We start from the raw sequence: 144,179 nt of genomic DNA on the forward strand, positions 1-144,179 counted from the left end.
TAAATATACATTTCTTTGTTTTAAGGTTTAGTAAGTAAAAGACAGGATCTTGTATTGTGTCTGTGTTAAGGAGATTCAAAGTAAACTGACACTGTTTGTATTCTCAAAGGTCTCTGTAAAAAGACTGTTTGTGTGAATGAGGAATGTATGCATCAGGAAGAGATAAGGTGTGAACGCCATTGTTATAGCCAGATGGTCAAGGAAAAAGGAGTAAAGAGACTTAACGACACCAGAAAATCATCAATGCGCATCCATAATGAAGGAAGGGCAAATTGACAACCTTGAGGTGAAGGCTGGCACCTCTCAAGACAGGACAATTGATTAAATCAGAACCAGGACAGGATAACCCTCTCGGAGGTGTATTGGAATGTTTACATCAAAAGATACGCCAATTAAGATGTAACCAGTCACAAACTGATACAGCAAAATCCATAGACTTCAATAGAGAAAAAAGACTATAAGCACAGGGTGCTTGGCCATGGGACTTTGGGTTCGTCTTGCCACACTCCAGGAGCATCAGATCGCGACCAACAGAGCCCTACTCCCCTCTGTGACCAGTCTGGCTGGCCACTAGATTGATCCAGACTCTGGACTGGTAACTATAAACACCAACTGGCAGGAGTGTGTGTGTGTGTGAGATTGAAAAGCATATTCTAACTGTTGTATTCTCAATAAATGTATCCTGCTGCCTTCTTCCCTATGAAGATCCTGTGTGCTTCTTACAAGTATAATAAGATCCACACAGGATACCGCACTCAACTCAATTTATCTATCTTAAAAGACAGAAGGTTTGTGTCAACCCTGCCAAGATTGGAATCTGTGGTGCCACGCAGTCTAGGTATTTCTAACCTGACACTTTGAGATGACTAAGCCACCACCTCAAGCTAGAGTGCGTGCTTAATACATGAATCGTTAGGTTGTATACAGATAGTGATGCAGTATCACTTCTGAATCCACAATTCTCAAATACTTGATGTTTCCACGTATACAATCCCATGAATACGGTAGGTCTCTTTACAAGCACAAGGTGTTAATTTAAAGTTCTACAAATTCTGCAGCTTTGGAGAAAGCCTCATATTCTGATAGCTAAGTAGCTGAAATATTCTTCCAAGGGAAGCAGTGAAAGGCATTTGTAACAACTGGACAAAGCAGTTGGAAAACCAATAGAGGGAACAATGCTGCATCAGCCAGGAGGATGGAGAGTACATGATGGATCTTTTCAGCTGTTATTCCAACAATTCATTAGCAATTTATGAAAATAATAGGTATTGAGTGAGTCCTCTTTCTCTGCAGACATGTTTACAAAATGCCATTAAAACATTTTATGAATGTTTAGGACCCAATCCCTCCCTGGTGTAACACTGTTAAAGTCAATGGAGTTACACCAGAGAGGAAAGTGGGCATCAGCATCTGTCTAGCTATGGCTTAGTTATTCTTAAATGCATTTCCTGGACATAACATTTATTATGTTCTTTCAATTCAGCAAAGAAAAATCATACAGCTATTTTTTATACAATTTGGAAGCACTTAATACAAAGTTACATGAATACACTGCATCATTATGGCCTATCTGTGGAAAAAATACTGAAATACTACCATAGGGCTGTTCAATACTAGTTATGTCTTTCAACCTTTATCTTAATACTAGAAAATATATAAATCATTTGCATAACATTATGCAAAAGAAGGCACAGCCGGTTATACTTTACACAAGCACAATGCATAATATGCAGAAAAAAGGGATAAAAAAAGCTTCACATCCTTATTAGATACATTGTTGAAATCCATTAAGAAAAGTACTTCATCAACAACAGTGTTCAACACTTGAGAGCTATGATAAACAAAATTATAATTCACTTAATGCAAAACAGATTTTTATATATATAAAAACACAGTTTAAAAATGCTAACATAAAAGTAGATCCATGTAATGAAAAGTGCAAACCAAAGAAATGGAGGGTTTCACAATGTCCTTCTCATGACACAGGAAAAACTAACCCATGGGAATGAATGTATTAAAATCAGTTAATGAGTCCTTAACGTGATAAGACATCATCAGGATTTCTGAGCATTTGGAGAAAGCAGTACAGGAGAAGAGGCCCCATCCAAACTGGGGATTGGTACTGGTATGTGACCATTTAGCAGAGTTGGAAACTGCAAGAGGACAAAAGGTAAAATTCATTCATTATCTCAAAAGATTACTGCATATGCACTCAGCCCCAGCAACTGAACCCAGATGATTTTCCTTTCAAAGGCTGTAGTTCCTAAATGACAAGCTTTGATTCAAATAATAATGAGTAAAATGTATTAATGAAAGGATATTCTTTTTCTTAAATGTACAAGAAAATATAGCTAGCTAATGCTACAAGACAACTGTCATCAGCTCACAAAATTGAGCAGTATGATGAAAGATTTGTTGATCGTTATGCATAAAGGAAGAATGTTCTGTAATCTTACAAGACATTAATTAACACCTCTGTGTTTTTAAGGTGTCTGAAAGAGATACGGAATGAAGATTCTTGCAAAAATGAAACTAAACTCAGGATACAGTTTCGTGTGTGTGTCTGGGGGGGAATATATAAGCCTTCAAAATTATGTTGAAAAAGTGTATGTGTATTCAGTAGAATCTGTCAGCTCTCTACAAGGGACCCTTTGTCATGTGGCTAAGGGATATAAGTATTAAGCACGTCACATTTTCAAAGTGCTGTGCAAAGAATATTAACTAAGCTAATACACCAGTATACTGGTTGTACACCCTTGCACCCTGATTGCAGCTTATTTGCACTTAATGTGTATTGACTGGTATTTAAGATCTAAAACTAGCGAGGGAGCTAGGTAGGAAAGTAAGATAAGCCTGTTACATTATAAGCTCAGAATTAGTTTTTTAAAATGTGCTAAGGATTATATTAGACTATTTTATCACCAGACTTGGTCCTGATTCTATGAGGCGTTACTTAAATGGGAGTGCTGAGCACCCTCAACACGCATTGATTTCAACAGGCGTTGAGGTTGCTGCACGTTAAAGGATTGGGCCCAAAATACTGAATGACCTAGTCCAAAACTGCCACTTTGTTAAAACTGAACAGCTACACCAAAATGGGGTGGGTGTGTAAATAATATATACTCTAATATCCTTACAGGACAGAGAGAGCGCAATCCTCATTGCCACTGTGTTCTACTGCTAGCTCCAGGTTTTAGCTAAAGATTTTACTTTTTATCACTCAGTTTGAAATTTGAAAAGCACCACTCCATGTGACCAGCCTTGGGCAGTAAGGGTCAGTGCACCATGCTGAAGGCTGTATCAAGTGTCAGTGCTGGCTTGTTTCCTGCAGGCTTTTTTTATATCCGCCAGCCAGCCAGCCACAAGAATCACCATCAGGCCCCTGGAAAATCTTTTACCTGTTTGATTTCAACTGATTACAGGAAAGAACCCTCCAGTTTCTTGTTTTTATACTGTATGCTCTTCAAGAGGGATATGTAACCTAAAATGTCCTTCGTGTGGTTTCTAAGACTAACAAAAGAGAGATGGTTTGTATTATGATTGGCAGACTCACTAGGCAGGTGAGGTGCTGAGACTACTGATTATTATGGGAAAAGTGCTGTTTTTACTGTAACCTCATCCCCCTACCCTTTTGTCCAATTCTTCCACCTGTTGTGTTTTATGGATGAGATGGAGACTTAGATGGAGAGCTCTCTGGGGCAAAGCCTGTCTTTTTTCACTTGTTTGTACAGTGCCTTGCACAATGGGGCCCTGATCCTTGATTGAGTTCTCAGTGCTACTGTAGTACAGATAATAAATAATCAAAGCCAAGAGAATAAAATAGTTTAACTGGGATCACTGAGCAGCTGAGATTTCAATGCAGTTTGGTTGCGTTCCCTTGGGGCTTTATTTTAGGATAAAACCCAGTTATGTACAAGTCTCTCGTTGCCCCAGTTATGTGGTAACTTTCAAACTAATGATGAAAATCTAAAGTGAGTTTAATTACATTCTAGTATTATTTCCACAGGAAGATCTTCCAATTAGGCCAAATTATGGAGGTAAACTGAATGAGGCAAAATTAACTGCAGATTTCAGTGGCTCTTTTCATTTTCTCCAAGGCTGAATGGGCACAATTCTCTCCCCACACACTGGGATGTGGGAGTTGCTTTAGCTGTGTATGTATTCCAGTGTTGTTCTAGTGAGGCACTTAATGGCCGCTTAGTTTCAGAACAAAATATAAAGAGCACTTCATCCAGGAAGAGGCGTGTGCTGATCGCTCTTGCTCAACATGGAGTGCCACTCTCTGCCTCGGTATCCAACAGCCTTCTGCTAGGATGACTGTCCTGTTCCAAAGCCACGGTACGTTAACACTGGAAGAAGCAGGGGTCTAACAAGAATGCTAAGATCCTCCTCTTTTCTCCCTTTTCACCCAACACGGTGTAGTCAGCACTCCATCCTGTTACCACCTAATCCAGTCCAGCTCTTAAGGGGTATGTCTACACAGCCTACGGCAGCAAGCCTCCCAACCTGGGTCTGTAGAAGCCCTTTGAAGTCCACTCTCCCGCCTCAGCTTCAGAGCTCAAGCTCCAGCCCAAGCCACACTTTCAAAACACTCTCTACACAGCTGTTTTTAGGATGCTAGTGAAAGCCCCACAAGCCCAAGTTTGTCAACCCAGGCAGGGAGGCTAGCTGCTGCGGGCGTGGTAGACATACCTAAGGAGGGCCTGTGAGGTGACCCAGTATGGGCTGTTAGTCAGCGAGAACTACCAGATCTGTCTGTGTACAGTAGCCTCAGTAACAAAAAATCCCCTTAGCTCTTTAGGGCAGAGACTGTTCTTTCTTGTGTGTTTGTACAACACACAGTACAACTGGGACCCATCCTGATTGAGGCCTCTGGGCGCTGTGGCAATATTAATTAATTATAGCCAAGTCCTGCCTGTTCTCTACTATGGAAGATGCTACGCACCTGGAAAAAAGAAACTGGGGTCTAGTCCTGCTTCTGTTAAAGTCAAGGGCCCAGAAAAGGAAAGAGAGAGTCAATTAGCTTTAGGATGTATTACCCTCAGCCCCCACTGCTTTCAGGGTTTCCGCTTCCTGTTTCAGCAAGCAATGAATGTTCAGTTAACCCTCAACGGGAACAGAAACGTGTCTGCATGAGACCACCTTTTCCTTAGGGCATGCAGCCAGCTCTTTTTTTCTTGACTCCTAGATTTGTTCACTAGAATTCTGAAGGGTGGGTTTGCCCTTGCAGGGACACATGTAGCAGGGGAGAGTTTTACATGTGCAGGTGCGTGAGACAGGAGATCCCCAAGTGACCCTGTCTTGGCTAAGTCTGTTTTTGTAGGGAAGAAAACTCCAACTCGGTGGGTTAGTTCCATTTCAGCTGCTGTTGCCACTTCCTATTTGGTTTGTAAAATAAAACTTTATGCATTACAGATTTGTCACCTTGGCCTTTTTTCTGAACCATGTATTATTCAGATAAGGCCTTTTGGGTCCATCAGATGTGACAGAGCCAAATCCACTTTCACTTCCAGTTGTCACTGTAGGTTGTTCGATGCACGTGCAGTCTCATTACAGGACAAGTCTTGGAGGCATCCATCTCAAATGTCTGGACGTCTCCAATCGTGTGCAAAATAATAGCACAATACGAATAAATGAGTTTATATGAGGTGAAACAAAGAGCCCTAGAACTGTTGTACGTAAAGTCACATTATAGCTGAAAGGAGTGCCTGTAACCCCAGTGTGGAGCTGGAGTATTTGCGGTCATATCACTCCCAGCCCTTGTGACTCTGCTGTATAATATGGCCGCCCTTCCGCCAGCATCTGAGTTCGGGGGCTGGGGTGTCTTTGTTCCCCAACTTCCACACACTGTGTCAGTGCTGGTCTGCCCCGGCACTTGTGGGATTTCATTCCAGGGCTTTTCCTTGCATTCTTTAGCTGCTCTATGACTCACCAGCTTTCTTCCTGCCAATTAGCTGATACGTATTTTTTTTCCTGTGCCCTATTGAATCAGCTGATTGGCAACAGCTCCAGTTGGCCGGAGTGTGGAGGAGCTGATAGCCCCATCCTCTTTCCAATTTCTGGATGGACACTGGGGCTTTGGATGGCTTATATTCCACAGTGATTTATTCATGTCTTTACTGGGTTTTGTGTGGTGCTCTTCACTATGCAATCCAATTTGCTCTCGAACATTTATTCTCACAACACCCTATGCTGCAGAGAAGTGCTGTTATCCCCATTTCACAGATGAGAAACTCTGGCAAAGAGGGATTAAGTGACTTGTCCAAGGACACACATGAAATCTGTAGCAGAGCTGGGAACTGAGCCCAGATCTCCTGAGTAAAAGGCCCATGCATTACCCACAACTCCTCAGTGACAGGCACCTTCACATAACAGAAGGATCAATTACTACCTTCTGTACAAGGCTAGGCCTTGGTTTCCATGATTTTTCCAAAGCCTTTTCCATTGCTTTCCCTCCCACCTTCAACAGCTGCAAGGCAGTCTCTTTACTCTGCAGTCTCCTTCGGTGGCTTTTTTTGGTGCACATACTGAAAAGACAGCAGGGTAACATCAGTACGTGCATCAAAGAAAGCCACCGTTAGAAATGAAATGTGTCCACAAGAAAAACCTACCTGGAACAAGGTGTTTGGTCCTTGCAGCCTGGCAGGACTCAAAGGAGCTACAGGACTAAGGCTGCTCCAAAAGTGAATGCTAGACAGCAGTGGACTTGGGGTCAACAGTAATCCATTTGGGGTCTGGAAGACAAAAATACCAAATGTGTGCCTTGAGGCAGAAGACAATATAGGCTGGACTGTTACAGCTCCATCAACATTTTGCAACAGTTCTGAGGTCCCCTCCTCCCCCACAATCTACTGACCCTTTCAGAACAGGTTTCAGAGTAACAGCCGTGTTAGTCTGTATTCGCAAAAAGAAAAGGAGTACTTGTGGCACCTTAGAGACTAACGAATTTATTTGAGCATGAGCTTTCGTGAGCTACAGCTCACTTCATCAGATGCATACCGTGGAAACTGCAGCAGACTGTATATATACACAGAGAATATGAAACAATACCTCCTCCCACCCCACTGTCCTGCTGGTAATAGCTTATCTAAAAGCCATTTCCAGCACAAATCCAGGTTTTCTCACCCTCCACCCCCCCACACAAATTCACTCTCCTGCTGGTGATAGCCCATCCAAAGTGACAACTCTTTACACAATGTGCATGATAATGAAGTTAGGCCATTTCCTGCACAAATCCAGGTTCTCTCACTCCCTCACCCCCCTCCAAAAACCCACCCCCATACACACACAAACTCACTCTCCTGCTGGTAATAGCTCATTCAAACTGGCCACTCTCCAAGTTTAAATCCAAGTTAAACCAGAACATCGGGGGGGGGGGGGGTAGGAAAAAACAAGAGGAAATAGGCTACCTTGCATAATGACTTAGCCACTCCCAGTCTCTATTTAAGCCTAAATTAATAGTATCCAATTTGCAAATGAATTCCAATTCAGCAGTTTCTCGCTGGAGTCTGGATTTGAAGTTTTTTTGTTTTAAGATAGCGACCTTCATGTCTGTGATTGCGTGACCAGAGAGATTGAAGTGTTCTCCGACTGGTTTATGAATGTTATAATTCTTGACATCTGATTTGTGTCCATTTATTCTTTTACGTAGAGACTGTCCAGTTTGACCAATGTACATGGCAGAGGGGCATTGCTGGCACATGATGGCATAAATCACATTGGTGGATGTGCAGGTGAACGAGCCTCTGATAATGTGGCTGATGTTATTAGGCCCTGTGATGGTGTCCCCTGAATAGATATGTGGGCACAATTGGCAACGGGCTTTGTTGCAAGGATAAGTTCCTGGGTTAGTGGTTCTGTTGTGTGGTATGTGGTTGTTGGTGAGTATTTGCTTCAGGTTGCGGGGCTGTCTGTAGGCAAGGACTGGCCTGTCTCCCAAGATTTGTGAGAGTGTTGGGTCATCCTTTAGGATAGGTTGTAGATCCTTAATAATGCGTTGGAGGGGTTTTAGTTGGGGGCTGAAGGTGACGGCTAGTGGCGTTCTGTTATTTTCTTTGTTAGGCCTGGTCCAGTCCACACAAGAGATCCACTTCCTGGACACTACAGTGCTAATAAACAATGGTCACATAAACACCACCCTATACCGGAAACCTACTGACCGCTATTCCTACCTGCATGCCTCCAGCTTTCACCCTGACCACACCACACGATCCATCGTCTACAGCCAAGCTCTGCGATACAACCGCATTTGCTCCAACCCCTCAGACAGAGACAAACACCTACAAGATCTCTGTCAAGGTTTCTTACAACTACAATACCCACCTGCGGAAGTAAAGAAACAGATTGATAGAGCCAGAAGAGTTCCCAGAAGTTACCTACTACAGGACAGGCCTAACAAAGAAAATAACAGAACGCCATTAGCCGTCACCTTCAGCCCCCAACTAAAACCCCTCCAACGCATTATTAAGGATCTACAACCTATCCTAAAGGATGACCCAACACTCTCACAAATCTTGGGAGACAGGCCAGTCCTTGCCTACAGACAGCCCCGCAACCTGAAGCAAATACTCACCAACAACCACATACCACACAACAGAACCACTAACTCAGGAACTTATCCTTGCAACAAAGCCCGTTGCCAATTGTGCCCACATATCTATTCAGGGGACACCATCACAGGGCCTAATAACATCAGCCACACTATCAGAGGCTCGTTCACCTGCACATCCACCAATGTGATTTATGCCATCATGTGCCAGCAATGCCCCTCTGCCATGTACATTGGTCAAACTGGACAGTCTCTACGTAAAAGAATAAATGGACACAAATCAGATGTCAAGAATTATAACATTCATAAACCAGTCGGAGAACACTTCAATCTCTCTGGTCACGCAATCACAGACATGAAGGTCGCTATCTTAAAACAAAAAAACTTCAAATCCAGACTCCAGCGAGAAACTGCTGAATTGGAATTCATTTGCAAATTGGATACTATTAATTTAGGCTTAAATAGAGACTGGGAGTGGCTAAGTCATTATGCAAGGTAGCCTATTTCCTCTTGTTTTTTCCTACCCCCCCCCCCGATGTTCTGGTTTAACTTGGATTTAAACTTGGAGAGTGGCCAGTTTGAATGAGCTATTACCAGCAGGAGAGTGAGTTTGTGTGTGTATGGGGGTGGGTTTTTGGAGGGGGGTGAGGGAGTGAGAGAACCTGGATTTGTGCAGGAAATGGCCTAACTTCATTATCATGCACATTGTGTAAAGAGTTGTCACTTTGGATGGGCTATCACCAGCAGGAGAGTGAATTTGTGTGGGGGAGTGGAGGGTGAGAAAACCTGGATTTGTGCTGGAAATGGCTTTTAGATAAGCTATTACCAGCAGGACAGTGGGGTGGGAGGAGGTATTGTTTCATATTCTCTGTGTATATATAGAGTCTGCTGCAGTTTCCACGGTATGCATCTGATGAAGTGAGCTGTAGCTCACGAAAGCTCATGCTCAAATAAATTCGTTAGTCTCTAAGGTGCCACAAGTACTCCTTTCCTTTCAGAACAGTAATTTAATATCCCATGCTATAAAATGATCTCCTTTTCAAAGTGATTTTATTGCCATTCAGGTTTGTTTAAGAAGATTCAAATCAGAGCCACATGATTTGATGCATATCAGTATCACAGTGTTACAATACCACGCATACCTCATTTTAGACACTGCCTATAAATGTAAAACTCTAAGCTCTGTCAGAATAATGTTTGTTTTTTTGTAGACTAACAGTTACTCGCCCTGGCTAGATCTTTTGGACTATTAACCCAATAGTGTTTGGAGTCAAATGATCCACAGCTAGGCTTTGAAGCTCACTCCCCTAACTGGCGCTTCTCTTTCACTCTGTTTGAAAGAAGGCTTAACAAAGTGGCATTGTATTGGTTTCTGCAGTGAAGGGTGGGTTTACAACCAGAGTGACAGCTAAGGCTCCAGAGAATGCAACTAATTCTATGCTAAGAATCTAAATCCATAGAACTAAGAATCTGTGGATTTTCTGTGCTCACAGATTGTTATTTGCAGGGTCATGACTCGGGTACAGAGCTGTGAGTTTTCTCATAGTGTTTTCAAAGTGGAATTGCAGGCTGGACACAATAAAAAAGCATCTGGCAAGCAAATTTCTGCGTTTAAAGAAAAAGAGTCTAAAATCACACGCGCCATTCTGTATCCAAAATAACTTCTAGAATTCCGAATAAGAAAGTGACACAAGTGCTGTGATAAGCTTTGAACACAAGGGTTTGAAATACCTGAGCTAATCTTTCTCAAACCCCAGGGCCCATATTAGCAAATCACCCCTTTTCAGAAACAGATTTAAGCACGTGCTTAATCTCATTGACTTTAATGGAACATGAGCACATGCTTAAAATTGAGCCTGCACTTTGCTGAACAGGAAAATGTTTTGCTGAATGGGGGGCTGTCTGTATTTAAAACCTTTGGGGGAAGGAGAAGAATCTCATGACTCCTTGGAGGGAATTAATGTCCCCCCAGTCAGTCAACTCACATAATCCTACGTGTCTCATACTGTTGTGGCTGAGCTCCTGCTCTCTATTCGCCTCCCCTATGGCCAAGGGTATACACTTTGCCCCCATAAAGGGTCTCATTTGAGTTAGAATCATAGAATCATAGAATATCAGGGTTGGAAGGGACCCCTGAAGGTCATCTAGTCCAACCCCCTGCTCGAAGCAGGACCAATTCCCAGTTAAATGATCCCAGCCAGGGCTTTGTCAAGCCTGACCTTAAAAACCTCTAAGGAAGGAGATTCTACCACCTCCCTAGGTAACGCATTCCAGTGTTTCACCACCCTCTTAGTGAAAAAGTTTTTCCTAATATCCAATCTAAACCTCCCCCACTGCAACTTGAGACCATTACTCCTCGTTCTGTCATCTGCTACCATTGAGAACAGTCTAGAGCCATCCTCTTTGGAACCCCCTTTCAGGTAGTTGAAAGCAGCTATCAAATCCCCCCTCATTCTTCTCTTCTGCAGGCTAAACAATCCCAGCTCCCTCAGCCTCTCCTCATAAGTCATGTGTTCTAGACCCCTAATCATTTTTGTTGCCCTTCGCTGGACTCTCTCCAATTTATCCACATCCTTCTTGTAGTGTGGGGCCCAAAACTGGACACAGTACTCCAGATGAGGCCTCACCAATGTCGAATAGAGGGGAACGATCACGTCCCTCGATCTGCTTGCTATGCCCCTACTTATACATCCCAAAATGCCATTGGCCTTCTTGGCAACAAGGGCACATTGCTGACTCATATCCAGCTTCTCGTCCACTGTCACCCCTAGGTCCTTTTCCGCAGAACTGCTGCCTAGCCATTCGGTCCCTAGTCTGTAGCGGTGCACTGGATTCTTCCATCCTAAGTGCAGGACCCTGCACTTATCCTTATTGAACCTCATCAGATTTCTTTTGGCCCAATCCTCCAATTTGTCTAGGTCCTTCTGTATCCTATCCCTCCCCTCCAGCGTATCTACCACTCCTTCCAGTTTAGTATCGTCCGCAAATTTGCTGAGAGTGCAATCCACACCATCCTCCAGATCATTTATGAAGATATTGAACAAAACCGGCCCCAGGACCGACCCTTGGGGCACTCCACTTGATACCGGCTGCCAACTAGACATGGAGCCATTGATCACTACCCGTTGAGCCCGACAATCTAGCCAGCTTTCTACCCACCTTATAGTGCATTCATCCAGCCCATACTTCCTTAACTTGCTGACAAGAATACTGTGGGAGACCGTGTCAAAAGCTTTGCTAAAGTCAAGAAACAATACATCCACTGCTTTCCCTTCATCCACAGAACCAGTAATCTCATCATAAAAGGCGATTAGATTAGTCAGGCATGACCTTCCCTTGGTGAATCCATGCTTTGTTCAAACTGTTTACTGTCACATCTGTCTTTGCATGTGCACGAGCACACATTATGTTGCTTAGACACCACAGCTAATGGTACAGTAAAGACTAGACAGAGAGAGACCAGAAGTTAAGGAATTCTAAAATCCAAATGATGATCTATTCGTATTGTGAAGATACCTAAGGGGCCTGTGAGGATTAGCGCTCCATTGAGCCAGGTGCTGTACAAATCCACAGGAAGACTCACACCTGCCCTGACATACCTGCAATCGAATTCGAAACAATAGGTTCGTTTAGCAAACAGAAGCTGGGAAGGGTAGAGTGGGGCAGGAGATCACACCGTGACCTAGGCTAGCAATGCACACAACCTGAGAGCCGCAACCTATTGCAAAGGTGGGTCTTTAAAAAACGAAAAAGTCTAATTTCTATTCAGTGGCTGATTTCTCACGTGAAGAGGAGCTTGTGGAAAGACTTTGAAGGAGCAGGTAGTGGCCTTACAGCTCACACAGAGCAGGTGCTCCATGCATAAGGGTTAGCATGGAGGAAAGCACAGAGATGTTTGTGGGAGAAACGGACAAATGGAAGTTGAAGGCCAGCCTCATTGGCAGAGCAAGGGGGCTACATAAGAGAGAAAAGTGGATGAGATGGGAGTGGCGAACTTGTGAAGGGGCTTGAAAGGAGATGGATGGCAAGACGCCTGACTTTGGATGCAATGTAAAACTGGGAATCAAAACCGAGGTGATCTTAGCAGCTGTGTGTGTCCGAATTGGAGAGGGGTGTTGGGAGGGCCAAAGTGGGAGGAGAGTATAGTGCTTGTGTTGTGAAGTAAAGGGAGGGGCAGGGGTAAGAACTGTAACAGTGTGAACAAAGGAGAGGTCAGGTTTTGGAAATGTTATGGAGGAAGCAGCAGCAGGATTTGGACACAGCTTGGACGGGTCAGGCCAGGAAATGGAAAGAGTCAAAGATGACCCCCAATTATGGTGCCTGCACGCCAGTGAGAATCTCAGTAGTGATGTCAAGAAGGACAAAGCAGATGAGGGAGTGGGAAGGCGATGAGGGGTGGAGACAGAAGTTCAGTTTTGGCCATGTCAAGTTTAAGCTTATGTCAAGACATCTAGGATGAGATGTCGGAGAGAGAGGCTCATGTGCAGGATTGGTGGGAGGGAGGCAGACAGGTCGGTAAGGAGTTGGAAGGTAGAGTTACCAGTCATTGTAGATGTAAAAATGGTAGCTTATGCTGTGCGAGCAGATGAGACCACCCAAGGGAAAGGCTGTAAATCAAGACGAGATGGGGCAAAGGATGGAACCCTGCAGAACCCATAAACAGTGGGTGTAGGGAGGACAATGACCCACTAAAAGAGATGATAAAGGAATGGCCAGAAATGCAGGCGGAGAACCATGTGAGAGCTTCATGATGAAAACAAGGGTGGGCAAGATTTAGAGGAGAGTCTGATCGATGGCTTCCAACGCAGCAGGGAAGTCAAGGAGCAGGAATACACAGTGGAGAGAGGGAGATCTGGCCCTGGGAAGAGTAGTTTCAGCAGAGCAAAGCAGAGGAATTTGGAGGACAGGATTGCAGGTGACATGCATCCGATGAAGTGAGCTGTAGCTCACGAAAGCTTATGCTCAAATAAATTGGTTAGTCTCTAAGATGCCACAAGTACTCCTTTTCTTTTTGCGAATACATTTAGGGGTGAAGGTAAGAAGGGAGTTGAGGGTTGCCACTGGATAGACAAGTGGGGACAATGGTTTTTTTTGAAGACCGGGATACCAGAGCAATCGAGTCCTGTGAGGAAGGAAAGCAGGTGAGAGTGAAATATTGAGAACAGTGAGGAAGAGGAAGAGAAAAAGGATGGAGTGATTGGATGGAAAGGTGCTAGAGGAAAAGAGCAGGCAAGAAACCCCAGGGTTGGTAACAGGAGAGCAGGTTAAAGAAATGGAGTAAGCCACACTGGATCTTACTAATAGCAGGTTGCTAGGAGCTGTTGCTACTAACATGGCTCCAACAGTGTTGACAAGGCCAAAATGTATATGGACGCGCCCTCTCTCAAGGATGCAGTAGCCTCCAAAGCCACTATGCTCTCCCTCACAGCCACATATTTGCCAACTCCCTCCCCTCCCCCATGCTGATTTCCTCCCCTCATCCCAAGTAGCATGCGGAAAGCCCTTGTGGAGTAGGCTGTGCAGAATGTAAGGGGTCCGGGCTCACCAAGCATGCCCCCCAAATCCTGCACTCCCATCTCCCCATGCAACACCACGCCAGCCTCACTGTGCCCGTGGCCCTTATGTCTATGGGGAAGGGGGCAGCAGGGTTTGCCCCTTAAAAGTAACTCTGTCCAATCTCAAACTAAACATTTCTATCTTTTTAAGAACAGCTAATAATCATGTACATGTTGGGTTGTTTCAGATGCCAGCGTGAGTGGTGCTGTTCCCAGGCTGTGTTACTATCTGATAGCCACCCTCCTGGAGTGTATCCATGGGAATTCAGGAGATATGGCAAACGATGTAATTGAACTAGATCAGGATAAATGGTTGGAGATCTATGTAAGTTAAAGGCCATTGTCTTGAAACCAACCATCTCTGCAGCCAGAACCAACACAGTTCAGCGAAGCACACAGTATTACGCAGGCTGAGCTAGCTGTGAGGTCTTGGGACACTGTTCTGAATAAACCCCACATCTGCTTTTACTTCTTCCCAGAGAACCGTCTTAAAAAAGTATATTAGCAGCTCTCATGATCCAGATGACTATGAATACCCAATGACCCAACAGCTTTTTAAGAAGGTTCTTTGGGAAGAAATAAAGAGCAAAAGGCAGGAGGAGGGGCTTATTCAGAATTGTGTCCCGAGGTCTGATCCCTAATAATGGATGCAGAGAGACCTATTTCTCTGAAGTACCCCTAAAGAAGAGCTAGTACTTAAAGAGAGATTTGAAACTGAGCTGTAAACCAGTCAGGTCAATCAATACCTTAAGGTGCCTGACAATAGTACTAAGGTAAAGCCCACACCCTCCGAACAGCGCACTAGAGTTGTCACTTTCAGCTGGAGCCAGTAGCTAGCCACAGTAAGGCTCGAATTTGGTTAATATTTAACACAAGAGGTGCAGGCTGCATTCCAGTCTTCATATCACGGAGGCCATCAGACAGCAGTGAAACCACAGGAGGAATTTAGGGTGTAAACAACAGAACAGAGTCACCTGTCCTTAAATTACATGTGGAAACTGATATATCATCTCATGTTATGCCCCCACTGACAATATAATCAGTATTGTATTTTAATCCTGCTGGGATGCTATTATCCCAAAGCCAGCAATAACCACACTAGCCCAGATGGATTAGATTTCTCTCAGTCGCAGGAGCACTGCTTTAAAAAAATATTTCAAATTAACGTTATTTATTGCACAAACAGCACTACAGTGAGGAAGAGCAGAGCTCCCACCTTCGCCCCAAAAAGAAGCAAAGTTAGTGTAACCGTTACTTGCACAGTGCATGTCGCATCACGATAGCTGACCCCTACAGAAATTACCCCTTTAGCTCACGTGCTGTAAGGTTTGTAACCATGTTGCTAAAGGTTCCAGCCCTGCAGATGACGTATGCGAAGGGAGGGGCTGTTGTGTACACACTCATTTAATACGTTAAGAATCAGTATATTGTAGAAGTTACAAACTCTGAAGCGGATGCCTCAAGAAAACAGACATAAATCAGCTTTCCCCATTTTCCAGAGAAAGGCAACGGTGCTAGCAAAAACAAAAAGATAAATAATCTGCAGAACAAGCGATGGAACTGGGCAAAATACTCAAATTTTGTTGTTATTTAAGCATTCCTGTTTTCAAATTCATTAAATGAAAATCCAAAAAAACTCTACCAAAAAATTGTACCAATTCCTTTTTACCCTTAAGAGCAAATTTTCCTAATATCTCCACGTCGCTTTTTTTTCTTTTCGAAGTTGAGTTGGTCCTGTTTGGTTACAAAAGTTGTAAGGTCTTCGTTATGGTTCTCTGATTGGCTGAGCGTTTTATTTATATGTTCAAGAATAGTTGTTGGAAGCCATTTTGAATCATTTTCTCAGAGGGAGTGGCTGCATTTTGTGAGCTCTTGCTGAACCATTCAAATGCCCTGCCTGACTTCTAAAGTTGGGAACAGAGGGCATATATCCTTGACTGCGTCTGGTCCCTAGGTGTCTCTGAGATCAGAATCTGGTATATAAAATGTAGTCGGATGTATAGCACTTGCCGTTCCCAAGTAAAATGAGATGAACTGCAGTGTGCCAACCTAAACTCTAGATCTCATTACTTTCTGTTATAACTTTACTGTTACCTAAATATGGTTGATGTATTTTGTATTTTATTATGTGCTCAATTATGTCAAATTTCTTAAAGATGTAGGATGCTTTTTAAACAAGCCTAAAACCAACTGTTAATTCACAGGAAACAGCTACCGTGCTCCAGTGATGCTGCCAAATATCTGGAGAGCAAATGGCCCCAAAGAGCACACCATGTCTCTCACAGATGCATTCAGTCTCTTACGTGATAGGACATGCTGTTAAGGAAGATTTGCTGAACGGTGGAATAAACAGATGGAGACTGAATCACTGATATGTTTGGTAATGGACTACAGTTAGTATCAGTCAAGAAGAGGCCCACAGTCAACTACAAAACAAACCAGGCTCTTTCTAATTTTTCCTTTTTGAAAATCTTGGGCGTTATACGCTATTTTATAGATAACAGGGAAGTGAAGTATCCAAAGAAATGGTGAATGAATGGATCAACAAGGAAACAAATCAAAATGGCTGCACTGATTCTGGGTGTGGTATTAGATTAAAGTAGACTTGCAACAGACCTTGCTTTCAGTCTGTCCCATTCTGGACCTGGTATGATTTATTTGTCCCTTTTTGTGCCCTGAAAGTAAAACACTTACCATGGTTATCATCACAGCTAGATACTCTGCATGCTAGTCATTGCATCTCAGTTCGGGCTTGCCACACTCCAGTTCTTCCTGCTAACTGTACTTTACACTTGGAGTTTTTATGATGTGCACAAATGACAGGTAGAGACAAACAAGCTAATATTCATTTGAGACCCAACCTTAAATCGTTCCCTTGTGCCCAAGTACTGCGGGGCTCTAATAAAAGGAAGGCATAATATCTGGTGAATTCAGGATAAGGCTTAAATCATAACCCTAGATTTCCTTGCTTTTGTGAGTGAGTTAGCCACCCTGCCATTTGTTGTTTTATTTTTTGTTATATATTCAATAAATTTCACTTAATATTGATTGCATGAACTTTTATTCCTATAGTCTCCCTTTGTGCATATTTTTACAAATCAATTTCCTCTCTAATTTTACTGTGGTGCAGTCAGACACAAATTACTTAGCATGATGCAAGCACTAAATCATCTGCTTCTTGCTGACTTTCCTCTTGTCCTTTGAATTACTAGGTTTGTCCAATGACATTATTTTTAGTGAACTCCACCTTCAGGACAACTATTGTTCAACACTGAGACTCCTACAATTATGTAATTAGTTAACATCCACTTTACAGTGAACAGAAACAAATGGGTATTTCTTAGGCTCATGCAGAAAGGAGACTGCAGCAAATGCTTTATGAACCTGTAAGGCCTTTTGAAATTGAAATTGGCTTAAGAGCCCTTTCTTAGAAACCAATTAATTTGATCTGCTTTGAAAGCTAATGAAAATGTCACACTTTATGAATGGGTGCAGCAAGTGGTACTAAAAAATTAGCCAAGCATCCCATGACATACACATCCACATTTTGACAGAGTAGCTACATGTATTTGTTTCTTGGCCTTTTCCTCCTTGTTCTGCATACCTGGAAACTGGTTTTAAACGATAGCTGATTGACGTTAACGGCTGCCCCAAGTGAATGTCTCATTATCCTTCCACCCACTCTGTGAACTGTAATTACTTTTCTCCACATTACTAAGAGAGCGCTGGGAGTGTGTGCAAGAAAGGACTGTACTTTCCACATTTTATATAGGCATCTCCGACACCTTTTTTCCACATGGACTCTTTTCAGTGTGAAAGACATATGCACATAAAACTGACCCTTCATTTAGTCTTGACCAAATTAGAACCTATTTGTCCTAAACAAGAGTATATTAGATAGACATTTCTTACCTGTGCAGTAAAGAAAGCTGGAGTCAGGGATCCCGAAGGAAGTGCTGGGCTGTTGAGGGCGATGGAACCAATATCAGTGCTGGAAAGAACCATGGGCGGTGCTGAGATTTCCAAGCCTTTGGGTTTTTTAGCCTTTGGGGGAAGAGATGGAAATTTTGTCTTGGAACCTGAAGAGAGGTTCAGAGGCTCAAGAGAATCTGAGTCATGGCAACTGGACTCAAGAAAGAGGTTCCTGTGATCTGAAGGGAGGGGTGAGTGAGGAGACAGAGATGGGGACCGTGATGAAGACGGAGAAGTAGTAGATGAAATGCTGGCTGTGGTAGGCAACATTAAAGAAGATATTTTAGCTGACACTGAAGAGGCGAGAAAAGCAGAGCCAGCTGCTGCTTCGGACGTCGATGGCAATGACACAATGGGCCTCATCGCTTGCTTGTCTGTTTTGTTTGTCACAAATCTTATAACAGTCCTGACTTCTTCCACTGGTATGTTTCCCTCCGACTTCTCCTCCAGTTTTTCTGTTTTAATTGGCTTGTGAGTGTCTGGCTGGTTCTGCAGGGAGTTGATGGTGAAAGAAGAGTACAGACCAGAATGGATATATTCATTACGGCTTGTGCTTTTCAGAGCTGACACATTGTGCTTGTGCTGGTCTCTGCCTTCGGAAAGCATCTTACACTCACTGTCCTGCAGCAAGAGGCTCTCTCTGCTGATTTCCACGGCATGAGGATCCATTTTCAAAATCTCAGGAAAGGAGACAAACTTATACACAAACTTCTGTCCAATCACTTTCTTGATGATGTTCTGTGAATACAAAACCACATGCTAACAAGGTTAGTGATCCGGACACACTGAGTGTATTATTATTGTTTTCTATTTGTATTATAATGCCTATGGGCTGTAGTTATGAACCAGGATCCCACTGTGCTAGTGTAACGCCAACAGACCCATGTTGTGGGCGGGTGAGATTGAACCAACAACTTGCTGTTAGCTAAGGCTGTAGAGCAGACTCATAATCTCTCTCTAAGTGGTCTCAGTGCCACTAGATGGGACAGAACACCACACCCAGGAGGTGTGTGGGTTACACTAGGCGCTGTACAAGCACAGAACAAAACACAGTCCCTCCCCACATTGCTTACTATCTCAGTATAAGACAAGACAACAGATAGATCTAGACATATGGAGTACAAATAAATAATGAAACAATATTGGTCAGCATGGCAGGCAGTGGTCGCTTACATGGTTTCACATATATAGGCTGACATTGCTCTTTGCTCGTAGTCAGACAGGCATTTCAGTGAGTTTTCAAACTCTTCCTCTCCTTGGGCCTGACTCCATCCACCTACCTAAACATTTATGTTACATGCCTCCTCATCACATCTAACCAAATTGCCATCTCTACAATACACAGGCCGCAACATGAATTAATCACCTCTCTCTTCCCCTGAAGCAGCTCAGGAATATTTTCTTTCCAATGGAAAAAGAGCATTCTTAGCACCTTGGAGGTCTGAACTCCTTCGCCTTTAGATGGGCTATCACACTGCAGGAAACTCAGCTATAGCTCTTGCAAACCCTAGATCCATTATCCTTAAGGGTTAAGCTTTCCTTTCCAATGTTTGCAAATAATAAAACAAATGTAAGCAGAGTCTGAATGAGCTCTCCCCTGACATCTAGTGGTGAGCTGTGGAAAAAGACTTCAGAAGCTGATCTCGTTTGCATGGACACACCCACCCTGCCTAGGTGCTCAGCATGATGGGATTGCTTGCCCAAATGATCACTTGTGGCTGGTGTTGGATCCCCTGTCTCCTTGTTATTGGGGCAGGAATAATAAAGCATTGTTATCCTTGTTGTGTGAACCAAGGGCAGCAGAACTGTACCTGGCATACGCCAATGGAGGGACTCACCCTCAACTAAATGGCACTCGCTAGGCAGGGAACATGGGTTCCAAAGCCCAATGAGTTGAGAGGGGTGTGGGTTCTGTTTAAGGGTCTTTGATACCATTTGATCCTTCCCCTTGCCTTTTAGACTCAACTGGGAGTCTTGTTATACACTACAGAGCTGATTGCTGATAACTAGGTTTAAGTATTAGACCTACTTTGGGACAGTGTCTCTATTACCAGAGACTGCCCAATGTGTACCAGCAGTGAGGTTCCCCCGATAACAGCTGAAATCACTGAGAGTTGTGTTAAGTCAAGGGGGCCCTGAAGATATCTTGGTGATGGCCAGCCGGGCAGCTGACGGACAGGCATGGCCAGCAGAGAGGCTGGTGGAGAGGGCCAGAGCAGAGTCCTGCAGAGGCATGGCAATCGGCCATTGGGGTGACGAGCAGGTGCCCAAGCAGTGGAGCGTGTAAGGTGCCTCCTTACCCTTCCCCCTTCACACAGAGTGGGAGGTGAACTCTGCAGATGAACCTCTAAACTCTGGGGTTGCACTGGCCAAAGACAGCAACTGCGAGTGGGGTACAGAGAAGGGATGGGCACATTAAAGGAGCTTTTGGGTTGCTGGACTTAAGACCCTGAGAAGAAAAGGACACTGCCCAACTTACTTGGTGGTGGGTCTATTACTCATGGTTTGCGTTTATGAACCTTAATTGCGGTGTTTTCCCAAATTAATGCTAAATTACTTCCCTCCTTTTATTAAAAGTTTTTGCTACACTCAGATTCTGTGCTTGCGACAGGGGAAGTATTGCCTCTTAGAGGTGCCCGGGGGTGGTGTGTAATTATCCCGGGTCAACAGGTCGGGGGCTCCAGCCGGTTTTGTGTTGTATTGTTGAAAAGGAACCCTTAGATACTGAACCCAGCCCTTGTTGCTGCTAGCTCCACCTGGCAGAAGGGTTACACAAAAACCCATGTTCAAATTAGAGGTAGCTCACTAAACCTCTATGCCTGCATACAGGTGCTAGTACGCAGGCTTAGCCTCTACAGTCTTGTGCTACCACTTGACAATTATCACACGCCCTTCAGCAGTCATGAGCTAAATTTGTGACAAATGCAAATGTTTGCACAGTCTTTGATGTCACAAATAAGGAATTACCACCTCAGCTCAGGGGTGAGTACAGGGAAATCTTTTACTCAGACACAAAAAATAAAAGAAACAGAAAAAAATCCCAGCTATGTAAATTGTTGTTAGTACAACTGTTTGCTTTTCTTCATATTTGCCCTAATGAAAGAATTTACTGGCCCAATCACTTTAATGTCTCTGGGGGTTTGACTTTAATGGGATTTGGATCGAGCCCTAGATCCCAGAGCACTGATGTCCTTTATATCAGAGGGGTAGCCGTATTAGTCTGTGCATCTGAAGAAGTGGGTTTTTTACCCATGAACGCTTATGCCTAAATAAATCGGTTAGTCTTTAAGGTGCCACCAAACTCCTTGTTGGTTTTGATGTGCTTTTGCCCCTCTTATACAACATTTTAGACCTACCAGGTCCTTGTATGAGCTCATATGCAATTACATTATGGTACCAGATAACTTGAGCCCATGAAAACGAAGAGAGTAGTGTGGGGGGGAGGCAAATAAACCTAACCGGCTTCAAAACTAAGTGTGGTACATTTCTGGAGGGGATGAGGAGACTGCCTACAATGGCATGTAGCCAATCTGCGACTGCTAGTAGCAAATATCTCCAGCAGCTGGTGATGGGACACTAGATGGGAAGGACTCTAAGTTACTACAGAGAATTTTTTCCCAGGTGTCTGGCTGGTGGGCCTTGCCCACATGCTCATGGTCTAACTGATCACTATATTTGGGGATCAGGATGGCATTTTCCCCCAGGTTAGCTTGGCAGAGACACTGGGGGTTTTTCACCTTTTTCTAACACAGGAGTGGGTGGGTGCAGGGGCGTCCTTAGGCATACACAGCTGTGTAGGACACCGTGAAATTTGGGGCACCAAATTGCCCCAAGTTTCATGGTGCCTTAGGCAGCTGCATGCTGCATACAGGGCAGCACCAGCCCCAGCGACCAGCTCTATCCCTTGGCCAGCCCTGCTGTGGGTTGCGCCCACTGCAAGGGGCAGGGCTGTCCCTGGGGGGGGTGTGGGGCCCCAGACAACTCCCTCTGTCCCACCTCTTACCCTTCCCCCCCGTTCTGCCCCTGGCCCGCCCCATTCCACCTCTTCCCCCAGTGACCCGCACTCACTGGCAGCAGTGGGAAGCGGAACAACCTGGCCCCAGCCCGCTCCACTCCACCAGCTCCCAGCTGCGTCGCTCCACTTCCCGCCGCAGGTGAGTGCGGGGAGGTTGGGGAAATGATCGCCCCCCTGCACTCACCGGCAGTGGGAAACAGAGTGATACGGCCCCAGCCCGCTCCACTTCCGTTGCCCCAGCCTGAGCCATGTTGCTTGGATTGGGGAAAGGACGCCCCCTGCTCTCACCAGCGGTGGGAAGTGGAGCACCGCGGCTAGGAGCTGGCGGAGTAGAGCTGGCTGGGGCCGGGCTGCTCCGCTTCCCGCCACTGCCGGTGAGTGCGGGGGGGAATCCCTTCCCCCAAGACCCTCCCCCAAGCAACACGGCTGGGGCTGGGGAAGTGGAGTGGGCTGCTCCTGGCCCCCTGCTAATCCCCTGGGCCACTCTGGGCCTGTGGGGCCCAAAAAAGTGCCCCCCCACAGCTCCTGCCTCCCAGACCCTGCGGGGGGAGGCCTGGAGCCCCACACAGGCCCCCACTCCCCATGGGGGGCCTGCATAGGGCACCCAAATGGCTAGGGACAACCCTGGGTGGATGAGGTTCTGTGGCCTACGATGTGCAGGTAGTTAGACTAGATGATCATGATGGTTCCTTCTAGCCTTAAAGTTGATGAGTCTATGAGACCTCCATATCAAGGAAGAAGAGGGGGCTGAGGCAGTTTTTCAGACATTTCAGAAGTGAGTTTTTGTTTTCTTCAGGTCCATGGGTCTGTGACGAAGGATTCTCCCCTTTAAAAACCTTTCTGAGGAATACCCCTCTCTCTGGTGCACAGCTGTTTCTTATAAGGTAAAACTCTGCTCTGTGGTAAGTAAGGTTGAATATGAACTTACATTATTCCTGTAAACTTAATTTCTTTTTCAGTCAACCATAAATAGCTATTCGAAGACTTGGCAAACAAAGTCTAAGATCACTGTTCTCTTTCATTAACTATTTGTTTTATTGGTTTAAAAAAGAAATTCAGCCTTAATTCCTATGTTATGTATCTAGATTCTTACATGGCTTCTATCACTGTCTGCTCTGAAAGCCACACATACGTTAGTGGATTTATCCTCACCAAATCCCTGTGAAGTAGGGAACTGTTGTTATCCCTGCTTTACAAATGGGGAGAAACACACAGAGCAAAAGTGACTTGGCCAAGTTCACAGAAGGAATCTCCAGAGCTGGAAATTAAATCCAAATCTCCTAATGTACTCCTTTAACTGCAAGCCCACGCTTCCTCCCATCTGAGTTGTATGTGTATTTGTCTACATAGATGGAAAATGATTACACAACGACTATTTTTATAGTTCAGAAGATATTTAGAATCTAAATGCATGTGTGTGTTGATTCTCCTGGCTTCATTTTAGGACTTGGTTTATGGTTTTGTCTGCTCTGGTGTAGTTGAAACATTGTTCTCTGTTTTACTTTACCCTGACTCAGTTTTACACCTCATACTAAATCTTTGAATTACTTAAAAAAATATAAAACTCAAGACTATTCCTAGAATAGAACTACTGGTTTTTTCCCCAATATTTTAATTTAAAAACATCTACTTTTGGCTCCTGAGGGTTTGCTGGATCTAGTATTGGCAATGGATGTTGTGCTTGGAAATTGACTCCTAGCAGTAAAAGATTAAATAAAGTTAAGAGAGGCATTTTACAGTGGAGCAAGCTTGAAACAGGGAAACACTTCTCTAAAAAGCCACTGAATTGGCTGGTAATTTTATGCTTCTTTTGCTATTATTCAAGATAGAATTGTTTTCATACAGGGTCCTCTCAGTGCAGCTTTCTCATCTGCATGAGCCTGCAGTGAATTCCTAATAATTAATGATGGGCAGAGCTTAAAAGGTTGAGTTCACATACTCCTCAAACATTTTGGATGCTGCTCTGAAATGCTGACCCTAAAAACCCACCATCATAATGTCAGGGAAAATAAGAATGCAAATTAATTAGCCATTTCTGAAACACCATTGTCATATCTGTAGCCAGAAATGCGCAGATTAACCTTAGCTTTCCTTCACCTTCAGGTTCCCTTGTTTGTTTGTCACTGGCTGCATCCCTTCCAGAAATATGAAAGGTATATCAAACCAGACTCCGAAAGATGGGCAGCAAGGAGAGTATCAGCCTTGGCTACAAGTGCTCGCCAAATGGTTTTCTTTCAATATCAGATGGCTAAGAATGTCTTTGTGCTAATGTCTGCTTCTGCTGAGTTAGGTAACTGTTCACCATAACAGAAGAGCAGTCGTGCACTTGCCCCGCCTTCTGTTTAAATTTCTGATAAATTACCTCACAGAGAACTCTTGCTTTTATTCACATCTGCTGAACTATCCAGCGGGGTGGGTTAGCGCTCAAGAGGGTGAAGTATGGATAGGAGTAACTGTTGTGTTAGTGCAGTTGGAGCAGCAGAAAACTGGTCCAATGACAGCTTCAGTGCCTCCATCTCCTCAATTTATGAACTGTCTATCGGCCTTATCAGGAGACAGCAATCTCTCTAGTGTTCAGAGCATGGTCTGGGAGCTCAGACACCAGAGTCCTAGTGGCAGGTCTGCAACTGGCTTATTGAGTGGCTTTCATCAAATCACTCGGCCTCTTGGTGCTCCTCTTCCCTCAGCTGCAAATTAGGGATTATATAACACCCAGTTTTGCAAAGTGCGTTGAGATTTTTGGATGACTAGAGCTAAGAGGATCTGTGTCTGTCCATGCCTTTGTGCTAGAATTCCAACCATGTTAGGGAACTCTATTAAAACATGGCTGCACCTTCACTATGTTATAACATGGCTTAAGTTTTCCTGTGCATACCAGACCAAATCATATAATAACCAAGGGAAGGGAACCTCGTTAGCATATTTCTTTTAATGTGGTCACAATTTGATTTGGTTTAGTCTATGCAGGCAAAACTAAACCATGTTATGATATGGTTAGGACACAACCATGTTGTGGGTTCCCTAATGTATCTGGGATTCTACTGTAGAAAGGCCTAGAGTAATTGATGGGAGCTGTCTGTCTATCCTGATAGCTGCTATTCTCTGGAATTTTTCCCCTATAGATAGCAGGGTTTTTTCCCCGGGAGCAAATGTACAAACAGTTTTGATGTGAATATTGGTTTGGTTGACATTTGGATTTTTCCCTCATTTTGTTTGTTTTCATTCTAACAGATGGATGAGTAAAGAGAATTGTTCAGAAGTAACTTCTTATCATTTAAGTTTTCAAATTACAGAAGTGTTCCAGCACCATTCTTTGATCAGAATGAAGACCACTGCTATTGTAAATTATGATTCACTGCGTACTGCCTTCTGCGCCAGAATAGTTTTAGGGTGTGCCTATGCTAGGTGTGAAGCTAAATGCTGGTAAATAAAAAAAGCACTGTGTGTGAGTATGTTTGTCACATTGTATTTCATTACTTTTTTTTTAAATTGTTTAATTCTGTAGCAGATCAAATTCGTTCTTATTGTATGTTTGGAATGAGCTGACGAAGTGGAAGATTTTTACTTAACTGGATTTAGACAAGACTTGGAAGCAAATGTGCGTAACACTGACCTCACTCAACTTTTCACTGTCAAGAAATGTTGCATGAATAATTTTAAGACAATGATTGCAGTCATGAAGTGAGTGAGACTGGAATCTGGAGTATTTGTTATATTTCTGCTAATACCTCCAGCTAACGAGCCACCCTGTGCGGCAATCCAAACATTCAGCAGCTATTCAATTTGATGATGAAGATACTTAACTGAGTTTCCGCAAAATGAGCTGCTTGTTGCATGGGCATTTTTTGTGCAGTATGATTCTAGCACTGTCCCGACTTAGCATTAGCAGCAGAAGTTCCCGTACCAGCACCAGAAATAGTAGTAGTAACAAGGTACCTCCCCACGACATTCTTTGCACAACACTAACCTTCCTCTCTGTGCCCTCCCCTCCGAACTACGGACTATCTGAGGAAGATACATAACTGTGCAGTTGATTGTCCTAAAATCAATGGTAAAATGTATTACGTTACACAAGGCCTGTCTGTACACATGTAGTAGTGATCATTAGTTGTTTTAAATATGAGGTAAAGCAATGCTGGGAAAGAATTTTCTGCTTTGGAAAGATATCCTGGTTCCAGTTATTTACTTTTCCACGTAGTGTTATCACAGGACCTAGGACCCCCCTGCCTGCACACAGAACAAAAACACAGCCCCTGCCCCAAAGAGCTCACCATCCTAGTATAAAGCAATCGATTGCAGATGGCTATCGGCACATTAGGTATGCGTATCAGTATCTATATGTATACTTAATCCTGCCTAAGCAGGGTGGGGGAGGGACTAGATGATCTCTTGAGCTGCCTCCTCCCATATATTTCTGTGATTCTATCATCCTGCTTCCTTCCTCCTCCCCTTCTCTTGCTGTCTCTGAAAGACCCACTCCAGTTTTTTTTTTTAAAAAAAAATCACAGCCATCCACAGCCTCTTCCTATCTCTCTCCCTCCAGCTCCTTGCTCTCGCAGAGACCTGGATCCCTTCATCTGACACTGCCTCTACAGCTGCCCTCTTAGGGAGGCCTCTCCTCTCTTACTCCCACCCTGGATCAGACCATGGGGAGGGTGTTGGTCTTCTCCTCTCCCATTCCTGCCACTTTCTATCGCTCCCACCTTTCCCTTCCCAGTCTCTCTCTTCTTCTGAACAGCACTGCACCTGACTCTTCTTTCCTTTCCCCCTCCATGCTGCTATGAGCTACTGTCCACTGAACTCCTCCTATCAGCCTTCCTCTCTGATCTCAACTCCTGGATCTCTCTCCCTGCCTCTCTTCACAATCTCCCACACTCATTCCTGGTGACGTCAAATCCCATCTGAACCCTAGCTGCATGTTTTCTTCCTCATCACCTCTTCATTCCACCTGCAGCCCAAGTTCAACACTCCCACGCACCACCAGAGCCGTTTGCTTGACTTGTTCTTCACCCAGCACCGTTCTTTTTCTGAGCTCTCTCCTGCTGAGTTCCCCCTCTTTGACCATCATCTGGCCTCTTTCTGCATACCCCATGAGCCCCTGCTCTCGCACCTTGTGATTTGCCCTTTCCGTGACTTGCAGTCCATCAACGTCTATGACATCCTGTCTGCTCTCAGCTCAGACCTCTCTTCCATTGATATGGTTGTTGATTCTCTCCATACTTCCCTCTCCTAGACTCTTTCTTTCTGCTCTCCCATAGCGAGATATGCCCTGCCAACCTCCAGCCCTGGCTCCCCACCCCAAACATCCGCTTCCTCCACTTGTGCTCTCAGGCTGCCGTGCAACTCTGGTGGAAATCCTGTGACCTGGCTCACTTCCTCCACGACAAATTTGTCTTCTCCTCCTTCAGTTCTAGCATCTTCCTAGCTGACCAATTCTAATTCTACAACTTAATTGACTCCCACATCCAGAGTCAGTCCCTTTTTCTCACTCCTCAAACCCTCCCCTTCTGCCTCCACTGCTTTCTTTGCACAGGTTCTTGCTAATTTCTTCCAAGAGAAAGTCCAAGTGACCTTTCCCTCCTACAACTCTCTTCCTCCCCTGTCACAGATGCAGAAGTTTCTCACCTGCTTTCCTCCCCTAACTCCTCCACTCGCCCCAATGGCTCCATCCCATCTCCTGAGCTCCCTTGTGCCCCCTCTCATCCCCTACTTTACTCTTCTTCCTAATCTCTCGCTCTCCTCTGGCTCTTTCCCCTCACAATACAAGCTTGCTTTAGTCTCTCCAATTTTTTAAAAATGCCATTCTTGAGCCCATTGGCCTTTCCAGCTACTGCCTCTCTCCTGTATCCCTCTAAGCTCACTGAACACAATCCCTGTCAGGCATTTCCCTCCTTCAATTCAATCCTCTTTGGGGCAGGGACTGTCTTTTTGTTCTGTTTGCACAGCCTCTAACAGAATAGGGCCCTGGTCCATGAAGGGAGCTCCTAGGCGATATGGTAATACAAATCATCATCATCCTAGACCCATTCCAATTCTGCTTCCACCCCTTGCACTCCAATGAAATCAAACTTTCTCATGACTTCTTCCTAGCCAAAACTCCATCCTCATCCTTCTTGACCTGTCAGCTGCCTTCAATACAATCAACCATTCTCCTTCTCTTGAAATCCTTGTCCTCCCTTGGCTTCAATAAAACTCTGTCCTCTCCTGGTTCTCCTCCTACTTCTCCTACCTCACTCCTTCATAGTATCCTTCAAAGGATCCTCCTCATCCACGCCTCTTCAGTTTTCTGTAGGGATTTGTCAAGGACCTGCTCCTAACACAGCACCCTTTGCAGGTGTTGCTGGGGCTGTGCACTCTCTCAGGTCCAGTTACTGCAGTGGGGTGCTCCTAGCACTCTGGCGGTGATGGGTTCTCAGACCGCAGGCTGAGCCCTTCTGGATACTTCTCCCCATTTCGGAGTTCTGGGGAACACACAAACAGCTCAGTAGCCGCAAAAGAAAATAAAGGAAAAGAAACAAACAGGCTGTCCCAGCCAGGACACTGGCCTCTCTTCCTTCAGTGGGGCCCCAAGTGGGCCACAGTCCAACTCAAAGTCCACTGGTTTTCCAGTAAAAATGACAGGAGATAGCCTCCCCTCTTCAGCCACATTCCTTTTAGTCCAGGGTGTAGGCTCTGCTTGCTACCAGGCCTCTTCCTAAGAGTTAGGAAGCTCAGCAATCAGCTCCTCACCCACAGCTGCTCTTACTGAGCTGACTGAGTGTCATGCTTTTAAACCCCTCCTCCATTCCTGGCATGACTTGCAGGTGCAACAGGTTGGGGCTACTCCAGCCCAGAGCAGCTCCTTAACCCCTTCTAGACTGGTACAGGGATTATATACTCCCTTGTTGAGTCCCCTTATCTTCTCCATCTCCATTTTATCTGTGGGTAATCTCGCCTGCAAACAGAAATTCAGCTACTATATCTATACCGACTCACAGATCTACCTCCAGACCTGTCTCTTTTTATCGTAGTAGTTATGGCTTTAAAATCCTACAGTGAAGATGTTTCATAGCCTGTTAGATGGATAACTCCTTCAAATCATAGAATCCTAGAATATCAGAGTTGGAAGGGACCTCAGGAGATCATCTAGTCCAACCCCCTGCTCAAAGCAGGCACAATCCCTAATTTTTTTTGCCCCAGATCCCTAAATGGCCCCCTCAAGGATTGAACTCACAACCCTAAGTTTAGCAGGCCAATGCTCAAACCACTGAGCTATCATGGCTGATGAAATTGCTGGTTTTTTGTATTTTTTTCCCTCAAATACTGAATTTTTCTCAACTTTTTTTTCCTCAAATACTGGACTTAATTCACATTTAATCTTAGATGAATCATTTGATGAATTTTAAGACACCAGTGTTACCCGCCCCTCCCCCAAGTAAAATGGCTGAGCCAATAAAACTCCCTTCATCCTGTGAGTGGTCTTCACTTCCCTGTGACAACCAATTTTAAAAATACACCATGTACCACTAGCTTAGCTAATGCTGCTCACATTAGCTGTGTAGGGGTGGAAGCTGCCCAAAGACAGAAAAATCCATCGTTACGTGCTAGCCTCCTGTCTAAATGGCTGGTGGCCTTTGTCACAAGTTGTGGAGCACTTATGTTCTCACCCCACCCTAGTTTGCAAGACCAGCAGGGTTGAGAGTGGGCCGATACTGAAAAGCCCCTCCAGATAAAGGGATGCTGGTCTCAAGCCCTGCAGATTATGCCCAGCAGCTCCCACTCTGAACCCTCCTGCAGCCACTCCGCAGCCATGGCAACGCAGCAGATCCAGTGCTCAAGCTAGCATTGGGTACCAGTACAGAGCAGAGTCACAGAGCACACAGCAGTCGTTAATGCACTAACAAAAGGCACTAACTTCCGCCAATTTATCCAACAAATCAGCCACAGTCTGGGGGAGAAGTGCAAACTGCTTAGTGTCGCTCCTCCCCAGCTCTGGCCCTGCCCACTAGGTTGCCAATTTTGGTTGGACTGGATGTACTGCTGGAGGTTTCATCACATGACTTAATCTTTAATTCTTGGAGACTCCAGGGCAATCCTGGAAGGTTGGCAACAGTACTGCCCATCGTGTTTTGCAGAACTCAGCAAAGCATCCCATGTAGCCACGTTTTCCCTCCACATGGCCCCACAGGGGCTCTTACCATATATTTTCCCCTTCTGTGCTGTGCAGCATGGGAGAAGGAAACATGGGCCAGAGTAAGTATGGGGAGAAAAGGTGTTTGGTACTTGCCCCTCCTCTGGTTCGTTAACATTTAATCCATTCCTGATTGACCTTTCATTTTCCCCTGAAAAACTGAAATTGCATATCCAGAATTACTAGTTCTTCAAACTTTGCAGCAGGCTACCCTGCCTCTTCTGCTCCCTGCCAGCAGTCTACCTTTCCCCACTGCTTTTGAATGAGCATAACAAAACACAGTACATATCACCTGCTAACCTCTGGCTAGCCCACACAGAGAAGTCTCTCTGTTGCTACCAGCTAACAGAGTTACTCCTTTAATTCAAATAGCAGTAGCCCATGGTTTTGGTCCAGGGTTCAAACCCTGCTGATGACACTATATCAGCATCCTGAAAGAGGCACATAGGAGGTACACACAGTCCTCCTGGAAGTGCTGAGTTAAAGCATTTGGAAAGAGAAAATACATAGCAGACAGCAAGCAACAAAGGGAGGATGGACTGACTGAAAAGATGACAAGCTGCAAATGCCATGAAGAAAGACACACAAGAGGGGAAGGGATGCAAGTGAAGGGGCACTGTCACATAAAGAGGCATTATATTTCACTTACTTGGAGAAAAAAGGATTTGGAGAGAGAGCATTAGCAAGGAGAAATGATTTGTCTCTTATTTTCAAACAGCATAAATTCAGCCACTTACTGTATTAAACCATTGGCTTTATTCAGCAGAAGACAGACACAAATGGTTCACTCACCAGCAGGTACTCTGTGTGCATTGATCCTAGTCAAGTTTATAAACCGAGAGGTTGGAGTCCGATAATGATGTGAATTTCCCACGCTGAGCAGGAGCCTTTTAGTACTTAGTGAGAGAGAACTCACCATGCTGAGTGGTTAGAAAATCATATCCTTCTACAATAGAATATCCTTCTGTTCATCCTTTTGTGCTTTCCAAGCCGCCTTCAAAAGGTCTTAAGAAGAGAAAACTTAAATAGGCCTGACTTCATCTCACTGAAATCCTAACATCTTTTTATCATAGTAGTTATGGCTTTAAAATCCTACAGTGAAGATGTTTCATAGCCTGTTAGATTGATAACTCCTTCAAATCATAGAATCCTAGAATATCAGGGTTGGAAGGGACCTCAGGAGGTCATCTAGTCCAACCCCCTCCTCAAAGCAGGACCAGTCCCCAACTAAATCATCCCAGCCAGGGCTTTGTCAAGCCTGACCTTAAAACTTCTGAGGAAAGAGATTCCACCACCTCCCTAGGTAACGCATTCCAGAGTTTCACCACCCTCCTAGTGAAAAAGTTTTTCCTAATATCCAATCTAAACCTCCCCACTGCAACTTGAGACCATTACTCCTTGTTCTGTCATCTGCTACCACTGAGAACAGTCTAGATCCATCTTCTTTGGAACCCCCTTTCAGGTAGTTGAAAGCAGCTATCGAATCCCCCCTCATTCTTCTCTTCTGCAGACTAAACAATCCCAGTTCCCTCAGCCTCTCCTCATAAGTCATGTGTTCCAGACCCCTAATCATTTTTGTTGCCCTCCACTGGACGTTTTCCAATTTTTCCACATCCTTCTTGTAGTGTGGGGCCCAAAACTGGACACAGTACTCCAGATGAGGCCTCACCAATGTTGAATAGAGGGGAACGATCACGTCCCTCGATCTGCTGGCAATGCCCCTATTTATACATCCCAAAATGCCATTGGCCTTCTTGGCAACAACGGCACACTGTTGACTCATATCCAACTTCTCGTCCACTGTAACCCCTAGGTCCTTTTCTGCAGAACTGCTGCCTAGCCATTCAGTCCCTACTCTGTAGCGGTGCATGGGATTCTTCCGTCTCAAGTGTAGGACTCTGCACTTGTCCTTGTTGGACCTCATCAGATTTCTTTTGGTCCAATCCTCTAATTTGTCTAGGTCCCTCTGTATCCTATCCCTACCCTCCAGCGTATCTACCACTCCTCCCAGTTTAGTGTTGTCTGCAAACTTTCTGAGGGTGCAGTCCACGTCATCCTCCAGATCATTAATGAAGATATTGAACAAAACCGGCCCGAGGACCAAACCTTGGGGCACTCCACTTGATACTGGCTGCCAACTAGACATGGAGCCATTGATCACTACCAGTTGAGCCCGACAATCTAGCCAGCTTTCTATCCACCTTATAGCCCATTCATCCAGCCCATACTTCCTTAACTTGCTGGCAAGAATACTGTGGGAGACCGTGTCAAAAGCTTTGCTAAAGTCAAGGAACAACACGTCCACTGCTTTCCCCTCATCCACAGAGCCAGTTATCTCATCATAGAAGGCAATTAGTCAGGCATGACTTGCCCTTGGTGAATCCATGCTGACTGTTCCTGATCACTTTCCTCTCCTCTAAGTGCTTCAGAATTGATTCCTTGAGGACCTACTCCGTGATTTTTCCAGAGACTGAGGTGAGGCTGACTGGCCTGTAGTTCCCAGGATCCTCCTTCTTCCCTTTTTTAAAGATGGGCACTACATTAGCCTTTTTCCAGTCTTCCAGGACCTCTCCCAATTGCCATGAGTTTTCAAAGTTTTTGTTTAGGCAACAACAAAAATATCAATCTACCAAATCCTGTTCAATACATAGAAAAGAATTTGATTTCACGTGCAGTGACTGGATTTTTGGATGTTATGTTAACTCTGCTTGCACAGCACCTAACACAAGGGGGACTCCCTAGGGGTTAGTGTAACACAAATAATAAAGGACAACTATACTTTGAGCTCAATTCGGCAATAAATTAGTCTAATTTATCCTGCCATGTGTAGCATGCAAACCTACCATAATCATGCTAAATTTTAGTGTTAGTCACTGCAGGGTATAATCTCATCTCATTTAGCTCCTGGAAAATCAAGATGAGAACAGACCAATAAGCATAACTATACTTTTTTAAAAAAAACAAATTAAAATTAGCATTAACCCTGTTTTTGCAAAGATTGTACAAAACAGTAAGAATAATAAATATGAGCCCACTGTAAAAATCAATAATTTAGTCATATAAAGAACAATGATCCTGAAATAATACAATTAATAGTAATCCAAGAGTAGCTGGAAAAACAGTAGTCTAACATCCAGATAGGGGAATTGTACTAGATATTTTAATGCCTCCAGTGTTGTGCTATGCAATAAGTCCTCCTGTAATTTATCTTTCTAGTATCTCGTCACATATGAGAGTTCCCCTCAAGCATTCATCCCTGTGCTATACTCAGTTTATCAAATACAAATTCGGTGTTACCCTCTGTATTCTTTATCTCCACATACTTTAGTCTACTGCTGCCACATCTTACTTAACCCAAGAAAGTGGATGACTAGACTGGACACCAACCGAAAGGCCAATAAAGTACTTTCTGTGGCACCATTTACCCCTAATGTTGACCTTATGACCTTCCCAATATACTCAAGTGGCCTGGTTTTCAGAGGTACTGAACATCTTTAGCTCCCATTGATCTTACCTGAGTCGGTGAGTGCTCAGAACTCTTTAAAAAGAGGCTAAAACTGTGCCTGTCTGATCTTAAAAGCTCTAAATAACTCCAAGTAACAATAACCAAGATGTTTCTATTTAGGATTTCATTTTGACAGAGTGGTTGAAAAACATCCGTAGATGAAGCTACCCAGCAGATATTTTGGCACATTATCAGCAGTGAGAACACCGGGCCAAATCTATGCCTACATTCTCGGTGTGAAGCTGACCTCTGGGGATGTTGACATACACTACAGAATAGCATAAATACATACCAGCTGTCAACCGGAACGTATTATACTCAATAAGGTCACTGAATTTCCAGCACAGATACAAAGCGCAAAATCTAAGTCGTATGTAAGTGGATGCCACATCCATAGAAATCTTTGGATCAAATCCAGTAGGAAGGTAAATGATGTAAGTTGGTAAGTAAGCACATATGAGCAAGTGCATGGAGTAAATGTCATAAGTGCATAATTTCATATGTGATGGGGGACTAGCAGGAAAAGCATGATCGGTAAAGCCGGGAAAGCTGTAGTCATACTAGAATGAAAGGTTCTGGAATTCTGCAAATGGATGCAAAGCTCTTCTGTTCACAGGCTCCACCCTGGGCCCTGCCACCGTTCCGCCCCCGCCCTCACTCTGCCCCCTCCCCTCCCCAGCGCCTCCTGCTCGCCACTGAACAACTGATCCACCGCAGGCTGGAGATGCTGGGAGGGAGGGGGAAGAGCTCATCGGCAGGGCCACCAATGCGTGCAGAGCATCCACTATTTTTTTCCCGTGGGTGCTCAAGCCCCAGAGCACCAAGGGAGTTGGCGCCTACACTTCTGTTAACCCACCCTCTTATCAAAAGTTAGAGCCTTGCATAAAGCTTCAATGTAAATTCTGCTGACTCATCTTACATAGTTAATTCTACCAGAATATAGAAGAGGAGGATGTGACTCTCTGTTCAGAGCGAACGAGAGGCAGAGATAGAGAGAATGTGCAAGAAACCCTAGGAACAGCTAGACTTTGAGCAGGAAGCTTGGACTGAGGTTTATGCTCTGTCATTGTGATGTGGGAGATCACTAAAGATAACACTGGGAATGGGAGTAAGTTTCACAGTCTGCAGCTTGTGCAGGCTTTACCTGGAATGGGGTGAGAACACCACCTGTTCATACATGTTTTATCTTACAAAGCTCTGTCTTTTTGTTCTGTGCTTGTATAGTGCATAGCACAATGGGCTATGACTGGGGCTCGCAGGTGTTACATAATACTAATAACAACAACAATAACAATGCACCTTGCTGTTAGTTGCTTTTCTTGTTGTAAATTACACTTTTTCTGCACATCCATAAAAATGTCAGATTGGTGCATGCTGCAGTACTTTACCACTTATGTCTGTTTTATAACCAAATTACACCCAACATGTAATCTAGCTTATTACTTAAATCAACACAGAGTTTCACAAGATGATTTTACATAAAATGTAAATACTACTTAAGAAAAAGTGGGCATTCATTAGTGGACAATTACAATGAAACTCCTGTGCAGTACAATAGCATAGCCACAGGCATTCTAAAAGTGTTTCAAGAGATTAATGTTCACGGCATTGCAAACCAAAAGAATTAGGGCCCAATCTATTAAGTGAATTGAAAGACACCCTCCCCTCATTGATTTCAATGGTCATTATATCATGCCCTTTATGACTTGCCATTTACTGCACACTGTCACTGGCAGTTCTTAAACTCAAAACATTTTGTAGAAATGATAGGGTGAGACTATCAAATTATTGCCCAAAAACCTCATGTGTGTCTCAACCATGTGTGTCCCTTAGTTGGCTTTGAAAATCTTAACCTCAATGTTTAAAGTAAGAGAGAGAGAGAGAGAGTGTGTGTGTGTGTTCACCATTTTTAAAGTTAGCCTGGCAGTGAAGCCACTATTATAACTGTTATAATTACAGCATTGCTACGCTCCATCACTGATCTTCATTGGAGAAAGTCCTAAATATGCTGTGATCACCAGTCTCTCTTTATAATAAACAGCCATTTCATTGTTGTCAACAGTTACAGAGGGTGTTGGCCAAAATTTCTCCTCCTCCCTCACTCTAGTATTGTGCAGTGGTTTACTGAGTGCCGATTAGTTGTCACTCCACCCAGAGGTGGCTGCCTTCAATGGTGCTCTATTTATAAATTTTGTTTTGGGATCTTTAAGAATGAAAGCATCTACATAAAGGTAAAATATTATTTGCATCTCTCAATTAGTCCATTCGGTTTTGCTTCTGTTTTCTTAATCTGCTTCAGAATAACCATGTTTACCTTGTCATAATAGTATCGGAGTGCTCTGCTCAGCTTATCATAATTCATATTAGTTTTGTTTTTTCTGAGTCCCCACAGCTTGGCCACCTCTTCTGCTTTGAGTAGCTTGAATTCCCCATCGTTGGATGTCCAACAGATCAGGTGCTCATGTTTCTGATCCAGCAGCAATTGCAATAGGAACTGCCACAGTGTGATTGCACTCTCCATACCTACAATGGACAAAAGACAACACTGTGTGAAAGGCATTCAGTAGCACAGATTTAAGCTCTAGGTTCATCTCAGCCCTAATCTTCATGTAGGATTCATTCTACACAGCTAAAAAACAGTTTGGCAAAGGAAGGTGAAAGGCACTAAAAAATAATTCTAAGCACAAAAATACAGAAGACCGGCACTCCCACGTCACAAATCTAGTTGTAGCATTCTTTTTCCCCCTGTTAATTTTTGCTAAAACATACACACCGGAGTGAAGGGAAAGTAAAACACTGTACATGTGGTTCATATAAACCCCGTGTCATTTCCAGGCCCTTAGCACTTCCCATTTTATTTCCTGCATCAACCACCTCTCTCTGGCTTTCTTGTTCCGACATTGCTCCTTTACAATCCATACAAAACATGGCCTCTAAAAATAGTCTTCTTGCCCATCAATCTGACTGGTCACTTGCCTTTTTGAACTCCTCTACTGTCTCCCCCATATCCACTGCATCATGTTTAAATTTAGCCTCATTTACAATGCCCTCCATAACTCTGCCTCTGCCTACATAATCTCACTGCATCTTTGTCACCTTTCCCCCACTAATGACGCCAGTCTTGATACTTCATCAGCCTGCTTTTCCATCTCTATGCTGGTTCCTGCTCTCAGAATTCACTCCCAGGCTACTACCCTCTCTTCAGGAAAACCTCCTGATATTGCAAGGACCACAAGAAGGGAGACAGGAATTAAATTCATTTTTCTATTCATTTAACTAAACATACATGCTGCTGTGAGGTGACCTGCCTTACCATAGTGACTGCATAATCGTATTGCTGTAATCCCTCTCCTTCCTCACCAATCCTCTTTCTCTGCTGCTTTGTCACCTCCTTTGTTGCATTATGTCTGCACTTGGACTGTCAGCTCTTTGGAGCAGGGACCATTTTATCTGCAATGTAAGGAGCCTAGCACACTTGGGAAGTGTAAAATAATTCCCCCAAAGTGATTCACCTTAAACATTCCATCAGTTATGTAAGAAGTATCTTGCCCTTCAGTATCTCAGGTGGAGCTGGCAGCTAGGAGAAAAATTTCAGAAGGGCCCTAAGTCAGTTGGAAGAGTACATCCCATTTTAAAAAGTGATTTAGGAAAATAATCCAAATTAACTAAAAATGTGAATTTGAAGTGGATTAATTAAACCACATCAAACTTCTGTCTGAACACCCTCATTCATAGAATCATAGGACTGGAAGGGACTTCGAGAGGTCATCTAGTCCATGCCCCGGCACTCACGGTAGGACTAAGTATTATCTAGACCAGTGGTTCTCAACCAGGGTATCCGTCAAGCATGGCTGGCATTAGACTCACAGCCTGTGGCCACAAGCCCCAACACCTGGGGCTGAAGACAAAGCCTGAGCAATGTAGCTTTACGGTTTCCCCTGTGGCGTAGGGCCCCAGGAAATTGCCCTGCTTCCTGCCCCTTAATGCTCGCCCTGGCTTTTACATGGAGAAAAAGTTGTTGTGGCACAGGTGGGCTGTGGAGTTTTTATAGCATGTTGTGGGAGGGATGGGTGCGGGCTCAGAAAGAAAAAGCTTGAAAACCCCTGATTTAGACCATTCCTGACAGGTGTTTGTCTAACCTGCTCTTAAAAATCTCCAATGATGGAGATTCCACAACCTCCCTAGGTAATTTATTCCAGTGCTTAACCACCCTGACAGTTAGGAAGTTTTTCCTAATGTCCAACCTAAACCTCCCTTGCTGTAATTTAAGCCCATTGCTTCTTGTCCTATCCTCAGAGGTTAAGAACAATTCTTCTCCCTCCTCCTCGTAACAACCTTGTATGTACTTGAAAACGGTTATCATGTCCCCTCTCAGTCTTCTCTTTTCCAGACTAAACAAACTCAATTTTTTCAATCTTCCCTCATAGGTCATGTGTTCTAGACCTTTAATCATTTTTGTTGCTCTTCTTGACTTTCTCCAAGTTGTCCACATTTTTCCTGAAATGTGGCGCCCAGAACTGGACACAATACTCCACCTGAGGCCTAACCAGCACGGAGTAGATTGGAAAAATTACATCTCGTGTCTTGCTTACAACACTCCTGCTAATACATCCCAGAATTAAAGTGGCCTTAATTCAGTTTACTTTAACTCACTCTGAAAGTGATTCAAGGCCACTTTAATTCTGAATAAAAGCATCATGCAGGGATTAAATACAGTTTAACTAATCCACTTCAAATTCACACCTTCAATTACTGCATATTAATTTTTGTGGGTGTCACAGTGTAGACAGCCACTTCCTTTTATAAAACCCTCTCTTCTATTGCTTATATAGTAACAGAAGAACTAGGACATTTCAGAGAGCCAATATTCTGATTTGCCATATGTGTGCACACACAAATCACGATTCAGGATTGTTAACATTGAAGGTCAGGCTATTTTTACAATCAAAATTTCATTTTCAATTGACCTTTAAACTAGAAAATAAATAAGCAGGGTTTTTCTCATTTTCAGTAATTCTGAAATGTCTCAGCATGTAAATATTACCTCTAACCATTGGTATAAGTATCAGGCCTAGTCATTCAGGCTTTTGTGACTGTTGCTCTAGGTATCCAAATAGATAATTAGTTGCTATCCCTAAATCAGGGGGGGAAAGGAGTGGAAAAGCCACTAATGCCATATTATTTTCTTTTTAGCACTTGCTTAATTGCTTGTTTAATTCTGACCTTGTTTCACATATCTGATACAGATATAAGAATTCCAGTATTATCAAGTTTCAGAGTAGCAGCCGTGTTAGTTTGTATTCGCAAAAAGAAAAGGAGTACTTGTGGCACCTTAGAGACTAACCAATTTATTTGAGCATGAGCTTTCATGAGCTACAGCTCACTTCATCGGATGCATATCAAGTTTACTGGATTTTTAGGAGTATCCATTGTCTACATCTAAGTCCAGCAAAAGAAATTATCTCCAAAACAAAATTAGTAGGGTCTAAATCACTAAGGTTCTAATATTATTCTACGGTGCAGCCAGTGTGTTTATCGGGCTTACAGCTCTACAGTTCTGTTTGGTGTGACTGCCACAAGATGGCACAAGGCTTCTAGCTATTCAACCATGTGAGACTGTATGTACCTGTATAAGCAGTTCACTGAACTTTAGGTTTTCCTCTTCACTCATATATATCAGGGTGCTAATTAATGTCTGTTGCTTTTCACTCACTAGAAAAACAATCCACTACGTCCTATGATAAACAAAATGAAACTGCATGTAGAATATTTAATGACAAAAATAAATAATTTATTCTTCACCAAAGTTAATTTACTGAGTCAGCTAAAGATACTGGAGAATTTAGTGAATATTTTTAGGGGGGAGGCAAAATAAAATTGGGAATTTGCTTTGGTCTAAATCATTTCAAAGCACACACACCAAAAGGGGTTTTCCAAATTTGTCCTTTTTCTTATGACTGCAAAGGCCTCATTTATCCATTACATTTGGAAATTCAATTTGAACACAAAAGGCAGGAATACATAGCGGACGACTCCCAGATGTGCAATGTAACAATAATAAAGTCTACGACAGAGGGCAGAGGTCCATGTTGTCATGGGGAGCCATCCCAGTCTTTTCAACAAACCAGTTGTTAAGTTAAATATAAAACATATATTTAGAATTAAAGGCACAGCATCTATTCGGTTACATATATTTTTATGCAAATTTTATGTATTTTTATACAAATCCTTTTTTACCCAGTGCAGGGTAAGAAAAAGGGTATAAACACATATAAAAATACAGATATTTAAAGTTACATCACGTGCCTTTAAAACAGATATAGTCTACTGGCAGAGGTGAAAGTAAGCCAGTCCGGTCTGGACCGGTCTGGCGTACTGGCAAGAGCCAATACGCCGTGCTGGACTGGACCGGCTTCCCCCGGCTAGCGCTTTAAAGGGCCTGGGGCTCCCCGCAGAGGCTGGAACCCCTGGCCCTTTAAAGAGCCACCAGAGCCCTACTGCCAGAGCCCCGGGGGTAGTGGCAACAGGGCTCCGGCGGCGCTTTAAAGGCCAGGGGCTCCGGCTGCTGCGGGGAGCCCCAGGCCCTTTAAAGCGCTCCCAGCTGCTGGAGCCCAGGGTTGCGGCAGCAGGGCTCTGGCGGTGATTTAAAGGGCCCGGAGCTCCACTGTGGTAGCGGCAGCCGGAGCCCTTTAAATCGCCTCTGAGTCCTGGGGCTCCCAGCTGCTTCTGCAGCTGGTAGCTCTGGGGGCGATTTAAAGGGCTCGGCCCCGCCTCTTCCTGATGAGGCCACGCCTCTTCCAGTTGAGGCCACGCCCCCTGCTCAGGACTCCAGAGTACCGGTAAGTCCTTTAAATTACTTTCACCCCTGTCTATTGGATAAATAAGTATTTAGCCCTCCATGGTGGATTTATCCAAGACATTCTGCTTAATCATGTAGCTCTATTCATCTGACTCTCACATATATACACTAGCCCAAGGAGTTAAAAAATCTGTTTATTTTATTACACAGGGAGCAGGCTCATAACCATATTGTTAAAAATACATTTTTTATTTGAAGAAAAGGAGTACTTGTGGCACCTTAGAGACTAACCAATTTATTTGAGCATATAAATGCATCCGATGAAGTGAGCTGTAGCTCACGAAAGCTTATGCTCAAATAAATTGGTTAGTCTCTAAGGTGCCACAAGTACTCCTTTTCTTTTTGTGAATACAGACTAACACGGCTGCTACTCTGAAACCTGACATTTTTATTTGAGTTTCTCCCCTATAATTAATAATATACAATATAAAGAAATATCCTGCACAATTTAAGTTTACATCTGGTGCCTCTTTGAAATGATAAAAAGCATCTGAAATCATCAACTTCTTTCACTCTGGGAAATTAAAAATATATTAAACTGTTTTAGACTTTTGTAAAACAAATCTCCTGGGCTAAAATCTTGAAGACAAAATTTCAATTGAAGAAATTAAGAAGGGTAAGGGGTTATGAAAACACCAACACAACCTTCACAATCATGATGACATAAATCATATTACTAGAACAGTTAAGACCCACAATGTGCCTTTCTTTGCTTTTAGAGCTGGACTACATCCTCTTCTCTATATCAGAGGAAAGATTAATTGGACCTTAACTGGTTTAGAAGTGTGTTTGCTGCAGCAGATTCCTGACCCTTCAGTCCTGACCAAGAGCATGTATTATAGGTGGTACAGGTAGTGACAACTATAGCTAAGGTTGCCCAACAGTTTCCATTATAAAACCCTGTTTCCAGTTGCTTGTAACTTCCACAAACTTAAACTGTACAGGCTGAAATTTTCCATGCCGGCCATCTGCCTCGGGATGATTTTATTATTATTTTTTTTAAAGTTTTAAATAAAATGGGTCAACTGTTTCCAAGGACGTGGTTAAGGAAGAATATATGGAGCTGTGGAAGAGGCGGAAAGGAGCAGGGGGATAGCAGCGGGGAGGGAATAGGGCAGGGAAAGGCTGGGGGTGACAGAGTCCAAAGGGTCTGTAATCCCCATAGAACACTCCCCCGCAGAACCTGGAATAGTCTAATCATTCCTTTGCTGTCTAGCAAATAGCTGTGAAATCTACTGGCAAAGCATAGGTGTCCATCCCCTCTAGTCAATTTTGGCTTCTGTCTCTGTCCCTCAGTGGCCATGTGTAAAATGAGCATAATAGCATTTCACCTCTCAGGCACTGCAAAGATGATTTCATTAATGTTTGTAAAGAATTAAGATACAGTACAGTAGATTCCAAATACTAGCAACCCCTCGGTGGAGAGTCAAAAGTTGCTATTAATCGACGGTTGCCAATAAGCAAAAAGGCACCTTGTGGGGCTGCAGCCAAGGAACATACCTTCCCTGGCTGCAGCCCCGCAAACCTCCCTGCAGTCAGTGCTCAGCAAATCCCAGTGCTTCGTTCCAGCGCTGTGGCTCTGGAAGGAAACGCTGGGACATGCAGAGCACCAACCGCAGACAGGTTTGCGGGGCTGCAGCCAGGGAAGGAAGCATTACAGCTGCACAACACCTCTCCCTGCACTCTCCGGGCTGCATTCTGCCCTGGCACTGAAGGCCCAAGCTTGGTACGTCCATGCACTTCCTTCCCTGACTGCAATCCCACTAGCGTGCCTGTGGACAGGGCTCTCTATAGGGAGCAGGGGTACTAGAATGTGCTGAGCCTGGACCCACAGCGCCAGGGCGGAACCCAGCACAAGGAGAGCACTGGGAGAGGTACAATGCAGCCCCATGGCCACCAGCACCCTGCTTCCTGTGGAAAGCCACCCCATCCAGCCTCCCGCCTGCCCTGCCTGCAACCTGCCTGCGTTCCATATGTACCAGAGCTTCCTCCCCTGGCTGCAGCCCTGTAAACCTCTGGGTGGCCTGGGCTTTCCACAAAGGAGTTGTCAATAGTTGGCATGCCTGTCGCCAATATCCTGACCAATTAACATTCTAGTCAACTGGACCGAATCGGTTCCAGGCAGAATGTTGTTATTAACAGGTTTACTATTAAGCAGAATCTATTTTGCTACAATAAGAGCCCCACAGAAAAGCCAGAGGAAATTAGTAGAGCTGGTTGGGAATCTCTGTCAGAATTATTTTCCAACAGAAAATGCAGTTTCTGCAAAATCAAAATTTTTGCTGAAAATTTTCAATTTTCTGTCAGGAAAATCTAAATGAAATATTTCATTTTGGGTGGGTTTGACCCAAATTGGAATATTTTGGTTTTTGAACTAAGCCGAAACATGTTGTTTCAAATCATTTCAAATCATTATTTGGGACCCCCATTCTCTCCTATGGGCTGGACTCCCCGGAGAACTACACCTTCCCATAATGCAATGTGGATTTCCCCCTAATCGACCAACATGGTGCATCATGGTCAGATGGCTCTGCATGCACTACGGAAGATGCCATCAAGCCAGGAAGCCTAGCCCAGATAGGGAAATGGTGGCATCGAGCTCCCAAATTATAGTTCCTAGGACGCAATGAGCCACTGTGGGACAATGTAGTTTAATATTGAACTAACTTGAAAAAAAGCATTTTGATACATTTTGACTTTGGCAATGTCAATGTTTACTTTCAATTCAATATGTCAAAACATTTTTATTTTGACATTTCTGAATCAAAATTTTGAAAATTTCCATTCCACAAAAAAAAAAAAATCCACTTTTTGTCCCAATTTGGGAAAAAAACAAATGCTGAAATGTCAGAATTTCCCATGGGAATTCTTAATTTTGCTCAGCAAACCCAGAAATTAATAATTTTTTACTCAGTGCAAGGTTTGAATAGTGTATAATAAATAATGCCTGCGACCACACATTGAATGATGAGTATAAAAAGAAATACTGACATGTAACTATTCAATGAACAACATCTATGCTGTGCACTGAATGAGTCAGGGGCTCTGTGGAAAATATTGTATGTGATCAAATAATTAAAGAATGTATAATAATGCATATGCACAAGGGGGCTGAATTAAGGTTGTACTGGCAACCTTAATTCTGGCATTCCTAACTTTTCAGTGGTTTCAGAGTAGCAGCCGTGTTAGTCTGTATTCTCAAAAAGAAAAGGAGTATTTGTGGCACCTTAGAGACTAACCAATTTATTTGAGCATAAGCTTTCGTGAGCTACAGCTCACTTCATCGGATGCAAGTGAGCTGTAGCTCACGAAAGCTTATGCTCAAATAAATTGATTCGTCTCTAAGGTGCCACAAGTACTCCTTTTCTTTTAACTTTTGAGTGTTTGACTTTGCAACCTTAATGTTCTTTACATGTAGGGGTTTCTGATGTAGTACAGTTGTGGAAGGGACAAAATCACCCAGTGATGTTAGAAGTATTAGCTTGAGCTGAACAGTCTAATAAATTTTCCCCCAATGAACACAATCTCCATTGATAAAAATAATTATTGGTATAACAACTGGCTGCCAAAAAATTATACTTGGAAATAGAATATTTTATGGCAAAGGAATAATCTGTATAAAACAGGGATCCACAAACTTCTCAAGCAACTATCACAGTTTACCAGACTGAGTGAGAAATGAATAGGTGCACAGTGCTGAGGCCCGAACTTGAGGTTCACCACTAAGATAGGAAAGAGGAGCCTAGAATACCAATGCTGACACTATGTGCCAGTGATTGGGAACCCACTTTAGAGTACACAGACAGGACTTTGATAAATATTATGAAAGATGCCTACCAAACTGCCTATTCTCAGAAATGCTCAGGAGATACAACAGCATTTATTATATATTTAAACACACACACACATCCCCATTGTGCTGTATTAACATTGCTCATTCCAGACAATTTATATTAGTTTCCAAACAAAAATGTAAACAAATTGGAGTTAAGACTGAGAGTACATATCAGTAATTTGAGGGTAAAAAAATGAAACAAGAACAAAGCCCCCACCTTACAAGAATGTTGCTGTTGTCAAAAAACAACCATTAGAAACACAGGAAATTCAGAGTTAAGATTAAATTGAGCAGTCACCTTATCTTTGTTTAAATGTTAATGACATGAACTGGGCGGCAGACAGTAGGATATTTTGTGGCAATATTAAGATCTGTGGGACTCTGGGATAGGGGGAGATAGAAACTCCACAGAGTAATTAGGAGACAGAAAGCAGGAAACCCTGTGGTGTTCAGGAGCTCTCCATACTCCTTGGCTTTGCAGCTGATTTTTTCTTCCACTCCTAGGTTTGCCTCTCTCTGGACTTTCTAGGGCAGTAGGAGCTGCTACAGATCTTAGTAAGTCCCTAGGAATTCGTGTAAATTTTAAAGTCCGTGGACATGATTCTGCATATCCACTAAGGTCAAAAGCAGCTCCTACTGACTTTAGAAAGTCCACTGCGGCCTGGGACTGAAAGCAAAAATCAAGGTATGGAACCTGGGTGAACAGATTAGTCAGGGAGGTTGAATGGAAAACCACAGAGGCTGCACAGTCTATCAGAGGCCAGTTAAGTCTGCAAAGCTTGGAATGGCTAACAGTGGTCAAATATGTACATGAAAAAGATTAAAACACAGGCCTAGCCAGAGCAGGGCAATTAATTTCACTAAATACATTAAGAAATTACCAAATCCTTTTGCAACCAGAGCAGCTGCAAAACATACAACTACTACACACGCTCACCCAGCCACCTCTCACCCTCCCATGCACACACGCGTATTTATGTCTCATACAGGAAAGTACTTGTTTTGCAGGCACACGCATTTCTCTTTAAACAGATGTCTTTCTTCTTTTCAACTGGTCTGGAAAAAGAGGGTATATTTTTTGTGTGTTTATTGCCTTTGTATCCTAATTCTGGCTAAGAGCACGTTTCTCTGAGCGGAGTGACGCTGTGCATTGTTAGGTCTCATTCACGTTAGCTTTCAGCTTCCTCTATTTCTGCAGGTTACAGGCAGGAAACTGGAAAATGGGCCACAGGAAACCTGGCCTCCTACATCTGTCCCAGTTTGTAATCGCAGCTCTGGTTTTATTTTGCTAAGTGTCTCAGGTTTGTTTTAACCCTTGAGAAGATGACTGCATTAGCTTGCAAAAGAACATGGCTATTTTGCTGTTAAATTACATTATTTTGATAAGGTTCTTTTGTTTTTTGATGTAGTTACTGGATACAAGAAATGATGAGAGAGTTGAGTAAATTTTTTAAACAAGACAATGTCTAGCAGGGGAAAAAAATCATTATGCAAGTTTAAAAAGAATTAATTTTTCACTGAAATGACCAAAATCTTTCAATTTATTGTAACTAACACTCAGCGCTTAAAATAAATGAATATTTTTAGAGAAAAATACAGACAAATGTAATTTCTAGCTCATTTATCTTATCTATATATTTTCAATTTATAAACCTAGTGCAATGGTGAACATCTATATCGAAAGTTAACAACTTTCAGATGCTTTGCTTATGCCAATTTTTTTTAATTTAATTGCAAACATAAGAAACATGCCAGTTGTGAAAGGGAAAATAAATATTGTTCTTGATAATATTAAAATTAGTCAGGTATATTTGTTTTACACACGACTCCAGATGCAAATTTGAGCTGATGTTGATTTTGAGACAGGTTGTGTTTCTAGAATAATTAGCAAAATCATTACATTTTTCCCTTGATATTGGTTTGTGTAACAATCAATAGATCATGAGAGGTTAAAGAAAGTGGCGAGTACTATCCAAACGGCTGCACAGGAACATTGTAAAAGAAAAAGGCAAAAGTCTGAGTCAATCTTCAAATTATATTTCTCAACAGTTATGTTTCAAGGATGTCAAATAGGATGTGGTCAGTGAAAAGTTAGTATTTCTGCCAAAATGAAGAAAAAACAAATATCAGTTTGTTTACGTAGAAATTTTGTCAAATATTCAGCAAAGGAGATCTTACTACTAATTTAACTGACCTTGAAAAAATAAGCTAGCAAGTAAACGTGTAAATATACGTGTATTAACTTGATGAAGAACTTTCTCTGGTAAATGGCAATAGAACTAACTTATGCTGCAGTACACACCCACAGCACTTTAGGGAACTCTTTGTACACAATATAGTGAGTGTGTTGGTAATTTTTCCATATCCCGCAACTGGAAGGTTTCCTGCTAGAGCATCCTCAGAATTTTTCTATTGTGTTGAAACTGCAAAAACTTTCTAAATCAGGACTTCCTTCTATTATATTTTAGAGGTGTCTTTCTGGGAAATAAAGATTCAAGTCAAAAGGTAGGAATTCCTGCAGCACCACCCAGTGGAAACATTAGAAAAAGTTAAAGATTGACCCAACACAGAAGTTCTGAGATGGCTTCAAAAGAGCAGTAATACTGCCACACAATTAAGGTGTTTTAAGGGTGTGTCAAAAGACACAAGGCTTTGTTGCCTGCAGTGCTCAGCAGTGTTACATGAGATAAGCATGCTTCACCACTCATGTATAAGCAACTAAATAGTTTTTCCTTAACTTTTATTTTTGTAGGATCTTGTAATAAGAATTTAATTTAATAATTTACAGAGCATCTTCCTCCCCCCCCCCCCCAAAAAAAAATCACCACCAGTCACTTGGGCTCTCTACAGTTTATCAGACAAAAACAATTAAAACAGCACAAAATAGACAACAGCCACTCCAAATACATTATTAAATAACAAATCTACATAATTAAAAAGGAAGGGTACATACATGGGGACTAGCAGTTGCAGAAGAAAAACACTTCTGATAAAGCAACATCTTCAATAGATGTTTAAAAGTAGAGAGGGATGGACTGAGGCAGATGTCTATGAGTTCCACAGGCTTGGTCCCTTGCCACACTGAGGTGTGACGACAGAACCCCTATGATGTGACTGTCTTCAGAGTAGAGACACCCAAAAGGGTAAGCCTCAAAAAGCAGCCTTAACAAGAATGGAATATAAAGCCCTTAACATGAAGGAATGTGGCCTTTTCCTCCCTGTTAAGGGCTTTAATAAACAATGTGTTTAACTATTTCTAAGGCTTACCCATAAACAGAAGTGCATAAATCTATAATGGTTCCAAACATTCACCTTGGGATAAATGTAAAATTAATACAGACTCCTTATATTTCCTTCAGCTGATCATATGGTGTACATCTGTTGCATGTTGGCAATGCACTAGGTTGCAATCCAAGGGACTTCCAGGTTCAAAGGCAGCCCTGTATCTTTATTCTCCCCATATGAATTTCTTTGTTACATTTTTGCCTGTGTCAGTGGGGCTCAGTTATAATTATTTTGTTCCGTTATATAAAATCTTTGAAAGTCTCCATTTTAAATGTTGAAAAAAATATACATGCAGTGGGAAAACAGCTAGATAAAGGCAGTGTTATTGCCACGTATTTAGATATTTGTTTGCAGGTGCAGATGCTACTTCTGAGGAGTTTACTCAACATATCCAATGACGCTTACTCCTAAAAGTAAATATGACTTCTTTACCGGTGAGCCTGTACTTTAACTAGTGTTTAAAAGCTTCCAATTTTGTGACAAGGTACAGAAAAAGAAGCTTTTTATAATTGATATTGATGACTACAATGACGAAATGCATTTTTAATACGTTTATCAATACTGTAAATGTTCCCTGTATATTTACTGCTATTTTTATACAATATTTTTATTTTTAAACCAATCCTCCACTCTTAACTGACTTGTCTTTTACTAGAAACTCAGGAAAACGAACAGGTCTCTTAATACTTTGTCTAGAAAAGGATATGGTCAAAAGGAAAGGGAATGCAATTCTAGTAATTTAGTTTTGGCTTAGTTTGAAGATGAGACTGACACTTGAAACATAGTGAGCTGATGGCAACATATGTTGGCAGATTTAGCTACCCCTCTTCCGTAAATTGGTTTTTCAGAATGTGTTGGCTTAAGAAAGATGAATCATAAAATTATAAAATAGCACAAGCAGGTTACCTGTGTACTTACTCGTTGCACTGGGATTTAGTTGTATGATTATACTAAAAATTGCATGGTCTGATTTAGTAAAAGGCAATTTGTATACATATATAAACATTTGCATACACAGAGTCTCCTAAAAAAATAGCTGATGTTCCTTTGATAGCTATTATAGACTAATCCAAAATCATGAATCCCTTATTCACATTGGTGAGCAGTTACTCACAGGAGTAGTCAAGACCCACAGTTGCTGGTTTCCATAGGATTAGTCCTGTGACTAACTGTTCACCAGAATGAGTAATGGGTTAAAAATCTAGCCCTAAATTAAGAATCACTGGTATGTACTCCCATATGTCTCAAATTCCAAGAATATTAGTTTCCTTCTCCCTTTCTCAGATACAAAATTGATCCACAAAAGTTCTGTTATGCCAAAAGCTATCCAGGTTCTGGTTTGCTCTAGTGCTAATGCTGAAGCCTAATGAAATAACTTACTTATCTCTTAGTCTGTACCATTTTTCACATACCTAGCACGCTGATAAGACCTACAGGTATCTACAGTTATCACCCAGCATCTTGTCTCTCACTTCATACATTAATATAAACACTAACATAGCTAGTGGGCTATAAGTTACAGTTTAAGGTGTACGTTATTTAAACAAAAAAAAAAAAATCTGACATTGTCTTCCAGGATTCATAATATCCTGTGTACTTAAATCAATTCCCATGGTTGCTGCAAACTATGAAGAAGAGAGGGAAGGAGCATCACTTAAATTTTTGCCACAAACATCACTATAGAAAAAGTGCCTAAATCACAAAGCTTTAGAACAGGTTTCAGAGTAGCAGTCGTATTAGTCTGTATTCGCAAAAAGAAAAGGAGTACTTGTGGCACCTTAGAGACTAACCAATTTATTTGAGCATGAGCTTTCGTGAGCCGGCCGCATCTTGAGCTACAGCTCACTTCATCGGATGCATTCAGTGGAATATACAGTGAGGAGATTTATATACACACAGAACATGAAAAAATGGGTGTTTATCATACACACCGTAAGGAGAGTGATCACTTAAGATGAGCTATTACCAGCAGGAGAGCGGGGGAGGGGTGGGGGCGGGGAAAGAAAACCTTTTGTAGTGATGATCAAGGTGGGCCATTTTCAGCAGTTAACAAGAACGTCGGGGGGGGGGGGGCGGGGGGGGGGGGGGGAGAAGGGGAATAATCATGGGGAAATACTTTTACTTTGTGTAATGACTCATCCACTCCCAGTCTCTATTCAAGCCTAAGTTAACTGTATCCAGTTTGCAAATTACTTCCAATTCAGCAGTCTCTCGTTGGAGTCTGTTTTTGAAGTCTTTTTGTTGTAATATTGCGACTTTTAGGTCAGAGATCGAGTGACCAGAGAGATTGAAGTGTTTTCTTTCCCCGTCCCCGTCTCCCCCCCGGCTGGTAATAGCTCATCTTAAGTGATCACTCTCCTTACAATGTGTATGATAACACCCATTTTTTCATGTTCTGTGTGTATATAAATCTCACTGTATTTTCCACTGAATGCATCCGATGAAGTGAGCTGTAGCTCACGAAAGCTTATGCTCAAATAAATTGGTTAGTCTCCAAGGTGCCACAAGTACTCCTTTTCTTTTTGCGAAAGCTTTAGAAATTACATTTGTTCACCAACTAATCTGTTAACATCTCTGCAGCTTTCCAGGACACACAGCAAGAATATTATTAATTATTATTATATTATATATAATATTATTATTATTTCGTGCAACTGTATATTGCATCGTGGATGAGGTATTCGGTCACTCTCGTCAAATAAGATCTAAAGACTATAGCCACTATCCTCAGGCCTTGCCATGCTGCATAGCAAAAAGGGATGTATGCAACCTTTGTACTCCCCCAATCTTGGAGCTGACTGGGGATCAGTTCAGCCACTGTTGTACATTAGAGTAGCCTGGGGCTGCTCTAATTTGCAAACAGCTTTAACCTCCATGGCGCCTGTAGCAAACAGAGATCACTGGAATAAGGCAGTGGTGTAATTAGGCTCCCTATGCCAGCCCTACTCCACTGAAGGATTTTCCTCAACTGACCATTTAGACAAGCTTTAAGTCTACTCTGAGACAACAGAGTAGGATAAAGCAGTCTTCATAAAGGCCAAGATCTGACCCCTATATCTAGAAGGTAAACCCAGATTCTGATCTCAGTTAAACTAGTGTAATCTGAAACTACTCCTCTGAAGTCAGTGGAGTTTTTCCAGACTCCACTAATGTAACTAAGATCAGAATTTGTCTCTCCCTTCTATATAACTTCTAATATTATTCATTCTTCTATGGCATTACTGTATTGTTTTGCTCAGAAAAGCTGACTGAAGTAGATTGTAAACTTTTGGAATCTGTTTGTACTAGCACAAAGGGGGCCGCTGAACACCATTTCAATATAAATTGTTTAATAGTTGGAATACATACCAGGACCTTTCTCAGAAAGCTCAGGCTGAAAGATACTCAATTAACTCTATTTGTACAGAACAGACTGATGATAAAGGGATATGAGGAGATATTACAGTGAAATGCTGCCACTAGAGACATGTATGTTGTAATAGATCTCTGTTCTGCAGATGTATTAGCACGTCAGTTGTTTCACAAAACTAGCAGGGTGAAACTTTTACAAGACCATATTTAAATAATTTTAACAAATATCCTAAGTAGATGATTGTACAAATGTAAAAATACTAGGTTTTAAACAAACTCCTATTTATGGTTTGGTTTTGCCAGTATTTTCAAGAAAAACTTCATCTTGCAAGTTGGCATTTTACACAGAGCTAATACTTAGCCCATCTTCTATGTTAACACTGAGAGAGCCCTTTATACATTTTACAAAATTTTTTAAAGATTGAAAAACATGTGCCTAGGGAGATTGTGACAATGATTCATTACGTGACTTAAACAGCATTTCTGTTAGCAGCTAACACTGTAGTATGTTTAAAAATAAATGCAGGGAACATTTTAAAGGGCCATGCATACTGGTATAGAACATTGTGAAGGGTGAGAGAGACAGGATTTTCTCTGTTATTACCCTTGCAGTTAGGATGTTAATAAACCTGAGGTATGACATTAAGATAGTACACATTTCAAAAACCCCAGAAAATGAGTCAGTGTTGCTGCTCTGTATTTGGAACCCTCTGATATGGAATAATAAATTGGCATAGACAGCCCAAGACAAGGTTGAAATGGTTCTCTTCCATGAAACAGGATTTAGGGAGCTCATACAGGGACCAGCATCCTCTGCACGCCACGAAGTTGCTCTGCATATCCTGACACAAGCTTTTGAAACAGGACTATGACACACCAGGAAGACCTTTGGCCCCTGTAGGGGCAGGCATAGGAGTGTCAGGATCTACTACAGTCCCACTAAGGGCTACACTAGCAAACACTTTATCATGTGCTTAACTTAAAGCATGCAAGTAGTCCCATGACATTAATAGGAGTAGTCATATACTCAGAGTTAAGTATGTGTTCAAATGCAGTTGCAAAACGGCTTGTGGCCTGCAGAAGGATTCCTTATCCCTCATCTCAAGAAGGGAGTTAGCCAACTGATACGTATCTCTGGGGCACCTCTAACTTACTGCTATTGATTAAATTTGGGGAGCAAAAGAGGCACTTTCTCTGCTGGGAGTTTGCCATTGAGTTTGATAGGACTCTGAGCTGGTTGCTGTGTTTTGAAATCTAGACTTGGTTGCTGACTGTCCTGGTTATGTTGCCCTGCAGTTAGGTAAATTAGTGCCCCCTTTCTAGCAGGGGCTCTTAGAAGTGAGAGCAGTGCAGTTTTTAACTGGATAGAGCAGTGATAAGAGGTGACTGAGAGAGAAGGGTTGAGTCACCCAGTGGCTGGTGAGATGAAAGCAGCTTCAAGACTAAGGCTTGTTCATCAGTGAAGGAACGCAGGGCAGCAGGGTTGTTTTTTTTTCCCCTTTACTTAACTTGCAGGTACTATACAACAGTGGTTCTCAACCGGGGGTATGTGTACCTCTGTGGGTACACAGAGGTCTTCCAGGGGATACATCAACTCATCTGGATCTTTGCCTAGTTTTACAACAGGCTACATAAAAAGCACTAGCGAAGTCAGCGCAAACTAAAATTTCATACAGACAAAATGAGAAAGTAAGCAATTTTTCAGTAATAAGAAAAGGAGTACTTGTGGCACCTTAGAGACTAACCAATTTATTTGAGCATAAGCTTTCATGAGCTACAGCTCACTTCACCTTAGAGGCTAACAAATTTATTTGAGCATAAGCTTTCATGAGCTACAGCTCACTTCACCTTAGAGGCTAACAAATTTATTTGAGCATAAGCTTTCGTGAGCTACAGCTCACTTCATCGGATGAAGTGAGCTGTAGCTCACGAAAGCTTGTGCTCAAATAAATTGGTTAGTCTCTAAGGTGCCACAAGTCCTCCTTTTCTTTTTGCGGATACAGACTAACACGGCTGCTACTCTGAAACTTTCAGTAATAGTGTGCTGTGACACATCTGTATTTTTATATCTGATTTTGTAAGCACATAGTTTTTAAGTGAAGTGAAACTTGAGGTGTGCAGGACAAATCAGATTCCTGAAAGAGGTACAGTAGTCTGGAAAGGTTGAGAACTACTGCTCTACAAGGAAGAACCTGCCATGGGAGGAAAACAGCATATCACCAACACCACCACTTGCTCTTTCCCTCTCCCTGCATCTGTGGGGTCCCGCATCAGACAGGCATCCTGATCCTGGAGGCTTCCATCCAAGCCCTGGCTTTGACTTACTGGGACTGAGGCCTGCATGTCCCTGTTGACGAAAGACTGACAGGGCAATGACCCGGTGCGAGAGGTGTCTGTTGGTGGAGTCCCTCGGGAAACAGGTAAGAAGAGCTGCAGGAAGAGGTACCTCATCAGTGTAGCATCCAGGAGTGTGAGGACTTCATCAATAGGACACAATTGGAAACATCTCGGATGGAGGATGTTAGCCAACTACAGATGACTACACCAGCACCAGAGGAAGAAGGAAAACTGGATGCTGTACAGGGAGGAGACTGGCTACTGGCCACCTTGGGCAATAGACAGTGCTTCACCCCCACCCAGGTCCACTGAGGTGAATGAACTGTACATCGTACTGGAAACAGGACACAAGGAGAAGAGCTCAATGGCTGAGGAGGAAGAGCCACCTGCTCCCAAAGCTGGGAGGCTCACAGTCACTGCACTTAGGAAGAGTAGGTGTAGGGTGCTGGTGGTTGGGGACTCCTTTCTGAAGGAGACGGAGGCATCCATCTGCTGACCTGACGTGATTTCTGCAAAGGTATGCTGCCTGCCTGCAGCCCACATCTGAGATGTTACGGAAAGGTTGCTGAGGCTCATCCATCCCTCTGACCACTACCCAGTGTTACTCGTCCATGTGAGCACTAATGATACTGCTAAGTATGACCCTGAGCACAGGACTCCAGAAGCAAGAGTGAAGGCATGCAGATTGTGTTCTGATCCATCCTCCCGATGGAGCGTAAGGGCCCAGGCAGGAACACGTGCATTCTACAGATGAATGCACGGCTATGCAGATAGTGTTGATAAGAGGGCTTTGGCTTCCTCGACCATGGGATGCTGCTCTGGGAAGAGGGTCTCCTGACCAAGAAGGGGAAGAGCACCTTCGTGCACAGACTCACCAACCTAGAGAGGAGGTTTTAAACCAGGTTCAAAGGGGGCAGGGGACAAAAGCCCACAGGTAAACATAAAAAAAGGCAACCTTAACGGAGGGTTAGATGTTGGGGGAAGAGGGGAGCATGGAAAATTACAATAGGGTCACAGGAGAAAAAAGAGGGACATCAGCAGAGGAATTTCCTCAATATCTTAGATCTACAAATGCAAAGAGAATAAACAGGAAGAACTGGAAATATTAGTATATAAGCTAAATTAAGTCTTCATTGGTGTCATGGAGACTTGGTGGGATAAGTTCCATGACTGGAATATTGTTATAAAAGGGTATAGCTTGTTCAGGAAGGACGGGCAGGATAAAAAGAGAGGAGGTATTGCCTTATACATCAAAAATATGAACTTGTTCAGAGATCCAGAAGGAGGTCAGAGCAGACCAATTGATGTCTCTGCGTAAAGATGAAAGAGATAAAAAGTAGGGGTGACATCATCGTAGAGAGTCTACTAAAGACCACCAAATAACAGAAATATCCCAGACACAAGATCCGGTAGTAATGGGGGACTTTAACTACCCAGGCATCTGTTGGAAATGTAATATGGCAAAACACAGAACTTACAATCAGTTCTTGAAATGTATTGGGGACAACTTTTTGTTTCAGAAAGTGGAAGTAGTAACCAGGGGATCAGCCATTTTATACATGATTCTGATCAACAGGAAGGAATTGGTAGCAATTTGGAGTGAAAGTGCCCATGAAATAATAGATTTCATGATTATAAGAAAAAGAAGGAGTAAGAGCAGTAGAATAAGGACAACAGATTTTAAAAAAAGCAGACTTTAACAGACTCCAAGAACTGGTAGATAAGGTCCCATGAAAAGAAAATCTAAGGGAAAACAGAGTTGAGGAGAGCTGGCAGTTGCTCACTGAGATAATATAAAAGGCACAACCGCAAACTATCCTGATGCAAAGGAAAGATAGGAAGAATTGTAAGAGGCCAACATGGCTGTAACACAGGGGAGGGCAAACTTTTTGGCCCGAGGTTGCGAAACTGTATGGAGGGCCGGGTAGGGAAGGCTGTGCCTCCCCAAACAGCCTGGCCCCCCTCCCCCTCCCACTTCCCGCCCCCTGACTGCCCCCCTCAGAACCCCTGACCCATCCAAACCCCCTGCTCCATGTCCCCCTGACCGCCCCCTCCCAGGACCCTAACCGCCCCCTGGGACCCTACACCCTATCCAACCCCCCCGTTCCCTGTCCCCTGACTGCCCCAACCCCCTATCCACACCCCTACCCCCTCCAGGACGCCCACGCCTATTCAACCCCACCCCCCTCCTCCGTCCCCTGACCGCCCCCCTCCCCCGAACCTCCGCCCCATCCAACCCCCCCGCTCCCTGTCCCCTGACTACCCCTCCCGGGACCCCCAGCCCCTAACTGCCCCCCCGGTACCCCATCCAACCACCCCCTGCTCCCTGACTGCTCCCTGTCCCCTAGCTGCCCCCCAGGACTCCCTGCCCCTTATCCAACCTCCTCCCGCCCCGCTCCCTGCCCCCTTACCATGCTGCTCAGAGCCGCAGGACTGGAAGACACAATGCCCAGCTGGAGCCAGCCCTGCGGCGGAGCGGGGACAGCAGGGGAGGGGCCAGGAGCTCAAGGGCCGGGCAGGACAGTCCCGTGTGCCGGATGTGGCCCATGGGCCGTAGTTTGCCCACCTCTACTGTAACAGGAGCTCTTTAATGACCTAAAAATCAAAAAGGAATCCTACAAAAAGTGAAACATGGACGAATGGCTAAGGGGGAGTGTAAAAAAAAAAATAGCACAAGCACATAGAGACAAAATCAGAAAGGCTAAGGCACAAAATGAGTTACATTTAGCAAGGAACAAAAAAGGCAATAAGAAGAGGTTCTTTAAATACATTAGGAGCAAGAGAAAGACAAAGAAAGTGTAGGTCCTGTACTTAGCACGAAAGAGAACTCATAACTGATGACATCAAGATGGCTGAGGTGTTTAATGCCAATTTTGTTTCAGTCTTCACTAACAAGGTTAATGGTGACCAGATACACAACACAATTAATATTAAAAACAAGAGGAAAGGAATGCAAGCCAAAATAGGGAAAGAATAGGTTAAAGAATATTTAGATAAGTTAGATGTATTCAAGTCATCAAAGCCTGATTAAATTCATCCTAGGCTACTTAAGGAACTAACTGAAGCAATCTTGAAACCATTAGCAATTATCTTTGAGAACTCATGAAGGACGGGTGAGGTCCCAGAGGACTGGAGAAGGGTAAACATAAAAAGGGAGAACAAAGAGGTCAGAAAGGAATTAGGTCAGTCTGACTTCAATACCTGGAAAGATACTGGAACAAATTATTAAACAGTCAATTTGTAAGCAAGAGTGGCTACTCAGGCTTAGCATGGGGCACAGAATCTAGTCCCTAGTTAACTTTTTTCACACAGTTTATGGATATACCTCCTTGAAGGATGTAAGTATCAGTCTATGATAAAGTAGACTGTAAAAGCATCAGTAATGCTAGTGGGTCAAAATCAGATATGGTATTAACAGGTGTAACTCCACTGGAGTTGATAAAGATGACTTCAGTGGAGTTCTACCTGCTTACACCAGGGCTACACTTGGGCCATTTTGTTCTTAAGTACATCATTTAAGTTAAAGCTGCTACTGAAGTATGTAGTTTTAAAATAGACAGGGAGATACTGGCCATCTCTATTACAGAAACTGAACAGACCAACAATTTCAGGATAGATTTCTGGATTGCATGTCCCACTATAATAATTTTAAAAATCAGAACTTCACTAGAAGAACACATAGGGTCCATATACTGGCATTATATGATACTGAATTAATCAGTAGTTAGTGGGTCAGTGATGTTATTGAATGTAGTGCTTGTTACAGGAATTTTTTTTGTTATATTATGTTGTTTAGAAAACCAACAAAAGTATTTTCCAAAAATGGATCCAAGCTAAAGTCTATTTTTAAAGATAAACCATTTAAAAACTTTAATTCTGGAGAAGCTACCATTAGACATAAAAATGTAAACATAACCATTTAAGTAAATGCTGAACAAAGACAAATATGCATATTGTTTTAGGAAAGTACACACACAAGGTATACTTTATGTCTCATCTGGTTTGTTTCCATACGTTTACCATTTTATTTTTGTGTGTAGTGAGCTGGACTTTCTGTTCCTACTTCCCAACATTCTGCTGCAAATCGTGACTAATTCTTAAATCATACATAATTCAACAAAATACTTCAACATGAGAACAGATATGTTCAGTCTTTCAAGAACTCTCAACAGTCTCAAAAATATTAGCTGATTCATTACACAAGCTACAGACCAAGTAAACATCTGCCTAATGATTCAGGGTTATATGATTCCTTATTGTGGAAAACAGTGAGGAAAAACTCCATAGAAAATTACGACTACAAATCAGTAGTGGGATCCACAGAATAGTGTTTTCAAAAGCACATTAGCAACAGCCTGTTGTAATTGCCATTGGGTGTGGTCACAAAAGACATGTAGCAGTTGAAAACCAGCAGAAATCTTGTTGGAACTGGCACATAATAGACCCATGTCCTGGAATCAATTTGGTGGCTCTAACAGAAATTCAGAAGTCAATATTCACACGCAATCTAGATTGGAATAAAATCACCATAAGAAGGCTATGTGGATTGATAATCAGTCCAGATTTCAAACACATCCAATCAGTCATGCCTTTATGTGATGGACTGGTTGATCAAACAAGTTTTTTCCATCTCTAGTTTATCTTATTCTGTGACACAGGACTCTTTGGCCCACAGAGGACCACAAATGGGTATACAAACTTCTTAATGATTTGTCACTAACATGTACTGCCAACTAAGACAGGCTTAGCTTACGGTCCCTTTTTCCTAGAAAATTACTCTTTCTACAGATAACATGCATCATAAATAACTGTGTATTAGGCTTCCTCCTCTGTTAGCAAACACCACAATCCCCTTTTTCATCCATAGCCAAATCTTATGTTACTTGAAAGTCTATTGCTTTTCAGTCTCCTGAAACTGGCATGACATCATATAACTGCATTTCCCACACCTAAGACTCTGCACCCATATTTTTCATGCATCTTTGTTACTTAGCTTCCCTATGTATGATGCATTGTATGAGAGCATATCACCCTCAATCACTGCATGGGGCTCAATGCATCTGTGTGAACCAACAAATTAATACAACATTTTCATTGTATAATAATTCTCTCATAACAAAAAACATTTAAATTCTGTTGTACCTCAATATCAGGTTTATAAAATCACCTGATTGCTACTACTCTCCTATAACATTCCCCCATCCTACACACACACCCTGAGTTGGCATCCATTCCAAAAATGGGATTACAAGGTGAGTGTACAGCTGACACAATCAAATTTACTGTATAAAGAAAGACAAAACTTCAGCCTCTGGAGTAAAATACTTACTTTGTAATCATGACTAAAGTTAAATGAAATACCATCACCTGAATGGAGTAAGACGCACTATGAATCAGCGAGTAGTAAGTCTCTCTAATGATTGAAAGTAAAACTGATTGTATCTCTAGAAGTAAAGGATAGGTACGTGTGTAGTGTTTTGTAAACTTATTTGTAAGGAGGATTATTTATTTTATTTATTTGAGATTGTGCTATTTGTCTTGGTCTACTACATGTAAGTGGTAATGTGACATAAAAAGGGTACATGGATTCCCAGTGTGTAAAAAAAATTTCTTTACAAGGTACAGCTCTTGGAAATGTTTCAGTTTATAAATATTCTGAGAAAAAACAAATGTATGCAACTCTGATAGTAGAAATATTAGGTAAATATAAAATGAATAATCACTGTAGGTAATGATATATACTTTTTTCTTAATCACTTTTTTATTTTACAAACAAAATATTTAAGGAATGAGATAATATAATAAATACACATAGAAAGCATTTTTATAATTTAAGGGGAATTGCATTATTCATGAGTGGAAGAAAATAAAATTTAGACTTTTTCTCCCCACACTTGAGTCAATGTATTTTATTTATAAAACACTTGTGGATTGTGCTTTACTATTTATTTCAAATATGTAGTACATACAACTGATATATTACCATTTTCATGTACATCATTATGAAGGCATCAAGATGTTTTCACTTATTCTGAATTAAATGAAATTCATATAATTAACATATACTCTAAATATGTGTAGTCTATATAGACGCAACAGATGGGATTTTGAAATTCCAACAATATTTACATAACCCTGCTAATTAAACTAAAGTGTAGATTTAACAAACAGAGTTCATGTTTAATGTTACAGACAGTCTAATAAGGCTTTTGGTGTCACAGAATATTCACTGGATTATAACTTGTACTGTTTGGTTCCTACCCAACAGACTTTGAAATATTAAATGTTCCCAGTAATATGGATATCTCTTGAAAACTCAAGATTTTCACAGAAAGATGAACTCTCTGAAAAGAGAAATAACACTTACTGTCTGAAGATTATTTTTGATAGCTGACCAGGGATTAGGCATTTTCTATGTTTAATATATATCATCTCTAAAGTTCTAGTGTGACCGCGTATGAAATGAATGTGTCTCTCACTCTGGCTGTAGTGGGCAAGTAATCCACCAATGAAATTGCCTTACAGTGTGGCATTGGTCAAAAAGCTCTTCTATACAGAAAAACTTAGCACAGGATGAACACAGAAAGTAAACGAAATGCTGAGGATCATCTCAGGTAAAGACGTGTTATTAATTCTTCATTCAATCATCATATTTTTGCACAGTATTTAGTAGCTAAAAGGTGTCAAATGTAGTGTTCATGGCATTACCACGTTTATCATATATATTTTTCTTTTACATACTTTTTGGATATTTCTTATGTCAGAAAACACTTACAACTAACACTTCATTTTCTTTGTTATATTCTTTGTTTGCTCCATGCTCCCTTTGTACAACTTCTTACTTTAAATTAAGTAAGTATTTTTGGGGGCAGGGAGAATATCTTTGTGTGCAATAAGGCACCAATTTTGAATAGAGCCTTTGTGCCCTACTGCAGAAGACATAAATAATAATAAAGCCACTTTACAAACCACATAAATTGAAAGGCATAAGCATGAATTAGATGCCAATTTAAAATTAACCAAATAAAGTGACAATGCAACAAGATTCTGTCCTTTTGTCCACTCACCACAGTTCTAATGTACCCATCACCATAGTGGCCTAGCATCTACCAGCAAGAGTGTAGTTTTTATCTGAAAAAAATCTATGCAAATCCATAAGATCATCAGAGAGGTCTGGAACATGTTTAGCTAAGTACAACCTCCTAAATATCCCCCTTTTCATACAAAGCCTCCCACAACTATTGAATATTTGTAAAGTACATTTATGCTTAAAGTTCTGAAACTAACCAAGATTTTGCAAAAGCAAAATATTAGATGAGTATTAGATGCCTTTTTGTTAGAAATTAAAATGACACCACTGACTTTTTTTTTTTTTTTGAAGTTGAAGACCCCCATGCCTGAAAAGATGCTGCACTGAATAAACTGGTCTGAGACCTATACCCCTAAGTAAATAAACATGTAACTTGTCTTCCTTTCAACTGCAATGGTAGAAAGGCTGACAGGGCTTCACAAAACCCTCCTGTGTTAGGGAACGGAAACTCCTAATGAGATTAGTTGGTGTGTGTGTGCAGACATTACTTAGCCATGACTAAATGGGCTCTCTTCCTGCAGCCAGTGGAAAATTCATGGAACTTTTTCCCCCTGCAGCATCAGAGTCCCTCTAACCTTCAGCAAAGCCAGATCCAAAAACAACTCTCCACTTTCTCTCCCCCCCCGCGAAATGTATCAAAATGGGCCAGAAGGGCTTTTGGGGAGGGGGGACCTAAGAGAGAGGGGGAGGGCAAGAGAGGAACTCTGAAGACGACAAAGGAAACTGTAAAAAGACCAAATACATAAACCTGAGAAGGAGAAAACCACAGAGTTTCTTTGTGAGCTGCAGTGACTCATTTTCAAGATGTTGTCTGCTGCCAGTTTCAAACCGGAAGCGCATGGCAATTAGTCTTGCTGTTTCCAGACAAGCCTGAAACTCTCCCGACACTTTTTTTTTTAAATCCCCCCTTTCCAGTTTCTGCAAGAACTCTCCTCCCCACACAGCCCCCTTCGCCCCTTGCAGAGGCTGCGGGGATCGGCACACACTGCCCCAACGCCTGGGCGTGTTGACAAACACCCAGACCCCTCCCCCAGTCACTACTGTGATTATTTTAATTTTTAAAATGGCCCACGTGGCCCAGCAGCTGGGACGCCCTAGGCAGCGAGTGAATGCAAAGCGCACCCCAAAGGGCTTCCTGGGCAGTCAGTTATTTCTATCTCTGATTTATGCTCCCTCCCCAGAGAGCCCTGGCAGACAGTGGCCCCCTGCCTCTCGTCCCAGGCAGACCCTGACCCCTTCCTGCCCCCCAAACACAGACACTTCTCTCTCCCATCGTCTTCTTCCCCTTTTAGCCAGGCAACTATTCCTCGTCTCCTCTCTCCCTTCCCCAGCCAGGCCAGGCAGTGACCCCCTGAACCCCAGTCAGCCCGGGCCTCCTCTGTCCCCAGATAAGGCAGAGACCTCCGTTCCCTCCCCTCAGGCAAGGCAGAGACCCCCCCGTTTGCTCCCCTCAGGCAAGGCAGAGACCTCCGTTCCCTCCCCTCAGGCAAGGCAGAGACCCCCCCGTTTGCTCCCCTCAGGCAAGGCAGAGACACCCCCCCCCCTTTGCTCCCCTCAGGCAAGGCAGAGACCTCCGTTCCCTCCCCTCAGGCAAGGCAGAGACACCCCCCCCCCTTTGCTCCCCTCAGGCAAGGCAGAGACCTCCGTTCCCTCCCCTCAGGCAAGGCAGAGACACACACCGCCCTTTGCTCCCCTCAGGCAAGGCAGAGACCCCCCCTTTGCTCCCCTCAGGCAAGGCAGAGACCTCCGTTCCCTCCCCTCAGGCAAGGCAGAGACACCCCCCCTTTCTTCCCCCCAGACAAGGAAGAGACACCCCCCCTTGCTCCTCTCAGGCAAGCCCCCGCCGTGCTGCCAGGTATCCCTCGCGGGGCTCCGGGCCCTGTCCCCCGAGTTACCACCAGGCATTTCTGCCTTAGAGTCAAGAGTTTGCTCTGGGTTCCCTTGCACGGACTGCCCGAGAAGCTGATGTCCCCGCACCCAGCCCGGGCCCCTTCCAGCCACATTGTCCTTTATCAGCAGATTAAAAGCCAGAAGGGAAACACTCTGTGTGGTGCCTGTGGGAAGAGCAGCCCCTTGGGCCCCGCAGCGCGGCTGCATCCACTCTCCTATTTGCCCGTCTCTTACAGCTCGTCTGGCTCCCCTTTGCTCTCATTCCCCGCCACCTCCCCAAGTCCCCAAAACTTTGCACTACTTAGCCCAAGCTCAGAAGCACTTTTACATACCCAGAGCCTGGTGGACTTTTCCAATCTCTCCTTGTAGTTTAAAGGAAGCTGGGTAAAATCCCCTGGTTTTCCATGCTGACAGTCTTCTGCAAGCGCTCTGTTGCTCTTGTAATGAGATCCTGGTTTTTTTCGTTCTTTCTTTTTTTTTTTTTTTTTTTTTTTCTTTCTTGGTTGGTGTGTATGTGTGTGTGAGAGCAGGAAGTTGGAGCAGTCAGACAGAGAGCCGGCTCACTTCCTTTCCTGCATTATTCCCCAGGCGGTTTGCAGTCTGTGTAAACAGGCTTTTCCTCCCCTCTCCCCTCTCTCTGGCCGCTGATGTGCAGCATTGCTGTAATATAAGACACACACATAGTAAAATGGTAACGGTAACTACACACACACACACACACACACAAGGAGCTCCAGCAGCTCCCTCTGACCTCCACCTCTTCCTGTTCTACACCCCAGGGGAGGAGCTTCAAACAAGCTCAACAAACTGGCCCATGAACAGCCTCTACTAAGAGCATAAAGTGGCTTTGCAAAATAATCAGCTTTTCCAAAGACAGTGGCTCAGAGCTGTTAAAGATGAACACGACCATGTTAATATTATTTATTAGTAATTATTACTTCTTGTTAAGCATTAAGAGTGCATTGAGCACTCTACAAGACTGCGAGGGCGTTTGTCCCAAGGAATGTGTAATCTCCAGATTTGATCTGCAAAGCACTGAGCACCCTCAACTTCTATTGATTTCAGTGGCAGCATCACAGTATTCAGCACCTTGGAAGAGGTTGACCACTTCTCAGAACTGAACCTTAAATAGACAGACACCTCAAAATACATAAACAACACCAAACATATCTAGTGTTAAAAACAAACTGGAAAAAGACAAACAAACCATATTTAAATAATCCACGTGTGCTCAAAATCTGGATTGAAAATCCCAAATCGGATTCTATGGTTTTTGGTTTGGCTCATTATAAAGACAGGCCATTTGTGAAATTCAGATCTGGGTTCAGATTTTGAACCCATTTGAGGATGTTCAGAACAAGGGTTTTGGTTCAGACTCATCTCTATTAAAAATAATAAGCATACACCATTTGGAGTTTAAATCATCTTTCCATGTATTGCATGTGTCTGTCTGTACTGTCTTTTTCTGATGCTGATCGTAAACTTCTTGAGTCAGGTCCCACACTTGTAGGGTGCCAAGAACACCTCAATGATACTCAGTAATTAATAATTATATATAAATTAAATAAGTACTGCCTTGTAACATCTTTTAAATAGTTAAAAGATTAAGCATTCAACCAGGGTAATTAGAGTTCAAAAATGTTCTTGACATAACATTATTTGGATGTTACATTATTTTTGCTTGCTATTTTTGGGTTATGGCTGCTATATTAATGGTAGGTAATTGGAGTCAAAGAAGCTAACAGGGAATTGTCACAGTTGCCACGGAAAATTAGTCATTAGCATCTTGACATTTAGCAATGGGCATATTGTAGATTTTTCAAGGAAAGTAGGTAAGACTCCAAATTCTGATCCCTTAATGTCCCACATACAAGAGCTTCGGGTAAGGTGAAATGTCTTCGTGCATGCACATGTAAAGGTGTCAATTGTTGAGAAATGCCTTCTGAGAACATACGGAAGTTTAGAGTGTGAGCTTGGGGGTCCGCTGAAATCTCATGAAGTTGATGGGGTGGAAATGATGAAATGTTGGTACAACTTTAAATAAATTACCACTTCTGGAAAAAATATGCATTGGGCATAACCTTTACTTGTCTTAAGCACTACTGTAAATTTTTAGAACATAGTAGTCAAACGTCATTTGAGAAGCATACATGAAAACATTTATGCAGGTAGATAATCAATATTAGAGTTGGGTGTGCAAGAGAGGAGTTATCATGGCACCAGCAAGATGATTTGCTGAAGTTTGGGGGTGCCAGAATTCCTCTTCTTGAAGTTATGATATGTTTCATTCATTTCTTCTAAGATCTGGGACATGGACTTTCCAATGCTGTCCTGATTTGTTTCTTTTCCATGCTGAAGCAACAGGAGGGAACAAATTGTTTCAAAAAAGGAATTAGGTCTCTAAACAAGCAAGTGATTTATTTTCCCTTTCAAAATATTGTTCTGCCATTTAAAATATTGGTTTAAAAATTAAAGTCCTTTGATCACCCAAATAACAGTCTAGGACAGGGCTTCTCAAACTGGGGATTGGGACCCCCTCAGGGGATCACGAGATTATTACATGGCGGGTCGCAAACTGTCAACCTCCACCCCAAACCCCACTTCGCCTGCAGCATTTATAATGTGTTTCTAAATTATATTTAAAAGTGTTTTTAATGTATAAGGGGGCGGGGGTTGCACTCAGAAACTTGCTGTGTGAAAGGGGTCAGAATTACAAAAGTCTGAGAATCCCTGGTTTAGGAAGTTTAGATAAAGACTCTAGGCTGAGAGAAAGATGTCATTGGACACTATGTGGCATGTTGAAGCTAACCTGTGAAAAATGGAGACAAAAGTGTGGGACTTTTTTGTTTATTGAAAAAAAGTGATCATGATTTGTTTGAAGCACAGAGATTTGAGGAAGTTCTGTGGGCAGTGGAAAAACTCTGAGGTTTTAGACAGTGTCATTGACACAAATAATACAGATAGAGATATTTGTTGGAGAAAAATCTTTTTTGAAATGATTTGTATGTGCTCCCTACAAACATTGTGCTGTAAAGGACTTTGATTAGAGGGAAACTTTTTATCTTGTGTGGATGATAGCAAAATTAATCTAGCCCCCTGATTACCCTGAAACAGTGGTGGGCAAACTACAGCCCACAGGCTAGATCCAGCCCACCAGCCATTTTAAGCCAGCCCTTGACCTCCCACTGGGGAGCAGGGTTTGGGGCTTGCCCTGCTCCAGCACTCCAGTCAGGAAGCAGGGTCGGGGGCCGTTCCATGCAGCTCCTGGAAGCAGTGGTATGGCCCCACTCTGGCTCCTACACGCTCCAATGGCCCTGCTCCAATGGCCCCACTCCAATGGCCCCTCCGGCACTCCAATGGGAGCTTTAGGGGCGATGCTTGCGGATGAGGCAGCGTGCAGAGCCACCTGGTCGCACCTCTGCATAGGAGCCGGAGAAGGGACATGCCACAGCTTCCGGGAGCCACTTGAGGTAAGCACCGCCCAGAGCCTGCACCCCTGAGCCTCTCCCCACACCCCAACCCTCTGTCCCAGCCCTGATCCATCTCCCACCCTTTGAATCCTCGATCCCAGCCCGGAGGCCCATCCTGCACCCCAAACCCCTCATCCCCAGCCCCACCCCAGAGCCTGTACCCCTTCCCGCACCCCAACCCCCTGCCCCAGCCCTGATCCCCCTCCCGCACACCGAACCCCTTGGTCCCAGCCCAGAGCACCCTCCTACACCTTGAACTCCTCATTCCAAGCCTCACTCCAGAGCCCAAACCCGCAGCCCAGAGCCCCCTCCTACACCCCACTCCCCTGCCCTAGCCCAGAGCCCCGTCCCGCACCCTGAACTCCTCATTTCTGGCCCCATCCCATCCCAGAGCCCGCACCCCCAACCAGAGCCCTCACGCCCTCCCTCACCCAACCCCAATTTTGTGAGCATTCATGGCTCGCCGTACAATTTCTGTTCCCAGATATGGCCCTCAGGCCAAAAAGTTTGCCCACCCCTGCCCTAAAACATTGATTCACAAATAAAATATGGTGAATGAGGGAAGACGTTTATTATGCTATAGAAGGCTTGGTCTGGTATAAAAGTAGTTGCCTAGAGAAAGGGGTCCTGATGGTGCAGGTTTAAAAATACTAGCGATGGACTAGTGCAACCCACTGTCAGTGTGTGTTGCGTGTCTCCATTTGTACCTGATCCACAGGAGCTGTGTCTTCACCGCTAACAACAAAACCTCACTCTTTACTTCAAGCTGTAGAGATTCATTCTTTCCTCTCTGGAGTTCCTGGTTCAGGGTTCAGTGTTGACCTAGATGGCAGCTGTCACACTAGCAAGGGAATAGACTGTAACTAGTGACTAGCTCCATTGCAACTGAGTGAGACATAATACTGCTATATGCTATTGGTGATCTGCCAGCTGGAATGCCCAACCTGATGGGGTGGAGTGAACCCAGGCAAAATATATGCACCCCAGATGTCTCTTAAGTCCCTTTTGTCTAAAGACAATCAAACTTGTGCAAGAAGCCAACTGTTTAAAGCAGCCCTCCCCCCCACCCCCCGGCCCTGTAGTAAGAGTTTTCCCTAATGCAGCCCCAAATGTACAATGTATAATTCTTCCTCTTTTTTATTAGACATCTTAATTAAGCAACCAATTTGTGTCTGTCCCTTAAGACAGATTTTACTGTGTTTTTAAAGTTGACTATAAATCTTGTGCATTCCTGTAAGCACCCAATCCCTTATTTATATACTAAAGTTCAGGCCAGTTTTACTGTGATTCTGTTCTCCATTTAAACTCTTCAAGGATCGTGTCTAGTTCTGTGTTGGTACAGGACCTAGCACAATTTTGCTCTGATCTCTGGACATTATAAGCGTGTTTTTTTCTTAAATCTATCATGATGACTATAAAAATAGCTAATTAATAAGGGCTAGGTTGCAGGCAGATGAGGATAGTTGTCAATTTATTTATAATAGTTTTATAAATGCAAATATATATAAAAAATCATATATATATATATTGTATCCCTTACCCTTCCCCATTTTTTGCGTTCAGTTGTCTTCTTAGATTGCAAGTTTTGTGGTGCAGGGACAGTTATTTTGTACTTGCTTGTGTAGCACCTAAGCCAATGGTTCTACAGTAATATAAATATTAAATAATAATACATCTTTTTATGTAATTCTAACTTGAACAAGTACCTTCCTGGTTACTGGGGTATCCAAGAGGTTTTGGACTATAGGCAAGTAGAATGTAATTACCCAAGTTGGAATGATGATCTAATTTATCTTGGGTTTTGTGCCACACCTGTCATTGTAATATCTGAATGCCTGACAAGTTGCATCAATAGTAATGAATGGTCTACCAACAGACCTGGGTTTTCTCTTCTCTCCCTCTTTCCTGTAGCTGGACATATCTGAGCTCCAAAGCCAGCAACGTTGGTCTTGCAAAAAAATCCCATGAGGTCTTTATTGCTCACAAGTGTCCAGGACCTCAGTTTTATACATCGTTTTAAAGCAATGAAAGTACCACCTACAGTACCTCAAAGGTAAAGCATTGGTTCTATATACATGTTGTTTCAAAAGGACTGATTATATGCTGTTCCCATTGGAGTGTTATTTCTGTCTGGGCATTCTGCTGAGCTGTAGAGGATCTTGCAGAGCAGACTTAAGTAGAACTGCAACTCCTCGACTAACAACTAGTTGTCTTAATTAAAATAAAGTTAAACTGCTGGACCACATTCTCAGGGACAGGAAAACCCTGCAAGTTTCAGCTCACAGAGTTTCCTTTTAATCATTCTGACAGAGAATAAAGAAGGGGTGATTGCATCCCCATTCCATGAAACAAGTAAGTGGAACACCAAAGAGAACTAGGGCCTTTGCACTGTTTCCTGGGTTTCCTCTTCCCCTATAGTAGCACCTTCAACAATAACTGTACAGCAATGTGTTCTCTGTGGGTGGAGTTTACAGGCCCAGAAGGAGTGTTACTGCTGGGTTTCCATTATAAATTTGCCTGCACCCTTAAGGGAGGATTCTCCAGAGAGTGACTGCTCCCCAGCTTTTTCCCTGCCTCATACCCATCCCCCAAGTTCTGTAGTAGTCCTATCACATGGACTTGTAAACATGGGGACTCTGCAGTATTGTAGTCAATGGGGATTATGCAGTGGAGGCCACTGCTGTCCCACTCTCTTCTTCCTCTGGCACATTTTGTTTTCCTCTGTATTGTGTAGCAGAAAGGAGCATGTGACGCCATGTATTTAGGTTAAAGTTGACACTCATATATGTGATTCATTCAGGTTAGCCTGCCTAACTATGTATTTGTAATGGGTTGCCTGTTGCGTAGGATGTGATTGTCTTGTTTGTTATCATTTCAAGAATATTATATGGTGCTGTGTATTGAACGACCATGAAGCACCTAACTGGATTTTCTCACTATGCTTAATTGCTATTTAAACATAGAGAGAAGACTCCAAGAAGCTTAGAGGACCATGGAGTCTAATGAGACCACACCGAGTATCTATTTTAGAATCCAGCAAGCTTCTTACTGCGGGCGCTCAGTATGCTTTTCTGCTCGGTTTCATCTCCAGGCTAATTAACTAAAACGCAGGTTCAGGCTAGAACATTAGTTGCATCTCTCTGTTCTCTCTTACCCATCTGTCTAATTCTAACCTAATCTCTTAATCTAACCTAATTTAACCAAGGTATTTCTAGCACACCCATCACTCTGGTTTCTAGGTATAATTAATCTCCTTTTATGTTTGCAATGTTGTAGCTGTGTTGATTCCAGGATGTTAAAGCAACAAGGTGAGTGGTGACTCAATAAAGACAAAGGATTTATGGTTCATTATAACAATCTGTAACCCACTACTGGGCCCCCTTACCCCCTCCCCGCCTTTGTCCTACGACTGCAGAGGTCTTAACTGCCCACTTCACCTTGAATGGTCTCTTGCAACATGTGTTAACGCCTAATGCTAAACAATCTGTTCTGCCTTGTGTTTATCTGTACAGGAGCATGCACCACGGTGGACAAGCAGGGGCACAGGGCACCCCAATAATTGGCGGGGGCCGCAGAACTCCTCTCCCCTGGGGCTGTGGCAGGGAGAGCGCTCTGCCCGCTGCCGCCCCGGGGCTGGAGAAGTTTCACTCTCCCCAAACAACCCTGGGGGAGAGGAGCTCTTTCGCTCTCTGCACCGCAGCCCAGGAGCAGGAGGAGTTCTGTGCCCTTCGCTGGGACCCCAGGGCTGGAGGATTTCTGCATCCCCCATGGACCCCCTGTGCAGGAGGAGCTCAGTCTCTTCACGGGAGCCCTGGGATGGGAGGAGTTCAGGGCCCTGGGTCTGGAAGAGCGCTCTGCCCCTCCCCCACTTTTCTATTATGATATTTCCTCCTAACATGTGGTGGACAAACTCAGTGAGGTCATACACGTATCCCCATAATGTGAGGTTATGGATGAACGTGTGCCTACTTGCACATGTTTGCACATGTTCCCCCCAGAAGGTTAAGGAAAGGTTAAGGAGCCTGTATCCGAGGTGGATTAAAGGTACAGTTTGTTGAAATGGTGACTATATTGCTGTTTATTTTTTGTATATGATGTATGTGTGTGTGTTGATATGGTTTAATGTGTAGAATATGTGTGTGTTCAATATGCCCCATCCCTAACGTGGTAAAATTTAAATTCTTGCACATGCCCCTGTATCTGTGACTCTATCTTTTCCAGAGCTGAAGAACTCTGTGTAAGATCAAAAGTTTGTCTCTTTCACCAGCAGAAGTCGGTCCAGTAAAAGTATTACCTCACCCACCTTGTATAAGGGTATGTCTACACTTAAAAGGCTACAGTGGTGCAGTAGCCACTACCTATGCTGACAGGAGGGCTTCTCCCATCGACAGGGTAATCAACTTCCCCAAGAGGCAGTAGCGAGGTCAGTGGAAGAATTCTTCCATCAAGCTAGTACTGTCTACACCATGGGTTAGGTCAGTATAGCTACGTCTCTCAGGGGTATGGACCAGGCCGAAGACTGAGGGCATGTCTACACTACAATCTTAAGTCTTAGGTTGACTTACAGCCATCACAGTAATTACTGTGGTGGCTGATGTTCACACTACCCTCCTTCTGTCCGTGGTGCACGTCCTCACCATGAGCGCTTCCACAGACTGAAGAGGGGCTGTGTGGGGGCTGAGAGCCTGGGCTCTCAGCTTCACGCAGCTCCCCGCCAGGAGGCCAGCTGCCCCCCAGGCTTCTTGCCTCCCCAATCTCGGGAGCAGGGGGGAAGTTGCCTGGGGCTTTTCGCCTCTAACAGGGATCCATGCCCAGACTCTGGTCAGCTGCTGTGCTCCCAGCATGGAATGGAGAGCCCGAGGGGCGGGGGAAACAGCGGGATCTGAGCCAGGAGCTTTGGTGCAGCCGGGCTCCCTGATGGGAGTGGGGAGTTGAGACCCCACAGGGCAGCCGGGCTTCCAGCGGTGAATGGGGAGCCAGGACCCTGGGGGAGGAGGGGCAGGGCAGCACAGCTCTCAGTGGGGAGCTGGGAGCCTGGGTGGCAGCCCAGCTTAGAGTGGAGACCTGGTAGCAGCCCAGCTGTGGAACGGGGAGCCGGGGTTTCTTATCAATTTCATGGCTCCAGCCTCAAATCTCCAAGACAGCCAACAGCCAGTAAGGCAGTGTCTACATTGACACTGTGTTGCCCTAACTGCACCGACATAAGCCCTAAGCCTCTTGTGAAGGTGGAGTTATTATGTTGGTGTAGTAGGGCACTTACACTGGCGGAAGCAAGGCTGTAATGTGTACACTGACATAGTTAGGTCAATATAAGCTGTTTTATGTCGACCTAACTGTGTAGTGTAGACCAGGGCTGAAAACTTGTCTCTTTTACAATAGAAGTTAGTATGGTAAAAGTTATTACCTCACCTACCTTGTCACTCTAATCTCCTTTTGCTGTTTTCAGATGTCTAGCTAAATGGAACACAACCTCTCCATTTCAACGAAGCATAGATTCCAAGATGTTCTGTAGTTGGATTAAACTGTGCAAACGTATGCTAACATGTGTAATTAGATATTTATGTTTTCTAGCCTGAAAGACTTTTCATTTTGACAGCCATTTTTTCCCTAACACTTTGCAATTGCCTCTGAGTGATTGTACGTCTTTCTTTTCTAATGTATTTAATTTATTAATTTATTTTATTTATATTGATAAAAGTGCCCATCCATGCTCTTGGTAATGTATAAGCGTTAGGAAATATAGCATTTAAATAATAAACCTTTTTTTTTAAAAGTCCATCAACACAACAAAACAAGGTATTACCCATTCTCATTCCCCAGAACCATAATAACACAAATCCCATACAGAAGACACTTGAGAAAACAAATTTTCGGAGTGTTCTGAAGGTCACCAAATCTGGGCTCTGGTTGATTCAGGTGAGAAGGACATTCCAGAATCAAGGACCCCTCTTTGCCACATGTTTAAACCATGGAATTGTTAACTAAAGTACATCAGCTGATCTTATCTGCTAGAGCTCGTCCTAAGGTAGTTAAGATCCAAACTACTTAGGCTTTATAAGTCAAAACCAACACTTAAAAGTTTTCAGATAAATCAGTTGTTAGTCAGTATAGATTACTGATCAAATGCCTCTTGTGCTCCTTATGGGGAATGATGGAGAAAGCATAATATGTCATAGCTGCTCTTAGTACACTAAAAAAATCAGTTCTTTAGGGAGGTGTTTTGTTTTGTGTTTTATTAAGAGAGGTAAATAGTTGGATCTACATCAATCTTTTGGCATTATACACACATTTCTCTAACTTGGTGCAATGTACTTTCTTCATGGTTCGAAGGGATGCCTGTTATGCCTCCTATTCTGCCTTTAAATGTAACTAAAATGTGTTATTCCTCTTAGGCCATCTGGGAGGGAAGTTTAACTCATAGATTATTTTGCTGTCTATTTAAAAATAAATATGAGAACATCATCCATTTTTCCTACTTATAGTACAGATGCACCTACATCTGAATCATTTAAACATGATGTTATTTTGATCCTTCTAAATATTCAACAGATATAGGGCTGCATCCTGAACCTGATCGTATTCCGAAAGAGAGTACAAATCAGCATCATTGTGTATACTATCTCAAGACACCTTCCCTACATGTACCATAAATGTATATAAAGTGAAAACCTGATAAATATGTTCTGGGTTTTTTTGTACTTTCTTCATACCCTGGATACAGTCATGATCGTAAGAGATAACTGATGTACATCCAGAATTATGGCTACATAAATATTATCTTGACATTTAGGTCCTGAGCGTGAACCAGGGATGCTCAAGAAATGCCACATTTCAATTATAGTTAACAAAGTATTACATAAGAAGCTTTCTTAATAATGTGTATGCTAATTCAGGACCTAATTCATCAAATCAGATAAGCATGATCTTAGTACTTCCCTGTTCATCAAAGCACTTAAGAATATACTTTAAAGTTAAGTATGTACTTAGCTGCTTTGCTGAAGAGGGGTGGACTTAAGCACACGCTTAAATACTTTGCTGAATCAAGGCCTTAGTACTTTATAAAAAGCCTACTGAAGTTAATAGAAAGATTCCTGTTTTCTTCAATGGGTTTTGGATCAGGTCTCTAAGCAGTTATGGTGGAAATGTTCAAAGGGCATAATTTTGTTTTAGTGTCATGTGGAAATGTAGCCATTTCCTCAAATATACTGTATATAATAGCATCTATTTAGTGTATAATCTACATATCTGTTGTTTTGACCCTTGGTTATTTCATTAAAATGAGAATATTATGCAAAAAGATAAGTGCTTTAATTGTAAATGACTGTATTTAACATAACCTGTATAATTTATTTTTAAAATTATGTTGTGTATATAACAGAACAGAGATTACAGAGTTGTATCAACACAAATCATGTATTACATGACATTGCAGTTTAAGGGTACTAGAACATTTAAAGAAAAAAAGGAAATCTAATAAACTGTTGGTAAATTTTTTTGGATGCTGTTTATGTTTGAACTTTTCTCCGTTTTCCTGTAGAAACTTCCGTATCCTGTTCCTGTGTCCCTACAAAGGTTTGTACAATGCAGTACAAGAAATGCTACATGGGCTGTACTCCACCTTTCTCCTTCCTGCAGGGATATCCTTTCCATGAAGAAATGTGAAAAATATAATGTTCATGTTAAAATGTTCTATTATTCTTTATCTCAGTCATTTTCTGCAATAGATGAAACTGACTGCATTTGCAGTGACCCATTGATCTGGTAACTAAGGCACCGATTCTGCATTTTTGTAACGTACTACTTTCTCAGCCAAAGGTGGCTAAAACCTATTAAAAAGTTGCTTGTTCACCAGCGTCTTATCAAGAGTTCATGTCTAAGCCAAACAAGACAAGGATGGGGTGGGTTTTTCTCTTCATTGTTTTAACTGAATTAACAGGAAGGGGGGAGTCCTTTACCTGTCTAACACCAGAGCAATATTCATTAACTCCCACTTTTCACTTGTCAGTCAAACCAGACTCTGTCTACATCCTTGTTGCAATTACACAAGATAAGTTTTTTGACTTCAGTAATAAATAAGAAAGTTAGAAAAGAACTTTGATCTGAGATCCAGTGCCTTAAATTATTTTAAAAAGTCAATATTTATCATTAAAAAAACGCAAGAAACTTTTAGGATCCTAGTCAATATTCTATACACATGTTCCTAAAAAGTCAGTGCATGTTTTTACCATTTTACTGTACCGCTATCTGTCGAAAAACTTTATTTTATAGCCCTGCTGAGATCTCTATATGTTTCTCATTTAGATCACTTAGCAGAATTTGCCTTGCAATAGCAATAAGCACAAACATAATCCATGCTGAAGAGTATTCATTTGTTGCCAGCGGGGTTTGAAACCAAAAGGCAAACTGATAATTCATTTAAAAAGAAGTTTATATGTGCAAAATAATAGAAGATCTACAGAGCTGTCAAGCTGAAATCATTTACAAGAGGGCAACTTAAAAAATATGAGTGAGATTTTAAATGATTCACTGACACCTATAGCAAAAATCTTTCTTAGTAAGATGTTTTGAAAACTATCTTTAAATTAGTATGGGTCAAAGGAGCATCCCTCTAAATGAGTGAATGTTATTGAGTTAAAATTTACTCTTTGCATCTGTAAAGATCATCAGTCTTTGATTTTCCCCTTCACTTTTTTGGTTAATATATGCATTTTATGTATATATTTATTTTCTTTTATACATTATTATATTTTATACATTTTTCTTTTATACATTAACAAATAAAATAAATATATTCATAAGGAATTAAATAACATGAAACAATAATGTAACCAACAGAAATCACTATCTAAAACTTTATAACATGATTTGTCTGATTAATAAACATATTGCAGTTTTATGTTTATTATATTCACATCCACCTTGTCACTTGACTTTTCTTCTCATGACAAATGAGTCTCTTAATGCCTGAGCTGTAGAAAGAGAATATTACTAAGATTTAGTAAGACGATAAAGTTTTAAAGACTAGTGCTTGAAAAAAAATCCAGTCGCGAAGAAAGCTTTATACGGTGAAATTGTAAAATTGGTTAGGATGTTGTTTTGCAAAGTTAATCACAAGATCATAACTACTGAATAAAGAACTGGATTTTTGAACATGAGATAGACGTTTATAATCGTATCAGAGAGTTCTGTGATTGTGGTTAATGGGTTTGAGACCAAATTCTGTTCTGCCTTGCACTGGTGTAAAACTGCACTGAAGGTATCGGAATTATTCTGGATTTACACAAGGCTGGGTAATTAAGGACAGGATCGGACCCTTTATCTATAAAAGCTACAAGAAAAATTCTGTGGTAACAGTAAAATATTGTCTCACTATTCCTAACAGAAGAGACACAAAGTACTTTATTCTGCGGGTTTCCACAGAAACAGATCCCGTCTCCTCTCTTGTTTGATATATATGCGCTTGGCTACTAGAAGAGATAGTGAAATGCTATGGGCTCCAATCTCATCATTTAATATAACACAGAATACAATAACCGTATGCAACCCACACCTCCCTCCCAGTACTATCTCTTCTGCTGTGTCCAAAGAGCTCCCTCCAGGGCAGCTACCCCCACTACCAACTTTCTTCAGTTACTGTGCCTATTACACACAATAAGGCTTGGGCTTCCAGTTCCCCCTAGGCTATGGACTATTGAGGACACAAAGCCCTTTTAATGTTTATTAGTAGCCATCTCTCAAAGGTTTACCAGCCCAGCTCAGAGACCACATTTTCACAGACCAAGTTGTCTGGCTGCATCTAGTTTTGATTGAGCTTTTCGTTAAAAGCTTCAAGCAATTATTTCTTTTTTCCAAGAAATATAAATTAACAAACAGCTTGATCAGATTAGTTTTTTTTTAAATTGTGTGTGTGTGTGTGTGTTTAGTGTGTCTGTGGATGTGAAGACTTTATTGAGGGAAAGACATGTCAAAGAGACAAGTTTTACATTTAGTTCCAAATGCTGTGAGGTCACCATTGTTCTCGTATCCCTTTTGGGACAGAGTTCCATAAGTTTTATCTGGCTCCCGTAATATTTGTCTCCCATGCTCATGAACCTCCCACTATTAGCTGACAAATTCACTGGTTCAGTGAACATAGCTTTCAAGGGAGATTAGGGTTGTGGAGAGACAAAAGGACTCCGGGTCTGAAGACTAATTTATTGATCTGTTGGCAGATGCCCTTGCTAATGTGGGATGTTATAGAGGAGGCAAGTTCTTAGATGTATTTCTTTCTTCCTATCAGCTTCACCTCCATCTTGCCTGGATTCATCTTTAATCAGCTGCTCTTCATCCAGGTGCTGATTTTGGCTAGATATTGAGGAAGCTTGACGATGTAGAGTTGGGTACCATCTGTGTACTGCCGGCCCCAACTCTTCCAAAAGTTTCACATAGTTGTTGAATAGTATAGGTAAGAGAATTGAGCCTTGTGAGTGAGTTCTCTGGAGGCAGATGAATAGTTGCTCATGATGATCCTCTGAGTTTTGTCTGAGAGAAAGGAAATGTTACTTACCTTGTGCAGTAATTGTAGTTCTTTGAAATGTGTATCTGTATGGGTGCTCCACTTCAGGTGAGCATGTGCCTCTTTCGCCCTTGATCAGAGATTTCTAGCTGGCAGTGTCTGTTAGGCCCATGCATGCACCCTGTGCCTCCTCATGGCACACACTGAGGCTATATAGGGGTGCCTGGGTGAAATGCCCTCAGTGCCTTCTCTACTAAGGCATGCCCTAGGGAACAACCAAAGCAGAGGAGAATGGGTAGTGGAGCAGCCATGGGGTCACACATCCTGAAGAACTATAGTTACTACCCAGGGTGAGTAACATTTCCTTTTTCTTCAAGTAGTGTCCCTATGGGTGCTCTACTTCAGGTGACTTCTAAGCAGTATCCCCAGAATGAGGAGGAGGAGCAGAGATAGAAGCCCCCTTACATCTATCAGTGCTGGAGTTGAAGAGTCTAGGTGATTTCCTAAAATGCGTAGTTCTATCCAGCTAGTAGGCCAAGGCCCTTCTAATGTCCAGGGTATGGAAATAGGATTCAAGCTGAGAACTAGAAGATTTTGGAAAAAATACTGGTAGATGGATAGCTTGGTTAAGTTCAGTAGGAACTTAGAATGTGGATGTAAAGAGACTTTAACACTAAAGACCATTGTAAAAGTAAGGATCTGGCATTAAGGCTCCAATCTCCCTGACCCTATGGGCCAACGTTATGGCAACTAAGACGGCATAGATAACTGAAGTAGGGAGCAGGTTGCCTTTGGTTCAAATGCAGATCTCATAAGGCAGTTGAAGACCAGGCTGAGGTCTCAAGATATAGTGGGGTGCGTAATGGGATGTAAGAGATTTTCCAGACCCTTAATAAATCTAGATGATACCAGGTGAGCAAAAATGGAGAATCCATCACCTGGGGAATGAAAGGCTGTTATGGCAGCCAGGTGTACCTTGACTGTACTGATGGATAACCCAGATGTCTTCAAATACAGCAGATAACCTAAGATGAAGGAAAGGGGAATCAATTCAGGCCAGAGGTAGCAATGACTGTATCAATGGACAAATCTCTTCCATTTCTGCAGTAAGGAGTGCAAGTTGATGTTTTCCTGCTCTTTAATAACACCTGCTGCACATCTGTAGATCAGGAAGCCTATATTACTCAGAATTGTCTAGGAGCCATGCCCTGAGGCGTAGAATCACTATGGTGGGGTGAAGTGTGTGACCCCCATCCTCAGACAGGAGAAGAAGAATGGTCAGAAGCTTGATCTATTGTTGGTCACAGAGTTGAAGCAGGTAAGGTTACCAAGCTTGTCTTGGGCAGTAGGTACTATAAGGATAAGTCTGGACTTGTCCTGCCTGATCTTGTTCAGCACCCTTAGAATTAGGGTCACTGGGGGAAAAGGCATAGAAGAAACTCTTGTTCTATAGTAGCAGGACAGCATCCCCCAGGGATTAGTGACCCAGACCCCCCTTTGAGCAGAAGAGAGAACACTTCCTGTTCTCAGAAGTGGTAAAAAGATCAATCTCTGGCAATCCCCATCTATGGAAAATGCTGTGGAGAACCTGAGCGTGTAGTTCCCATTCATAGTTGTGGGAGAAATGTCTGCTGAGGCCCTTGGTTGTGGTGTTCAAGATGACTGGGAGGTGGACCACTGAAATCTGGATATGGTGAGCTATACTTCAGTTCCAGAGCTTTATGGCTTCTATTCACAAGGAGAGGAATCTCGCTCTTCCCTTGTTGTTGATGTAGAACATAAAGGACATGTTGTCCATCATAACCCTGACCGTGTTGCCCTGACTGCAAGCAATCCTGACTGCCCAGAGCTCCAAGAGGTTGAAGCAGAGACTGTCTTTGTGGGCTCTTCATCTGCCCTGAACTGTGAGGGTGTTGAGGTTGGCTCTCCATCCTAACCTGCATATGTCGGTTGTTAGAGTCACCGATGGGTTTGGGCAACAGAAAGGGATGCCTGCACCGACATTTAGTTGCTCTTTCTACCAGTTTGGGGAGTTCTTTACATGCAAGGGGACTACCACCTGCCTGTCCAAGATGACCCTGCTTGGAAAGTAGGTTGTTCATAGCCAATCCCGGAAGCATCAGAGGTGAAGCCTTGTGTGATTGGTCACAAAGGAGCAGGGTGGAGGGAGTTGTGGACTGCAAGATAGCAAGCAGCATGTGCTGAGGATCCTTGACCTCCTCCAGAAGAATCTGCAGAGTGTCTGCTACCCTTCTAATGAGGTCCAGAAATTGCCTAAAGTCTTTAGCCATAGAAGGTGGTGGAGGCATAACCACCTCATCCAGCAACAGGGATGAAATGGGAGTCTCAGGGGTGACTTCTTCATCTGCAGTAGCCTCCTGCTCTTCAAACATCTCCTGTGGTGGTGGATGGGTAGTGGGAGGATGTGGAACCTTGGTCTCATTGAGGGATGGTACCAGTGGTCTGTTAAATTGCTGCCAATAGGAAGCCCACGAGTCCCAGTATGGCCACTGGGGGGATCCGTAAGGAAGTGGGGGTGGCAGGCAAGGCTGGTTCCACCATCCTTGGTGGCCTGCAAGGTCCTCCCTGCGGGAAGGTGGATTCCTGAAGGATAAAAATCAAGAAGACAGTTGGGAGTCCTCTTACTCTTCTCCACATCATTCCGCGTGTGGGGGCTGCCATTGTGGATGAAGGAGAGTCTGTGCCATGGGATGACCGCTCAGAGACTGAGGTTTCAGTACCAAGAGACGCTTGGTACCTGTCAATAATGATGATTCTGGTTCATCTGACACTGAAAGGTCTCTTGAGTATCGGAATTCCTGCGATACCAAAAAGACCCCAGTACTGACGCCACAGCTGAGGTCTCCATAGGTGAAGCTGACAGTGCTGACGACAATGGGCGTACCGCAGGCCCTGTAGATGTCAGATGCTGTTGCTTGCTCAGTACCAAGGGTACCACTTGCACAGGTATCCCTGGCTGAGCTGCTTGCATTGGTACTGGTGGCTGGGTTAACGTGATGGCACCAATGGCTGAGTAAAATGCTTTGGTACTGATGACAGGGCTGAACTTAATTGTATTCTGTATTCTCTCCTTACTGATGGAAGGTACCAATGCCCTATCAAATCTGTGCTTCCTGACCTTGGAGCCTGCCGGCACCTGAGATTCGAGTCCTTGGCCTCAATGATATCCTCAGAGACTGAAGACCTTGATGGGAACCTGGTACATTTTGGAGCCAGCTCGTTAGAGTGAGAGTTTGTGCTCCTCTTTGTGGGAGCCTCCCAGCGGGCTCCAAAGACTTCCCTTTCTTAGGGGAAGCATGCCCCGAGGCTGATGTGGCACTGGATCTGTCCAGCTACAGATATATGGGTGGTGGTGTCTCAGATGATGGTTGCAGGGAATGTTCCAGGGCTTAACAGTCTGTGCTTTGTCTCCCTCTTCTTCCTTGTCCTGGATTTAAGAGCCAAACAGAAGGAACACTTCTGGGAGACGTGGAACTCCCCCAGGCAACGGGACAAACTTGGAGTGCTTGTGACTTACCAGTATAGCCTCCTGGCAAGACAGGCAGGTTTGAAGCCTGGCCAGCCAGGCACGCTCTGTCAGGAAACAAGTCTCCCGGAAGGAAGAGAGAGGGAAAACAATCCTCTCACCTAAAATTAACTAACTATACTAAACACTAACTTACAACTATAAAACTTAACTACAATTAAAAACTGAATGCTGAGTAGGCTCTAGGCAGACACGCTAGGGTTCCATCTCAGGCCGAGGAGGTAGAGAAGAAACTGAGGGTGGTTTGCCTGTTCACCCCTATATCGCCGTAGTGTCTGCCATGAGGAGGCATGGGACACATGCACTGGCTGAATAGACACTGCTAGCTAGAAATGTCTGATCGAGGGCTCAAGAGATACATGGGCACCTAAAGTGAAGCATAGGGGCATTACTCGAAGAAGAAGGACCTGAGCCATATGAGGGCATTCCCAGCTCATTGGAGGTATGAAAATAGTATTTGGCATTCAATAGAATCAAACACCACAGTGTGATTCAGCAAGTAGAGTAGGGATGTCCTTCTGTTCTCTGTGGTTAGGAGGAGACCATCCACCAGAGCAGTAAGTGCTGTTTCTATACCATGGTCTAGCCTGAATCCTGACTGAGACGGAGCCAAAATACTGGCTGCTAGCATTTTACTTTAGCTTCTCAATTAAATTGCTTAGAAAAGGGAGATTAATCTCCATTGGTAAGGTACAGCCCTTGGTATGCCACAGCACTTATATGCCAGCCAGGTGGTTTGTGCAAGAGTTATGGGAAAGGAGTCATTTGTCCATCCTCCAGGGAGTGAGGTGTCAAGTGTATTTGTTACAAGGGAAGGGAGAACTGATTGGGGAAAATATCAAGGCTCAAAAGGGCAAGGAAAACTTCTATCTAAATCCCACCTATGTGGTGTGAAAGGAAAGTTCTGGTTTGAAGAGCTGCTAGGCAAAGTGCACGTTCTGTAAAAATGGGATAGAGGAAGGAAACAAAGGGATTTTAATTTGTGTCTGAACTTCTTAAATCCATATGTGCTTATTTCTTAGAGAGTAATAATTGCTTAAATGGTTCCAAATGGGCTTTGAGGTTAATACCTAATAGAAGTACAGTAGAACCTCAGAATTACGCACACCAGAGTTACAAAGTAACCAGTCAACCACACACCTCATTTGGAACCGAATGTACGGAATCAGGCAGCAGAGACAAAAAAGAAAATAGCAATTACGGTACAGCACTGTGTTAAACATAAACTACTAAAAAAATGTAAAGGGAAAGTTTTAAAAAAAGACTTGACAAGGTAAGGAAATCTTTTCTGTGCTTGTTTCATTTAAATGAAGATGGTTAAAAGCAGCATTTTTCTTCTGCATAGTAAAGTTTCAAAGCTGAATTAAGTTAATGTTCAGCTATAAACTTTTGAAAGAACCACCATAATGTTTTGTTCATAGTTATGAACATTTCAGAGTTACGAACAACCTCCATTCCCGAGGCGTTTGTAACTATGAGGTTCTCCTGTACTCAGAGCTTTTTTAGGGTACCAGTGAAACTCTGCTAAAAAACTTAATTGTACGTCTAATCTTAGTTCCAACATTTTGGCAGCCAACACCATGCATTGCATGACCAATGCATATTCAAGAACTCAAATTTGCACCTTCAACATCTTGCATATCCCAAAACTGCTTTTGGGAAAAAGCAGGTAGCAAGTGAAGGGTTTCTTTTTAACCACGCTTAGCTCTGCAGCTTTTTACTCTTTTGGGAGGGCTTGGGTGAGAGGGAGATGAAACTGGGCTTTGGACATTATCAGGGTTCATGGAGTTTAAGGATTAGTTTGATTACAGTTGGAAGTAGGGATCATAACTGTTTGTACTGTGTGTTCAACTGCACTACAGGCAATTGAGCACGCCCTCAACCCAATGTTTTTCCAGCTGAGTTTTTCAAGCACTGTTTTGTTTGTGTTCTTCCTTGAAACACTGATAACAATGTCAAAAATTATTTGTGTGGTGTTTGTGAAAATAGGTCAATTAATTTAATTGACTTTAAAATCGGTTTCATTAGGAAAAATCTTATCCTAAGGAGCTCATTAATATATTTTTCAAAATATATTAACTCTGCTCAGACACTCTGATAGAGTATATATATATGGGGTGGTTTAGCCGGGAACTTCAAACTGAGTGTATGATAAAAAAAAGACATATTTCAGTAACAAAATGATCACTTAAAAGAAATATTATACAATCGCCTCATCAAGGAAAGAATATATAGAGAGAAATTCTTAAGAAAGATCAATTTATCGCCTTTGAAACTGTAAAGTACTCTCTGGTTTTCTTTCACCAATGATGCAGACATTTTCTTCTATTCGCTTTTATTATGTTGTTTGTTCTTAAGTTGTATCAGCATTTATTTGGTTTCTATAAATCCCTGCTTTGCTCTTCTCATTGATTTTCAGAGCCATGTGGTGCTACTTTTTCGGTTTCTTATAAGATTTTCTTCTCTGTCTCCAAATAAATGTTTTCCTTATTTTGAGAATTTATCAATAAGTCTGGCTTTCTTCTCCAGAAAAATTAGGTTTTCTATTTTACAGATCTGGATTTTATTTGATATTCACATTTAGGAGTTTCGGGTTGGGGGTTTGCTTCCCCTCCCCCATGCGTTTCCTTTTTGTGAGTGTTGTGAAGGAATCACTTTGCCTGTAATTTTTTTCTTTATAAAAGTTCTCACATTCTGTTCAGATTTATTTCAAATGTTTTGCAGTGTTAAAATTGTCTCCAGAATGAAATTCATCCTCATTAAGTACTTGTAACAAAATAAAGGAGAGGGTTTGTGGAGGCAGTCAGGAAGTTGTGCCCTTTTGACCTGGAGAACCAAGAGGAAGGTTGAGAGGAAGATGATAAAGAAAAGGCACAAGGAGGAGGCTATCTGAATGCCCCAGTTACAGACTGTCCAAGTTTTTCAGAATCCCCTTAGGAGAAGAATTAATATTTTCAGGGAGATTTCAAAGAGAATGTGGGGAGACCATATTGTGAGTCCAATTCACTATGTTGCACTGAATCTTTCTCCCTGTGTCCTGGAGTCCAATCCAGACCTTGGAATGAGCTGTTCCAGCAGATTTCAAAAAAGACGCTTTCATAGGATTCTGGTTTCCATGACCCCCTTCAACAGGGTCTTTTTTTTTTTTTTAAAAAAAAAAAAAAGGGGGGGGAGGCACAAAAATGGCTTCATACAGTTGTTTGAGCCTGATCCTGTGAGATGCTCACTGAAATGGGAATTCCAGGCCTCTGCACTTTGCATGATTGGGCTCTTTATTATTTCTTTTCTATACCACCCTTCTCCTTCATATTGTCTTTTTATTTTCATTCCCCCTCCCCTTTGTTCCTATTGTCCCATTCCATTTGTACTTTCTAACCTTCCAGCTCTTCTTTTTCTCTTTCCTTCTCCTTATGTTTCTCAATTTATATAATACATATATACACTTTCAACTTCCTGGCTGTCCTGCCCGACATTCCTTCAGCATCTTTCTGCACAGAGGGCTAAATCGTCCCTTATCCATTCTGCCAATGGAGAGGTGTAGCAAAGCGTGACTCACTGGCAGGGCGCCTCCTGCTGGTCATCTGGAAATTAGCTCTTTTCCAGCCTCAGAGCGCCCTCTGCTGGCCAGTGTCTCACCTGCCTTAGGGCCCCGTGTCCCTTCCAGACCCTGTTACCCCTTTACCTCCAGGTTCTGCCCCAGCAGTACCTCTGTTCTGGGTCTCCCCTCCCAGGGGAACCCCCAACCCTCTACACCACCTTGCCTCAGTGGCTACTGCCAGTCATCATCCAGCCCCTTTCCCTGGGGCAGACTGCAGAGTAATGGCCACTCATCATCGGCAAGGGGGCTGCCTTTGCCTATTCCTGGGCTACACCGCTGCAGCCCCAGTACCTGTTTAGGTCCTAAGCAAGGCCTCAGTCTGGGGAGTTTGCCAGGCTGGAGCTCCCCAGCTCCTCTTGCCTTTCCCCAGCACTACTCTGCCTGGTACCCTGCTCCCAGGCAGCTAGGCCCTTCTCCCTCAAAGGCAGGACAGAGACTCTTCCCAGCTCCTGGCCCCCAGCCCTCTTATCAGGGCCAGCGGGGCCCTAATTGAGCTGGCCACACCTGTGGCTGTTTCCCCAATCAGCCTAGCTTGGCTGCTTTTAACCCCTGTTCTGTGGGAGTGGGGCAGTTGCCCTACTACAAGAGGGTAGAAACAGAGGGGATGTAGGTAGGGAGGTGCAAGGAGGGAGTGCTGCTTCCATGGCATCATTTCTCTGTTTCCCCTGCCCTGGAGAAGCTGTCCATAGGAACTAGGTAAGGCTAGGGTCTGTGGATGTGGAGGGGGTTCTTCTTCTTACTATGAAATTGTCTCCCAAAATAAGAAATAGGTGTCTCAGCCCTTCCTCTCATTCACAAGAAGCTGAGGTCAGTATGGGTGCCTGATGCTTCTGCTCTACCTCCTGTCCCACTGAGGCTATCAGCATGGGAGGTGTGGATGTGAGAACAGCTGGAAGGGAATTAGAAGTAGGATCCCATGAAAGTCCACACAGCAAACGGACATAGCTTGAGAGCAGTAAAGAAAAATCTGTGATCATGTTCGGACTATGCCTGATACTTGTCAGTAGCAAGTGTGCATAGGGGGGCTGGGAGGGGTGGAACTACGGTTCTACTACCCCTTGCCCTACTGACCAGTGGCCATGAGTGGGGGGAGTGAGCTGTACCCTGAAAGGGGATGGAGTAAATTACTCCTTCCAGCTACCCTATAAGCAAAAGGGGAGCCTGGCAGGAATTCTGACTCTCTGTGCTTTCCCATAGTTCCCTTTGGGGTGGGGCAGTTGGGTGCTGCTCTTTGCTCAGAGCTAAGTACAAATAACATGGGCTCGCCTATAATGAAAAGGGATGTCTGGTCCTTTCTCTTAAACTCAACAATGTTTATAATCCATGTTGTGACCTTTTCATCCTTACCACAGAGTTTTTCAGTAGCTCTAATGTCTCTCATCATTAAATCATTAGATACTGTTACGAGCTGAACTTGTCTTTAATTACACATCTTCTAACCTGCCTCAAAGGTTTGACTTCGTGACCAATTCCCCTAAATTTAGTAAACCAAATTAGATAGCTTTCTCCCTCACAAACCAGTCTGTACCCCTTTATTACTTTGTTGGGATGCAAAGTTGTGTGGACTTCAGGTCCTTATATGAGCCAATTTTATGCCTACTATAAGTCAGTCACTTGAGTGAAGTTACACCAGTGATGAATTTAGTCCAGTGTCTTCAGATTCAGATAGTAGTGTATACAGGTATGGGCCCCAGTCCTGCAACCACGTACACTCGTGCAATTTTAGTCAGTCTCACTGATTTCTGAGAATTCCCTGTTTCATCACATTCAACATCTTTCCTGTATGTTTGTTTCTTGTTCTAGTCTATGAATAAAATGTACAGTTTTCAATAAAATTGAATTGTGTGTTTCCATTTAACGTAAGTTTACATTCCATGTTTTTCCTTCTTTCTAGAAATGCCTACATATTTTGGCTCCCATGTTTGCAGTACACCTGTACTTAATGCTCTTTCATTTCCTTTGTCTAGTACAAGATGCTGTTATTCTGTGGCATCCCAGGGAGTGTAAAAAAGAGAAAGGGGGGGAAGAAAAAAAACTAATTTAAATAGTTTAAATAGAAGTAAGTCTGCTCCGTCTTTTATCCCAACATCCTGCCCTCCTGCTGCTTTTTATATGACCTTCTGAAGTACATGGAATTCATTACTTTTATAAAGACCACAGGCTTTTTTTCTCTCACAGAAATTAAAATGGATACATGTTCTTTTTATAATGTAGTTAAGACTCCTCATACAAAATATGACATCTTGCAGGAAAGGGGTCTGAGCTAGTGCTTCTTGTTCAATATCAGCTGCATGGGTTTTATATTCAGAACAGCTAAACAAACAAAAAATGCAAAGAAAGAAAGGGGACAATATCATATTTATTTGCCATTTCTGTTGCAGTAATGCCTGGATGCCTAAACAAGGTCAAAGCCCCATTGTACTGGGTGCTGTACAAACAATAAATAACAGTGCCTGTCCCAAAGAGCTGACAATCGAAGGGTATGTTTATTCTAAAGTTTGTGGCCCTATTATAACTTGAGTGAATAGCTAAACTCTGAAAAAGAGTCCTGTGGCACCTTATAGACTAACAGACGTATTAGAGCATAAGCTTTCGTGGGTGAAAACCCACTTCGTCGGATGCATGACTTCATGGGTGAATACCCACTTCATCGGATGCATGACTACGTGCATCTGACGAAGTGGGTATTCACCCACGAAAGCTTATGCTCTAATACATCTGTTAGTCTATAAGGTACCACAGGACTCTTTGCCGCTTTTACAGATCCAGACTAACACGGCTACCCCTCTGATACTTGCTAAATTCTGTAAATGCTAATCTAGATACCCCAGGATACAAACATTTGTGGTTTACCCCAGCCCGAACCCTAGTGAATTAATACTCACTGCCAGGGTAGCAGAAGAGGGGCCTTCGTGTAAATGAGACTAAGGCCCAAAACACTTTGTGTTCCTTAAATGAAAGACACTTTATACACATGTATAGTTACTGTAAGGCCTTTCAAACAAGGTGTAATTATGTAGGCATCTCTGTATTGCTCACATCGGCCAAGGCTAATATTAGAAAGTACTTACTCTGTGGGTGAGACATGTTGGTGCAGTGTTCAGTGCCTTGCCTATGTGTCTGCAATAAATTACTATTCAGACGAACTAGACCAACCTGTATCTTTTCTTAGCTTTTCTAATTGCAGACCACAAAAACTGATAGAACCTAAAATGTTTGCTCAGTCTAGACAGAATGGAGAAATGGAGGCACACTTGCAATTTGCCCTTTGGGTGCGGGGGTGGGGGGTCTTTTGCTCTTGCTAAGGAACACAGTCTAAGCATAACACCAAAAATGTCAGGCTTAAGTATGCAAGCTGGGAGTTTTGAATTATTCTTTATAAGTCAATTAAATCGATATGAAATAATCCAGGTTTACATGGGTACCTTTAGACTTCATAAAATATTCTGAAAATGCATTTAGTGCTGCTGAAAGATGCTGGATTGACTATCTAGCCACAGAATAGGAACAACATGTGCAACAGCAGTGCAGCCTTCCCCTGGCTTTCCCAACAATGGGCCAGATTAGCTGCTTTTGAGCTAAAATGGGGAGCTGCAAAGGAGCCAGTTATTCTCCTGTAATTCCGGGGCTATTTTTTCTAATGCTGGTTGATAACTGGCCGCCCAAGGCCATCTACCAGCTGAAGATTGTCAGAAAACATTGCACCCGTGATTTTTCTCTTTCAACGTGTCCACTGTGACGCTGTATGGAATATGGGAGACCATTAGTGATACCAATATTATAAAATTGCAATGAATCATGCCAGATATGCCATGTAAGGTCTCTATGAAAATGTTATGATTTGCCAAGTATGATAATCTTGTTTATATGTTTGTATCACCTTTGTATTGTGAGTTATAGATATGTATGGTATATCTGTATTTCCAAACTTGTACTGTGTTTCCACTGAATGCATCCGATGAAGTGAGCTGTAGCTCACGAAATCTTATGCTCAAATAAATTTGTTAGTCTCTAAGGTGCTACAAGTACTCCTGTTCTTTTTGCAAACACAGACTAACATGGCTGCTACTCTGAAACCTGTGTTTCTGGGTGACACCCACAGACAGATTGGCATCATCGCTACCTAGCCTGGTTGACAGCCCATCGAGGGTCATCAGCTGTACAATGAACCCATTGAAAGGAGCCCGGGGCTACACCTGAGAGTCAGCAAGACATGCAGGGGAATGCCTATGGGCAGAACTCTAAGGCTTTTCCATGCCATATGCTGTGCAGCTTGTGTTTGGACAAAGGAAGTACAGGCCTCATGGAAAAATAATATAAAAGGCAGCTACATCACCTCCATTTTGTTTTCAGTCCTGCTTCTTACCTCTGGAGTAACTTTTCTACAAACGAAGCTCTGAACAAAGGACTGAATGACCCATCCAAGCTGTGGATGTATCCCAGAGAGACTTTCAAGCTAGCAAACTCACCAATACTGCTAAGAACCTGATATATGGACTTTGAAGTCTCTGTAGGTATCTGACTGCTTTATCATTTAACAACTCTCTTCTTGTTCTTTCTTTATAAGTGCTTGTTCATGTCCATTCCAATCAGTGTGTGCGTGCAGTGTGCACAGTCATCGGAAAATACTCCAGGGCCGGAGCACCCACGGGGAAAAATTGGTGGGTGTGCTGCACCCACTGGCAGCCAAGCTCCCCACCCCCACACCCAGACTCACCTCTGCCTCCTCCCCTGAGTGCACTGTGTCCCTACTTCTCCTCCCAGCGCTTGCCACCCGCAAAACAGCTGTTCTGCAGTGTATCTAGCTGTGGGAGGGACGGGGGAGGAGCGGGAACACGGCACATTTAGGGGAGGAGGTGGGGAAGAGGTGGGGCCAGGGTGGGGATTTGGGAAAGGAGTCCAATAGGGCAGGGAGGGGGCAGAGTTGGGGTGGGGACTTTGGGGAAGGGGTTGGAATGGGGACGGGGCAGGGGTGGGAGGTGCGGGGCGGGGGTGGACTTGGGCCAGGGCGGGGGGGGGGGGGTCGAGCACCCACCAGCTCCAGGAGAAGTTGGCGCCTATGGTTCCTTCTTACCACCTGTGATGGTCGTTGGAACTGTGGTCGCTTGCTTAGCAAGTGCTTCCCTTAGCATTCTTTCATACAGTTAGCTTAGCCTAGTTTAGTTGTAGTTAGTCTTAGTTGCTAGTGTATATATTGTATATACTGAGGTTTGGGAGCAGGGTTTCCCCAATCCCACCCCTCCACACTTGGGCTCTGGGGCATGCTGCAAGTCCAAGGCTTTAAAACCTGTGGAACCTGCCGCAAACCTATGTCAGCAAGTGACCCCAACGACTTGTGTGTGAAGTGTCTGAGGGAGGCCCACCAAACAGAAAGGTACAAGATCTGCATGGCTTTCTGCCTCAGAGCTAAAAAGGAGCGAGATTTCCGATTGAAGCAGTTGCTCATGGAATCTGCCCTTCATCCCCAGTCTGCTGCAGACCACCAGGACCCCGCACCGAACACGTCCATACGGAGTGCCCCAGCATCAGTACGTGACACGGTGCCGAGGAAGAACTCTAGTCTAAGAGACCCTTGGAACTGGTGCTCTCTGGCACCGCAGGATGCATAGACAACCCGGCACCACTCACATTCACCGATGCCGTACAAGCAGCATAGAAAAGCCGACAAGGAGCGCTCACTGGTCCAGAAAACAGTGGGACTTGCAGGTACCAGTGTGTCCTGTGAAGATGCCCTCAGCAGTTCAGGCAGCAAGAGTTGGCACCGTCAACTTCGGTTCCCACGGGGGACCGTCAAGTCTGGCGCGCAGCAACTCCCGTGATGGGCAGTGCCAGGTGGAGGAGTTGGAGTTACCCTCCACCCTGGACACTTTTGAAGCCACCAGAGACTTGATAGAGATGATGGCTCCTCAGCCCCCAGTGATCAGAGATAAGCCCCTGGCGCTGCTGCAACTGGCGTCATCTAGAGGCAAGCCAGCCATGATGTGGCGGTCACCCTCTCCAGCCTGGCACTGTTAGCCTCAGCACTGCTCCAGATTGCCATCCTCAAGGCAACGGTGTCCAGCTCCAGACTCCACGAAGGGTTCCCTGGCACTAGCAGTACGATGCTCCCTGGCACCGACGAGGGAGCAGCAGTGATCCCCAACTCTGAGAGAGGACCAGCACTGACCCTCGGCACTGGACCCTCAGCACTGGTCCCAAGCAACGGATCCATGGCACTCGCCCCTAGCACCAAATCTATGACACCGTCCCCGACACCTGATTCCTGGTTTTGGTCCCCGGCCCAGGCATCTTGACTTCTGTCCCCTGGATCATCAACTCAGCACAGGTCCCTGGCACAGCACTCTGCGGCTCCACCGTGGTCATCTCAGTCGAGATCCATGTCTTCGGACTCGGATGGTGACTCATACTATTCCGGTAACTAGGTTCACCGGGGGAAGGAGACCAAAGCCCTGAGGTAAGTGGGACAGCGGGATATCGGGAGGAAGCACAGGCAGGAATGTCTGTGAGGGGAGGGCTCCTGCCTCATACTGATAATGAGGGGCAATCAGCAGGTTATCTCAAGTGCTTATATACGAATGCACAAAGCCATGGAAACAAGCAGGGAGAACTGGAGGTCCTGGTGATGTCAAGGAATTATGACGTGATTGGAATAACAGAGACTTGGTGGGATAACTCACATGACTGGAGTACTGTCATGGATGGTTATAAACTGTTCAGGAAGGACAGGCAGGGCAGAAAAGGTGGGGGAGTAGCACTGTATGTAAGGGAGCAGTATGACTGCTCAGAGCTCCGGTACGATACTGCAGAAAAACCTGAGTGTCTCTGGATTAAGTTTAGAAGTGTGAGCAACAGGAGTGATGTAGTGGTGGGAGTCTGCTATAGACCACCAGACCAGGGGGATGAAGTGGGTGAGGCTTTCTTCCGGCAGCTCGCGGAAGCTACTAGATCGCATGCCCTGGTTCTCATGGGTGACTTTAATTTTCCTGATATCTGCTGGGAGAGCAGTACAGCGGTGCATAGACAATCCAGGAAGTTTTTGGAAAGCGTAGGGGACAATTTCCTGGTGCAAGTGCTAGAGGAGCCAACTAGGGGGGGAGCTTTTCTTGACCTGCTGCTCACAAACCGGGAAGAATTAGTAGGGGAAGCAAAAGTGGATGGGAATCTGGGAGGCAGTGACCATGAATTGGTTGAGTTCAGGATCCTGACACAGGGAAGAAAGGTAAGCAGCAGGATACGGACCCTGGACTTCAGGAAAGCAGACTTCGACTCCCTCAGGGAACGGATGGGTAGGATCCCCTGGGGGACTAACATGAAGGGGAAAGGAGTCCAGGAGAGCTGGCTGTATTTCAAGGAATCCCTGTTGAGGTTACAGGGACAAACCATCCCGATGTGTAGAAAGAATAGTAAATATGGCAGGCGACCAGCTTGGCTTAATGGTGAAATCCTAGCAGATCTTAAGCATAAAAAAGAAGCTTACAAGAAGTGGAAGGTTGGACATATGACCAGGGAAGAGTATAAAAATATTGCTCGGGCATGTAGGAATGAAATTAGGAGGGCCAAATCGCACCTGGAGCTGCAGCTAGCGAGAGACGTTAAGAATAACAAGAAGGGTTTCTTCAGGTATGTTGGCAACAAGAAGAAAGCCAAGGAAAGTGTGGGCCCCTTAATGAATGAGGGAGGCAACCTAGTGACGGAGGATGTGGAAAAAGCTAATGTACTCAATGCTTTTTTTGCCTCTGTCTTCACGAACAAGGTCAGCTCCCAGACTGCTGTGCTGGGCATCACAACATGGGGAATAGATGGCCAGCCCTCTGTGGAGAAAGAGGTGGTTAGGGACTATTTAGAAAAACTGGACGTGCACAAGTCCATGGGGCCGGATGAGTTGCATCCGAGAGTGCTAAAGGAACTGGCGGCTGTGATTGCAGAGCCATTGGCCATTATCTTTGAAAACTTGCGGCGAACGGGGGAAGTCCCGGATGACTGGAAAAAGGCTAATGTAGTGCCAATCTTTAAAAAAGGGAAGAAGGAGGATCCTGGGAACTACAGGCCAGTAAGCCTCACTTCAGTCCCCGGAAAAATCATGGAGCAGGTCCTCAAAGAATCAATCCTGAAGCACTTACATGAGAGGAAAGTGATCAGGAACAGTCAACATGGATTCACCAAGGGAAGGTCATGCCTGACTAATCTAATCGCCTTCTATGATGAGATTACTGGTTCTGCGGATGAAGGGAAAGCAGTGGATGTATTGTTTCTTGACTTTAGCAAAGCTTTTGACACGGTCTCCCACAGTATTCTTGTCAGCAAGTTAAGGAAGTATGGGCTGGATGAATGCACTATAAGGTGGGTAGAAAGTTGGCTAGATTGTCGGGCTCAACGGGTAGTGATCAATGGCTCCATGTCTAGTTGGCAGCCGGTGTCAAGTGGAGTGCCCCAGGGGTCGGTCCTGGGGTCGGTTTTGTTCAATATCTTCATAAATATCTTCATGATCTGGAGGATGGTGTGGATTGCACTCTCAGCAAATTTGCGGATGATACTAAACTGGGAGGAGTGGTAGATACGCTGGAGGGCAGGGATAGGATACAGAGGGACCTAGACAAATTGGAGGATTGGGCCAAAAGAAATCTCATGAGGTTCAATAAGGATAAGTGCAGGGTCCTGCACTTAGGACGGAAGAACCCAATGCACCGCTACAGACTAGGGACCGAATGGCTAGGCAGCAGTTCTGCAGAAAAGGACCTAGGGGTGACAGTGGACGAGAAGCTGGATATGAGTCAGCAGTGTGCCCTTGTTGCCAAGTAGGCCAATGGCATTTTGGGATGTATAAGTAGGGGCATAGTGAGCAGATCGAGGGACGTGATCATCCCCCTCTATTCGACATTGGTGAGGCCTCATCTGGAGTACTGTGTCCAGTTTTGGGCCCCACACTACAAGAAGGATGTGGATAAATTGGAAAGAGTCCAGCGAAGGGCAACAAAAATGATTAGGGATCTGGAACACATGACTTATGAGGAGAGGCTGAGGGAACTGGGATTGTTTAGTCTGCGGAAGAGAAGAATGAGGGGGGATTTGATAGCTGCTTTCAACTACCTGAGAGGTGGTTCCAGAGAGGATGGTTCTAGACTATTCTCAGTGGTGGAAGAGGACAGGACAAGGAGTAATGGTCTCAAGTTGCAGTGGGGGAGGTTTAGGTTGGATATTAGGAAAAACTTTTTCACTAGGAGGGTGGTGAAACACTGGAATGCGTTGCCTAGGGAGGTGGTGGAATCTCCTTCCTTAGAAGTTTTTAAGGTCAGGCTTGACAAAGCCCTGGCTGGGATGATTTAATTGGGTATGGGTCCTGCTTTTGAGCAGGGGGTTGGACTAGATGACCTCCTGAGGTCCCTTCCAACCCTGATATTCTATGATTCTATGGTTGCAGCAGACATAGATCCGACAAGCAATGGAGGGAGGCACCAATGGCGTGGCAACCCCAGTGGCAACTTCTGGTGCAATGGCCTTTTTGGATCGCCTGGGCTTACCATCAGGCCCAGGGATTCCTTTCCAGGGGCTCCCGTTTGGTGGCCTTGGAGCACCAACCACCCCAGACATCCAAAGACCGGCCTACGTCCCGTGCTTCCAAGGCGACCTTGGTGCAAGCCCCACAGCCAGCCTAGGTCGCAGTCAAGGCAATTCCGAGGCATGACCCATTGCAAGGCCAAGCTACTGCCACCTCAGCTACGGTCGCCACACAGGCTTCAGACGCTGAACAGGAGGCGGTCAGGGAGCCGGAAGGTCAGGAGAATCGTGTACCACCTCTGGCCGCCTCCTCTTCGTCCCCGGACGAAGTGGTGGTGGGAACTTCAACCTCGGGCCCTCCCACAGTTGACCACAGGGCCCACCAGGACCTTCTATGAAGGATTTCCCATAACATGGGGTTACAGGCGGAGGAGGTGATCCAGTTCAGAGATCCCATGGTTGACAACCTTGTGCCAGAGGGACCGTCCAGGGTAGCTCTGCCACTAATAAAAACTATCCAGCACAATATTAAGACTCTGTGGCAGACTCCACCTCAGTCCTGCCCACCTCTGGTGGGGGTAGAGCGCAAGTACTTCATACCCTCCAAGGGATCTGAGTACCTGTTCTCTCACCCGCAACCATGTTCCCTCGTAGTATTGGTGGTGAATGAGAGAGAGAGACGGGCAGCAAGGGCTGGCCCCTAAATCCAAGGAGTTGAAAAGGACCTGGACCTTTTCCTTGACCTTTTCGGCAGGAAAATCTATGCGACTGGTGGCCTGCAGCTGAGGATAGCTAACCAGCAAGCTATACTCAGCAGGTACAACTTCAACTCTTGGGCCTCCCTGTTGAAGTTTAAGGAGCTGATTCCACCAGACTCCAGAGCCAAGTTCTCAGCTATCATTGATGAAGGGAAGGCAGTGGCTCAAACCTCCCTCCAGGCTTCATTGGACTTGGTGGACTCAGCCGCCCGCATCCTTTCCTCAGGAGTAGCCATGAGGAGGAGTTCATGACTACAGGTGTCTGGGGTGCCCCGGAGCTGCAGCAAACCCTGCAGAACCTACCATTCGAAGGCGCAGGGTTATTTTTGGAGCAAACAGACTCCAAGTTGCACAGTCTCAAAGACTTCCTGATGATTATGAAGTTGTTGGGTATGCACACCCCGGCAACCCAATGGCGACATTTCAAGCCACAACTGCAACAGCAGCGCCCATATCCTCCTCGGCCGAGGCAGGATTTTTATAGGCATGGAACAGGAACGGCAGGCACAAACCTTCCAGTTCCCCTTCTGGGCAGGGCCAAGGCCCAACCAAACCTTCACTGGGCTCTAAAAAGGCCTTTTGAAGGTGCACCCAAGGATGATGCATTTGCCATTACATCAGATCCTTTCCCCTGTTTTATGAATCATCTGTCCCACTTCTACCACGCTTGGTCCCAAATAACATTGGATCGCTGGGTTCTTCGCACGGTAGAAGTGGGATATTCTCTCCAATTCTTCTCCTTCCCCCCTTCCCTGTCCCTCTTCAGGGACCCTTCTCATGAGCAACTCCTTATCCAGGAGGTGAGGACGCTCCTCACAGCAGGAGCAGTGGAGGAAATTCCTCAGGAGCTAAGGGGCAAGGGATTCTATTCCCATTTTTTCCTAATCCCCAAAGCCAAGGGATGTGTGTGTCTCTCACCCATCCTAGACCTGCGAGGACTCAACAGATTCATGATGAGTGTTCACCAAGTGCATGCTGGTCATAGCAGCCTTCCTCCGGAGGAGGCAGGTGCAGGTATATCCCTACCTCGATGACTGGCTACTAAGTGGGTGCTCCAGGGAGCAGGTAGCGTCTCAAGTCTGATTAGTCAGATCCACTTTCAAGAGACTGGGACTCCTCCTCAATGTGAACATGTCAACCTGATCATCAACTCAAAGAATAGAATTAATCGGAGCGGTGCTGGACTCGGTACAGGCAAGGGCGTTCCTGCTAGAAACCTGATTCCAAGCCATAACAGACATTATTCAAAGCCTCTGGTGGTACCCGACCACCACAGCAAGGGGATGCCTGAGCCTCCTAGGCCACATGGCGGCCTGCACTTACGTGGTCCACCATGCCAGGCTGAGGCTCAGGCCACTCCAGGCATGGCTTGCTTTGGCATACTGCCTGGGACATGACAGCCTGGACGTAGTGGTCATGGTGCCAGGGCAAGTACTCAAGTCCTTCCAACAGTGACTTGACTCTTGGGCAGCCTGCAAGGGAGTCCCCTTCAACAGCCCCCAGCCCTCTTTGTCCCTTGAAACAGACGCGTTAGCTCTGGGATGGGGCGTGCATTTGGGAGATCTACAAATACAGGGCCTATGGTCACGGGAGGAGCTTCCCCTTCATATCAACATCAAGGAGCTCAGGGCAGTATGGCTAGCATGCCAAACTTTTCTGGCCTGTCTATGAGGTCAGTGCGTGGCAGTGATTATGGACAACACCATGGCCATGTTTTACATCAACAAGCAGGGTGGGGCCCGTTACTCACCCCTATGTTGAGAAGCCCTCCAGCTATGGGAGTTTTGCATAGCACACTCTATTCAGCTGGAGGCGTCCTGTCTCGCAGGAGTGCAGAAAAAACAAGCAGACCACCTCGGTAGATCGTTCCTCAATCACAAGAGGTCCATCCGTCCAGACGGCGTACACTCCATCTTCCAAGGGTGTGGGTTTTCCCAGGTTGACCTGTTTGCCACCAGCAGCAACAGGAAGTGTCCGATGTTCTGTTCCTTCCAGCGTCACAGTCGTGGCTCGATCACGGAGGTGTTTCTGCTTCCCTGGGAAGGCCACCTGTTGTATGCCTGTCCTCTCGTGCACAAGGTACTTCTCAAGGTCCACAGGGACAGAGCAGAGGTAATTCTGGTGGTCCCGGTGTGGCCCCGACAACACTGGTACACCATGGCCCTGGATCTGTCAGTGGACACTCCGATTGAGTTACCACTTCATCCTGATCTGATCACTCAGGGCCACAGCTGCCTTCACCATCCCGACCTCCAGTCCCTCCATCTCACAGCCTGGAAGCTTCATGGTTAAACCCCATGGAGCTTCTATGTTCAGAACCAGTAGGGGAGGTCCTACTTGGCAGTAGGAAACCATCTACTAGGGCCACATATCTAGCTAAGTGGAAAAGGGTTACTTGCTGGTGTGCCCAGCAGTGTGCACCTCCACTACAGGCATCTATACCTCTCATTCAAGAGTACCTTCTGTACCTGAAACAACAAGGACTGGCAGCGTCATCCATCAGGGTAGACCTCGCTGCTATCTCAGCCTTCCACCCCGGAGCGTCTGACTGATCTGTATTTGCTAACCCCATAGTAGGCCATTTCCTGGAGGGTTTAGAATGCCTACATCTTCAGATCAGACAGCCTGTCCCAGCGTGGGACCTCAATCTTGTCCTCTCCGAATTAATGGGGCCCCCTTTTCAGCCAATAGCGACTTGCTTCCTTCTCTATCTGTCGTGGAAGGTAGCCTTCCTGTTGGCCATCACATGAGCTAGGAGGGTGTCAGAGCTAAAGGCCCTTACCTCTGATCCACCCTACATGATCTTCCATAAGGATAAGGTGCAACTCAGGCCTCACCCAGCCTTTCTTCCCAAGGTAGTGTCACTCTTTCATACTAGCCAAGATATTTTTCTACCTGTCTTCTATCCTAAGCCTCATGCCAGTAGCCGTGAGCAGAGGCTACAGTCATTGGATGTTCGGTGGGTGATAGCATTCTACATGGAGTGCACTAAGCCATTCAAGAATCGAACCAGCTGTTCGTAGCGGTAGCAGACCAGATGAAAGGACTCCCAGTCTCATCTCAAAGACTATCTTCCTGGATCACATCCTGCATCCACATGTGGTACGAGCTGGCCAAAATACCAGCCCCAGCACTTACGGCACATTCCATGAGGGCACAGGCCTCGTCAACGGCGTTCCTGGCCCAAGTCCTGATACAAGAAATTTGCAGGGCAGCAATGTGGTACTCAGTGCATCTGTTTACCTCTCACTCTGCTATCACCCAACACTCAAGAGATGATGCAGCGGTGCTCCAATCAGTGATTCCTTAACTCCAACTCCACCTCCAGGGTAGAGCTTGAGAGTTGCATGATTGGAATTGCCATGGACAAGCACGCAAAGAAGAAAAAATGGTTACTCACCTTCTCATAACTGTTGTTCTTCAAGATGTGTTGTTCACGTCCATTCCAATACCCACCCTCCTACCCCTCTGTCGAAGTAGCCGGCAAGAAGGACCTGAGGAGGGACTGGGTTGGCAGGATCATATATTGAGCGCCATGAAGGCGTGACTTCAGGGGGCTCCACAGCCAACCTGATGGGACCTGCTAAGGGAAAACTTTCCAATGACTATGCATGCGGTGCGCGCACACCTGATTGGAACGGACATGAACAACACCTCTCGAAGAACAACAATTATGAGACGGTGAGTAACCATTTTTTTAAGACACTAAAGGACTGTCTGGCAGCATGATATTTTGGGTAAGATCCAAACTAATACTGACCTGGTAACGTGGCTGGCCCTTTGCGGTCAGAAGAACATTTTCTATAGTGAGCAGAGTTTAAAAATAACTTTTCACTATACTGGACCTAGGTGTTGATTGGGCGTCAGAGAACTGGAATGCAAAAAAGGGGGCTGTGTGGTTTCTCTTTTTTTAGCTACTTGATAATCAGTGTGGGGTATCAGAAACACAGTTTGTGACTGGTTGGTGAGTTTAACTTCAGTGTTAACTATCAGTTCTGGGCGTGTCTGCGCTCCCTTTTGCAGTCTTCCCTGACCTTGGCATTTTCAGTGAGGGTTGCCCCAGTCACCCAAGGTCACATCTACTGCATTGGAGCTCTGTAGAGTTTGGCTCCACAGGAAAGTCCAGGTGTCCATATTGCTGTCCAAGCTGAATAGAAGTGGCAGAAGAAGATAAAGGTTCTCAAGGTACTATATAATAAGGCCTGGATGCAAACAGCCACTCTGGTGCAGGGAAGAAAACCTGCCTTTTTTATGAGCTATTAGAGCGTTTGGGCAGTTATGTGGGTATCTACCAAGCTGGACTTGATTGTGTACATCCTGCATTGGACTCTTGAGTGACCGGGAGTCAGAAGAAGACAACACCATTGCTGGGTGCCAGTAATGAAACTGGGACATGAACAAAAATGCTACCGAGCTCATGTGAGTGTCCTAAGACCTGTTCTTGGAGGCAGATGCAGTGAGAGCAGAACTGAGTAAGCTCAGGGGAATGACAGCTCAGGAGACAAGAGGTTCTACTCAAAGTATCTCGCTATCTTTTGTTATTTTTACTGATGTGGATGTGGCCTGAACACTTAGGGCCTGAGGGCTGGTTTCAGGTCTGCATGGTCACTGCCACTGTTTGTTTTTTAAAGACCAGATGCAGCCTTCCTGTGAATGAAAATTCCCCTCTTCCCCCTCTCCTTCCCTCACTCCCAGCTCTACTGTAGCAAAAGTAATAGGACCCTTCCAACAGCCTCACCCAACCAGCAAGCTAAGCACAGCAGTTGGCTAAGCCATGCTACGTTACTGAATTCAAAATGGTGGCCAAGCAAGGGAAAGTTCAAAAAGCCTCAATGCCAAATGGTTATGCTCGGTCTCAGAGAAGCTCTATTATGGAGTGGGGAGTGTGTGCTCCTCTGCCCCCCTGTGAAAAGCCCAAAGATTTAAAAAAATATCTTAGTATCATGTACTTTATCTGACCACTTTACGTAAACATTTGGGAACTGGCCATGAAGGGGTTAAAGTAAAGAAAGCATTGGGGAGAGTGCAGCTTTCCCATCTCTTTCCTCTTCTTTGCTAGGGTAAGCAGTGCTCCCTCACAGCTGCCCCTACTCCTTGGCCAATGTGGCAAGAGCACCCTCTCCTGTTTCAGTTTACTTCAACCACTGGCCATGATGATTCACCAAAGAGTACATCACCATACCACTGTTTTAGATTTGATGCTATATTATTTGGCTTTGGCTTGATGGGAGCACACATGGAATGGGTATATGGGTAACTGTAGTCCCATCTCAGTTCAGGAAACATGTTCATATTCCTCTGTAATTTGGGGCACATTTGCCACCTTGATAACAGAACACTGCAGCATTTGATTGCAATGCTGCCAGCTCTTGTGACTGTATTGTGTATCATGCTATTTGTGGTTTTTGTAAAGGCCCGGCTCCTAGAGACAAGTGATGACATGAGAAACCCAGCTTTCATTTTATTTAAAAAGTGAGTTTCCACCCCTCATGGTTGCAGAGCAAAGCTTGAAAATGTGACTCAAGTGCACCCTATAGGCTCAAAAACCAGAAGGCAAATAAAAACAACCCCAAATGTATTCCTTTTTAAAAAAAAAATCTCATGACTTTTGCAGCCTGATTTGTGATTTCCGAACACTTAAGATTGGCAGTACTGTGACTGTATTGCCATGCAGCACAACAGTACCCAGAGCGGGCTTCATGTTCCACAGGTGACTGCTGCTTTCTCTTTCATATAGAGCACAGTGACCATCCCAACGGTCTGGAGCTGCAACATGAGAGCCAGCTTCTCACAGAGGTAGAGAAAGGTCTCTTTTCTTGCTTGAAAGTTCTGCAGCCACTGTTCTCTCTCCCAGGTCTTCAGAACAACTCTGTCCCACCAGGCCATTGTATAGATCCTGACATGAAAGTGACACTCCACCCAGTCAATTTCACATTCAAGCAACTCATGCTCCTGGTTAGCAAGGTGCCTGTGGGGGATAAATGGAGCCTCCATTACTAAGCTGCAGTGTGCTTTCCATTAATTGCTAGTCTCGCTTTTCCCATGTGTATTGCTGAGACACCTTGATGAAATGCTTTGTGCTGTGTTTTCAGGGCTGGGGTCCTGAGCAAAGAGTTAGTTCTGATCACTTAGTCACTTAACTCCATTTTGGGAATACGTTGTGGAAATTGATGTACTTCCCAGGAAATTTGTCCCGTTTTCATATGATTTCTTTGGGCTTCCCAAATGCCTTTCCAACTGCCTCACAAGCCATTGTTTAAGAGAACTGTGCCATCAACTAATATTCTTCTTTGACAAGGTAACAAGCTTTATGGATGTGGGAAGCAGTAGGTGTGATGTCTCTCGACTTTAGTAAGGCTTTTGATACTGTTTCACATGATCCTCTTGTAAACAAACTAGGGAAATACAGCCTAAATGGTGCTACTATAAGGTGGGTGAATAACTGGTTGGAAAATCATACTCAGAGAATAGTTATCAATGATTCACAGTTAAGCTGAATAGGCATATCAAGTGGGGTCCCTCAGGGATCTGTCCTGGGTCTGGTTCTATTCAGTATCTTCCTAAATGATTTGGATAATGGTCTAAAGAATACACTTATAAAGTTTGTGGATGGGAGACTTATAAAGATTGCAGGCTGGGAGGGTTGCAAGCACTTTGTAGGACAGGATTAGAATTCAAAATGATCTTGACAAACTGGAGCAATGGTCTAAAATAAATAGGATGAAATTCAGTAAGGACAAATGCAAAGTACTTTACTTAAGAAGGAATAATCAACTGCACAAATACAAAATGGGAAATGACTGTCTATGATGGAGTAACTGCAGAAAAGGAGCCAGGGGTTATAGTGGATCACAAACTAAATATGAGTTGAAAATATAATACTGTTGCAAACAACATTCTGGGATGTATTAGTAGGAGTGTTGAAAGCAAGACATGAGAAGTAATTCTTCCACTGCACTCAGCACTGATAAGACCTCAGCTGAAGTATTGTGTCCAGTTCTGGGCACCACACTTGGGGAAAGATGCGGACAAATTGGAGAAAGTCCAAAGGAGAGCAACAAAAATGATTAAAGGGCTAGAAAACATGACGTAAGAGGAAAGATTGAAAAAACTGGCTTGTTTTAGTCTGGAGAAGAGAAGACTGAGGGGGAATTTGATAACAGTCTTCATGATAACAGTCTTCAAGTATGTAAAAGGTTGTTATAAAGAGGAGGGTGATAAATTCTTCTCCTTATCCACTGAGGACAGGACAAGAAGCAATGGGCTTAAATTGCAGCAAGCGAGATTTAGGTTGGACATTAGGAAAAACTTCCTATCAGGGTAATTAAGCACTGGAACAAGTTACCTAGGGAGGTTGTGGAATCTCCATCACTTGAGGTTTTTAAGAACAGGTTAGAAAAACACCTGTCAGGGATGGACTAATACCTAGTCCTGCCTCAGTGCAGGGGACTGGGCTAGATGACCTACAGAGGCCTCTTCGAGTCCTACAGTTCTATGATTCTAAGGTACCCAAGGGCAGTGCCCCTGCAATACTTAACTAGAGTGCTGAGTGTAGAGGTGGAGCACCCAAAACAGGATAGCAAGAAGAGCTGCACTGCATCACTGATGTACACACTGGTGCAGTCCCACCAGTTCAACTGGCAATAGGGCAATTACTAGTGTGGAGGCCCCCACTGTGTGGCAGAGCTGCAGTTTAGAAGGCAAATGTTCCCTATTCTCAAGCTTGTGTTTGTTCCTCCACACCAGGCCCTGTCAGTAAAGCTGCCTCAAACCCAAACTTTTGTAGTTAAAAAAGAAATCAGTTAACTCTTTTAAATTGTGTTAGTAATTTGTGTGTGTGTATGTCTAAACTGCCTGTATCTATCTGGGAGCAGGAGGAGATGATTCAGAATACCATTTGAAACACAGTTCTTATGAGCTCTGCAGAGATGAAAGGTTCAGAGAAACAACCAAACTCCTGAGTACCTAAGCTAGCTGACTCTCTGAAACTCTTGAGATTGGCCCAACACAGTAAAAGCATGAGGCTTTAATGTCTCTGCCTCCCTAGTCAACGTGTAAGGATTACAGACAACAACATGGAAAAGGCTTGCAAGGGTTACCAGCCTGGGACAGGGAAGGGCGGGGAGCGGAAGGCAAAGGGGGAATTGAGGCACTATTACAATCATCAGATCAAGCCACAGGGTGGAGGAGAGTTTTCCAGATCCTCTGACCTTAAGTTTGGGGAGTGAGAGGAAGAGGAAGCACATTTACACAGATCCTCTATCAGAGCTTCCTGAGGGAGGGGGACTCTGTCCTTCTGTCCCTGTGCTACATCTAAGGACACACACATACACAGCTAAATAAACATGTGACTGACATTTAAAGTACAAACATAAGAGAAAATGTAATTTGTGGGACTCTTTTATTAATGGAACTGTTCCCAAATCCTTCACATCTTAAAAATAAAGAATTGATCCATGCTGTAAAATGAGTGTATTTACTAGACAGTAATAATGCTTTGCATTCCAGTAGCACTTTTTATAGTTTCAGAGATACCAAGGACAGAAGAAACCATTATTATCATCTGTTCAGAGCCTCTATAGAACACAGGCCATAGAATTTCCCCAAAGTAATTCCTAGAGCAGACCTTTTAGAAAAACATCCAATCTTGCTTTAAAATTGTTGGTGATGAAGAATCCACCATGACGCTTGGTAAGTCTGAATCTCTAGCTTCAACTTCCAGCCTTTGGATTGTGTTAAACATCTCTCTGCTAGACTAAAGAGCCCACAACTAAATATTTGTTCCCCATGCAGATATTTATAGACTGTAACCAAGTCGCCCCTTAACCTTCTCTTTGTTAAGATAAATATACTGAGCTCCTTGAGTCTATCGCTATAAACCATGTTTTCTAATCCTTTAATCATTCTTGGGATTACCTTGGGAGGCAGGCCAGTCCTCGCTTACAGACAGCTCCCCGACCTGAAGCAAATACGCACCAGCAACTACACACCACACCACAGAAACACTAACCCGGGAACCAATCCCTGTAGCAAACCTCGTTGCCTACTCTGTTCCCATATCTACTCTAGCAACACCATCAGAGGACACAACCACGTCATCAGAGGCTCGTTCACCTGCACATCTACCAATGTGATATATGCCATCATGTGCCAGCAATGCCCCTCTGCCATGTACATTGGCCAAACTGGACAGTCCCTACGTAAAAGAATAAATGGACACAAATCGGACATCAGGAATAGAATCCTACAAAAGCCAGTGGGAGAACACTTCAGTCTTCCTGGACATTGTATAACAGATTTGAAAGTAGCTATACTTGAACAAAAAAACTTCAGAAACAGACTTCAAAGAGAAACAGCAGAACTAAAATTCATTTGCAAAGTTAACACCATTAATTTAGGCTTGAATAGGGACTGGGAGTGGCTGGCTCATTACAAAAGCAGCTTTGCCTCTCCTGGAACTGACACCTCCTCATCTATTATTGGGAGTGGACTACATCCACCCTGATTGAATTGGCCCTGTCAGCACTGGAGGTAACTCCCTTCTCTTCATGTGTCAGTATATTTATATCTGCATCTGTAATTTTCACTCCATGCAGCTGAAGAAGTGGGGTTTTTACCCATGAAATCTTATGCTCAAATAAATCTGTTAGTCTTTAAGGTGCGGCCGGACTCCTTGTTGTTTTTGTGGATACAGACCAACACAGCTACCCCCTGATACTTAATCATTCTCCTGGCTCCTCTCTGAACCTTCTCCAATTTATCAACATCCTTCTTGAATTGTGGACACCAGAACTGGACACAGTACTCCAGCAGCGGTCGCACAATTGCCAAATATAGAGGTAAAATAACCTCTCTATTCCTACTCAAGATTCCCCTGTTTATACACCCCAGCATTGCATTAGCTCTTTTGGCCACAGCATCACATTAGGAGCTCATGTTCCGCTGATTATTCACCATGACTCCCAAATCTTTTTCAGAGTCACTACTTCCTAGGACAGAGTCCTCAGTCATGTAAGTGTGACACGGGCGAACAGGTGCCGGCTTATGCCAAGGCCCCTATGCCTCACTGAATACTGACAAATGCATAGCTGGGAACCAATCTGGCTCAGCTGTGCTTTAGCATTGTTAAAATAGATGTTAAGTTGATAAGAATGTGTTTAGTGTTTAGACCTGATAAAATGCTTGTAGAATGCTGCATGTATTGATCTCACTTATAACATCTGTAGCCCCCTGTATAAGGTTATCCTGAGGGGCTACATCAGGGGTGGGCAAACTTTTTGGCCCAAGGACCACATCTGGGAATAGAAATTGTACGGCGGACCATGAACGCTCACAGAATTGGGGTTGGGATGCGGGAGGGGGTGAGGGCTCTGGTTGGGGGTGTGGGCTCCAGGTGGGGCCAGAAATGAAGAGTTCAGGGTGCGGGAGGGGGCTCCGGGCTGGGGTGGAGGAGTGGAGTGCGGGGTAGGGGAGGGCTCTGACTGGGGGTGTGGGCTTTGGGGTGGGGCTGCGGATGAGGCGTTTGGGGTACAGGAGGGTGCTCCGGGCTGGGATCGAGGGGTTCTGAGGGTGGGAGGGGGATTAGGGCTGGGGCAGGGGGTTGGGGTGTGGGGGGGGTGAGGGATCCAGATGGGAATACAGGCTCTGGGTTGGGGCTGTGGATGAGGAGTTTGGGGTGCAGGGGGGCACTCCAGGCTGGTACTGACAGGTTCGGAGGGCAGGAGGGGAATCAGGGCTGGGGCAGAGTGTTGGGGTATGGGGAGAGGCTCAGGGGTGCAGGCTCCTGGTGGCGTTTACCTCAAGTGGCTCCAAGAAGCTGCGGCATGTCCCTTCTCCGGCTTCTATGCGGAGGTGCGGCCAAGCGGCTCTGTGCGCTGCCCCCATCTGCAGGCTCCCATTGCCTGTGGTTCCTGGCCAATGGGAGTTGTGGGTGGTGGTGCTTGGGGCAGGGACAGCGTGCGGAGCGGAGCCCCCTGGCTGCCCCTACACATAGGAGCTAGAGGGGAGCCATACCACTGCTTCTAGGAGCCACGAGGAGTGGCCCCTGACCCTGCTACCCGGCTGGAGTGTGGCAAGCCCCGGACCCCACTCCCCAGCAGTAGTTTGAGGGCCAGATTAAAATGGCTGGTGGGCCAGATCCAGCCTGCAGGCCGTAGTTTGCCCACCCCTAGTCTCCATTGTAAACCTCCGTAACTGTGTAACTCCTCAAACAGGAGAGAAACCTTCTCTAAAGCAAAGGCTGGCTTCCTACAGAAGATGTTAAGTCCTGCCCAATGAGAAGGCCTTTGAAACCAAATAAGCCATTGTGGGACATCATAGAAGATAGACTTTGTTTATTGCATTCCTCCCCCCTACCCCCACCAGGAAGAGGAGCCCTCTGCATGAACTCATCCCATCAGCTTGGACTCTGGGGATAAAATCCCTGACAAGGAGAAACTAGGTTCTTTTTGCGGCTTGGACTCTAAAGGTGAAAGAAGCACTAAGCACAAGCAAAGACCCCCAGGTGTTTTGCCAGGCTTATCCCTAAAGGACATATAAAGTTTGCATATTATAGCAGCTACTATCATCTTTTGGAACCTAAGACTGCGCCTTATTTGTGTGTGTATGTTTACTTGCTTTAACCTTGTAAATACCTCTCATTCATTTTTCCTAGTTAATAAATCTTTATAGTTTATTATAGGATTGGCTACAAAGCATTATCTTTCATCTGAGATCTGAAGTACAGTTGATTTGGGGTAAGTGACTAGTCCTTTGGAACTGGGAGTAACCTGAATATTGTTGTGATTTTGTGTGTAAGGGGCCATCTATCACAAAGACAGGCTTGCCTGGGTGGCAAGATAGACAGAAGTGTCCAAGGGGACCGTCTGTGACTCCATGTTAAGGCTGTTACAGTGCTTTTGGAGTTCACTCTTGTTATTTGGTTGGTAATATCTAATTATACAGCCAGTTTGAGGTTTGTGCCCTGTTCCTGGACAGTCTGCCCTGAGGTTGGTACTCACGGTCATGACCCATTCCAGACAGCCTGACAGTCTTTGTCCCTAGATGTATACCTTTAGCCATATTAAAACACATGTTGTTTGCCTCTGTCCAGTTTACCATGCTCTGAATCAGTGACCTGTCCTCTTCATTATTTACGACTTCCCCCATTTTTGTGTCATCTGAAAACTTTATCTGTGATTATTTTGTGTTTTCTTCCAGATCATTGATAAAAATGTTACACAGAATAAGGCCAAGGCTGAACCCTGCAGGAGCCCACTTGAAATACACCCTCTCAATGATAATTCCCCGTTTACAGTTACATTATAAGACCTACCAGTTAGCCAGTTTTTAATCCATTTAGTGGATGCCATGTTAATTTTATATGGGTCTAGTTTTTAATCAAAATGTTGTGCAGTACCAAGTCAAACACCTTACAGAAGTCTAAGTATATTACGCCAACACTATTACCTCTAGCAACCAAATTTATAATCTCATAAAAAAAATCAAGTTAGTTTGACAGGATCTATTTTCCATAAACCCATGTCGATTTGCATTAATTACATTACCATCCTCTAATCCTTTATTAATTTTTATTTCTAAAGGGTATCAAAATGTTTTACAAAGTATCAAGCCTGACAATACCACTTGGAAGTACAATAAATCCTTAAAAGATGGGGAAACTGAGGCACAGAACGTAAATGTCTTGCTTGGGGTTATGCAGGAAGCCTGTGGCAGAGCTGGGCATAGAGCAAAACTCTTCCAATTCCCAGTCCTACACTTTGGGTCTGATCCAAAGTCTATTGAAGTCAATTGGAGACTTTGCATTGACTTAACTGAGCTATGGATAAGGCCTTTTAACCACAAGTACTTCGCTTAAACAAAAAAACAAAAAACAATGCCTCATTCCTACTTGATTCCTCCAATACAAAGCTCTGTTACAGAAAGGTGTTTTAGAAGTAGGAGAATACCTTAGACTTTCTGATTTTACAACAGTGAATTTCTGCTGGATCTCTCTACGGTATTTGATACTGTTGATCACCAGATACTCCTGCTCTACCATCAAGAAGCTGCATGGGTGAACAGAAATGCCTCTCAAACTGAACCCAGAAAGACAATATTGACAACTGCTCATCTGTTCCCAGAATCCTCTTTCTAGGGCCTCTCATTGTTTCGTTCTGTCTACCATCCTAGTCAACTTCTATATGAAGCCACTGGGGGACCTGGTTAGACAATATGGGATGAAACGCCAGCCACATGCAGATGATACCCAGCTCTCCACCGCTTTCACACAGATAATTAGCAGCAGCATCTCCCAGCTCTCCCAATGCCTATCAGAGAGATGAAGAACAGCTGGCTAAAGCTGCACCCAGGCAACTCAAAGGTAAATGCTGGTAGGAAGAGGAAAGTGCTTTGAAGAATTCACCTCCTCCATAACATCCCCTTTTACTAACTGCGTACTGACTAAAAATATTTCTTCACATTTTCATGCCTTGGACTCCTATGCATCTAGGTAGCCAAATAGACATGTCAGCTAAAAATGCTCCCTTCCGCCTGTGGCTGGCCATAAGACTGCACCCTCTTGCTACAGTGATCCATGCATTTGTAACCTTCAGGCTTAGTTTACTGAAACTCATTGTATCTAAAGATTAATCCACTCATGTACTTTGAAAAAATTCATTTGGTACAAAATGCAGCAGCACATCTGCTGAGCAAAGCAGGGCAGCAGGAACACATCACAACCATCACTCAACTCTACACTGGTCCACAGTAAATACAGTGCCCAATTCAAGGTCTCTGTTCTAATATCAAAAGCCTCCATAAGATTGGCCTGAGCTACCTAAGAGATCACATCTCCATCCATGACCAAGACCTCCCTTTACAGCTATGACCTGCTGGAACAATGAAACTGTCGCCCAATAGGAAGAGGCTTACAGGTGTGGGACCTCAACTATGGAATTCACCCCCATAAGAGACAGAAATGACCATATACCCCACAACACCCAGAACCAAAGGCAAAACTAATGTCTTCAACTTAACTTTCCGACATAGCGAATCTGACCCAGTTAAATGCACTCGTAAAAATAGCTACTACCTAGCTGAGATTTTAGTTCTACAGGTGGGGAAGAGAGAGACTGCTTATTCTTGAGGTTTTGTATTGTTATTTTTTAATTACTTGGAAGGCACTCAGATCCGATGGTGCTAAAGAGGTAGGCAGTGCTCTCATGTCAGCAGCACTTTGAAAGGAGGGGTTGGTAATCTACCTCTTTCCCCTCTGTGGGTCATCAGCTGAATCTGGAATTCCTTCACATGCTGAATTAGGAGTTTCTGACGGTTCCCAGCTGGCTCCTCAGTTCTCTTTGATGAGTCTGAAACAAGAGGAAATGATCCCACTTGTCCTCCTTGAGCTCAGGAAGGCTGATGTCCAAGTTTTCTGCTGAATGCTTTTGCTCTGTCATGCATGGACCAAACATTCCCATTCAGCTTGTTTAAGTGCCCAAAGGGGCTAAACATACCACCCCAGATGGATTCTCGAAGGTGCCAGCAAGGGGTGAACACTGCTTTTGTCAGGACAAGCTGCACTTCTGTTCTTAACTTAAGCTCTCATTGGAACCCCTTGGCATAATCTTTTTCACCAAATGACTTGCCTGTTTTTACTGCCTCTCAGTCAGAACCGAGCTCCAACAAATACTCAATGACATGTGAGGCTCAGCAGCACCCTCTGGCCTTAGCAATTTCAGCAAATACAGCTCGTCTTCCAATTCAGTGACACGCTGGTCAAACTCTGTGTACAGGGGGACTTGCACTTTGTGGCATACATGTTCTATGCTTTTTAATGTGGCTTCTCTTGTTATATAGAAGGTAAATCCTGGAACACCCCAGTCCTGTTTTATTTGCAGAAGCTGTGGCAGGCCATGGCCCACACTCAGATTCTACCCTGAAAAGAGGAATTATTTCAGGGTGTTCAATGGCCTGTGTTATATGGGAGGTCAGACTGGATGATCACAATGATCTCGTCTAGCTTTAGAATCTCTGAAACACCAGTTCACACTGACCCACTAGCTAAAGTTTTCAGGTTACAAGAAAATGATGTCTTAAAATAGACACAGTACTACAGGGCTTCTTTTGAGTATCATTTTTAAAAATAATGTTTAATGTATTGAATTATTTTTTGCAAAGTGTTATATTTTTCATATGACCTAGTGACCACCCCTGAGAGGGTTATGACTCGAGACTTAGGAAATCCTGATCTAATGTAATAAAACAGTATGCAATCTGAAATAATGCAGTGAATTATTCAGTCTCCCCTGCATCCAATGATGTGATTTTTTACTAGTAGTAATGACAGGTTTCAGAGTAGCAGCCGTGTTAGTCTGTATCCGCAAAAAGAAAAGGAGTACTTGTGGCACCTAAGAGACTAACAAATTTATTTGAGCATAAGCTTTTGTGAGCTACAGCTCACTTCATCAGATGCATTCAGTGGAAAATACAGTGGGGAGATTTATATACACAGAGAACATGAAACAGTGGGTGTTACCATACACACTCTAACGAGAGTGATCAGGTAAGGTGAGCTATTACCAGCAGGAGAACGGGGGGGGACTTTGTAGTGATAATCACGGTGGGCCATTTCCAGCAGTTGACAAGAATGTCTGAGGAACAGTGGGGGGGGGGGAAGGAGCGGGGCGGGGGGAGAATAAACATGGGGAAATAGTTTTACTTTGTGTAATGACCCATCCACTCCCAGCCCTGGTCTACACTAGGACTTTAGGTCGAATTTAGCAGCATTAAATCGATGTAAACCTGCACCCGTCCACACGATGAAGCCCTTTATTTCGACTTAAAGGGCTCTTAAAATCGATTTCCTTACTCCACCCCTGACAAGTGGATTAGCGCTTAAATAGGCCTTGACGGCTCGAATTTGGGGTACTGTGGACACAATTCGATGGTATTGGCCTCCGGGAGCTATCCCAGAGTGCTCCATTGTGACCGCTCTGGACAGCACTCTCAACTCAGATGCACTGGCCAGGTAGACAGGAAAAGAACCGCGAACTTTTGAATCTCATTTCCTGTTTGGCCAGCGTGGCAAGCTGCAGGTGACCATGCAGAACTCATCAGCAGAGGTGACCATGATGGAGTCCCAGAATCGCAAAAGAGCTCCAGCATGGACTGAACGGGAGGTACGGGATCTGATCGCTGTTTGGGGAGAGGAATCCGTGCTATCAGAACTCCGTTCCAGTTTTCGAAATGCCAAAACCTTTGTCAAAATCTCCCAGGGCATGAAGGACAGAGGCCATAACAGGGACCCGAAGCAGTGCCGCTTGAAACTGAAGGAGCTGAGGCAAGCCTACCAGAAAACCAGAGAGGCGAACGGCCGCTCCGGGTCAGAGCCCAAAACATGCCGCTTCTATGATGAGCTGCATGCCATTTTAGGGCATTCAGCCACCACTACCCCAGCTGTGTTGTTTGACTCCTTCAATGGAGATGGAGGCAATACGGAAGCAGGTTTTGGGGACGAAGAAGATGATGATGAGGAGGAGGAGGTTGTAGATAGCTCACAGCAAGCAAGCGGAGAAACCGGTTTTCCCGACAGCCAGGAACTGTTTCTCACCCTGAACCTGGAGCCAGTACCCCCCGAACCCACCCAAGGCTGCCTCCTGGACCCGGCAGGCGGAGAAGGAACCTCTGGTGAGTGTACCTTTTAAAATACTATACATGGTTTAAAAGCAAGCATGTGAAAGGATTACTTTGCCGTGGCATTTGCGGTTCTCCTGGATGTACTCCCAAAGCCTTTGCAAAAGGTTTCTGGGGAGGGCAGCCTTATTGCATCCTTCATGGTAGGACACTTTACCACTCCAGGCCAGTAACACGTACTCGGGAATCATTGTAGAACAAAGTATTGCAGTGTATGTTTGCTGGCATTCAAACAACATCCGTTTTTTTTCTCTCTGTGTTATCCTCAGGAGAGTGAGATATAATTCATGGTCACCTGGTTGAAATAGAGTGCTTTTCTTCAGGGGACACTCAGAGGAGCCCATTCCTTCTGGGCTGTTTGCCTGTGGCTGAACAGAAATGTTCCCCGCTGTTAGCCACGGGGAGGGGGGAGGGTTGAGGGGGCAGCCACGCGGTGGGAGGAGGCAAAATGCGACCTTGTAACGAAAGCACATGTGCTATGTATGTAATGTTAACAGCAAGGTTTACCCTGAAAGAGTGTAGCCACTGTTTTATAAAATGTGTCTTTTTAAATACCGCTGTCCCTTTTTTTTTCTCCACCAGCTGCATGTGTTTCAATGATCACAGGATCTTCTCCTTCCCAGAGGCTAGTGAAGCTTAGAAAGAAAAAAAAACGCACTCGCGATGAAATGTTCTCCGAGCTCATGCTGTCCTCCCACACTGACAGAACACAGACGAATGCGTGGAGGCAAATAATGTCAGAGTGCAGGAAAGCACAAAATGACCGGGAGGAGAGGTGGCGGGCTGAAGAGAGTAAGTGGTGGGCTGAAGAGAGGGCTGAAGCTCAAATGTGGCGGCAGCGTGATGAGAGGAGGCAGGATTCAATGCTGAGGCTGCTGGAGGACCAAACCAGTATGCTCCAGTGTATGGTTGAGCTGCAGCAAAGGCAGCTGAAGCACAGACTGCCACTGCAGCCCCTCTGTAACAAACCGCCCTCCTCCCCAAGTTCCATAGCCTCCACACCCAGACGCCCAAGAATGCGGTGGGGGGGCCTCCGGCCAACCAGCCACCCCACCACAGAGGATTGCCCAAAAAAAAGAAGGCTGTCATTCAATAAATTTTAAAGTTGTAAACTTTTAAAGTGCTGTGCTTAAAGTGCTGTGTGGCATTTTCCTTCCCTCCTTTACCACCCCTCCTGGGCTACCTTGGTAGTCATCCCCCTATTTGTGTGATGAATGAATAAAGAATGCATGAATGTGAATCAACAATGACTTTATTGCCTCTGCAAGCGGTGATTGAAGGGAGGAGGGGCGGGTGGTTAGCTTACAGGGAAGTAGAGTGAACCAAGGGGTGGGGGGTTTCATCAAGGAGAAACAAACAGAACTTTCACACCGTAGCCTGGCCAGTCATGAAACTGGTTTTCAAAGCTTCTCTGATGCGTACTGCGCCCTCCTGTGCTCTTCTAACCGCTCTGGTGTCTGGCTGCGCGTAACCAGCAGCCAGGCGATTTGCCTCTACCTCCCACCCCGCCATAAACGTCTCCTCCTTACTCTCACAGATATTGTGGAGCACACAGCAAGCAGTAATAACAGTGGGAATATTGGTTTCGCTGAGGTCTAAGCGAGTCAGTAAACTGCGCCAGCGCGCCTTTAAACATCCAAATGCACATTCTACCACCATTCTGCACTTGCTCAGCCTGTAGTTGAACAGCTCCTGACTACTGTCCAGGCTGCCTGTGTACGGCTTCATGAGCCATGGCATTAAGGGGTAGGCTGGGTCCCCAAGGATACATATAGGCATTTCAACATCCCAACAGTTATTTTCTGGTCTGGGAATAAAGTCCCTTCCTGCAGCTTTTGAAACAGACCAGAGTTCCTGAAGATGCGAGTGTCATGTACCTTTCCCGGCCATCCCACATTGATGTTGGTGAAACATCCCTTGTGATCCACTAGAGCTTGCAGCACTATCGAAAAGTACCCCTTGCGGTTTATGTACTTGGCGGCTTGGTGCTCCGGTGCCAAGATAGGGATGTGGGTTCCGTCTATGGCCCCACCACAGTTAGGGAATCCCATTGCAGCAAAGCCATCCACTATGACCTGCACATTTCCCAGGGTCACTACCCTTGATATCAGCAGATCTTTGATTGTGTGGGCTACTTGCATCACAGCAGCCCCAACAGTAGATTTGCCCACTCCAAATTGATTCCCAACTGACCGGTAGCTGTCTGGCGTTGCAAGCTTCCATGGGGCTATCGCCACTCGCTTCTCAACTGTGAGGGCTGCTCTCATCTTGGTATTCATGCGCCTCAGGGCAGGGGAAAGCAAGTCACAAAGTTCCATGAAAGTGCCCTTATGCATGCAAAAGTTTCGCAGCCACTGGGAATCGTCCCAGACCTGCAACACTATGCGGTCCCACCAGTCTGTGCTTGTTTCCCGAGCCCAGAATCGGCGTTCCACAGCATGAACCTGCCCCATTAGCACCATGATGCATGCATTGGCAGGGCCCATGCTTTCAGAGAAATCTGTGTCCACGTCCTGATCACTCACGTGACCGCGCTGATGTCGCCTCCTCGCCCGGTATCGCTTTGCCCGGTTCTGGTGCTGCATATACTGCTGGATAATGCGTGTGGTGTTTAATGTGCTCCTAATTGCCAAAGTGAGCTGAGAGGCCTCCATGCTTGCCTTGGTATGGCGTCCGCACAGAAAAAAGGCGCGGAACGATTGTCTGCCATTGCTCTGACGGAGGGAGGGGCGACTGAGGACACGGCTTACAGGGTTGGCTTCAGGGAGCTAAAATCAACAAAGGGGGTGTCTTTACATCAAGGAGTATTTCAGGCAGGACTTCACGGAGGGTTCCAATAAGAAATGGTGCACCTAAGTTATTGTTCTTATTGGAACAAGGAGGTTAGCCTGGCCTCTGATTGATACATGGCTAGATTTACCTCGCTGCACCTTCTCTGTGAGTGACTGCAGTGTGACCCAGAGGAATGAGTTCCCTAGACAGGGGAGGAGGCAAATGAGTACAAAACAAATCTGGTCTATTTCTTGTTTTGATCCACTCCATCTATCTTTTACATCTTTGGCTGGCAGCAGACGATGCAGAAGGACTGCATGCCATCCACATCTCATGGCTGCTCGGCAGAAGATGGTACAGTACGACTGCTAGCCATCCTCATCTCTTACCTGCCTGGCAGAAGACGGTAGAATACGACTGCTAGCAATCCTCATCTCTTGCCTGCCCGGCAGAAGATGGTACAGTACGACTGCTAGCAATCCATATCGCCTGCCTGCTCACCATAAGACGGTTCAATAGGACTGACTGCAGGACTAAAGAGAATGACCTGGTCAAGTCACTCCAAATTTAGTCCCTGCGCCCATGTCTGCCCAGGCACTCCCAGCCGACGTGGCCAGGAGCACCTCGGACACGACGAGGACGGCTACCGGTCGTACTGCACCGTCTGCTGCCAGAAGGCAATGGGTTGCTGCTACTGTGTAGCAAAGCCGTACCGCGTCTGCCAGCACCCAGGAGACACAGGGTGACGGTTACCTGAGCGGGCTCCATGCTTGCTGTGGTATGGCGTCTGCACAGGTAACTCAGGAAAAAAGGCGCAAAACGATTGTCTGCCCTTGCTTTCATGGAGGGAGGGAGGGAACGGGGGCCTGACGATATGTACCCAGAACCACCCGTGACAATGTTTTAGCCCCATCAGAGTGCTCCATTATGACTGCTCTGGACAGCACTCTCAGATGCACGATTGTTTGCCGTTGCTCTGATGCAGGGAGGGGCGACTGAGGACACGGCTTACAGGGTTGGCTTCAGGGAGCTAAAATCAACAACGGGGGTGTCTTTACATCAAGGAGTATTTCAGGCAGGACTTCACGGAGGATTCCAATAAGAAATGGTGCACCTAAGTTATTGTTCTTATTGGAACAAGGAGGTTAGCCTGGCCTCTGATTGATACATGGCTAGATTTACCTCGCTGCACCTTCTCTGTGAGTGACTGCAGTGTGACCTAGAAGAATGAGTCCCCTAGACGGGGGTGGGGGGGAAGCAAATGAATACAGAACAAATCTGGTCTATTTCTTGTTTTGATCCACTCCATCTATCTTTTACATCTTTAGCTGGCAGCAGACGGTGCAGAAGGACTGCATGCCATCCACATCTCATGGCTGCTCGGCAGAAGATGGTACAGTACGACTGCTAGCAATCCATATCGCCTGCCTGCTCACCATAAGACGGTTCAATAGGACTGACTGAAGGACTAAAGAGAATGACCTGGTCAAGTCACTCCAAATTTAGTCCCTGCGCCCATGTCTGTCCAGGCGCTCCCAGCCGACGTGGCCAGGAGCACCTCGGACATGACGATGACGGCTACCAGTCGTACTGTACTGTCTGCTGCCACGAGGCAAGGGGTTGCTGCTACTGTGTAGCAATGCCGTACCGCGTCTGCCAGCACCCAGGAGACATAGGGTGACGGTTACCTGAGCGGGCTGCATGCTTGCTGTGGTATGGCGTCTGCGCAGGTAACTCAGGAAAAAAGGCGCGAAACGATTGTCTGCCTTTGCTTTCACGGAGGGAGGGAGGGAATGGGGGCCTGACGATATGTACCCAGAACCACCCGCGACAATGTTTTAGCCCCATCAGGCATTAGGATCTCAACCCAGAATTCCAATGGGCAGCGGAGACTGCGGGAACTGTGGGATAGCTACCCACAGTGCAACGCTCCGGAAGTCAACGTTTGCCTCGGTACTGTGGAAGCACTCCGCCGAGTTAATGCACTTAATGCACTTAGAGCATTTTCTGTGGGGACACACACACTCGAATATATAAAACTGATTTCTAAAAAACTGACTTCTATAAATTCGATCTTATTCCGTAGTGTAGACATACCCCCAGTCTTTATTCAAGCCTAAGATAATTGTATCCAGTTTGCAAATTAATTCCAATTCAGCAGTCTCTCGTTGGAGTCTGTTTTTGCAGTTTTTTTTGTTGAAGAATTGCCACTTTTAGGTCTGTAATCGAGTGACCAAAGAGATTGAAGTGTTCTCCGACTGGTTTTTAAATGTTATAATTCTTGACGTCTGATTTGTGTCCATTTATTCTTTTACGTAGAGACTGTCCACTTTGGCCAATGTACACGGCAGAGGGGCATTGCTGGCACATGACGGCATATATCACATTGGTAGATATGCAGGTGAATGAGCCTCTGATAGTGTGGCTGATGAGATTAGGCCTTATGATGGTGTCCCCTGAATAGATATGTGGACACAGTTGGCAATGGGCTTTGTTGCAAGGATAGGTTCCTGGGTTAGCGGTTCTGTTGTGTGGTGTGTGGTTGCTGGTGAGTATTTGCTTCAGGTTGGGGGGCTGTCTGTAAGCAAGGACTGGCCTGTCTCCCAAGATCTGTGAGAGTGATGGGTCGTCCTTCAGGATAGGTTGTAGATCCTTGATGATGCGTTGGAGAGGTTTTAGTTGGGGGCTGAAGGTGATGGCTTGTGGTGTTCTGTTATTTTCTTTGTTGGGCCTGTCCTGTAGTAGGTAACTTCTGGGTACTCTTCTGGCTCTGTCAATCTGTTTCTTCACTTCAGCAGGTGGGTACTGTAGTTATAAGAACGCTTGATAGAGATCTTGTAGATGTTTGTCTCTGTCTGAGGGATTGGAGCAAATGTGATTCTATCGCGGAGCTTGGCTGTAGACAATGGATCGTGTGGTGTGGTCTGGATGAAAGCTGGAGATGGAGGTAGGAATAGCGGTCAGTAGGTTTCTGCTATGGTGGTGGTGTTTATGTGACCATCGCTATACGCTATAGGGTGGTGTTTATGTGACCATCGCTTATTAGCACCATAGTGTCCAGGAAGTGGATCTCTTGTGTGGACTGGTCCAGGCTGAGATTGATGGTGGGATGGAAATTGTTGAAATCATGGTGGAATTCCTCAAGGGCTTCTTTTCCATGGGTCCAGATGATGAAGATGTCATCAATGTAGCGCAAGTAGAGCATTAGGGGATGAGAGCTGAGGAAGCGTTGTTCTAAGTCAGCCATAAAAATGTTGGCATACTGTGGGGCCATGCGGGTACCGTAGCAGTGCCCTGATTTGAAGGTATACATTGTCCCCAAATGTGAAATAGTTATGGGTAAGGATAAAGTCACAAAGTTCAGCCACCAGGTTTGCCGTGACATTATCGGGGATATTATTCCTGACGGCTTGTAGTCCATCTTTGTGTGGAATGTTGGTGTAGAGGGCTTCTACATCCATAGTGGCCAGGATGGTGTTTTCAGGATGATCACCGATGGATTGTAGTTTCCTCAGGAAGTCAGTGGTGTCTCGAAGATAACTGGGAGTGCTGGTAGGGCCTGAGGAGGGAGTCTACATAGCCAGACAATCCTGCTGTCAGGGTGCCAATGCCTGAGATGATGGGGAGTCTAGGATTTCCAGGTTTATGGATCTTGGATAGCAGATACAATACCCCTGTTTGGGGTTCCAGGGGTGTGTCTGTGCGGATTTGTTCTTGTGCTTTTTCAGGGAGTTTCTTGAGCAAATGCTGCAGTTTCTTTTGGTAACTCTCAGTGGGATCAGAGGGTAATGGCTTGTAGTAAGTGGTGTTGGAGAGCTGCCTAGCAGCCTCTTGTTCTTGTCAACTGCTGGAAATGGCCCACCTTGATTATCACTACAAAAGTCCCCCCGTCCCCCCCCCCATCCCCCCGTTCTCCTGTTGGTAATAGCTCACCTTACCTGATCACTCTCGTTACAGTGTGTATGGTAAAACCCATTGTTTCATGTTCTCTGTGTATATAAATCTCCCCACTGTATTTTCCACTGAATGCATCTGATGAAGTGAGCTGTAGCTCACGAAAGCTTATGTTCAAATAAATTTGTTAGTCTCTAAGGTGCTACAAGTCCTCCTTTTCTTTTTACTAGTAGTGACATTGCAGGGATAGTGGAATGAGCCCAAGACAACTGTAAAATGAACAGCAGCAAGTCTAACTCACTACAAACTGAATAGAGAACAGAATACTAATTGAGGGATTACATTCTATGTCAGAGAGAGGTGTGGTTTAAGCAAGGGGCTGGGAATACTGAGCTCTAAACTCAGCTCTGACACTGACCCAGGCTGTAGTCTTGGCAAATCATTCAAAGTCACAAAGTAATAGAGTTTAGGCCAGAGGTGACCACCAGATCATCTAGTGTGACTCCTGTATATCACGGGCTGTCCGCACCACCCAGCACCTGCACACTAAACCCAACAACCTAAATTAGACCTTAGTATTACAGACCTCAGGAGACAAGAGAAGATGGATCACTTGATGATTGCCTGTTCTGTTCATTCTCTCTGGGGCACGTGGCACTGGCCCGCTCCCAACTCTGTGGTTGGCTTCGACCCTTGTACGTGTTCTTTTCTTCTGGATCTAACCACCAGGACTGACCACCTCTAACCCAGAGCCTCACACTGAGCTAGAACAAGTGAGCAAGAAAGATCAAGCCAAACCAGCCATGCACACTCTGGGATTCTGACTGGTTGCTAAGTACCTAAATCCCTTTTGAAAATGAGACTTAGGCTCCTAAATTAGACATTGCAATGCTGAGTGCTGCAATGCCTACATACCTTTAAAAATCTGGGCATAGTGGTGAGTAGTTCTAATTCCATCCAGTAGAGGGCAGCAGTACACATATACTAGCTAGCACACTCCAATACTTCACTTCTTTTCAAGGTTGCTGTGAAGACCAATTAGATTAAGTAAAATACGCTGACCATTAAAAACGTTGGAACATAACAGCTGATTAAAGATGGGTCTGAGCTCCCAAGTTCAGTGGTGTTCAGATTTGATGGTTTGGTGACCAGACAGCAAGTGTGAAAAATCAGGACGGGGTGGGGTGTAATAGACTTTGTCTGTATAAGACAAAGCCCCGACTATGGGAAATGTCCCTATAAAATTGGTCACTATAGGTTCAGCCCATTATAAAGAAGGAGGCTAACTTTAAAATTCCGGTATGAGCATTCACGGTGCTTGGGGGTGTTGCTTAATTCTTATTAATTATCATTCATGATTTAGTGTGCAAATTCCTTTTAAATAATGTATATATATTTAAAAAATCTTACAGAATGTTGCTCCAACACTTACACTGAAAATGTGTGTTAGCTGTTCCACTGCAGGAGACTATAATCTTTCTTGCTATTAGAATGTTCAATTAATCAAATGATTTAACTGGTTGAATATTATTGGATGCTTTATATAACAGATTACAATGCAATTGAATACAGTGTTACCTATGGTGCAAAAGTATTATCTTTTATCTGCAGTAAGGCCCCATAATGGAAATGCAGATAAAAGCTCATTTCACTGATCTTACCTGCTTTCCTTTATTGAATATTTCTGAAATGGAACTTCTTCACCCCAGGGCTTACTTTAGCTTCTACTGGACTTACACTCTGCCCCCTTCACAATATGATGCCTATCTTTGACATAATAGCCCCACTGAGATAACTTCATGTTTGCCTGCAAGCCTGCCTCGCTCCTGAGGCATGTTTTAGGTGTTGTATTAGCAAATGTACATTGTGAATTGCTATATGGAGGCTAAATGTGTTGCTGCTTTCAGGATCTTTCAGTTTTGCCAGCATTTCTGATGATAAATGTTCTTTCTGAGTGGTTAAAAAACAAGGCAAAATACAGAGTGTGTGTGAAATAATGACAGGTTTCAGAGTAACAGCCGTGTTAGTCTGTATTCGCAAAAAGAAAAGGAGTACTTGTGGCACCTTAGAGACTAACCAATTTATTTGAGCATGAGCTTTCGTGAGCTACAGCTCACTTCATCAGATGCATACCGTGGAAACTGCAGCAGACTTTATATATACACAGAGAATATGAAACAATACCTCCTCCCACCCCACTGTCCTGCTGGTAATAGCTTATCTAAAGTAATCATCAGGTTAGGCCATTTCCAGCACAAATCCAGGTTTTCTCACCCTCTACCCCCCCACACAAATTCACTCTCCTGCTGGTGATAGCCCATCCAAAGTGACAACTCTTTACACAATGTGCATGATAATCAAGTTAGGCCATTTCCTGCACAAATCCAGGTTCTCTCACTCCCTCACCCCCCTCCAAAAACCCACCCCCATACACACACAAACTCACTCTCCTGCTGGTAATAGCTCATCCAAACTGACCACTCTCCAAGTTTAAATCCAAGTTAAACCAGAACATCTTGGGGGGGGGGGGGGGTAGGAAAAAACAAGAGGAAATAGGCTACCTTGCATAATGACTTAGCCACTCCCAGTCTCTATTTAAGCCTAAATTTGGGGACAATGTATACCTTCAGATCAGCGGCACTGCTATGGGTACCCGCATGGCCCCACAGTATGCCAACATTTTTATGGCTGATTTAGAACAACGCTTCCTCAGCTCTCGTCCCCTAAAGCCCCTACTCTACTTGCGCTATATTGATGACAACTTCATCATCTGGACCCATGGAAAAGAAGCCCTTGAGGAATTCCACCATGATTTCAACAATTTCCATCCCACCACCAACCTCAGCCTGGTCCAGTCCACACAAGAGATCCACTTCCTGGACACTACAGTGCTAATAAACAATGGTCACATAAACACCACCCTATACCGGAAACCTACTGACCGCTATTCCTACCTGCATGCCTCCAGCTTTCACCCTGACCACACCACACGATCCATCGTCTACAGCCAAGCTCTGCGATACAACCGCATTTGCTCCAACCCCTCAGACAGAGACAAACACCTACAAGATCTCTGTCAAGCTTTCTTACAACTACAATACCCACCTGCGGAAGTAAAGAAACAGATTGATAGAGCCAGAAGAGTTCCCAGAAGTTACCTACTACAGGACAGGCCTAACAAAGAAAATAACAGAACGCCACTAGCCGTCACCTTCAGCCCCCAACTAAAACCCCTCCAACGCATTATTAAGGATCTACAACCTATCCTAAAGGATGACCCAACACTCTCACAAATCTTGGGAGACAGGCCAGTCCTGGCCTACAGACAGCCCCGCAACCTGAAGCAAATACTCACCAACAACCACATACCACACAACAGAACCACTAACCCAGGAACTTATCCTTGCAACAAAGCCCGTTGCCAATTGTGCCCACATATCTATTCAGGGGACACCATCACAGGGCCTAATAACATCAGCCACACTATCAGAGGCTCGTTCACCTGCACATCCACCAATGTGATTTATGCCATCATGTGCCAGCAATGCCCCTCTGCCATGTACATTGGTCAAACTGGACAGTCTCTACGTAAAAGAATAAATGGACACAAATCAGATGTCAAGAATTATAACATTCATAAACCAGTTGGAGAACACTTCAATCTCTCTGGTCACGCAATCACAGACATGAAGGTCGCTATCTTAAAACAAAAAAACTTCAAATCCAGACTCCAGCGAGAAACTGCTGAATTGGAATTCATTTGCAAATTGGATACTATTAATTTAGGCTTAAATAGAGACTGGGAGTGGCTAAGTCATTATGCAAGGTAGCCTATTTCCTCTTGTTTTTTCCTACCCCCCCCCCCCCCCAGATGTTCTGGTTTAACTTGGATTTAAACTTGGAGAGTGGTCAGTTTGGATGAGCTATTACCAGCAGGAGAGTGAGTTTGTGTGTGTATGGGGGTGGGTTTTTGGAGGGGGGTGAGGGAGTGAGAGAACCTGGATTTGTGCAGGAAATGGCCTAACTTGATTATCATGCACATTGTGTAAAGAGTTGTCACTTTGGATGGGCTATCACCAGCAGGAGAGTGAATTTGTGTGGGGGGGTAGAGGGTGAGAAAACCTGGATTTGTGCTGGAAATGGCCTAACCTGATGATTACTTTAGATAAGCTATTACCAGCAGGACAGTGGGGTGGGAGGAGGTATTGTTTCATATTCTCTGTGTATATATAAAGTCTGCTGCAGTTTCCACGGTATGCATCTGATGAAGTGAGCTTGTAGCTCACGAAAGCTCATGCTCAAATAAATTGGTTAGTCTCTAAGGTGCCACAAGTACTCCTTTTCTTTTTGTGAAATAATGAGCACTGCAACCGTAAACTGCATCATTTTACCAGGTATATAGAGGGTGAGATGCTCAAGGTTACATGTGGGAATACGGAGGAAGAGTACTGAGTAGAATCTAGATCTCCTGAGTTACAGTTGGGTGCTTTTGCCCCAGGACAATCCAAGAACTGATGTTGAACTGCAGGTAGTGTGGGATGGAAGCCACACAGAATTAATAGTTTTAACTATAAGATGCTAACCCATTATGTGTTCACATAATTTCTGAGAACATACCCATTGGAAGTGCTCCCATGAGGGAGTTCAGGGTTAACATTGACCAGCTAAATTAAGGTACAGAGTGCTCACCTGTGTCTACGTTAAGGAAAAGATCATGGTTAAATTGGGATTAGGTAACAAATCAGATAACCCTGACTTTATCTAGATTATTTCAGGCCTCAGGCCTGCAAGCTTCTGTGTTTGGGCAGAGCCTATTGATTTGGGGCTCCATGCAAGTGGAGGCCACACGCACAAAGCAGTTTGCAGGGTTGAGGCATATCTATAGTCTCCCGCTTCTAAATTGTTGAGGTAGAGGGCAATCGGATTGATACGGTTTCATGTTTTATATCATCACAAAGAAATTCTGACAAGAAATATAGAATTATATTGCCTAGTAATGATCTTTCCAGGGATTCTAAAAGCTTCCTACATTTTTAAAGCTCACAATTCATTTCAGATAGGCTTGGATTACAGACCTGTATTAAGACTAAGAAACAATAGCTCTTGCACATTCCTGTTTTCCCAGAATCTATTCTATTTTGTATTTAATTTTCAGTAACCTCTCATTTTTGACAGAGGCATTTTCTTTAACAATGGCCTCCAAGCAGACTCAATATTCAGGGTTGCATACTGTGGGTTTGATTCTGATCTTTCACACACTAGTTTTATAGTGGTGTGTAATTCCTTGCATTTCAGTGGAATTGCTCCTTATTTATACTATCTTAAATGAGATCAGAATTAGTCTGTCTGTATTCATGACTTGCACTCTCTTCTCAAGAGTACTTGCAGCAGTATCTGTCTTTGGCAGTGAATACATCCATTTTTGTTTGACCTCTAGGTATTCATTGCTTACAGCATGATACTTAAGGAGCCTTTCAGTGGAAAGAACTCCTCTCATTCAAATCCCTCTTAGAATTTACTTTTACTGTGTTCTCTACAAGAATTGAGTTTAAAAAAATAAAAGCCGAATCTAATTGAATCATCAAGTTGTGTAAGTGCCTTACCGCGTAACTGCTTATTCTTATTGCAACCATTGTCCCAACTCTCTTTTTTCCTGTCTTTTTGTCTGTTACCCTCGGTGGTTGTATGATGTCTGAATACAGCTTGTAAGACCTTCGGTAGGGTCACTCTTTGTTTCTGTGGCGCATCTAGCATCCACCTCGGCCACTCAAAAATGAATAATAAATAGTAATAATAATAGCCTGTGTTGTCCCCTCCTGCAAGATTTCTCTGGAGTGGGTGAGGGGGATTTCAGTGAGGCACTCATTGTGGTGATCTTCCCCTGTTTTTTGGGTGGGTGAGATTTGCCCGCCCAACCACCCCCTGCATAAAAAGTTGCAAGCCTTCTCCCAGATTGGCCAAACCCCCATGGATCTGTGGGAAGCTGGGGACATTTATAAGCTATTTATGTACCATCATACCAGCTCTTGACTGGTCCCCACAGTCACTGACAGCATGGTCCAACTGGAACATCTGCCCTAGTCCCTAGCATCATGGTAGCAGGGGAAAGTCACTCCCACCCCGCACTCCTCCCCACTCTCTGGTAGCATGGTTCCATTGGAGCGTCCGCTCCACCCCCACAGTCCCTGGCAGTTTGGCTCCTGGCTATGGACACCCACACGAGTTTCATGTTTATTGAAAAGATAATATAGCCAACAGCCTGAGGGGGAGAACAATGTGCATCCCTCTGCTGTATCACTACTCTCCACTGTGCTCTCAGTCTCTGCCCCCTCCCCCTGTGTGGTCAGGGGAGATCCATGACCCCTCCTTGCTCAATTCTGTGTTGATCCTGGCCAGTAAGATGCTCCTTTTTGTGGGTAGGCTAAATGTAGGGAAGTGCGACCAATGGGAGCTTCCATCCCTGTCCCAGGAGCTGTACAAAAACAGTGGTGAGCCCCAGTTGCTTCCCCCTTTTAGATGGCACTGTTGTAACAGAGCATCACAGTAACAAGATTAGAAAACATCAAAATCTGAAAGTACAAAGCAAGTAAAAACAGAAGAAAAACCTCATCTTGAGACCCCCATAAAGCACCAATTGAAGCAACAGCTGGCAAAGATCAAGGAGCATTTACTGCTAACCACAGAGGGGCTGAGATGAGTCTGCCATGTACCAGCCATGATGCTGTTTTGCTCTACTCCCCAGCTGAACTGTCTTAATGCCCTGCTGCTTTTATTAATGAGTGATTTGGGGGCCAAATTATGCCTGGCTAGTAAAAAACAGATGTAATTCTCCCCCCAAAAGAAGTGCCTATAAACAGTTTAATGTGTACTGCTGAGCTGTGCAGAGCTCAGAGAAAGCTTTCCTCATGCAGTGCATTCTGTTGTCTGAGGAAGATGTGTACTGGGGGGATGTTGTTTGGCCAGGGTGTCTGTGTCTGACATGCATAAAAATCTGCCCCACATCCCCAGATTCCTTTGTAATGCCCCATTATTCTCCTCCACGACTCCTACCAAGAAAGCTTTGATGAACGGATTCTCTGTATAAAGAAAAGGAGTACTTGTGGCACCTTAGAGACTAATCAATTTATTTGAGCATTTTTTCTCTGTATGTTTTCAAGGGACCCAGAATTGGGGTAGCTAGCCCTCTTCTGCTTAATACTGCTTCAGTAGCATGTGTTTCTGAGTTGTTTATCTGGCATGTGCTTAAGTCAGATTTTGGCACATTGGTTAGATACAGATGGAAAGAACTACAGTATAGACAGTCTCTAATCAAATAATGTTACAAAATGTTAGGCAATTGCTCCTCTTGGAGACATAAGAAAGATGTTTACTACCGGATCATTGTGTTCTGCAAACTGTATTGTAAAATCTGCTACTGCCACCATCAGGAGGACAGCAAAATGTGAAATGCTGTTGGTCACATGGCTTTTCGCTACAGACTAGAAAGCAAATCACACAATAAATTCAATAAGAAACATGCCATATGATGGGAATGTTTTTGAACATACATGATAATATGGGTTGAGCTCTACTTGTGTGGGGAGGGAGTCTCTACAGTCAGACATCCATAAGAGAAATCATAGAAAATTTCTAGTAATTTGGGCCCTGTAGCAATAATTATTTGCAGAACACATGTACTACTTCAAAGTACTGCTACTATCCAAACGAAATAACTGGTATTCCCAGTTTTCATAAGTACAAATGAAAAGCACAGGTAGCATTCAGCATGTGCCACAATATAAATTGAATGTCTACTTGAATATCCTTTTCCTTTCTGGTATACAACAACTGACCTTTACAAATTCTTGTGCACCTTTTATCAACAGGCTAGCTAGCTAGATTGTTTAGTCTGCGGAAGAGAAGAATGAGGGGGGATTTGATAGCTGGTGTCAAGTGGAGTGCCCCAGGGGTCGGTCCTGGGGCCGGTTTTGTTCAATATCTTCATAAATGATCTGGAGGATGGTGTGGATTGCACTCTCAGCAAATTTGCAGATGATACTAAACTGGGAGGAGTGGTAGATACGCTGGAGAGCAGGGATAGGATACAGAGGGACCTAGACAAATTGGAGGATTGGGCCAAAAGAAATCTGATGAGGTTCAATAAGGATAAGTGCAGGGTCCTGCACTTAGGACGGAAGAACCCAATGCACAGCTACAGACTAGGGACCGAATGGCTAGGCAGCAGTTCTGCGGAAAAGGACCTAGGGGTGACAGTGGACGAGAAGCTGGATATGAGTCAGCAGTGTGCCCTTGTTGCCAAGAAGGCCAATGGCATTTTGGGATGTATAAGTAGGGGCATAGCGAGCAGATCGAGGGACGTGATCGTCCCCCTCTATTCGACATTGGTGAGGCCTCATCTGGAGTACTGTGTCCAGTTTTGGGCCCCACACTACAAGAAGGATGTGGATAAATTGGAAAGAGTCCAGCGAAGGGCAACAAAAATGATTAGGGGTCTGGAACACATGACTTATGAGGAGAGGCTGAGGGAACTGGGATTGTTTAGTCTGCGGAAGAGAAGAATGAGGGGGGATTTGATAGCTGCTTTCAACTACCTGAGAGGTGGTTCCAGAGAGGATGGTTCTAGACTATTCTCAGTGGTAGAAGAGGACAGGACAAGGAGTAATGGTCTCAAGTTGCAGTGGGGGAGGTTTAGGTTGGATATTAGGAAAAACTTTTTCACTAGGAGGGTGGTGAAACACTGGAATGCGTTGCCTAGGGAGGTGGTGGAATCTCCTTCCTTAGAAGTTTTTAAGGTCAGGCTTGACAAAGCCCTGGCTGGGATGATTTAATTGGGGATGGGTCCTGCTTTTGAGCAGGGGGTTGGACTAGATGACCTCCTGAGGTCCCTTCCAACGCTGATATTCTATGATTCTAAAAGCCTGTCTCCCTTTGGCTACCGCAGTTTGCAAGTACACTTGAAGTGATGTGTGAGCAATTGACATCAGAAGTCTAACTATCTGATATGTAGGCACAGTCAGAAAGTAAGATGTCAAAATGACATCTGTTGACCTCCTACAGTTATTTGCACCTATAGTCAGGGAGACCTGATTGAGGATGGGCTGAAAAGCAAACCTGATGGGCCAGATCCCCAATATGTATAAATCATCATAACTCCATTGAAAGATGGTTTATATCAGCAGTGGATCTGGTCCGCTGTGTATACCTTTTTTGTGCATCTGTTTGTTGTTTCCTTTTCTTTCAGCTATGTGCACTGTGCATATGTTTGGCTTTATCTTGTGTGTATCCTCATCACTAGTGGTGTTTTGGTCTCACTAGCCCATTTCATGGTTTTGTGGCAACCAAATTAAGAATCACTAAACTAGCATTTAATTTAAGGCATTTAAGAATAAAGACATGTCCGAGTGGTTTATAATTACAGGTCACCAAGGGTTAACTTCTCTGGGTCTGACAGGATAGAACCTGCCCTGCTTCTGTTTAAAACTATCATAGAATATCAAGGTTGGAAGGGACCTCAGGAGGTCATCTAGTCCATCTAGTCCATCTGCTCAAAGCAGGACCAATCCCCAATTTTTGCCCTAGATCCCTAATTGGCCCCCTCAAGGATTGAACTTACAACCCTGGGTTTAGCAGGCCAATGCTCAAACCACTGAGCTACAAGCAATACCTATACCTATATAATACCTCGTGGCGAACGGGGGAAGTCCCGGATGACTGGAAAAAGGCTAATGTAGTGCCAATCTTTAAAAAAGGGAAGGAGGAGGATCCTGGGAACTACAGACCAGTCAGCCTCACCTCAGTCCCTGGAAAAATCATGGAGCAGGTCCTCAAAGAATCAATCCTGATGCACTTGCATGAGAGGAAAGTGATTAGGAACAGCCAGCATGGATTCACCAAGGGAAGGTCATGCCTGACTAATCTAATCGCCTTTTATGATGAGATTACTGGTTCTGTGGATGAAGGGAAAGCAGTGGATGTATTGTTTCTTGACTTTAGCAAAGCTTTTGACACGGTCTCCCACAGTATTCTTGTCAGCAAGTTAAGGAAGTATGGGCTGGATGAATGCACTATAAGGTGGGTAGAAAGCTGGCTAGATTGTCGGGCTCAACGGGTAGTGATCAATGGCTCCATGTCTAGTTGGCAGCCGGTATCAAGTGGAGTGCCCCAAGGGTCGGTCCTGGGGCCGGTTTTGTTCAATATCTTCATAAATGATCTGGAGGATGGTGTGGATTGCACTCTCAGCAAATTTGCGGATGATACTAAACTGGGAGGAGTGGTAGATACGCTGGAGGGGAGGGATAGGATACAGAAGGACCTAGACAAATTGGAGGATTGGGCCAAAAGAAATCTGATGAGGTTCAATAAGGATGAGTGCAGGGTCCTGCACTTAGGATGGAAGAATCCAATGCACCGCTACAGACTAGGGACCGAATGGCTAGGCAGCAGTTCTGCGGAAAAGGACCTAGGGGTGACAGTGGACGAGAAGCTGGATATGAGTCAGCAGTGTGCCCTTGTTGCCAAGAAGGCCAATGGCATTTTGGGATGTATAAGTAGGGGCGTAGCCAGCAGATCGAGGGACGTGATCGTTCCCCTCTATTCGACATTGGTGAGGCCTCATCTGGAGTAGATGAAGAATGAGGGGGGATTTGATAGCTGCTTTCAACTACCTGAAAGGGGGTTCCAAAGAGGATGGCTCTAGACTGTTCTCAATGGTAGCAGATGACAGAACGAGGAATAATGGTCTCAAGTTGCAGTGGGGGAGGTTTAGATTGGATATTAGGAAAAACTTTTTCACTAAGAGGATGGTGAAACACTGGAATGCGTTACCTAGGGAGGTGGTAGAATCTCCTTCCTTAGAGGTTTTTAAGGTCAGGCTTGACAAAGCCCTGGCTGGGATGATTTAACTGGGAATTGGTCCTGCTTCGAGCAGGGGGTTGGACTAGATGACCTTCAGGGGTCCCTTCCAACCCTGATATTCTATGAAAACTATGGATTATTTTATTCACTAATTCATTATGTGCCTATTCTTATAGAACATAGGTTGCATGTTACAGATTAAAATGCTGTCAGACATTAAATCAAACCATCCCCAATAGCCAAGGTAAGCAGTCCTCTTTTCCATATCTCTATCTATCTGCCTACCATGAGGCTGTTCAAAAGGGTTGCTTAGCTGTGGCTGCCATGGCAAAGGGGACCAAATTTTCAGTGGCTAGCTGGGCATGGCAAATTTAAGACATACTAGTAATATCTAGAGGTGGGATCCACAAAGGGATTTAGGAGTTGCAAATCTGAGCATCACAGATTCTAACTTCCGGGCCCCTAGAAAATCACAGGAACAATTCTGAGAGCCACACCTAGGCTCCCTATACAATGAATGGAGAGAGATAGGGGAAATGTGTTCTACAAAACCAGCGCTCTAAGTGGGGAGCTGCCTAAGCTAGCCAATGGCAGATGCCAACAAGGGGTGGGGGGTGCTTAATCCAGCCATGCAGTTGGATCTATAGATTATAGATATATTGATTACTTAAGAATCCCCAGTTATCACTTTGAGGGTTGACAGGTTCTTGTCCCAAGATCAGGCCCAGTATTGTTTAAATTATTATATAGTTGGGAACCCCAATGTGCCCAGTTGCAACACTCACACTATAGGAATTCTTCTATCTTTACAAATAGTTTATTAATACATTTAGCACAGTCACAAACATCTCAACTCAGAAAGGTAGACACCCCAATATTCACCACTGTCATGAAATTAGGATATGTTTGTACAAAGTATGTCTTAAGAGGTATCATTCTAAAAATCTTGATCTGTTGAACATTAATATCTTGTTGGATTGTATGTGCTATTGGCGTGTCTGAAGTTATGAAGTTTGGCTATGTATGTGTTACTGAAACATGCTGTGAGGTTGAAAACACCCACAAGCAGCCTTTCAGGTACAACAGTAAAAAAGCCAAACAATGTTAATGGCTCATTGAGGAAATGCACACAGGCACAAGGATTACCCCAGGAACTGTGTACAATAGAAACCTCTCAGAGATAGCACTACACAATGGGAACTGTTTGACCCAGGTCACAGCAAAAGAGCTTTCCAGCAAGTGGGAAGAAGAAATAAAAGGGGGACAATGACATCATGAGGATACCTCACTCCCTACAACACACCTGGAAACACCTGAGGGGCAAGGACTGAACTGTGAGGAGTGATGGTCCCAGGCTAGAGGGATTTTTAGAGGGAAAACCTGGGAAAGCCAAGGCTACTTGTGCCTTATGAATCTGCGAGCCTGTTTATCACTCAGGGTGAGAATTTGCTAATTTATATCCTACCTATCTAGTGTGTTAAGCTCAGTTTGCGGTTTTGTTTATTTACTAAGGTAATCTACTTTGATCTGTTTGCTATCTCTTATAATCACTTAAAATCTATCTTTTGCTGTTAATAAGCTTGTTTTGTCTAAAACCAGTGTGTGTGGAAATAAAAACTTGGGGCAGAAAGCTGTTGCATCTCTCTCTCCACATTGAGGGAGGGGGCGAATTTTATGAGCTTATGCTGTACTTTTCTCTGTGCAGCATGCAAGATGCTATAATTTTGGGTTTACACTTGAAAAGGGGGTGTGCACTTGAGTATTGGGCAGTCCCTTAGCTGAGCCTTCCCATGCCGAGCTGATCTCAGCAACTGTGTGTATAGCTGCAGCTGGGTGTATTCCTACCTGTATGTGTGCTGGTTAAGTGCAGTCTGAAGCCTGAGGGAGGGCTTGACTGGTTTGCCTCAGAAATACAGTGTAAAGGGAGGTGGGTTAGGCTGGCTCAGTGGTACCTGAGTTCCAAGAGGCACCCTGCGGGGAACCTGTCACAGATAGTACAAAATGTACACCTGACTATCCATGTACTCACACCATCCCTTGTAGAACAACCTGAAATATTAGCCATCATGTTCCTCATCACCATCACCTTCTCCCTCATCACCAGTGGCCATCATTCTGGCACCTCCCAAGGACTACATCTCCTTCTTCCGCCGCCTGTAGGCTGGGATGCAACTTTTATAATATGTTACATTGATGCCACTATGTTGATGCATATTCAGTAGGGGATTTTCCCCATTTCCCTTATTTGTATTTCCTCACCTTACTAATGTTGGAGTGTCTTTTGTCTATAGGTTAGTATATCAATGATCTCAGCTTATTATCAGATATGTCCAGCTCATGAGCTGCATGTGGCTCTTTTACGGTTAAAGGGCAGCTCACATTGCTCCTCACACTCTCCCTGCTCCATTCTCCACCTACCAGACTGTGGTGGGGAACTTGAGTCTTCTGCCCTGCGGCGGGGTGGTGGGCTAGGGGTTTCTGTCTGGTGCCTGCTGGGGAAGGGCACCATTTAAAGGTTTGCCCCACCAATAGCTTGAGTCACACACGCCCCCCTTCCCTCAGTGGCCCCTGCCTGCAGCTCCCAGCTCTTAGCTCCATGTAGAAAGGCAGTGACAAACAGCTGGGAGCTGCAGGGAGGGGGCTGCTGCTTTAGCTCCGCAAGGAGAGGCAAAAGGAAAAGCAGCAGCTCTCCATGCAGCTCTCAGCTTTTTGCCACTGCCTCTCCCCATGGCATCTCCCAGCTTGCTGGCTCCAGCAGCTGCCGTGCAGGGAGAGGGCCCGGCAGCACCAGGTGACCAAGCAGGCCCAGCAAACCCTGGAAACAATCTGGGGGAGGCTGTGACCCCATGTGACCCCCCACACACACAGTTGCCTCTGGCTTCTGCCCAGTGGGGTGGAGAGTCTCAGGGCTTCAGCCCTGCGGGGCACGCCTGCCAGGGCTTGGAGCTTCAGCAGGAGGGGGGCTGAAGCCCTGAGCCCCGGCAGGCACGTCCCAGTTCTCGAACTTTTGAAGATTGTTGTATGCAGCTCAGATGGTCAATAAGTTTGGCCATCCCTGATATGCATCAAGCCCTTTTGTGGTTAGGTATCTGCAGATATAGCTCATATACTTGTTATAAGTGTCAATTCATTGTCATGACACTCTTGTGGTTGGGAATGTAGCTTTGGTCACTCTATTTGCAGTTCTCCAATACTTAGGGTTTCCATTGGCTGTTTGTCTGTTCAAACTTTATCTATTCAATGGTCATGGGCCTCAAGCCTTATGCTAACTTGCTGAAGACAACGTCTTACAGGATACAGGCCTGTAGCTTCCTTGCATTACTGCTGAATAGAATGCAAAGCAATGACTATAATAAAGGTAATCTAGCTCACTGGGCTTCAGCCTCTCTTTCCAAGATAGGTGCTTAAGCCTGGGCTGCAAAGAGGCACCTATCTCTGCTGAGAGCTCCACAAACAGGAACCAGTTGCCTGGAGTCATGGGGCTTAGGCATCTCCTGAAGGAACAAGTTAGATGCCCACCTCATTGCATACAAAACAGTGGGGAAGGTAGAGGGGGCCACCTTATAACTTTTAGCTCAATAGTTAGAGCGCTCACCTGGGATGTGAGAGACTCGGGTTCAATTCTCCCCTCTCTGCCGAAGTGGGGAAAGGATTTGAACAGAGGTCTCCCAGCTTTCAGAAGAGTGTCCTAACCCAGTGTTTCCCAAACAGTGGGTCCTGACCTAGTAGTAGGTCACAGGAAGGTTCTAGGTAGGTCACCATGTCCTGGGCCAGATTAACCCATCACTTGGCCTTGCCCTAGGCATATGCTTCTCCCAGCCTGGTGTGGAGGGGAGGACCAGAAGAAGGGACTTGGGGAGCAAGCCCACCCTGCACTCACCCTGCAGAAGTGGCACCTGTCCTGGGAGCTGGGCCCAGCTTCTTTCTCCAGGTGTTGTGATGAAGAGGTGGCTGGGCCAAATCTGAGTGGCGCTGCAACCCTGTGCTCCAGGTTGCAATGCCCAGAGCTTGGAGATGGGCCCAGCTAGGTGGGACAGGAACCACTGCAGCAGTGTGAGTGCAGGGTGGGCTTGCTCTCCAGTATCCTCCTTCCCCCTATCCTGGGCCTCTGCTCCGTCCCTGTCTTGTATTAGGGTTGCAGTGCTGGGGAAGAGGGCGCATATGTGTAATGATGGGTCACACAAGAAAAAAAGAGGAAATGCAGTTGGTGGGTTGCCTGCGTACATAGTTTGGGAGCTGCTGCTGTAAGCACTGAGCTCTGGGCTTTTCTGATGTGGGCCCCCCTCGGTCTCTTCAGTTGAAGCTGTTCCACTGTGACTAAATAATGGAAGAGTGATAGAAGCAGGAGGACTGCACCCTGGTTCTCTCACCTCCCATGTTGGTGCCCCAAGCACTGGATTAGAGTCATACTCATTCTCTCTAGCTCTTTGGCCCAGGGACTGTTCCACTGTGACTAAATACTTAAATAGTCATTGGGCTAGAGAGAGAGAAAAACAATAAGTGAGAATGACTCTGTAGCCCAGTGATTAGAGGCTCACCCTCCCCACCCTGAGAGACAGGAGTAGTGTTGAGTTAAAGACGGACAACCCAATGGTGTTAGGGTCCCAGGGTTGTAAACCAGAGGAGGAGGAGGATGTGACCCTATGATACCATTTCCCAAAGTGGTGTTGTGACCGGAGTCCCATGGGGAGCCACCTGAGGTCAATCAATTAGGGTGAAATGCCAAGAATGGGGCCGACAATCCCCAAAGCTGGTGGATATTTCAAAACTTAGATTTACCAAGCCAGCACAAAACCACTTCTTTATTACCTCACTGGTTGCCCAGAATCCAACAAAACACAGTTCCCTTAAAGTAACCCAGCCTCAGGCCTCCATCCAGGGAGGCAAGTCAAAAACGATGAAGGTTTCTGAAAATCTTATTTTATCATATAAAAGGAAAAAGGTTCTATCAATCCCAAAGGATCGGACACTTTACCACCCAGGTTAAGGAATATTCCAGATCTTACCCAAATACATGCTTACAGCCAATTCTTATTAACTAAACTAAAATTTATTAAAAAAGAAAAGAAAGAGAGTTAAAAGGTCAATATACATACAGACAAGAGTTCAACTCTTGAGGTTCAGATTCATAGCAGAGATGGTAAGCTTTATAGTTGCAAAGAGTTCTTTTAGATTTTAGTCCATAGGTTATAGTCCAATGTCCAATATCATATTCAGGGCGGACCAGTCAGCACTGGGATCTCAATCTTGTGGTGTCAGCTTCCTGTGCATTGGAGCATCAAGCAGATCTGAGATGACAGAATCAGGACCCAATGATCTTTTATACAGTTTTCTAGCAGCCACTTGACCATATAGTCCTGGGTAAGCAATAGGCTTTTGATGTAACCTTCTGCTTCCTAAACACCACCAGTAATTAGTTACACAAATTAACATAGGGCAATTTATTCATTAGGCAGTCTATCACAAACTTCAGAGACATATAGACAATGGCATTACTTCACCCAAGATTCATCTAAATGTTAATATTTCCTTTTGATCTCTGAATTAATAGTTATAGTGACAGACAGGAACTGTCTGTTTACATGGATAGCATCTAAAATACATACAATTAGTATCACCTCTAACTTCTAACAACATAGGTTCGCATTTCAAAGTTTTAGCCCATCTAGCATTGAATGGCCCTCATTACCACTTGCATACTTTCTAACGTGACTTTAAAGGTTGGCTTTAGGTCATTCAGCCTGCAAGCTGTTTAAATCTTTCTGGCCATGTATTATACTTTGTATAAGATTCTTTGCAATTATATAACAGTGGTAGCAATAATGATTTGCATGATTATATTTTAATTAGACAACGTCACAGGTGTGGAAACACCTTGAATCAACAGGGTAAATTAGAACAGGAAAAGGAACTCATGGAGCCTAGGAGGAATGGAAGGACCCTTGGACCAAGGAACTCAATTAGAGGACTACTGATCTGTGAAGAGGGCAGGAAGATTCTGATTAGTGGAACTCTTATGCAGGGGTTCTGAGAGTTGTTGAACCAGACTGTAAACCCTGTATATGATAGAAACCTCTTCAAGCCAGGAGGTGCATCAGCACCCCTAGTTGTAGCACCTTTGCTCTTATGTTAACCCTGGAAAGCATAGTGTCTAAAGCACATGAGCAGCTTACAAGTCTGTTGAAGACACCTTGAGAAGGGCAACTGAGGCAATGATGTCAGCCAGGTAAGAATGCCATTGCAATTAAGTACAGATCTAGCAGACTGTTCAAGGTAGGGAACGAGGGAGGGCGCTCCATAACTAAGCACATTCTGCTGCCAATAACTTTCCTCCGAACCCCCAGGGCAGACATTTATAGAGTGTGAAAAAATGTCAGTCTGAGCTATCATGGGGGCCTGAGGAGAGAGAGGTTCCGATAGCTAGGTTCCAAACAATTTACCATACAGTTTTTTATCAATTGGAACCGATACCTTAATTTGCATCCAATGCAAATTCATGCTGATCCCCCATTCCCGCCCCCCTCCCCAAGCAAGCAGGCTGTCCCATTCTGTGCTAGATGTAATTTCCAAATGGACTACAAGCCCAGAGTAGACCACACTGCAGTACCTCAACTAGAAGGTGACATAGGCATGGATTGCTCAGGTGAAGTCTGCATCAGAAGCCATAACCTGATAGCTAACCACAGGGGAGAAAGTGGTATGAATCACTGCTGCTACCTGGATCTTTGGCTGCTCTTGGACTCCCAAAAGATGGGTACATTCTACTAATAAATCAGTCATAACCTTTGCTAATTCTGCAAGTTACCCCTCTCTCTGAGACAAAAGTCTCTTCTAGATTCACCTTCAGCTGGTTCATTCTCCTCCAGCTCCTAGAGTGTTACACATTGTAACACTTTTTTATGAAAAGGCATGTGATCAAATTATACTAGCCCCTAGGCAAGTCTAATCTGCGCAAGCAGCTCAGCGACAAAAGCTACAGATTGTAGGATATAATAAAAAGAGTGTAGTCCAGGATCAGCAGAATGGAGGGTGGGAGAGAGAGGGAGAAAAATGTCCGTATAAGATCAGAGAATGAAATGAAGTCTCTGGAAGGCAGATCTCAAATTATATTATGTAGGAATAGTGGAGGTCAATGAGGTGATATTATATAATATCTGTGATGGGGTGTGCATACCCTGCACTGGGCCGGAAGGGGTTAACCCCACACTATGGGTGGAGGAAGTCCCATCCCTCAGATTGTACTGGGCATGCTCCACGTGCTATGCTAGTATAAAAGGGAGCAGCCTGGCTCAGTCTGGGTGGACCATCAGGGAGGGAGGACTTTTGGTGGAAGCTACAGCTAAGGTGCTGTCACAGCCCTTGCCTGCGGGAGTCGGAGATCCTGATATCTGTGGCCAACAGAGCCCCAGGGAATTACCTGGGCTGAGGAGCCTGGAGACCCCGATGCCCCATGGACTACAGCTTCAGGAAGCATGGCATGAAGTGACCCAGGGAGGGTGAGCAAGTGGTATAATTCACCTGTGTGAGGTCAGCGTATTTCAGTGGGATTCCCTGCTGACCCAGTGATGGACCACTCTGCCACTGTTAGGGCCCTGGGTCGGGGCCCGGTGGAGTTGTGTGGGCCTGGGCCCCCCTACTTGGGCTGCCACTCCTTGGTGGCAGCCCCTTGGGTATTGGCCACTATGTTGCACTGCCTTGTATCTGCGGGCGGCTATATAGATTCTGGCTGCTAAGCCATCTGGCCCTGTACCTGAGGGTTGCCACCTTGACACCTGCCACTAGGCCACACTACCCTGCACTCAAGCAGCGGCTCTTATTGCAGCTGCCAGCTCTTTGCCATTTCCTCTCCCCATGGCTGTAGCTCCCAGCTTGCTGGCTCCAGCAGCTGCTGTGCTGGGAGGAGGCCCCGGCAGCACCATGTGACCAAGCGGACCCAGCAAACCCTGACAAAAATTTGGGGGTGGGCCTGTGACCCCATGTGACCTCCACACATATTGCCTCTGGCTCCTGCCCAGTGGGATGAAGCGTCTCAGTGCTTCAGCCATGCAGTGTGCGCCTGGGACTGAATGCAGGAATGGGACTGAAGCCCTGAGCTCTGACAGGTGCGCCCCAGCTCTTGAACTTTTGAAGATTGTTGTATGCGGCTAGAGGGTCAGCAAATTTGGCCACCCCGATATAGTCAAGCCTTTTTGTGGTTAGGTATCTGCGGATGTAGCTCATGTACTTGTTTATATATATCAATTCATTGTCATGACATCTTGTGGTTGGGCATGTAGCTGTGGTCAGAACTTCCCTTTAAACACTCTATTTTCAGTTCTCCAATACTTAAGAGTTTCCATTGGCTGTTTATCTGTTTGTCAGTTCAATGGTTATAGGTAGAGCCCTGCCCGGATATACAAATGTGCATCCACATCCGATCTGCCATCTGCAGGATATCCACAGATAACCACGAATTTGCAGGGCTCTACACTGGCGACCAGACTGAGGCTCCGAGGCATCCCCCTGCCAGAGCCCGGTCGGGCAGAGCCACGGGCGGTTGTGGGGAGTCCGCATGGAGTCGCAGACCCTCCACCTGCCCTCGGCCAGGATGCTCTCATCTTCCCCACCCCCCACACCGCAGGCAGGTGGAGGGTCCACTGTAGCTCCCCACAGCTGCCCACTCAGCTCTGACCATGGCCAGGCTGTGGCTCAGAGCCACCCCCTTCCCTGGCCAGAGCCAAGTCAGGGAGAGCCATGCTGGCAGCTGCGGGGAGCCGCAGAGGACCCTCCACCTGCCCTGGGTGGGGGGCCCAAGCAGCACCTGCCCAGTGTCCCTGCTCCCCAGCCCTCCACCAAATGTCCCTGCCCCCCCAGACACCTGCCAAATGTCCCAGTCCCTCCGCCCAGTGTCAGTGTCCCTGCCCCCCAGCCCCTCCACCAGGGCAGTTGGAGGGAACCAGCTGCCAGCGTGGCTCTCCCTGACCCAGCTCCAGAGGAGGGGGTGGCTCAGAGCCGCAGCCTGGCCATGGTAAGAGCCGGGGAGGCAGCTGTGGGAGCTGTGGCGGACCCTCCACTTGCCATAGGTGTGGGGACCAAGCAGCACCATGCTCCCACCCAGTGTCCCTGCCCCGCATGCCCCATTACCCAGGGCACGTGGAGGATCTGTGCTGTGGTTCTTCACAGCTGGTCACCGGTCTCTTGCCGTCAGAACCCTGCACGGATACAAAATTTGTATCCACAGCTGCACTGCTATCTGCAGAAATGATCCACGATGCAGATATCTGCGGCTATAAAGCAGATACCTGTGGATTTGCAGGACTCTAGTTATGGGCCTCAAGCATTATGCTAACTTGCTGCAGCTAATATCTTACAGGATATAGGTATGTGGGTTCCTTGCATTACTGCTGAATATAATGCAAAGCAGTGAATATAGACCTTGCCTGGACACTACTAACTCACCTCTTCCAGAGATCACACATCTCTGGGTTCTGAGGAATCCTTTTTCCTTCTTTTGAATACTCTAGACTGTACCAAGTTTCAATCATAGATGTGTATATATATAGATATATACATCACACCCCTAAATCCCTTTCAAAATCTTCACGTCTGTTTCATGTTACATGGCCTGAAAACTGCTTGATCAATATTCTTTTTTGTTGTTGTTCCTAAAAAGAATTTCCAATTAAGCTTTTTTTAACCCATGTCTGCCCAGTGATATTGCTCCCTCCTTTATCATGGTTCTAAGGAAGCAGTTGGTTGTGTGTAAATGAGAAACCGAATGAACAGATTCCCCCAGGCTGTCACTCTGCTCTCCTATGAGCACAGGCACTCAGGACTATCACAAGTTAACTTGTGATAATTTGAGGTAGGGTTACCATATTTGAACATTCAAAAAAGAGGACACTCCACGGGGAGGGGTATTTGCTCACGCCCCCTGGCCCCGCCCCAACTCCACTTCCTCCCTGCCCCATTGAACCCCTTCCCCAAATCTCCGCCCCGGCCCCGCCTCCTCCCCCAAGTGCGCCGCGTTCCCCCTCTTCTCCCCTCCCTCCCAGCGGTGCGAAACAGCTGTTTCGCGGCACAAGCGCTGGGAGCTAGGGGGAAAAAGCGGGCACTCTCTCGGGTGATCAACATTCACTCTTTCTTGAATGATCCACTCTTCTTTGGGGAAAAATAATAATGGCAAAATCCCGGACGATTTTAGATATTTAATAATTCCTCCCGGATGGCGATTTCAGAACTAAAAAGCCGGACATGTCTGGGAAAATAAGGACGTATGGTAACCCTAATTTGAGGGAGCTCCTTAAGAAAATATTGGCAGCCCATTGATGGGCAACACTGTGTCCCTCTGAGCTGAACTGCGATCTGAAACATCTGATCTGTTGAGGGGTTGGGTCCCAGAGTAGCAATGTATTTTCAGATGCCCCTTTGTGTGTGAGAGACTCCAACCCTTGGAATCCTACCCCTTTTGGATTTGCTTCCAGCAAAAATAATCTTTACATAGCAAGCCGGGAGGGGGAGGCAGGGGTGCTAACCACTGGGTGTAGCTGTTCCTCCCACTGCAGTTCAGGGGTGAAACTTTGTGAGATGAAGTGTTGCAAAAGAGGGTTAAATGTGAAAATGTTCATTTTCTTGAGTCATTATGAAACAATACAAAAGGTTTATCAACAACCTACCCAGTGGTGCAAGTAGAAATCATTTCTTGCCGGTACTGCATTCCTGGGACGGACACAAGGGGGGGTGCATGTGACCTCCCCATGTGACCCTCCATGTGACCCCACCCCCCAACCCAGGGCCCCCACACTCGCCCTGTCCCCTCTGACACCTCCCTTACCTGTCTGTCTTAGTGGCTTCTAGAAGTTTTGTAGCTTCAGTGGGAGCAGCTGAATTTTTGTGTTCGTTAATTTTTTTTGAAGTGATGTGAGCTGTGTTTTTCTGTTTTTCCCAAAAGATGAAATCTGACATTCAGCCCATTGAGAAGCGATATGTACGCCTCAAGCAGAGAAAAGCTTTCAACTGGAAATGTGTCTACATGTTCTACACCCAGGTTTTCCACTAGATGCAAACAATCATTTTTCCTTTGGAATTCATCAAATTGAACCTCTGATCACACAGTTGGGTATTGCTTTTCATCAGTAGGGTTACCCCGTGATTCAGCAGACCTGTCGCTGTCCTCAGGCTGTAGATTTGGTCTTTCTATGGCTTTGTGCAGTGTTGGTGACTGTCATTTTTTTAGAGGCCCTACTTTCTCCCCATCCACCCTCTGCTTTACGCTTGAACATTAATGTTTGTTGCACTGACATTGTGATCAACCCTTATTAACCCAACAACCACTTAATTAAAACCTAACTAGCTAGCTAAATTTGGTTTCTCAATTTGACGGTCTTCAATTTCACTAGCTGCCCAGATTTTTTATTTTTGTGCCATGCAACAGCAGCATATAACTGAAGTTTAGTTGGGTAGGTTTAGAGTGAAATTGTTGCAGAGCTACCTAGTGGAAATGCAGTTGCTTTACCTTTCTGGAGGAAGGCTGAGAGTTCGAGTCCAGCTCCTGAGATTGTGAATTTAGTTCTTGGATCAGGTTTGTAGCAGTGATGGAATAAACTGCTGGCTTAAGTCAAGTCTTTGGTTGCTTCCAAATCATTAGAAAGTACTCAGTCCCTTGCAATGTTCCCTCTAATTTTTGACAGCCTGTGTGCACAAATAATTTCTTCTGAGCAAATTTTTGTGCGTGCAGTGTTTCGCCGTGTGCACGGGGCTTAGGATCTGCATGCATGCGCACATGCGTACAGCTTAGCGGGAACAGTGGTCCCTTGGTTAGAATGCTCCCATTAGTATATGTTCATAGTCCAGAGGCAGGAGCAGGAAAGTGGCAAAATGGAGATGTTTCCAGGCCAGGGCCTTCTAGCTTCTGCCACGTGCCAAGTGAAGGGAAATCTGTTCTCTCTGTGAAAGATGGTGTTTGGAGTCACATGGGCAAGTTACACATCTATCACCTCCACCCATATTCTAGTTAGAATGTTTACAGGAAAAATCCATTAAGTGTAGACAGGCGTTTTCCAGGGTCCATTGTGAACTAAGTGTTCCTTAATGGGCCACTCAACTTGACTTGACCCTTCATGTGCTGGCTAAATATCTTGTGGGCATTACCACAGGAGCAAATGTAGTAAACATAGCTAATACTCATAGCTTCAGATACCAATATGATTATACATGCATAGAGACAGCATAATCATAAGTACCAGCTATTTCACCTACATGACTATTCCCAAAATCAATGAAGCTGTAGCTCACAAAAGCTTACGCTCAAATAAATTGGTTAGTCTCTAAGGTGCCACAAGTACTCCTTTTCTTTCCCAAAAGAGATTCTGAAAAATCACACCACATACCTGAGACCCTATGTGCCAGCACCATGCCCCACTGGAATTTTGTTATCTGTTATGTAACAACAGAGATGGAGCCAGTGACATGACTCTGTTTAGCCTAAAAGAGAGAGGTTAATTTTTATTTGTTCAGATGTAACTGCACCTTTAGTCAGTGAGGGCATATTGGCCGGCACTCATCCAGGTTAATGGGCTTCAGTGTTCGTTTGCAGTTACCAGGTTTATGAACATTAAAAAGTTATGTGCTGAGGTGGTTAAAAGCATGACAGGTTTTTATTTTTACTTATTGCTGGTCATAATGTGGGAGGGTATCCTCTCCATCCTCTGCTTATGAGGTTATGTATGTGCCCTGTAGCACTCTTCTGAACACCATGTGGAAGGATTTTTTTTTTTCAGTAAGTGTGAACTGATTCTTTTCTCTTAGAAGGCATGTAACTTTTTCAGGTACACACTGTTTAACACAGAAAACAATTGGGGCTATTAATCTTTCTTCAAATTCCATAGAAAATTAAGCTCAACTATATTTTCCAGTACAGTGATGAAATGGATGTTTGTATATACAAATATCAACATGCTTAACTACTCATTTCCCCCAGATATGTAGTATTTCAATCTGTTTATATGGGAGTTGGGTCAGGAGCCATTTCAGCATATGTATTTAAAAGACAAATTTTAAGTAGAACTCTATCCTAAATTGCATTATGGTATTTTTGCATTTCATTCAACTCCTTTACAGGAATAGACTCCTAAAATGCTTACTACAAAAGTGGTCCATAGTCATCCAAATAGTCCCATTGTCTTCAATGGGATTGATCAAATGATTAAGGGGATTAGGTTCCAAGTTTGTAAATTGTTCTGGATGAAAACTGACAATGCCTGAGCTGTCAGATCAGGAGCTTCATTCGAATAAAGGTGGGTAGACGTATGATAAGTCTTAGCTCAGATGCTAAGACGAGGAACATATTTTCAGCCAAGTTCTTAGCAGATTCCAAGTCTGAGGCAGTTGGTTTAAGGCTGTCAGTGTCCGGCATTATAATCTTCACTTATAGTTCTCCCACAAATGAGGAAAATTAAGCATTTGTATTTTTTGTTTTGCTGCTCAGTTCCAGCTAACAAGATGCACGTTAGACTAGTTTGGCTGCAAAGAAGAATTCTATGTTTTTACACTGGGGACAACACCACTGATTCCTGACAGGCTGCAGAACTGGGCTGACATCAGAATCCAAACATCCTCTGGTCAGTGGAAGCAGAGGCATTCCTCTAATGATTTGGACTTGATGTGATGCAGTCTGAATATCATGGATAATTCAGACCACTGTGGAGAAACAGAATCAAAAACATTGTTTTAAAACACTTTCCATCTCTCCCCTCCTTGAGGACTCCAGTCCTGACCAATGTAAAACAGCACAATATATATGATAACAAACTTAAGCAAAGCCTTTGTTTAAGTTTATCATATGTATTGTGCTGTTAAAGCCATATAAAGCATGAATGCCCTCCCTAGCCACATTCTGCTCCTTTGAGCAGAGCGCAGCCCTGCCCCCCCACCCCACCCCACCCCGTCTTTCTGGTACCCTGTATCGGCTAGAAATCTCTTGCTGGTACTGCATACTGGAGGGTACTGCCCTACTTTCACTCCTGACCCTACCCCCATTTCGAGACCAAGGACTTGGTTTCTCTGAGCCATTATGCCAGTATTTAACATAATTATCTGCTGTTGACTTATGTTGTCACTTACCATCACATACCTAGCCAGCATTCCCCCGGGGAAATGGCAAGTGGCCAGAAAAACCTGCCGATGAAGAAAACTGTTCCAAAGGTCCATTGGAGGGGGCGGGAGTGGGGGAATGGTCTAAGAGGCACAACACAAAACTCAGGCTATGTGGGAGGAGCGGCTAGGGTGGGTTTAAGACATTTTTGCACCTTCCTGATTCTGGGCTGCTGTTGGAGCTGGTGTGGCCTCTGGAGTAATTGAGGAAGTCTGTCCCAGCAGCACCCCAGCATCCCTACTGTGTCAGTGCTCGCAGTGGGGGGCTTACAAAGAAGTGTAAGGTACTTTGTGAAAAGCCTGCACTAGGGGAATACTCCCCTGGTCAGCTGTGGGACTCTTAACAGCAGCTACACCAGAGAGCTGTGGTGGAGTGGAATATCCCTCCCCTGGAATCTATTTTCAATTTACTTCAAAATTCTGTTATTAAAACTCAGAATTTGGATTAAAAATCATTATTTCTGAGGACTTCACACATGATTTCTTTGAATGTTTGGGGTTAGCAACAGTAATTAAATTAAATGATCCACTGCCTTCAGCAGAACCAAAGTTGAAACCTATTTAAGCATGTGTTTAAGTGCTTTGCTGGAGAGGGGTCAAAGCTATGGAGGCAAAAACACACTTGTAGGAATCTCTCCAGTCAAATCCCACAGAAGTGTTGATCCTGCACTGTTCCAAATGTGAATAAACACAAAGTAAAATGGGGTGAGGTGGACAGAAAACACAGGTGAGGCCAATCCAGCATTGACAGCAGCACATACTGATGCCACCATGTTACCCTGCTGAATAGTCAATTTCCTTTGCATGATAAGTAAGCTTGGAAGGAGTAGACTTTGTCTGTAAATGTTCATTCCACCATGTGAACACACACAGACAAAACCATATTTCTATCAATAAAAAATTATGGATAGGCAAAGTAAGAAAAATGCTGCCTGAGAACTTAGTTTGATTTAAGGAGATTTACTCTGTATATTTTGATATGTGATCTTGACAATTTGTTTTTTAATGATCAAAGCTTTAACTTTTTGAATTCAGCATCTACTGTCATTAAATAATTTAACATTTAAAAAGTGAAGCTATACTCTTGTAACTGCATGAAGGAGTAAGATAAAGACCAGCCCTTCTTAACCTTGTTATCTGAAGAAACATATCCCATTTTATTTTATTTTTTATTTAAAAAAAAAAAAAACACACCAGCATTGGTCGTTGATGAATGAAATGAAAAACACAGTAACATAAAAAAAAGACCTGTCTTTACAGTATAGTGGATGTTCTGTAGAGCTTTAGTGAAACAAAAATGTTTAAGATACACTACCCTAGTGTATGCGGGGGAATAGTCCCGCTCTTGTGGGGAACTTTCCTGGCTTCTGCACTACCCCAGTGAAGTGGCTTAGCAAAAGGATCTGAGTCCTTGCTCCCACTTCCTTTACCCAGTGGCCTCCCTGCCCTTGAGGACTCCCCTTCCACTCTCCTGTCTGGCAGAGTCCTCGTAACCCCAACAAGGCTGGGCCCAGGATTCCTTGGGGGGCTCGACTCCCAACCCTGCTGTGGTCACCTAGGACAGGGGCTAGGGTGTCCCCACTCCAGGGTACTCTCTCTGCACTGGCCACTTCTCTGACCCACTGACCATTACGTACAAGTTAAAGCAAATGCAAGTTATTTAATCAACAATTAATTTTAAAAAGAAAGGAAAAATGGGAAAGGTTAAAGGAAACATATCACCCGTCTCTGTGGCAGGGAACATCACAAACAGTGTCTCTGGAATGTCCGGGCAGTTCACAGCCTGTTCCTTGTAAGTCCCAGGCCTTCTTCTCAGGCCCTGGCTGTGCTGCAGGGATGCTGTGGGTTGGACACTTGCTCTGGTGGTGGCCTCACGCTCTCAGGCTCTAAGTGGTAGGACCCTTCTTCCTAGTGTGGCCCCCGCCCTGTCGGGGTTACGATCCAAGCCTGGCCTGCAGAGCCCCTTGGCTGAGGCGTCTCCCTGTGCTGGGCCCGCTGCCCAGGGTCCCCCTCGCTCTCCCCAGCTGCTCACCGCACCCAGCTCTGGACTGCTCCAGCCCCACCACTCTGTCTCAGCACTGCT

General features: G+C 44.5%; 1 protein-coding gene across 2 annotated transcripts; it reads right to left on the reverse strand.

The window, feature by feature from the left end:
• Positions 1 to 346: 346 nt before the first annotated feature.
• ELK3 (ETS transcription factor ELK3) lies at positions 347 to 63,175 on the reverse strand. Of its 2 annotated transcripts, XM_077831994.1 has the most exons (5): positions 62,745 to 63,175; positions 36,080 to 36,288; positions 18,016 to 18,813; positions 6,612 to 6,734; positions 347 to 2,153 (listed from the first exon to the last, which is right to left on the reverse strand). In XM_077831994.1, the coding sequence occupies exons 2-5, from the start codon at positions 36,284 to 36,286 to the stop codon at positions 2,055 to 2,057; spliced, it is 1,227 nt and encodes a 408-aa protein (XP_077688120.1). In that variant the 5' UTR covers positions 36,287 to 36,288; positions 62,745 to 63,175; the 3' UTR covers positions 347 to 2,054. The 2 variants fall into 2 exon arrangements, with proteins under 2 accessions (XP_077688120.1, XP_077688129.1); XM_077832003.1 differs by lacking the exons at positions 36,080 to 36,288; positions 62,745 to 63,175 and adding an exon at positions 28,320 to 28,426.
• Between the last annotated feature and the right edge of the window lie 81,004 nt (positions 63,176 to 144,179).

Source organism: Eretmochelys imbricata, chromosome 1 (assembly GCF_965152235.1).
Source record: "Eretmochelys imbricata isolate rEreImb1 chromosome 1, rEreImb1.hap1, whole genome shotgun sequence".
Lineage (NCBI taxonomy): Eukaryota > Metazoa > Chordata > Testudines > Cheloniidae > Eretmochelys > Eretmochelys imbricata.

Bases quoted from the DNA above. Each gene is read 5' to 3' on its own strand.
- ELK3 (XM_077831994.1), bottom strand. From the start codon at position 36,286: ATGGAGAGTGCAATCACACTGTGGCAGTTCCTATTGCAATTGCTGCTG. The intron at 18,814-36,079 runs GTAAACATGGTT...TTGTATTCACAG, and splicing joins TCCGATACTATTATGACAAG to AACATCATCAAGAAAGTGAT. The intron at 6,735-18,015 runs GTAAGAAATGTC...TTTGTCTTCCAG, and splicing joins CAGCTTTCTTTACTGCACAG to ACCCCAAATGGATTACTGTT.